General features: G+C 41.0%; 4 protein-coding genes across 10 annotated transcripts; 1 reads left to right on the top strand and 3 right to left on the bottom strand.

The window, feature by feature from the left end:
* Positions 1 to 5,354: 5,354 nt before the first annotated feature.
* Positions 5,355 to 7,454, bottom strand: LOC129093430 (ependymin-like). Its single transcript, XM_054601446.1, has 6 exons — positions 7,289 to 7,454; positions 7,062 to 7,096; positions 6,780 to 6,914; positions 6,505 to 6,697; positions 6,260 to 6,347; positions 5,355 to 5,501 (listed from the first exon to the last, which is right to left on the bottom strand). The coding sequence occupies exons 1-6, from the start codon at positions 7,353 to 7,355 to the stop codon at positions 5,378 to 5,380; spliced, it is 642 nt and encodes a 213-aa protein (XP_054457421.1). The 5' UTR covers positions 7,356 to 7,454; the 3' UTR covers positions 5,355 to 5,377.
* Positions 7,455 to 7,805: 351 nt separating this feature from the next.
* LOC129093338 (ependymin-2-like) lies at positions 7,806 to 10,715 on the bottom strand. Its single transcript, XM_054601337.1, has 6 exons — positions 10,519 to 10,715; positions 10,301 to 10,335; positions 10,030 to 10,164; positions 8,491 to 8,677; positions 8,314 to 8,401; positions 7,806 to 8,175 (listed from the first exon to the last, which is right to left on the bottom strand). The coding sequence occupies exons 1-6, from the start codon at positions 10,583 to 10,585 to the stop codon at positions 8,043 to 8,045; spliced, it is 645 nt and encodes a 214-aa protein (XP_054457312.1). The 5' UTR covers positions 10,586 to 10,715; the 3' UTR covers positions 7,806 to 8,042.
* Positions 10,716 to 11,786: 1,071 nt separating this feature from the next.
* alpk1 (alpha-kinase 1) lies at positions 11,787 to 20,005 on the bottom strand. Of its 3 annotated transcripts, XM_054601890.1 has the most exons (14): positions 19,946 to 19,987; positions 18,815 to 19,054; positions 18,162 to 18,316; positions 17,879 to 18,077; positions 17,580 to 17,639; positions 17,400 to 17,486; positions 17,240 to 17,316; positions 17,037 to 17,132; positions 16,835 to 16,939; positions 14,434 to 16,243; positions 13,346 to 13,493; positions 13,096 to 13,258; positions 12,282 to 12,468; positions 11,787 to 12,162 (listed from the first exon to the last, which is right to left on the bottom strand). In XM_054601890.1, exons 2-14 carry the CDS (start codon positions 18,927 to 18,929, stop codon positions 11,951 to 11,953), a joined length of 3,414 nt encoding a protein of 1,137 aa, XP_054457865.1. In that variant the 5' UTR covers positions 18,930 to 19,054; positions 19,946 to 19,987; the 3' UTR covers positions 11,787 to 11,950. The 3 variants fall into 3 exon arrangements, with proteins under 3 accessions (XP_054457865.1, XP_054457864.1, XP_054457863.1); XM_054601889.1 differs by having other exon boundaries at positions 13,096 to 13,493; positions 18,815 to 19,051; positions 19,946 to 20,005; XM_054601888.1 differs by having other exon boundaries at positions 13,096 to 13,493.
* Positions 20,006 to 20,733: 728 nt separating this feature from the next.
* On the top strand, positions 20,734 to 58,657 carry LOC129093774 (RAS guanyl-releasing protein 2-like). 5 transcript variants are annotated; one of them, XM_054601893.1, is made up of 17 exons: positions 20,734 to 21,112; positions 33,175 to 33,313; positions 33,564 to 33,666; positions 33,861 to 33,917; positions 34,186 to 34,317; positions 34,764 to 34,914; positions 36,087 to 36,260; positions 39,458 to 39,574; positions 39,951 to 40,232; positions 43,208 to 43,306; positions 43,501 to 43,620; positions 44,976 to 45,091; positions 45,175 to 45,316; positions 50,685 to 50,721; positions 54,158 to 54,316; positions 55,032 to 55,094; positions 56,963 to 58,657. In XM_054601893.1, the coding sequence occupies exons 2-16, from the start codon at positions 33,244 to 33,246 to the stop codon at positions 55,088 to 55,090; spliced, it is 1,818 nt and encodes a 605-aa protein (XP_054457868.1). In that variant the 5' UTR covers positions 20,734 to 21,112; positions 33,175 to 33,243; the 3' UTR covers positions 55,091 to 55,094; positions 56,963 to 58,657. The 5 variants fall into 5 exon arrangements, with proteins under 5 accessions (XP_054457868.1, XP_054457870.1, XP_054457869.1 ...); XM_054601895.1 differs by having other exon boundaries at positions 43,208 to 43,282; positions 56,963 to 58,656; XM_054601894.1 differs by having other exon boundaries at positions 43,208 to 43,282; positions 43,498 to 43,620; positions 56,963 to 58,656.
* The last annotated feature ends 63,239 nt before the right edge of the window (positions 58,658 to 121,896 follow it).

Genomic DNA, 121,896 nt, shown 5'->3' with positions numbered 1-121,896 from the left:
AAGCTGGACATGGAAAATGAGGAGTGTTCTATATAACTGTGTGTATCAGAGTTTTGTATGTTGTATAAGCTACTAGATGCCTTAACTTCCATCTGGATAAATAAAGTATCCATCTATCTATCTAGGGAGTTAGTGCCGAATTTTTTCAAAATTGGCCCTGACAACTGAATTAACATGTTGTACCCAAACTCCATACTAGATGCTAATTGTACAGAGTATACACTGATCTTCCTAACATACAGTTTTTGCAGCTAGTTTACAGAAATCGATACAATACTTGCAGGGACGGATGTCAATCGAAATATATCTTTAGAATGCTGGATAAATCATTTTAATACTGGAGTAACTGGAGAGATGGTTTTCCTGTTTATAATTCAAAAATACCCAACCAAGAGAGAGGAAACATAATTCATGCCCTTTTAAGCTACTTGTTAACTGAATTCAAAATGCTTTATTTTACTTTAGCTTTATTAATCACAGTTTAAACATTTTGGACGCAATTGTTGATAACCTGTTATCGCTGACATTTTAATCTTCATCAGTGCTTTTTATTTTTATCATCCTAATCATTACAAAATCTTTTCTGTTTCTGTTATTTCCTTTCTCCTGTTTACTTCAATCATGTTCTGCCATCATCTCAATCACTGCAATAACAAAAAAAAAAGAGACAAGGTCTAAGACTCTACCAGCAGCCAGAGCGTTAAAATCAGAACGGACATTAGAAGCCATTGGTTCCTTGCTGGCAGGCTTATGATTTTCTGGCTGTAAACAGGAACTCGGGTCTCTACAAGCTTTGATGAGGCCTCTGGTAGCAGAATTCAGAAACAGAAATAATAGAAATAATGGAAATAATGGAAATAATGGAAATACTGAAAACCTGTTGACCTGTTGACCTGTTGACCTGTTACACTACTGTTAAAAAGAAGCATCTTACATTGATTAATGTTCTGTCAGTAATGTTATCGGCCATTAACATGCAGGCAGAAAGCAGACTTTAATTATTAATTCATATTGTTTATTTTGAGGAGCATCTCTGCTTTTGACAGTTATTATTGCAGAGAGACTGTAAACAGAGGAACCCTACATGTTGACAACCCTGCATCTTGTTGCATGCATCGCCCTAAAGAACTGTTTAACTCATCATTCCTGGCGGATCCAGGAAACAGAAATTCTGTGGCGATTTCCACTGGGGTTTTGGTCCCGACATCAAAACACTTTCCACAATACGAGGCGGTATCTTTCATGGAATCTGCAACTTGGTCAAGAGACCAAAAATGTACCTTCAGCCAAGCAATTGTCTACTCTGCCTGTCCATCAGAGATATCTGACTCTGAGAAAAGAGATCAGCAGCGAATGTTAGGATTTAATAACCAGAACGAATAATGATAACATTTCTGTGGTAATCCTCTGCTGCATTGCTGGGGTTACTATTAATCTTCATAGGAAAACACACAATTATTATTATGATTTCCCAGTATTAACCTGATAAGCTCAATGCCAGCTCACAGTTTGGTTCTCATCAGAGCTCTGATCACTGTCACTACCCACGTCAACATTTTCACGTCACTCATCACTAATGCTTTTTGCATAAAGAGTGCAACTTTATCAGTAATAAGGAAGAGGAGCTGGTGTTGACTTTCCCTAGATTTTCATATCAGTGACATGAGTACACTGTCCTTTGTTGTGCCAAACAAGGACTCACACAGTCCACAGAGCAGCATCATGATGGAAAGGATCTGGCTGTGTGTCTTGTGTCTCTCAGGTCAGTGAATTTAATTGTAAAACATGTTTATACTGAAATAATAATCAAAGTCACAGGTGTTGTCCTGGTTAGTTTAAAAAGTATTGGGACGCTTGATGGTCGACTTTCTAAATGATCTGCCAGCGGTGGAGAAAGTGTTTAGATCCTTTACTTTAGTAAAAGCAATGGAATAACTTTATTGCAAGTATTTTCAGCTCTGTATTCAAAATCCTACTTAGAAGTACAGTAGTATCGTCATCAAAAAGTATCAAAATGGAAGTATGTCCCTGTGACTGTTGTATTATTAATCATGACATGAATTGGTTGTTATGATTATTGCATCAGTGAGCAGCCTTTTAATGTTCTGGCTCATTCAGCTAGTTTGAACTACTTTGTATACACTAAAATCATTTAGTCCAGTGATTCCCCAACAAAGGGGTTAGGGCCCTCCAAAGATACGTCATGATTAATGGGAGGGGAAAGAAGTATAATAATAGATAATTATGTTTATTGGCCTCTATTAGTTATCTAAATGGGAGAGATTTAGTGTAGAAATGTCATAGCCATCATCAGCAAAATCAAACCAGCAGGAAATTCTTCATGTCCCACAATATCTAATAATAGGTAAAAAATTTCATAAATTTATCATGTGTGTTTTTGTGTACAATTTCCCCCTGAAAAGTAACATGTATAACTATAACTGTGAGATGAATGTATTGGAAATAATAATCATTCATAATAAATTCAGGTCTAAAATCAGGCTTAATCATTTCAGTCTGCCTGGCTTTAAGTCACAAAAACTTGCCCACAATCAATCAGCTGCAAAAGGTAAAGGGTCTCGTCCCATCAGCAAATTACAATTTTTACATTTTTAAAAAGCACATTTGAATGGATGAATGAATGATGATGAACTATGGATATATCTCAGCTGTATGTCAGAAATATTCATCAACTAAAAACATAGTTTTAGCCACTTACAGGTTAAAAGATGTTGACAGACAGACTAAAATTAACTTGTTGCCCTTACAGGCTGGAACATCTCCTTGTGCCTTCTCCATCAGTACCACTATGTTGCTGATTTAAAGAATTGGACTGAAGCTATGCTCTACTGCAGAGGGACATACAAGGACCTGGCCACCATTGAAAACACTGAAGAAGTGAACCAACTTGTCAACTCAGTTTCATCTCTCGGCTACAACTCTGATGTGTGGATTGGCCTGTACAATATAATCGACTGGAAGTGGTCAGACGGCCACAGTGGGAGTGGATCTGAATATAGGAACTGGGAAAACCTTACTGACAACGAGCCAGACTTTTCCAATTATAATCAGTACTGTGTGAACATTGAAAACACAGGAAGGTGGTGGGATGATAATTGCGAGATTGGCTACCCATTTATCTGCTACAATGGTAAGGATCTAGCAAGGCACATTTCAATCTTGGAAAAGATTCAGTAAGTGAACTCACCAACATCTCCTCAAATTGCAGGAAAACAGCTGGATCCTGAATTTGTTTTTGTGAATCAAAAAAAGAATTGGTCAAGTGCTCAGAAGTACTGCAGGGAGAACTTCATAGACCTGGCCACCGTCAGGAACGACACTGAGAACAAGAAAATCCAGAGCTTGGTGCCGGGTAAAGGTTGGGCATGGATTGGTTTGTTCAGAGAGCCTCTCATTAACTGGATCGATGGGAGTGGCTACTCATTCAGCTACTGGTCCGAAGCCTTCAACACAATTGGCTCAATGACCAGCATGTGTGGTCTTGCAGGTTTGAGCACGTCAGGAAAATGGAGGCTTGTGTCTTGTGAAAGGAGATTACCATTTGTCTGCTACAGCGTCTCTCCACCTGGTGAGTGGTTTACTGTGCTCCATTGGAAGACAGAGAATGCTGCTTTAGTTTAGAATAACTGGTGGCACACTGTACTCCAGCATGTCTATGAGTTCATGGCTCATTTATCTATGAGTTTGGTATCACAAAGGTAATTCCAAGCATGCTTTTTCCCCCCTATGTCAAAGCAACAGTGATGAAGCAGGTAGTGAAACTGAAGATAAAGCCAGATGACCCCTCTTTGGATCTGAATGACCCTGCTGTAAAAGCAGACATCCTGAAAAAGGCAAGTCTTCAAAATACACTCTGAAACTCTTTAATTTAATTAAAAAACATACATATTATTCTGAGTCCCTATTTTGTGTTTGACTGTGTTCTCTCTTCTTGTATCTCTGTGGATAGCAGGCTGAACGAAAGCTAGCTCTCAACAAACAATGTAGATTGATGTTTCTAAATGGCTCCTGTGTTTCCCAGCTCCAGGACAGACTGAAGGAGAAAGGAGTGAGTGGAGTCACCCTGAAGTGGAGAGAGCAGCCTGATGGCAAAGTCTTCCACAAGGAGTTCATAGAGGAAATGAGGAAAGATAACTGTCCTCTGAAATAGGAGTTCAACTTTACTTCTGTTTATCTGTTGAATGGTGATTCTCTATCCGCTAATAGGCCACACATAATATACCTTCTAGATAACTGTGATGTGAACACGTGCTGTAAACTGCCAACTTGGCCAATCATGCGAAATATTTCAATAAAATTACATTTTCTCTTGAATGAAACATATAATACATTTTTAACCATTAACCAGTTTCTATATTAAGGGGAAAGTTGACAAAAACAGACATACTATTAATATAATTATTTCTAGTTATTGTATCACTGGAATGATGAATACCTGTATGAACACATATTTTAAATTGCAGGTAAAGTACCTGTTAGGGAATTTAAGCTTAACACTGCCCTCTTGTGTTTGCATGGGTATATTGCCTTTGAATACCTCGTTTAGGAATTATGGGAAACAAGAAAGGCACATGAGTGCAACAAAGTAAGGAGTAAAGTTTATTTAAATAGAGACCGGGGCTGCACTTGCCGTATGATTAAAATTCTACACTCTATAGATTGTAACCATTCGTTCTCTTTTAAATGTAATTTAAACAAGAATAAGATATTGGCAAGAGCACTGGCACAACATCTCACTCATTTGATAGTTTAAATCCCATATGTGCACAACCAAAGTGATAATAATAATTTAGAATCTATTGTGCAGTTATAAAAAAATGAATGCATACAATATGCTACAATTAAATAATCAATACAGGTCTAATTCAAATTGCCGGAACATCAGATATTGTTATTACCATGAATCAATCATGTTGGTTTAACGTTCATTGAAATATTTATTTTACCTTACACTGACATTCTATCAAGAGCACGTAATGTTCTAGATCAGAATATATGAAAGTCAAACCTAGACGGTTTGAAATGTTTTTTATTAAAAGTTTTTTTGAACTAAAATTACATTCTGATTTAATTAGGCTAAGTCCATAAACTTCATCTTCGACTCACTTATCTTACTTGTATGTCAGTGAACAAAATCAGGCATTTTTTCAGCAAGGTCAAGACTGCCAACTTCCAAAAGAGTTTCAAACCCAAATGAATTCATTAAAATCTATTGAGTAATGATTTTCACCCATACACAACTGGCTCACGAATACTACTACACCAATAACTACCACTAAAAAAGAGAGAAAATGCAGTGCAAAAAGTAATATACAGTGATCATTGCAAGGCACTACATTTCTGAAAATATTTTATTTTAAAACAAACTGAAGAAGGTCAATGGATCCTCATCAGGCCCTTCTTCCAGCTGGACGTCCTTACAGAACTCTGGAGGGACAAGCCGTTGAGGTTCCACTAGTCCGATGACGTTGTTGAAGAAGCTGAAGGGGACAAATGGGAAGAACACGTGATGAAATCATCCAGACGAAAACGATGGATGCTACTGTTATTTACCGCAACCAGGGACAAATAGGATCCAGAAAAATACAGAGGATTTGTAAAGAGAGTTTGTGGGAGGAGAATGTGAAGTTCTTGATCCAGGAGATGGTGAGCTTATCTTAGCCAACCCCTCATTAAACCTGAGATTGTGTTTTTACCAGTCTTCATGCTGAGCTAACTAAACCATCTCCTGGCTTGAGCTTCATATTCAGCAGACAAATAGTCAAGTGTGGTATCAAATTCTGCTCTAACTCTCGGCAAGGAATGGAAAAGCTTATTTTATGAAAGGTAGGACTACTCCTTAAAGTTAAGTACGTGCTCTTTAATTTTATCTACAGTTTTATTTTCATGTTTTGCTCTCACATATATCCTGTTTTTTATGTTGTGTCTCTGTAAGCCGAAGACACGTTGTTACAGCTGAAGTCAGTTTTTCACTGCAAATGTTTTCATTTTGCATAACAGAAAATACAAATAATAACATTAATCATGGCTCTATACCATTTTGGCCTGATACCAGTGAAGGAACAGACATGCCTAAATGAAATGTTGCAATTACTAGTGTTATTCACATGTGTTTGACGAGTCTAAATACCTTTGAGAGAGTTCATAAAGTTTTATTGTGTTCAATTTTATATATTTATTTCTTCTGGTGAGTAATCTAATGCTACACATATGTGAGTTGTGGTGTGCGGGCACTCACTTGGTCATCATCCATCCACTTCTATTGGTATGAAACAGAGTGGTGACAGGGATGCATCCAAACTCTGTGACAGTGCTCATGTACTTTGCTGCAGAAACATAAGCAGTTCAACCAGACAAGCAGGTTGGTGTGCATAAAGAACAAGGGCGGTGATTAGACAGAAGAATCAAAGACAGTCATGTGCTACAGTACACCACATGACGTTGCTGTCTAATTTCCTCTAGTTTAGTTTCCTCTTTCTGTACCTGGTTCCTTCTTCATTTGCAGCTCACCCCCCCAGGTGTTCACTAGGAGTCCCTGTCCTGGACCAGAGGAGCTGCCTATGACAACCTGTCCCAGCAAGGACGCATTCCGCGGGATCTCCATGGGGTGAAAGTCTGCACTCAGTGGCTTCTTGCAACATGTGCGGTTCTTGTTGTTAATTTCATACATGACACCCTGCAGGACAGAATGGCATTACACAGCAATCCGTGTTGCACATGCACACCTAGTGTAGATATCAATGCCATGTGGTCATTACCTTACTGAAGAGTAAAAGCACATCGAGGTGGAAGGTCTTATTTCTATAAGATCCAAACTCTGTGAGGCGGATGCGCTTTCCCAGTGCGTCATAGCTGTACTCGGCATAAGCCATCAACTTCTCACTTTGTGTGGACTTGGAAAATCACATAAAACATTCAATTGAGAGTTTTGCAGTTAGCAATGGTTTGGATATGACCACCTTACTCCAACTAGACTTTTAAACAATAGTAATTCAGTATGGTGAATACAATCTCAGTTGTGTAAGGAGATGCAATCTTACCACACTGAGGCTTCCAGTCAGCAGCGGTGGGGATGCTGTTAAAATAAAACATATTTTTTTTATTATAAGAGACATTCACATTACAGTGGTGGTAAGCTTAAAACGTAGCCATGATAATTCCTCATAAATGCAGAAGCAAAACAGTACAGCAAGATCAGTATTGAGCTTCAGCATTCAGAGGACAAACAGTATTTACAAATGAACTTAGCATCTGTTGATGTACTCACTGCATGGTTGTGGTCTCTGAGCAAGGCAGCCCACTGACAGGCACACAAACAGGATGAGGGCTCTCATGTTTTCTGATCGTAGGTACACTTTCCTCTGCACACAGATAGAAAAATGCTGCTGCGTGAGATCGCTCAATTCCTTATAAACAAGCGGGGGAGGTTCCCACTCTGATTCCACTGCCAGGTTTTCTTTGAGTACAGTAGTTTCAACACCTGCCTTGTCAGAATAAACAGTGTCCCTGTGTTTCAGATTGCACAACCTTGCCTAGATGTTTAAATCACATCTCCCAGTACCTGCTAATTCAGACCAAAAAAAACCCTCTTTATCTATACCTTTGACCTTTTAAATCAATGTTTTCTAAAGATGCGGGGATGTTGATTTATAAATGTTATAGTCATGTTAATTGATTGGGAATTTACTGCATGAAGTGATCTCTTCCCGTCATGCCTCACTTTTGACGTAATATAACATTGCTGTATATTGCATGTTGCTACTAAACACAGACACAAGGTGAAATATATGAATTTGTTTTTTATTATTGAGTGGTTCTTAATAAAAAATTACATGTGGTCACGCATCAGCATGTTTGTTAGCTTTTTAATACATTGTCAATATGAAAACAGACAGAAATATGTTAAGAAAAAAAAGTAAATGTGATGTTTACCACATAATCACATAACAAGTGATAAAGAGTGATTGATTCAATAGCTCCACTTCTTATTTTTATTTTAAAACATTAGTTAAAGGAGGCCCTCAAAGCTTGTTTAAGAACAAACTGAGGAAGTCTGTCGGCTCCTCTTCATCAGCCTTCATCTCTGCATCCAGACAGAAATCTGGAGGGTTGAGCTGATCGGGGTTTTCGATCCCAAGGATGTTGTTGAAGAAGCTAGACAACAGAAAGACGGTGACATAAGAACTGATTGGCCGGATGCAAATATTTCTGATTTTCAAAAGTCACACTGTCCTTCCTGCCCTTTAGAGTGATTTTTACAGTGTCGATACAGTGTTGTTATTGTTGACTCACCTTGTCAGAACCCATCCAAACTGGCTAGTGTGGTACACAGTGCTGATAGGAATACAACCGAATTCAGTGACTGTGCTTATGAATTTTCCTGTAAGGTCAGAGATGAAACAAATGTATTAATAGACGGGGATGGATGGATAAAACAATTCAGGCATTTCCTATTACGTGCTCTCTAACCTGCTTTTTCGGGCAGCTCTCCTATCCACGTGTTGACCAGGAGTCCTTCTCCAGGTCCAGATGAGCTGCCCAGAACAATCTGACCCAGCAGAGACGCGTCTTTTGGGATTGCCATCGGGTGGAAGTCTGCCTTCAAAGGGTTTTTCTTGCATGTGCGGTCATGTTTGTTTATCTCATATACGGTACCCTAATGGATGAAAGATGTGGGATGAGGTTAATTATTTCCTTATGTGGTGAACTGTAGCACATGACTTTCTGTGATCTAATCGTATTGCATGCTCACAAACCTGCTTGTCTGGTTGTGCTGCCTCAGCTAACTTTTGATTCTGCATGTGATTTTATGCACGAAATCTGTATATTTACATGACTACTTGGATTTAAGTCATATATTTTGACCCGGACAGATAAATACAGCTCCTGTGAACTCTGACCAATTAACAATAAAGATTATGGTTGTGTTGATAACTGAAGGACCATTTCTCATGTAAATCTTTTGCAAGGTCCACATACAATATGTACTCCCATAATAACATTTCACTGCACTTCTGCACAGCAGCTTGGCAAATGGCAACATGCGAAATAAGCAATGTAACCTGAATCTGTTAATGCAAGCAATATTTAAGTCCAATGGAAATTTTCTAACCATTTAAAAATGTAAATGAAGAGGAGTTTGATGGTTCAAACAAACACAGGACTTTTGCTCAGTGTTCTTGTCCGAAACTAAAAGTGTATGTTGACATTTTGTCCAGTCAGTTTTATATACATATCAATCATTAGTAACATAAAGTGTTCACCACTTGCTAGTTACATGAGTTGTTAATTAGACAATTTTACATCAACTAACCCTAACTAAGTGGTTTTATTGCCTAAACCTAAACTTCCTGTGAAGAAGGAAGTTAATTTGGAAAAGTCACTATTCATGTAAAGAGTATACATTGACATGCCGTCCCTGACACGCTGTAACCTGACGCTAGAGACTACGTAGAGTGTCATAGTTTGAAGCTCAGGAGCACCGACCCAGCTGCAGCATTTGGGGCATTGGGGTCAGAATGTGTTGACCATAGATAAAGAAATATAGTTACTGCGCTTACAATTTGACACACATCTGAAATATAAAATGGAAATTGCCTTATTGCAAGTTTTTACTCAAATAACAAACTATAATTGCTGTTGTGGAATTACATAATAATTACATCAAGTTTACATTCTCATTTTAATGAAGTCTCCTTAGGGCTTCTATACAATTATGTCTCTTACTCCTGTGTGCTGTATTTCTTCTTTGTATGGATTTGTTGTATTAGGAGCCCATGCTAAAGAGAACTTCATTGAAATTAAAAACAATTACAAAATCAATCAGAATTTGGATTATACTTCTCGGATTGTTCAAATTTTTTGAAATTGAGTATAGACTTTGAGTATACTCTGGCTGTATATCTTGGTTCTTCTAATTCAATAATCAAGGATTTTTCTTGTACTTTTCACTGCTAATTGGGAGCGACTTTACTCTAACACAGATATTGATGTCAGTGCTCTAGTCACCTCTCTGAAGAGCAGAAGAGCGTCAAAGGTGAATGACTTATTTTCATAAGTGCCCATCTCCGTGAGGCGGATCCGCTCTCCCAGTGCATCGTACATGTATCCGGCGTACATCCAAAGCTTTTCATTCTGTGTGGACTGGAGAAAGACCATGTGAGTGACTGAGCTTACATCTGCCTCTTTCACATTTTGTAATTGTGCTTAGTCATTATGGTCAGGTAAGGTTCTGATTTATGATGCTTACATAACACACTCAGAAACAATGATCACTCACCACAGAGAGGGATCCGCTCAGAAGAGGAGGACTTGCTGTGTTAAGGTAGAAGATTTGTGGAATTATACCATTGTGTTATTTAACAAAAGCACACATTTCACACAGTAACATTACATAAGTCTGACCAGTGTGTAATTCAGCATTGGACAACATTAAGTATTGAGAAAGCATAAAACGTCATAAGAAATGAGAGCTGAGACATCTGTTATTTTACTTACAGCATGGGTGAGGTCTTTGAGCCAGGCAGCCTGCCAATAAGCACGTTAAAACCACTAAGAGCATCATACTTTTGGATTCCACGCTCCAGACAGCAACAAACACTCTGGTGCTTGAAAGGGGAGTCACTTCCTTATAAATACGGACAGAGGCTCCAGGAGGAAGTCCTGCTTCTGGGGTTTATTGTCAACCCTATAACTCTAATTGGTGGAAAAACTGCTGTCATCAGGCGCGTAACTAGATAAAAAAAAGGCCATATATCTCTCCCTGCAAACCACGTCTACTTTATGTAAACTATGGACTGGTTAACGTTTTCAGGGAGGAGACAATTGTAGGCCTACAAATGATTGTGTGCATGTAAATAAATATTATGACTGGAAACATTTTCTGCATGATACAGTACATTTAGCTAAGCACAGAATGCAAAAATACACAGCTTCTCAGTATATGTTCTTTTTTTATAGAGAGCACGTGGACACAGTGACCGCGAGGTCGGTGCACAGTGGGTCAGGGGTAAAGAATGTTGTTTATGTTCACAAAAGATGGAGGCTAATAAACCCAGAACTGGATTTTCAGCAGAATGGAGAGGGAGAGTCACGAGTGCTAACAGCTCTAAGGATGATGTCAGTGTCATATGATGTGCAGGTGTGTGACTGTTGTGACTGCCTCCTTCTTCAGCTTGACGGCCTCCTTCACCGCTGGTGTCCTCCAGCGGGTTCTCATGTCTCATGTCATTTCGATTATTATTATTAATCACATTACTATCCCTATTTTCATAACTATAATTCTACTGTAATAATTGCTGCTGTTATTATAAGTAGTCTTATTATATGAATCATTTATGTCATATACATTGAATGTGTTGTATCTCTGTTATGCTGTTCATTCTGTACACATGACATCTATTGCATTCTGTCCATCCTGGGAGAAGGATCCCTCCTCTGTCGTTCTCCCATAGGTTTCTTCCTTTTTTCTCCCTGTTAAAGGGGTTTTTTAGGGGAGTTTTTCCTGTGCCGATGTGAGGGAAGGACAGAGGATGTCGCATGTGCACAGATTGTAAAGCCCTCTGAGGCAAATTTGTAATTTGTGATTCTGGGCTATACAAAATAAACTGAATTGAATTGAATGTGCCAAGGCCCGGCCACCAGACGGTAGGTGCGAGCTCCCCTACCGGGTCTGGCTCCAGGAGGGTGCCCCGGTTTCCCTATTCCGCGCGAGGTGCCACAACCTTGCATCGTCCGATTCATTGGGGTTTTGTTTATATCAAAACATCAAATTTTTATAAACATGCCAATAACTTTTATACAATAAGCACTTCAGATTAACTTTAATTGTGTGGATTTTTACTCTGCACTGCTACATTGTTGCTATTCATTGATCACTTAATTATGAATACAAACACTTTTATAAAAAACACTCAGCATTGGCAACTCCTCAAAGTTTCTGAGGCAGAACATTCAGCTGCTGAAACACTGGAGGTAGTTTGAGCAGTTGGCAAATGACATTGCATTCTGGCCCATGTTGCTCTTCCAGGAAGTACCTGAGGCCTCTGGCAGCAAAGTTAGAGGGGCCTTTGGGGGTCTTGGTGGAGTGAATCTGGGGGTCAGTAAGGTAGGTCAGCCCTTTGCCATTGGCTGTCACCCACCCTGTAAAAAAGAGAGATGATGGGTTCGCAATTAAGATTTTTTTTAAATATTTGTATATCTTTATATGACAAGATTAAGAATCACCAAGGGTCAGGGATTTTAGTGAAACACACACACACCTTGCAAGTCTACAACAACTTCCTGGCAGTCAGAGAGCAGGTAGGTAAAGTGTCCAAAGGCAAGGCCATATTCTGTAGCCTGGAATCTCTTGTCCTTCTTTCCAGTGTTGTTGGTCAGTTTGACAAAGTCTCCAAGCATGTATGGCTCCACTGTGACACAGCCCACAATCTCATTCCCATTCAGAATCTATTCACAAGTACAGAAAACAAGAGGGAAACATCAAAAGCCCATCTTTGTGTGCAACCAATGGCTGTATAAAATAATATTCTCCTGTAATCCAATGCATTTTACTATGTCTCAACATGTATATTACATGTGGTGTTCAGTGTTCTGTCAGTTATCAAAATACTCACCACAGTGTATTATAATCCATAATACAATTTCTTCTTTTGGGCCAGTTCATTCAAGGGAATGCAGAGACCATTAAGATAATACTCACTACTAAGCTTTTATTTGTATAATATCATTTCCCCCCGTTTTAACAGATCATAAAGTACATTCTAGACTTATAACCAACAAAGTATTGGCTCTACTTCAGTCAGTAGAGAGTTTATTTCTTTAAACTGACAACTGGAGGGTGTACTGGGGTTACATTTGAATTTCAACCAATCCTGCTCCAAGGCTGCTGCAGGCTATTCTGCACTCTGCTGTCTCTAAGTTATGTATTTGTGTTGGGGGTCCTATTAAAGTGGCAATTATGAATGATGTCATTTTAATACTAATCCAACATCTGATACATCTACTTTCTTGAAATAAAGAAAAACGTAACACATTCATTTTATGTTTGCTGCGGTCTTTATGACTTGGCCTCACCAACAGTGCTTCTGAGGGAATGAAGAAGATCTGAGCCATCACTTCCTTGTCGTAAAGACTCTTGTTGAACGCAGTCACATAGTGCTGGGCTGTCATCTGTCTCTCCACATCTTTCAGGTGAAACTGGATCTGCTTTGGCTTCAGGTAGTCTTTCCCCACATAACTAAGGACATGAATACACAGAAAAAAAGAAACTAAAAAAATAATTATGTTCAGGTTCAGGTTGTCCCTAGAATGTGCAGCTGCATACCTGCTTAACCTTTCCTCCTGGTGTAAAAACTGAACCCATATTGCCGCTCTCTGCTTCCCCTCCATCCCCATCGGCTTCCCGATGTAAGCACAGGTCTCCATGGCTGTCCACAGTCCTGTTGCTTTGGAGAACTTTAAATGAAGAGCACCTAACAGAAATATATGATATGAATCGTTGGGTTTTGGTAGTTTAGAACAAGCCCTTAATATCTACATAAGGAGCGTGTCCTCTAAAAAGAGTCTGATGGGGCACTCCCTTGTTTCTACAGAAGCCCAGGTAAAAACTAAACACTGGGTCTAGAGAGGGCCATTTATGTTATTACGTTACCTGAAGGCCACCATAGCTCTCTGACCTTTCAAAAGGGAGGATTGTGCAATTAGTGGCAATCTGCAACCTCATTGCTAGATGGCACTAAATGAAAAACTGGCTCTACCCAGTTTGTTTTCTACTTGGGTTGGGCATTAGACAAATATATATCGGCTATCTGATTTGGCTGAATGCATCGCAGGATGTTTTTTTCTTGGTCAATTATTTTGTTCATGTAAAGGTCTGCCTTCAAAGAACAGGAGCCACTCACCCACTGTTCAGCTGGCAGAGAGAAAGACAGCGTGTAGAGCCAGCATTTTTTCCTATCTAACTTTTGTTTATTTTGAATTGACATTGGAAAATTTTAACATATAGCCCAGCCCTAATTTCTACATGTAAAACGTTGGAGCTGGAGCTACCTGACCCAGATTTTGCTGGTTCTGATGTGAAGGCCTATTTGCTCAATTCAGAAAATATTGAGACAGAAGCACAAGGTCAGAGTATCACTAAAGTCATAAACATGTATCCATCACAGATCAAGGCAGCCCTTGCAATAGCTGGGATATCACTTCCTTGTCATAAAGACTCTTGTGACTCTTGTGTACATTACAGTCATTTAGCAGACGCTTTGGATAAAAGCGTCTGCTAAATGACTGTAATGTAATGTAATGTAATGGATATTTCAGTCTGGATCAAAGTGGTGGACGGACAGACCGACCTTGCCATCCCACTGGCATAGCTAGAATGATGTACTGATGACAACTATGGGAATTCAAACTTACTGTGTGCAGTTCTGTGTGTCTTAAGTTTGAATTGTGTCTTGTCACTATGAAGTCTCTTCAGCAGACATTCGTGGCAAACTCCAGCCAGTAGGGCTTGGTAATCCTGCTGTGATAACAAATACGGACTCTCTGGCTCATCAGCTACAGTGCTGTGCTTTAGGCAGCTGTAGCACGAGGGGTTCTTCATCTGAGGGGCATTCCCATTTTCTGATGAAGTAACTTCAGCATGATGGTCTCCACTTTGATGTTCCCCCAGCATCTCAAATGAACCCCCTGTGGAGGTTTCAGTGGAAGCACATTGTTCTTGGGCAAACTGGAAAAAGTTTGGGTTTGGGGTCGCTAAAGAGTTCTTTGTGTCAGGTTTTACAGATACTGAGTCAACTTCATTGTGCATGATCGGGTCAACATTAAGGCTCTCCAGAGGTCGTGGCTTGAACAAGTCTCTGGATTCTCTTCCAGACATGTGGTTTTTGTGCGTGAGATCATGAGCTGAATCATTGGTTTCAGAATCAACGGTTTCCAAGAGGAAGAAGCTCCTATCAGACTCTGGTGACTTGCTATTTTGGCTGGTTCCTGCTTTTGATGGGATGCTTGGCTGAGGTTTTCTGTTTGTGGGAGAGTTCTGGTCAACTGAAATTTTTTCCCATGACGACTGGGAACCAAAACTGTCGTTGAGCGAGCTGGAGGTTGTTCGAAGAGCTAGCTGGGATAAAGATTGTGGTGCTCCCTCAGTTGCTGACGGTTTCGGCGCCGCACCAAAGTCAGTCATCCAATCCTCCCCAGTGCCCAGTGTCTCTATTCCAGCTTGTATCACCTCAAACTTCTCTGAATCCCCACTTGAATTGGAAGAGGAAGTGGCCAGTATTCCAGGTCTTGGAACAGTGGGGGAACTGACTGCAGACTTCTTTACATTTCTGAAATGAAGCATGCTGTCTGACAAATCGTCATCAACCTCAGTGGTCAGACAGCTCTGATTGCGTGCATTTGCTTCACGTTCAACAGCACTACTTCCCGTGAAGCCGCTACTGCTGGGCCTAGGAGACCCTGAACTGCTCAGGGAGAAATTATGCCATGAAGAGCCAAGGTTATCTGTGCTTCCTAGAGTGGCACAAGGGTCTGACTTCTGAGGTGGGTGCACAGCAGATGATTTTGAACCCCTCTGTTGTGGCTCCTCTCCTTTGGCTGGGACTTTGCAGGCCTCAGTGCAACATTCTGTGTTGAGTGTACCAACGGTTGTCCCCATTGCAGTTATGCATAACCCCGCCTCATCTATCTCGTCCTTGGTCCTCTTACAGTTTGTGTTGGTTGTCTCACACAGTGATGCATGATACTTTTGGAACCTCTGCATTACCTTGGCAAAGCCTTCCAGAGTAAAACTGACCAATGTGTCTTTGATGTCTCTGTAGCTGTCGGGGATAAAAGACCCCTTGTCTGAATTAAGGAAAGGCTCCACTCGCAATAGAATCTTGACTTGGGTGACAAGTTGCATGATTTCAGCACATAGGCTATCTTTGTCTTGGATATCTGCATTGCAGTAATCATAGAAACTTGCTAAAGCTTTTTGGCAAGCTTGAGTCGCCTGCCCCACAACCTTCGGAGGAGTGCCGAGCCATTTGTGAGCAACAGTGAGAGAATAGGCAGCCTTCAGGAAGGTGTGAAGCTCCTGCTTGCTGGTGACCAGATCGCCCTCTGCTTTGGTGAGCAGGCCAATTGAAAATGCCTCTTTGGCCTGCAGGAGGAAAGACTGACGTTGAGAGGCAGGACACTCTACTGAGAAATTGTACGATAACAAGCAGGTCCCTTGAGTTGCCTGAAGAGAAAAGAGATCAGAGAGAAGCAGAAGAAGAATTAAAGCAGCAATAAGTAAGATCTAAACCTCCTTCAGGGTAGGGATGTCATGAAAAGCGATACTTCGGTACCAAGTCTAGGCCCAAATCCGTGCTAAAATAGGTAGGAAAACAGGTAGATTTAGTAACGTTAGCTGTTAGTAGGCAGCACAGCACGACAGGTTGGCTAAATAATGGAGTTTACAGCCAACGTTAACAGAGGTTGCATCGAGTTACATTGTGATGCATTCAAAGTCTATTCATTAAAACTAACTATTGGGCAAAGGTAAGTTATAACGTTACGTTGATGTGTTCAAATGCAATCTTGTAACATTTAGTTTGTGGATCATCAGGGACTAATAATACATAAAAGGAAAAAATGGAATCAAATTGGGAAAGGAGATTCATGGAATTTCACTGGTATTGTTATCGGCTACTGAATTTCTGGTATCGGGCCATCACTACTTTAGAATAGACAGTTTTTAGAAATGATCAACGATTTCATCATTATATTATTATGATTTATGTCAGGCAACAGTGAGCTGTGGCAACGAACCGTCGTTAGAAAGACTTACCACATTGGTCAACACATAGAGGGAAGTGTACTGGCTGTACACCACCGCCATCTTAGCTGCCTGTGCTGCTGAAAGGAGACGATGACTCCTGTCTCCAAGTAAAGACTGCTCCAAACAATCAAACAGAGATAGACAAGATATTATACAAAGCCTGCAATATTTTAAAAAAATAAGCATTATTAGATATATCAGATAAACTTACCAAATCGATATCTGTATTAGTTCTAAAAGCATGGTAGTCCTCATCATTCATAGACACCAATATGTTGGCCAGAATGCCAAGAGAGGTTCCAATGCCCTACAGATATGCAGAGCAAATGCTAATAACAGTGTGGATGTTGTGCACGTTTATAAGCTCATAACATGGCAACTGTGATGGCAATATTGAGGTTGTGTCTGGGTTACCTTTTTATCAGGTTGAGGAAGTGCGTAGTAGCCAACCAGAGAGGCCCAGATTAGCTCTGCAGCCTCTAGCCACAGGCCTAACACAGAGAAAAAAACAGCCATGTATCAATGTATCAGCGGAGTAAACTCTCTTCTTTCATTCAGGAAAAAAAAGACTTACCTAGCTTTTGCAAAATCATCCCACGTACTTGAACACTAACAGCCTGCACAAGAGCCCTGTCACTTTCAGAGTGGTACACCCAATAACCTGTATAAGAAAGCCAAGATTTGATTTTTATTTAGCCTGTAAGGAACATCATAATACATGGTTAAAAGGCAATATGGATGTCATAGCACCTACCAGTGGCACCGCTGTTGTTAATCAGACTGCTCAGAATGAACTCTGCCTTCTGTAGTTTGCCTGTAGGGAAGACGAATGTAAAGTGTATCCAGCTCTGTATAACATCTCTTTAATGGCAATGTGTAATGATGATTTTCACATTTCATATTATGAGATTGCATATTATTTCCCAAAACAATGATCAGGATGATTTATGAAGTGTGAACTCATCCACTCTTATTTATTCAGTGCCAGTGGCTCCTCACAAAACTAATGCGAACTAGAATCGTATTGAAGTGACCCCCACCACCACACTTTACCGGAGTTAAAGTAGACTCTGGCCTGCCGTATGACCAGCTGGGGGGCTACAGGGGCTTCAGGCTCGCGTCTGTGGAGCAGCTTGGTGATCTTCAGCAGCCGCATGGATTCGTCTGTCCAGTAGAGGAAGCGGTCAACTAAGAAGACCACCGCCAGTGCCGTGCGTGCTTCCAGAGACAAGATGGAAGCCTTTAGAACAGCCTGGCAACACAGCAAACATAAATATAGTTAATTTGAATTCAATAACATCAAGAGAAAACCATCACTTAGCTGTGTCATTATTACCAGGAGCTGGGATAGGTGCTTGCTGATGAGGTCACTGAGGTTGGTCTTGTCGTCGGCACTGACTGACTGCTTATACTGCCACTTCTCCGGCACAAAGGGCCATTTCAAATCCATTGCCTCCTGTAGGAGAGTGGCAAGCTCCGCACACAGCGAGTCTACAGGAAATAAGTGGAATATCATAAATCCAAAATAATTCTGTGGGGATGCAAAGATTCACTGGCCAAAGAACTTTGCATCCAAAAGTGTTAGTAAAACTGACAATGCTTGATAAACTTGTTAAACTTTTACAGGAGATATAACTTCACTTATTTTTTATCTTGTCTTTCTTTTACTATGTCTCTTGTGTGCACTTTACCCTATGCTGCTGTAATCCTGCAAATTTCCCCGCTGCGGGACTAATAAAGGATTATCTTATCTTATCTTATCTTATCTTATCTTATCTTACTTAAAGCTACACTAGAACCTTTTACCCATAACTCCATGTTGGATTCACTGAGTAAAGAACACCTTTGTCCCTGACTCTCAACACAAGCCATGTCCTAAAACATAAATGGAAACCAAGTCCACCACCTATTCTCTTTACCCAAATCCCACTCGGGCTTGCTTCCAAGCCCAAATTAATATTGAACAAATAGCACCATCTAATGTCTGACCTCTGCAGCTGCAGTAGTTCAGCCTCTCTGCCTCAGTGGGCTGGGTGGACTGTTGAGCTGCTGCCAGTGCTCCGAGGCACTCCTGCAGGTAATCCCCCACCTCTTGGGTGTCCATTCTGGTATACAGATGCTGTAGCTGTAGCCGGGGATGAAAGGATTTTCCCCTTTCTTGGCCTTTTTACCCCTTTTTCCTGTTTAAAAGTGATTCAAGAAGGGGAATCCCACGGAAAGACCAGGCTGCTGTTGAGAAAGGATTGCACCATCAGGTCTGCTTGTACATGTCAAAACAGTCAGTAACGAATATCACACAACTAATAAAACACAACAATGAAAATGCTAAGAAGGTTATTTCAATAATATTATTGTTGCATGGTTTATTGACATTTCTTTATCCCCTCAGTCATTCATGCCTATTTATGTATTTACTCATCCCTTCACTAATTTGTTCCCCGTTTATTATTTCTGCAGCCACAAATATCATTATGCCTCAAATACTTTTATGCCCAAACTGATTCTACACAGCTGTTTCCCTACAACCATTATTCACAACACAACCTCCTATCCACGCACATCTACAGTTAATGTCTGTTTCACTATTCTATATGTTGTTAACCTGTACACCATTTCTGTATTTGTTGTTGCAAAAAACAAACCAGAATACAATACAAATTTAAAATCAATACACGAATAAAAAACGAAATCTCCAAAATATAAAAATAGATAACATGACAAAAAGAAAACCCAACAATCTTAACAATGAGTGAACCATACTCTCAGTTATTTCAATCAGAACATGTTGAGATCATAAATCTGTTATGTGCAAACATTTGTAAAAGTTAATTTTGGTGATTAAACTGAAGTGACCAAAGAGAAAACACACAGTATTATGGATTATGTGGCCTATGGAGATATTTTCACACTTTAGACTTACGAATACCACAGTTAGTGACGCCTACTGGGCACTGACGATGAAAGTGAGATGCAGACATAACTCAACAGTGAAAGTCATTATTGTTCATGTCACCACATAATGAATAACCCAACGTTGACTTTACAAGACTCTCCCTTTTACTGTTATGTCCGGTGAATGAAACACCATTTCCATAAACAGTAATCATAAACAGAACCTACCGTGTCTTCAAGTTCTCCTCTTCTTCCTGGAAGGGCATGACTACACACTGCTGCATTCAAATGCTGTCGGAAATATTAAATTTCCAATTTGAGAGAGCTTGTTGCACGAGTCATTGCACAATAATGTGTGATTATGGGGTTCTCGAGCATATCAGCCATATAACATGTGTTGGTAAGTCAATAAAAAAAATAGTGATTCGCTTTTTTAAATGAAATATGCTTCAATTAATTTGGTAATACAAACTGTACTCTATGTTTGGGGTTTTCACCCACTTAATCCCGCATGACATGAACGCAACATGTGACGTTATGCAGGGATCTACTATGTTCTTTAGCAACAGGTAGAGGCATGAAAACATATGTACTCAATGTGGAACATAATTGATTAACCTAAACAAACACAAATGCGACTTTCCTCTAGTCCATCCTACTTGTCATGCTGTGTTATGAATATGTATTTATTTATTAATTACCACATGCGTTCATTTCCCCCATTCTACCACTGCAGCGGCTGTCTGCCTCTTGTTTACTGAAAGTGTCATCCTTGCACGTATGTGAAGGCAGCACAGCCTTTGAAGTATTGACATGTCTATTCAGAAATTAATTTGATTGACAAAACGCATTGATATCGCAGAGCAGCCGACTACGATTGTTATGGTGTGTAATGACGCGTAGCGGCTCGTGCTCATCAAGCATGTGCAGGCCGTGGTGCTGCCGCGCTGCTACCAATAGGCGGGACTGTGGCTCTACTGCGGTGTGTCTGTGAGCCCGCACAGCTGGAGCACGAGCAGTGGGCTCCAGCTGCGACCTGGTGACTGGGAGCTCAGCTGCCTCTTCGTACATCACATCCAGACAACTTGCTTTCGGAGCGCGCCAGGAGATGACTTGTGCGCACTGTAGGGTTAATGTGCCGTGAACAAACACCCGCAGAGCCCGTGCAGAGAGCCGCCTGCGTCAAGTCAGAAGAGGGATCCGACCGAGTGCGTCTGTTCTGATGAGTTCTTGGACTTCGATCATCATCGGAGCCTCTCTCTTTCTCTCTTTCTCTCTCTCTCTCTTTCTATCTCCGCAGGGCCGTTGTGTTTCGGTGCCGCTTCTCATTTCAGCGCACAACTCCACCAACTGTTACCACAGCTTCCAGAGCATGGGACCCTTTAAACTCTGAAGGTAAGAAATGTGTCAAAACTTGAATGTTAGTTAGGTGAATCCACTTGAGACATTTTTACGCATGGCGGGTTTCAGATGCCTTTCTTTATCGTAAGTTTAAATGTCTTGTATTGCAGCGGTAGATAAAAACGAAAGATAAAATCTTGCGAGGACTTGTCTTCTTGCACCATCAGCCACAGCAATGTAAAAATATCATGTCGACTCATTTGGAAAAAAAAAACCCAACATAATTAATCACAGCTGTTGTGCTGGGACTTGTGGGAGACATGGGTTGCATCTGACAGCTGTCAATACATCTACTAGTTGAACTAATGGATTCAGGGGCAATGGCACGTTATTTTCAGGAAGAGGATCATCACAGAGTGAGCAGAGTAGAGGAGGATGGGGGAACGCCTATTGCTAAAATTAGATGTGGGAGAGGCAGGGTCTCTCACCCGTTTTGACTGGGCTGAGAATGATGGTAAACAAAAGTCAGTTGGCATGCAAAGTTACGGTGGAAGTGGAGGGGTGGAGAGGGCAGATACCTTGCTGAGGTGTCCTCCAAGACCCCTTGCAGCTAATAACCAATAAACACCTGCGTGCTGATGAGAATTGGACACTGGAGGCCACATCCCAGCTCACTTGGACTGCTGAAAGGTCAGACTCCCCTTGCTCGCCTCCTTCAGTCACCCCCCTGATTACCTGCTCAGGCTGCAGCTGTCTGACTGCAGAGATTCAAGGTGATTTTCTCCCGCCGCCCTGTAAGCAGCAGAGATTAGGAGGCATCTTTGAGTGCCGGGGGGTTGCTGATTACTTCCTCTGCAATGTCCTCGCTTATACTTCACCCCTTCCTTATCCACCCATGTTTTGATGTCAGAGCAGTGGGATTTTACTTGTAAGCTGTGACTGGCTGCCTCTCTGGACGTTTGGAAGTCTTAGCAGCTGCAGTTTTTGCAGCCCATCGCAACCTTGTGGGAGGCAGAGAACTCACTTCAGTGGTTTTTTTGATGTGGCTGATTTTGGCTGGCACCACATGTTGCTGATTAACAGTTCCTTTTTTGAATATTGTACAAGCTTGCTTTGTGTGCACTTGTTCATCCAGTTCAGCGTATGATTCAGAGAATGCAAATGTGGCAGCCATTGACATCAGCCGTCACATGTGACGGACAGCAAAGCACAGATCAATAAATCATTAAGTCTGAAGTCTGTTTTATCATTATTTGATCTAATGAGCTACGGCTCATTAGATCAACAGTTGACCCAAAGTAACCCAGCATCTCTGTGATCCCACGTTCCTATGTGAGGTGGTTCTTGGATTGAAAGATATATAGCGCTTTAAAAAGAAAGGATTTCAAGGATTAAAAGTGCCTTCAGCCCCCTGGTAAAATCAAGTAGGAGAGATTTGTTGTTTTTTAAAAGCCTCTGCATCTCTATTCCTCCTCTCTCTCCTCTGCTGCCGCAGTGCAATGACTTCAGGCCTCTGGAGCGGCCACCCTTGATATTTAGCATCACTTCCAGCCACCTCCTCCACCTCAACCTGCAGCAGGGTTTGCACTTATCATGAAAGCCAGCCATAATTGGATCCATTGTGCAGGGCTGCTACTTTATGCCAAAGGACCAAAAGCAACACATCTGGGAGGAGGAGGAGGAAGTGAAAGAAGAGGATGAGGAGAGGAAGGAATCAAACTAAGGCAGAGCAGAAGGACACAGCGAGGAAGAGGGGAAACAAAACACAATCAACACAAGAGAAAAAAATCAAGGCAATATTAAAATAATTACAGAGAGCAGCCAGGAACAGCAGCTCAGACATGTGTGCCGGATTTCATTGGGGTGTAACGATCCAATGGACTTGCCGCATCTGTCAGCGGCCTTCCCTTACTCCCTGTCCATCAGCTAGACCCAACTAGTCCTCCACAGTCCCTACACTTAATTACCTGTGCCAACCTTTATTACTTCATCTGCTGGGCCACATTCACAGCGAGCATGTTCAGAGTTAAAACATGGTACTCAAATACCTGCACCTAAGTCACCTAAATTTATAAGTTTTCTTCTGAACTGGTTGTTAGAAGTGTTTTTTTTTTTTTACCGATTTAAGCACCGGAAAAGACACCTACTTGGCAGGACAACACTGATCCCTAAAATGATGTCAATAAATGATAAAATTCTAAGTGGACGTCACTTTTCTTGATGCAAACAGGGTCCCTTCGAAACTTCCTCCAGAAAGATATTCATCTCAACTCTTTCTCTGTTCCTTTTGGGGATCTTTCTGTTCCTCCGTCACCTCTTCAGCTCCCATGAAAGGGCACAGACCCTGTAAAATCTCAGCATGTCACTATGCACTCTGCTCTCATCCTCACCTTTAAAGGCATGGCTAGAGCACAGGAAAGAGAGGCGGCAGCAGGAGAGAGGGAGCCGTAGGAGGGGAAGGTAGCTGTTGCGGGAGAGTGTTGGACCTAAAGAGCTATAAATCAAGCTGTGGCTGGAATTAAATCAGTCAGGGGGGAACACAGTAGTGGATGAGCCTGGTGGGAAGGCAGATCGAAAGTCACTCGGCTGCTGTATCATAGTGTAGTGATTACTTCAGGCAGTGAATTAGCAGCGATGGTGATTGCATGGCCATGATTAGTCAACGTTTCAGTTGACTGGCATCACTCTGTGCTACAGGTGTTAGGCTTGCCCCGCTTACAGAAAGAGATTCACAAAATGTTTTTAACGCTTGTGGTTATCCTGCACCTGCAATCAAAAAAGGCGCATTCTTTTTTTTTAGTCTCCTTTTTTTCTCTCTATCAGTCTGTTTGCAGTCTGCAATCTCTCACGCTCTTTATCTGAATGTGCATAATGAATGATGTATTATGACAGCAGGAAATTGTGGGGTTTGTGGTCTGCTCGGGGATGCTAGCTGTTTAAGGGAGGCATACATAAACAGGAACTATTCAGGGCTAACGCTGTTATAAATGCCTGTGGGGGTAATGAAGAGGCTGGCTGGGTGAATGTGAAACTCGCAGCATACACACATAAACATGAAACTAGTTCAGAATGACTGTTGCATGAAAGCACTGTATAGCTCAGTGAGCAGATCAGCAGATAAACACTGCAAAGAACAAATTAGTCTCCAGATGTACAGTATGAGCCTTGTTCTGCAAACCACACACACATGTCTTAGAATACCCCTGAACTGGGAAAGTGGAAGGATGTTCATGGGTGGGTGTTTTCCTGCAGCTACTCAGCCTTACCTCTGTGTTTCTGTATGGAGGGTTGGCCTTCAGTTCCTCTGGGCAATTGAAGCTTGCTCTTAAAGAAATTGTTCAACATGTTGTGAAATATGCTTATTCACTTTCTTTCCCAGAGTTAGATAAGAAGATTGATACCACTTTTATAAGCTACAGCCAGCAGCCAGTAAGATTAGATTAGCATAAAGATTGGAAACAGGTTTGCCAGCGGAAAGGTACTGGTCCCAAGTCAAAAATAGTTTTAAGCACTTTGTTTTTATATTGAATAAACACACATGATGAACTGCTGCAGATTTTCTGTTAAGCAAATGCAGAAGTGCCTTAAACCTGCATTCTTTCTAATGGCCACAGGTGGCTACTCCTCTGGTTACAAATAGAAGTCTGATTGTATATAAGTCTATGGGAAAGGACCCTTTAAATATGTAAACATGGTAAACATGAGTTTATGGTCTCAATCTCTAGTTTTAAAGTATTTTTTAATACAGCATAATAATCATGTTGTAAATTATGGTTTCATTCAGAGTAAAGTTGTCTGTGTTTTTGCCCTTTCACAGTGTGTTTTCAGTTCATTTAAGTTGATTGTAACATTTTGGTCGCCTAAAAATGTCTTATTCATCATTTGGTTGCACTTCACTCCGCCCACTTCTGGTTCCAAAAACAAGATGGCGACAACCAAAATGACGAACTCAAGGCTTTAAAACGTCCACGTTCACAAGTCAATGGGTGACGTCACTCTGACTACATCAACTTCTTATATACAGTCTGTGGGGTTACCGATTTTCTTTATGCTAAGCTAACAGGCTGCTGGCTATATATTTACTGTACAGCTCTCAGAAGGTTTGCAAGTTAGTGTATTTCCAAAACTGTTTAACCAATGCTTTAATTTGTGGAAGTAAATATTGTCCTGCAAATCATACAGTTTTCCACAAATCATGTAATATTTACCATAAATCTGATATCTGGTAAATGCATTCTTGTGCAAACCCGATATTTGATTTCTGTCCGTCATTGCATGGAATTTGTTCACCCCAGATGAAACACTGTAATAACAGGAAGTGCGTTTCCTGACATCAGCATTGCAGCAGCCAGGGTGTTCCCCCTGAGAAACAGACTCTAATATTCTATTGCAAAATATGATGTATCACATATGCTCTTTTTACTGAACACGCCATGTGGCCTCAGCGTTCACTCATCACACAGCCAGAGTAGAAGAATGAAGTTCTGTGTCAGGGAGTTCCCTTAAAGAATAAGGAAATCCTCTAATGTAGAGAGAAAAACACTTTATCTAAGAGTAGTGAGTATTCATTACGCAAACGCACTGCATTTGAAGTTGTTTGTTACAAGTTTAAAAAAAAAGTGTAGACCCATACATATAGTCGCCACATTTCACACACGTATACCAACACACCCTTCCGGTATTTGTTATGAAGCAAACTTTCACATCTGGTAAAAGAAGAGAAGTTTGAGCAGGAAGCCTCATAACAATGCAGTAAAAACAATGTGACACAATAATACATTGTTGCGTTGGGGGGGGGGGGGGGGGGTATTATAACAGCACATGGCAGTGCCCTTTCTGTCTCGCAAATCACACTTTTCATTTGAAGTCAGAAAGTTTAGATGTGAGATATGAGAGCGTGCCAGATGTCGAGCAGGATGCATGACTTTTTCTCGTTTTGGAGGACATAATAAAACATTACACTCTAGCAGCTGCTATGTCCCAGCAGCACATTGTGAAATATGCATATTCCTCTTCCTTTCCTTCTCTTATTTCAAGATTATGAAAAAGTGCTGCTTGCATCCTTCACATATACAGTATTAATCCTGCTTTTGAGGCTGGTTCAAGTTGCATTTTTTTTTCTCTTGTGATTTCCATCATTACTACCCCTCCCTATTTGATATTTTTCCCTCTTTATTTAACAATCTCTTTCCACGTTTGAGTGGACTGAAGCGAGGTTGTGTAGGCTCTCTTCCTGCCTCCCAGTCTCTCTTTTTATCTCCCATTCCTCCCTCCGCCTGCCTCCCCCCCTCTGTCCCCAAGGAGCTACTGTAGCTGCTAATCTCAGTTTGCAGCCGGTGCGCCCCCACCGATGTGGCATTCTGCGCATCCAGGGAAAAGGAAACGTTTCCCTTCCTGCTTTCAATACCCTGCAGTCTGTAAATAGAGCCTGTCACCGGCCGCACTGTAGGCCTGTCTGAAGAACTATATCCGTCCCATCATGCGCCACCCTTGCTACAACTTCCTGAAACAAACTAGTGGGTGTTGGGCAAAAGATAAGGGTGGTGTGTGTATAACATGAAGAAGTGGTGTTTTTTACAGTCTTGTAATTCCATCCTCATAATCTTACAAGGACAGAAAGATGAGATTAAGCTCTGAAGTGCAGATGACTGGTTTTCCCTTTGGAAAACTGAGGTCAAAGTTACAGTCAATAAAATACTATATTCATCTGAGACATCAGTTATTTCATATAGTTACATATAAACACGTTTCTCTGCCTCTACCAGCTTAAAACTATATTTACACTGTGTGCCACCAGGTCGGATTTGTTCTTGTGAATCTAGAACTAAAGCGTTTCTAGTTTTGGCGTATGATGACAGGATTGAAAAGTATTTTATATATATATATATAAAGAGTATTTGGATATAGATGAATAACATGATATGCTAAATGCTATGTAAATGTACGGAAATGTGTGTTAGAATCACTGTTTTGGTATTATCATTATAATACATGATGTACCAAACCAAACCGTCAATAACAAAAAATAAATAAATAATATATATATATATATATATAAAACAAAAAATTACACTATAATTTGTAATATGATTATTTAAAGATTATATAAACAAAATGAAAAATTGCCCACAATTTATAATTTTTTTAAGATTTCATTTTGGCAGTATTTTGGCAGTATTTCATTTTCTCATGGTCTCCCATTTTACACGTGCCAAAGTATTGCAACTGGTTTTACCATAATGTACAGAGGTTTTAACAAGACTAGCGGCTCCTTAAGGCTGTGCTTGGGCCCAGTGATGCATTTGAGCTTAATGCTAACGAATGCATGCTAACACGATCACAGTAACAACGCTATCAGGCTGTTTAGCAGGCAATTGTTTTTTCATGTTCACCAGCTTATCTTACTTTGTTTTTTGTGTGCGTAGAAACATCTCTCTCTCTCTCTCTCTCTCTCTCTCTCTCTCTCTCTCTCTCTCTCTCTCTCTCTCTCTCTCTTTACAACTACAAAAAGCAAGCAGGCTAAGAAACCAAACTAAGTGTCTATAGATCTCCTACGCTCTGTTTCAGTACTACGGACAGTGAAAACCTACACCTGCTCGCCGGCCCCTACCCTACACACAAGTAGCGCCATCAATGGATCCAGAAAAACAGCTAAACAATAGTTAAAGTATCTCTGCCAATAAGTTTGTTGTTTTTTTGCTATTTTCTAAATTAACATAAAGCGTAAGCAGCTAAAACAATACTGTGTGGCTCATTTTAAGTACATGTTTTGAGAAAAAAACACAGATACAATTCAGGCATTAATTCGTATAACTTGTTTTTTTCTATGTGACTCCAAAAGTTACCTGGGCCATGGCCCCCCAGTCACCCCGCTTCACTGGTCTATGTTAGATGTATCCTAATCACCAAAGTAGGTCCATCACTGACCAAGCAACCGAGATTGCCATAGAGCACCTCCTCAAGTGTGACTAAGATGCTGGAGATAAAACCTTTTAACATGTTTTTGTGAGGCAGAATGAAAAAACTATGCGTGTGTTGTTCAGTGTCTGCCTAATTGCTAATTAGAGTGAATCAATGTGTCCCCATTTTGTAGCTCATGACCATTATCCATGAAAACATAAATCAAACTTGTTTTACCACAATGCAAGTGGGGAGGGAATACAACTAAATCAATGGCTGTATGGGGACTGTGCATTAGCTTGGGAAATTAACTTGCATAGAAATGAGGCCATTATGGGAATATCAATAGCAGGATGTATATCATTATCTTAGTGTCTGTTGGTGTCTCATCATCAATCAGTGCTAGGGTCAATTTTAAGACATGGAAAGGCGGTGAGGATTTATGCTGCCAGTTTCCTTTTATTGTGTGGGCTTTGTTAGAAGGCATTGGCTTAGTCTGATGTGATTAAGACAGGAAAAAGGCATGTTTACACAAAATATATACTCAATTTACACAATTTAAAGGTGCTGCATTCCAAATTTAGAGCATGTCTTTGTTTGAAGGGTACTCCACACATAGACTGTATATAAGAAGTGGACGTACCTTCGGAGAGTCTATTTAGAGTCTATTTGACTCTAAATGGACCATCATTTACTAAATGAACATGATGCTCTATTGAAGAAGATTTGAAACTAGAGATTGAGACCATAAAGTCATGTTTACAATGTTTACTGAGGGAATAAATGAAGAGAGAAGTAGGTTCATTTTCTCATAGACTCCCATACAATCGGACTTATTTTTGCAACTGTGGGAGTCGGCCCCCGATGGCCAGCATAGAAAATGAAGTTTAAGACACATCTGCATTGGCCTCACTTTTCAGAACTGGAGGTAGCAGATAACGGTGCTAGCAGCATGAACATTGCAAACAATGACTGCTGACAGAGTTATTAGTGTTTACGGGGTGGGGAACAGTAGTCAGTGCGTCACACTTCCGTGCCGAAACTGTGTCTCGGGTCGGCATTATAAGCGGTAACCGATGAATCAGCGTAGTGCAGAGCGGCCGGGATAAGCTAGCTAGTAGGGCACAGTTTAAGGAGCTCAGATTACAACACACTGAGTGTGTTATAATCTTCTGCTCAGGTATTACTCCACTATAGCTTTACAAAACAAATTCTTTGCTGCTATATTAATGCTCTGAATTAGGAGTTTGACACTGAAGTGAAGCTCAAACAATACATTTGTATTCCAATTTTTACAGGTAAGAAAAGCATTGTTTTTCACCAGTTTTCATGTTGGCTATAATAGTTAGAATGGGAAGGACAGCAGTGAGAAGGTGTCTTTCTGTGTTAAGCCAGACGATGTGACATTTTCAGTGCGCACTAAACCAGCAGCACACTTCAGATTCCGCATGGCCAGGATTGACCAGGCACCCGTCAACTTCCCTTTATCCCCGCTGAGCCCCGGCCCACCCCTAATCCGCCTGATCGATGGCCCTGGATTGTCGTCACCAGGCAACCAAAGAGGACACCAAAGCTTTCATAGTGTGTGCTACCTAATCAATCTACCGCCTCCTAGAAGTATAAACACACATCAGTAATCATGTGGGGAAAATACTTAAAGATTTGCAAGAAAGGCAGAAGCAGGAGAGCTGTATGTTCTCCTTAAAGCAGAGAGAAAATTATTCTCTGGGTCGCAACAAAGAGCTCCTGTCAGCGGGGTGATGAATGGATACCAAGATGGTATCATCATCAAGACGGGCACAGCCTGTGCCGCAGTGCCAGACCAGACTCTATTAAGAGCAGATTCGCCCTTTGTACAGGCCCCCTGTTTTGTTTAGTGTCACGGCCTGTACGGATGGATACAGTAGATCCTTACATCTGCAGAGAAAGTAACACCCTCGGCTCCAGAGGACAGACTGTCCTGAACTGAACGTTAAAAGATGCCCACTTTGTCACAGAGAAATCCATTTCAGCCCAGATCGAGATGACTCTCATTAATAATGGTTCTTGTTGTGTGGCAATAAAAGACTCCCAGGCCACTTTCCTTCTGATTATATTCATGAGATTTGAGCAGTGGCGTCTGAATGTCACAGGTCTTGGGTGTTTTGTTTTTTTCTTTGAGGTTTCAGACTATGGCTTAGACGTATTTCCTGCGTTGACCTTAACATCCTCACAGGCACTTTCATGTCTATCTATAGCTACAGCACATCATTTTGATTGTGGTCCGGCAGTCTATATGTACCCCATATAACCTGTTATCGCTCCGTGATCTGACTACATCAGGGACTTTCACTCACTCTCACATCGCTGAAGCTTTAGGGTTATACTTCCCCCTCTTCCCGGCAGAAATGTGTTTGCATGTGTGTGGCTGAGACAGCTCGTGAAGCCTGTAATTGAGTGTGTCCGCCCACCGCGTTGCAGCAGTGGAAGGCTTCATTGTGTCAGGCACAATAGACACATACACATACTCATCACCCTCTGCCACAGAATCACAACATCGAAGAGCCATTAGCAGAAGCATCCGGGGGGGTCACAACCTCGGCGTTACCTTCACGCTTCATCATCAGCAACAGACCAAAAATATCCAGCGGCTTTCTTTATCTCCTATTTTACCACCAGATTGAGCCGTTACCCGTATAGTGAATAGGATTTGTATATTTTACTTCATCACACACAATAAACACATCCAAGACAACAGAAAAAAAAAAAAAAAAAAAAAAAAATTCCCACAGGTTACCTACTTCTCTCAGTAAAAACATGTATTTTGTGCGTTGTGTATAGAGGTGTGTGTAGTTAGAGTGACTGGGCAGTAAAACGTGGTTGCCATGGTTCCCTTAAGCGAGGACTTGTACAATCACCAAGAAAAAAATACATTTCTTTCTGAACTTATTTATGCAACACATTTGTGATGGAGCAAAATGCCACCATGCATGTTCAAATATTTGCTAATATGCCTGTAATATTTCATGTGCTTGCATTGTGTTGTATTCAGCAGACTGCACCGGAGCATGTTAAGGACAGATAATAAAACGTGGTTTCCTGTCTATTGTGGCTCTTTATCAGTTTTTCTAAGAAGCCACACTGAGGTCGAATCAGGCTGATCCGTCGGTCATATTCTGCTGTCAAAATAACCTTATTAGTATATGTGTGTCAGTGCAACATGTTAGCCATGCCGTTCTCAGTGTGTGAATGTAAATTAGACTTCAGATATCGAGGAAGACTAACATGAATAATGATACCACTTTAACTCAAACCGCCAGTCAATATTTAAGACGGTAGTTTTAAAGATTTGACTATTTGCAGTGAAAATAAGTCATTATTTGAGTAAAAGTAGCAGTATAAAAAAAACACTGAAGTTCAAGTAAAAGTAGACTTTCTCTCATCACTGATACTGTGTGACCAATCTGTGTTTTAGGTATCGGGGATAAACTGAGTTTTACAGACAATGTTGATTTTTTTTTTTTAAGAAAGCTAGTCAGAGTTTTTAATGGGTTTTTTTAATCAAGGGGTTTGGGGTCAGTCCTCACGTTTTAGAAGAAGTGTATGTTAGAGAGCACCCTTTTTAAATATCTATATCTGGTATGTGCAGTCACTTCACTGTCGTAAATCGAAACAAGCTGACCAGGATTAGGGCTAGCACTGTCCTCTCACAGCAAGAGGAGGGTTAGACGGCCTTCTGTGTGGAGTTTACATGTTCTCCCTGTGTCAGCGTGGGTTCTCTCTGGGTTCTCCAGCTTCCTCCCACAGTCCAAAGACATGCAACTTAGGTTTTTGAACACTGTAAATTGCCCGTAGGTGTGGATATGAGCGTGAATGGTTGTCTGTCTCCTTGTGTCAGCGCTGCGTTAGTCTGGCGACCTGTCCAGGTGAACCCTGCCTTCGCCCAAAGACAGCTGGGATCAGCTCCAGCCCCGACCCTTAACAGGAAAAGCGGTTACGGATAATGAATGAATGAATGGATGAATGAATGACCAGGTTTGTTAAGACTGCAGTTAAAACTGGCAATATATCGACTATACTATATTTAGAATTGGGATATCGCACTATGTCATAAGTGTTGTCTTTTCCTAAAGGCCTGATTACAATAAAGTGAAGATTTTTGTGATATTTGATTTTAGGAGACGCTTTTTTAAAGAAAAACATCTAAAAATGTTCTTTCATCCCAAATGCAATTAATAAGATAAGATAAGATAAGATAAGATAATCCTTTATTAGTCCCGCAGCGGGGAAATTTGCAGGCTTACAGCAGCATAGAGTAAAGTGCACACAAGAGACATAGTAAAAGAAAGACAAGATAAAAATAAAAAATGAAATAAAATAAAAACTTAATATGACAGTGTGTCAACAAACATACACTGTAACATTAAACTCCAACATGAAAATATGACAGGGTAGGCTATACACCATGGATATTAATGCAATGACGGTTTTATGTGTTTTTATCTTACCAAAGATAATGTTCCTGCCCTGACAGGACAATAAAGTTTATTCTATTCATTCAATATTAGAAAAATTTACTTATCAATTTTATTCATGTAAATGAAACATTTTGATGTCAACATTTGGGCTGGGTATCGAATCTCAGACCTTTTTGACCACTGACTTATATGTATCTGTAATGTACGGTGTTAGCTTTGAACACACGTATTCCTTCTTCAGATACCTCCTGATGAATCACATCTTATCTGAAGTCTATATGTCAGAACTGTGAATCCTATTGTGTATTGCTGCTTGTGTTAACGCATGGGAGCCAAATGGGTATTGCTTCTGTAATCACCTCTCAGTTATCGTATTGGCTCCTGTATCAACAATGCCCTGCATCTCACCAAGACAATTAAACAGTTAGCTGAAAGCTGGACCAATAATTTTTTTGCTCCTTCAAGTAGTTTCAGTTTATGTTTTTCAGATTGACATTTTGAATTTGTTGGGTCAAGTCTAACCATCATCTCAGCAGAGAATGATAACATTGACTGGCAGATATCCCCATTAAATTTACCAGCTCTAGCGTAACTGCTTCTCTCACTCCCTGCAGTATGGAGCCGTATGCAAAATAAATGACCACACAACTACTCGGCAACAGCCACTAAGAATTTAATTTCCTCTCTCTTTGCTTTCTTCACACAGCAATTATTCTCTCTTTGCTACCCTTTGATCCTTTCATCTTCTTTTGTGTTCAGTGAGAGGAACGAGAGTCAAACCGGCGATAGAAAGAGAAAGGAGGAGCGGAAAAAACGAAAAAAGGAACGATGGAGTCCATATTGTCGGAGCAGTCGGCCGCAGTGGACGAGCTGGTGGAAGCGTGCATCCAAGCCTTCGGTGGGTCATTTGAACACTGTTTCTCTGAAATTAGTTTATTCCAAAGTGAGTCAATAAAACATGTTAATTGTTAAATAATAATTTATATTAAATTGTATACATATTATTTGGAATCTTTGTAAGGTGCTGAGTAAATTGGTGATCAAGCAAAAACTCACACACTTACTACCACAATAGATGCACACTAATAGACAGCGGGTGATCATATCCTTCTGATGATGAGTGATGTCCTTTTTTCTTCTTCTCTTAGATGAGAGGGGCACTTTGAAGGATGCTTCCTTGGTCCGCATGTTTCTCATGATGCACCCTTGGTATATCCCTTCAACGGACATGGCTAAGAAACTGGTGCTCAAGTATCCTTCACCTTTGTTTTCTGCTACCTCAGAGATGTAGTCTTTAGTGTCCGTCTGAAGAGATGGAATCAAAGCCAGATCAGTCTTCTTTTTTGTTCTTCTAGATCTGTTAGATCTTAATGAGATTTAAGAGAGAGTTGTCATAGTCTCCAAAAGAAATTTGCTGCAAAGTTGCACCTTGACTTTGAGATAAGATCTCAAGAGGAGAGCTGCACTGCTGAGCGCCGAACAAGAATATGTCACCTTGTCAAGTAATAAACCGTCATCTTATTCACACCTGTTTGTGCTATCCCTTTCTGACCTTTGGTCTGCTTATTCATTTATCGGTTTGTAGTTTTACAATTGAATATTGACTGTACCTGCAAAAAGTCAATTTTTATCATCATGTAAAGCAACAAAACTGTTTCTAAAGATCTTAAACTCATTGTCATATTATTGTGCAGATGTAAACAAGGTTACCCCTCTTCCAATACGTTTCATCGACGTTCTGTCTTTTCATCCCTTTGTTCTGCCTTCCAGGTACTGGATCTCTGAGTTTCCAGCAGAGTTCAATCTGAGCCCGGAGCTGGCAGACCAGATCAAAGACTTTAAAGACCTCCTGACCACCGAGGGCAACCAGAGCCAGAGCCAGCTCATTGACCTCGACAGCGTGTGAGTGAATCGGTTGCTGAAAGCTGTGCGTGCTGGTGACAGCGTGAATTAATATCTCGGCCTGTGGGTGTTTATGTCAGCGTGCCCTTTTATTGCCGGTTCTCAGAATTTGCTGAGCTGTGCTATGCTGGGTCAGTGACTTCTCCTTTTCTCGTAAAAGCCAAACATTGATCTTTTCCTAAACTTAACCAAGTGGGTTTGTTGGCTAAACCCAAGACATATCTGGCAGAAAGCCCAGAAGGCAAACATCTCCCTTGTGCATTCTGTGTGACCTCTACTTCCCTTTAGTTTTGGCTTTGTGGAGCAGATTTGTGATTTATTGCAGCTGAGGGAATGTCCTTCTAGAAATTAATTCTGCATTTGTAGAAAAGTTTCACAGTTTTTTTTATCCAAAAGATCTAAGAAAAGAACACTTTTTATAAGACATTATTTATCGTCCCTCCCAGGCCGTCATATAAATGGAAGCGGCAGGTGACTCAACGTGTCCCGTCAGTGTCCAAAAAGAGGAAAATGTCCCTGCTGTTTGACCACCTTGATTCCTGTGAACTGGCTGAACACCTGACCTACCTGGAGTACAAATCCTTCTGCAAGATCCTGGTCAGTTTGCCCGCATGCTTTGATGAAGCTGTGTTTCTACTGTGATGTTTACAGCTCTTTAATTCTTTGAATTCTCAAGTAATGTCACATGCGGCAGGCTCGTTATAGTTGCTAAGCAATGGTGGTGAAAATCTACTTTTACTGGCAGTAATTATATTTGTTTTGTGGAAACATTTTGCCCTTTCAGTGTTATTTTAGGAAGCAAAAGCTGACTGGGTGTGTGCTCATTTAAATGGGAGATATTTTTAGATCATTTATTCAAGTGTGATGGTGTTGGTGGCACGGTGGGGGCAGCGTTGGTGATTTGTCTTGTATCTGTTTCTCTTCTGAATGAGATTCTGGCTCAATATAAAACAAGATAAGCAATAAATAAAAGTATCGACATCTAGTCCACTAGTCTAAATGTGCAGAAATTATACTTTTCTGCATTTAGACTAGTTGAAAACTAGTTGAGTTGAGTGTCAGTCAGTTGGCTACTTTGTTATTCACGTTGGTGCTTTAAAGTAATAGTTCAACATTTGGTTACAATTCCAAAAGGAAAAAATCTTACAAAAGGCACATAACTTCTTGTAAAATTAATAGTTTATTTTACTCTTTTTGTCGGTACAGATAAAACAAATTAAATATGAGTAATTAATTTAATTAAATGTGTTGATTAGTGAGCTTTAGAGTTGCTGGATGGTGGATTTTGTTACCTTTGGACACATTTAGGCTAGCTGTCTCCCCCTTGCCAGCTTTGATGCTAAGCTAAGCTAACCAGCTGCTGCCTCCAGCTGCATAATTACCATACAGACATGGAAGTGGTATTAATATTCTAAACTTCACCTTGTGAGGTAAACCAAATGTCAAACTATGCCCTTTAAAGGGGCACTCCAGTGATTTAGTGCTGCACCTCCATACAGCTGGGGGACATATGGGAAACATATTAAAAAATAATTCTCACATTTAAAGCATCAGACCTGAGATATCCTATCTTTTATTCTCAAGTATAGATCCAGGCCAAAAATACTGGGTTCTACATTTCCCAAAATGCAACTCAGAAGTGCCTTTTGTCAGACCTTTCCTGTTAGACCATTCTGACGATAAAGTTGTTGAGATTTATAGATATATTGGGATGTTATTTTGATTTACATGAATGGAATAAAATTTGTAATGCTACTCACCCCTTTTAGTTTCAGGACTACCACAGCTTTGTGATGCACGGCTGCACAGTGGACAACCCCATCCTGGAGCGTTTCATCACCCTTTTCAACAGCGTGTCCCAGTGGATCCAACTCATGGTGCTCAGCAAGCCCACGGCTCCGCAGAGAGCCGCCGTCATCTCCCACTTCATCAGAGTGGCACAGGTCTGTTCACGGTACCATTAAGTTTGTTTACTGCAGGGGTTTAAAGACTAGGCTGGAGGGAGCTGGAGGGTTCAGAGAAAGAGAGGAGAAAGTTGTAAAAAGGTGAATTAGAGATTGATCAGTGAGCTGTGGAGAGAAGGTTTAAAGGAACGGTAAAGCCTTGATGACTTGTACACACACATAAGATGCCATATATTTGAGAGAAAAAGTGAATTTAATTTAAAAAGGCTTTAGGGGTATTAGCATGTTAAGATGCCTACTGAGAGCTCTTTATGATAATGCTGCTGTCAGGGGAAAGCATCTCCAGGAATTAAGAAAGACTTGTTTTAGCTGGGTAATCATGCGTTTTTGGCATTATCCAAAGGCTTTTATGGGCCTTAGGGGTTGTTATATTGTCTCTGGAAGAGCACGTAAAAATGCATTTGAAAGAATGAAAATCACAATCAATCAATTTGAGATACAACACTTTCACAATCGGACAATAAAATGTAATGACTCCCGAAAGAAAATGTGTTATTTGCTGCAAAGAATAGAATCGAAAATGAATATTTAGTGGATCATCAATTAATTATACAGTATTTATACTTGCTGTTGGTTAGAAAAAATTCAATGATGCATCCTACAATCAGTGGACATTGTATGCAGTGCCATAACTCACAGCTTCATGTAAAATATCAGGTACAGAGAGGAATAAAAGGTGGGAGTGAAGACATACACAAAATACTAAGAACGTTAGCTTGCTGGTGGCAGTAGAAGAAAAGGATTCATCCTCTGGAAATATTGAATATCTGCATCAAAGTTCTGGGAAACTTGTCCTTATGTATGACCAAAGATTTAAATCTGAGAGGAAAGTCCGGGGATAACCAAAGTCATGATTCATCTTCAGGGGACCATAAATTAATGAAATATCTTTGTCTATCCAATATTCATTGAGATATTATACAAAAATGTTGGTTCGACTGACCGACCTTGTAATCTTTTTCCTCCTGTTCCTGTTCATAGATTGTCCATATCTGAAATAATTTCAAATATGTTTATCTACAGGTCAAGATTGGCTCAGATCTTTATCTGGTCCCTCCCCAACAATTTCAAACAACAAAGTTCCAAGCTCGCTACCTTATATGGTCCTCTGCCCATATGTCTTGGGACTATGTCAACCTTTCTCTCCAGAAACATCCCTTAAAAAGCCGTCCTGGGCTTCACTTTAATTTATATCGTTTCAGTTTGATGTTATCATTTGGACTGCCAGATGGACTGGGTTCTCCCTCTATGCGACGATTCACTCATCTCGTCTGTGCGAGGGAGCTTCAGTCGACCATAGAAAGTGCAGAAAAATCATTTTCATCATAATTGCCGGCAGTTCTTATGTGGATGCATCCTCATTACTTACTGCTAGTCTACTCCTGCATTGTTACCCATTTTTACAGCTATCCTCTTCAGCTGCAGAACAAACTTCTGGCTCTCATAATTTATTCAGCAGGGTCTCAGCAGGGTTTAACACCTCCTTCCGTCTTAATACGGCAGCACTCCAACACGTCAGCTGAGCTCTTGTCCCTCACTTTTGTCCCTCGCTCTTGTCTCACCCTCCTTGAGTTTGAACACTTGGACTCTTTTCAGTGTTTCGTGATGCTTTGACAGTGTAGTGGTGAAGACAGATGCTGATTGTTACCAGCCTTGATGTGTGGAATGAATGAAAGATCAGCTGCAGAAGGCCTGAGAATTACCTCCATGGTCTCCCACCTCCTGATCAAATTGTTTTTATATCCCTTTCTATCACCTCTGTCAGCACCCCAAATATTTTGGCATCTTTAAGATTTATTTTAAGTAGTTCAACACTAATTAGCATATGCTAGCATGCAAACATGCTTAAGTATCAGAATTAGTATGAGTGCATACATCTGGGCTTGTATGAACTTACACTTAAGGATCCCGGTTTTGGGGGTTTAAAATATGGTCGCACTTTGCTAGCATGGCTGTAGACTCTGAGTTTTGTTAAAAGAAGGCATTGCTTGAAAATCTATCCATCTATATATTTATAACTTTGAGTGACTTTGAGTAACAGTGAGTTGTGTCTCCACATAACGATAACCAGTGTTTCCCACTTTGAATGTAGAGTCCAGAGGTAATTTGTGATTGTGTCATTCCTCAAAATGGTTGAACATTTGTGTATACATCAGAGACAGAACGTCCCAACTTGAAATCCTGCTGTTATTCGTCGACAATTTGAAACATTATTGAGAAAAGTTCCCAGTGTGAACACATGCTGGGACAAAAAGTATGGTGTAGCTGATTACAAGTGTAATCAAGGTGGCCACCACATACTTGACATTTCCCAAAGCTTCCCTCAGGGTGCGCTGGTTGTGTCCTGTTTCAGCTTCCTGTTTGGAGCACATTACAAATGACTCATGTTCCTTAGTTTTTCTCTAGACTGTTCAGGCATGAATGTTATGATGTAAAATGCAAAAGATGTCCCTTTTTGCACTCATTGAAAAGCTCCATTCCAATTCAATTCACTATAAATTCTGGGTGTACGTGTCTCTGCCTTCTGGCTTTGATAAACAGCCACATCAACACATGAGCTGTGTGATAATAATTGGATGACGAGAGGATGCGTCCATCTGCCAACCATTTCATACACACAGCATTTATTCCAGTGGAAAGCCCTGGCATGTTGACAATGAAACCTTTCCCAGGCCTCGCTGACGGTCACACGCACTTACTGTTTAGCCCTAGTCTGCAAATGGTGGGCTGCCTTCCACACTGCTTTGCCGATTGATTCCAAAGGGTGTTTGAGCTGAATCAAATGATCCCCTCTGGCAGCCCTCCCACACAGCTGTGACCCCATCGATTTTTCTGTGAGATGCCACGCAGGCTGAAGGGCAGCGGGGAGCCCTGCGGAGTGCCATTCACAAAGTGCTAGCTTAGGGTTGACAAAGACAGGTTAGAGCATTCAATAATATGGTGGTATACACAGATTAGGTTATGTGTGGATGTGCATGTGGGCTACTGAACACTAGACTCTGACTTGAAGCTTTTATTTTTCACTCCTGCATCTATCTGACTCCTTATGCTGTGAATCTGTTTTGACCTGTGTCGCCTTCTCTCTCCTTAAGATCCTTTTTGGCAGCGGCTTACACATTCATTCACAGGCTCCTATTTCACCCTCACTCCTAATATATCTTCCCTCTGGTCCACAGAAGCTGCTGCAGTTGCAGAACTTCAACACGCTGATGGCTGTGGTGGGCGGCCTCAGCAACAGCTCCATCTCTCGTCTCAAAGACACGCAGGCCCACATCAGCGCTGAGACCAACAAGGTGCGACCCTCCCGAACCATCACTGATCTCTTTTTGGCACCCACAGCCAAACACTACCAGGCAAATTCAATTTTCACTGCATGCCGATGATTCCATAATCCTCATCTCCTCTGTGTGAGCTGCCAAGCTCCCTATCTGTGCCCACTACTCCTACACAGTAGCTCTTCAGAGTTATGAATTTGAGCCATTTAACTGGAAAGTTACAGTCTCGTCTGTTATGTAAGTCCATCTGGAGCAAAAGTTTACAGAATGTTTTTGATTCCTCTAAACAAATCTCTTATGAGATAGGCTTTACGTTTTCTGCCAACTCACGTCAACCCCTCTTCTATTTCTTCCACCCTAAAATTCCATCATCATGCTTACACTCAACTTACAGGTTTTCAACAACCTCATTGAACTGGTGACGTCGTGTGGGAACTACTGTCAATACCGCAAGCGCTTCTCAGAGTGCTCGGGCTTCCGGTTCCCCATCCTCGGCGTGCACCTGAAAGACCTGATAGCCGTGCACGTGGCGCTGACGGACTGGGCTGACAAAGAGAAAACGCGGGTCAACCTGGTGAAGACCCAACAGCTGTACGCCATCCTTCAAGAGCTGGCGCTGATCCAGACCACACCGCCTCACGTGGACGCCAACACAGACCTGCTCAACCTGTTAACGGTGAGTGCAAAGAGTGGACAGAATGTGTAAGTGCAGCATCTAGTATCAGGTGGTGCGAGTCTGTTGCTCATCATGAAGTCCAGAATTCGAAAGCGTTCCTTAACCGCCCAGACAGCAGAGAAGTAGGAGGGAAAACTTTGAGAAGGATGAAACACTTTGTGTGAGGCCAGCTGAACAGGCTGTCTGTTTGATGCATGGAATTTGTTCTGCTGAGATCTGATTGGCTCGTGGTCAGACATGCTGTACAGTAGCCAGCTGGGACAAAATCTGTGTACAGAAAAAGGCCAGAGATTATATGTAACCAAAGCGTTACAAGCATGAACCTTCAAGCCCAGATTAATTAGTTGTTTAAACAGATGTGGTCCAGAGTGGTTTATGTTGATAATCATTGAGATTCAATTCAAACAATGAACACATTCTTAAAGAGCTCATCCATAGCATCTTAAATCAAAATGTCTACCTATTTCAAACCCTACATTGGCAGTTTGTAATGCAAGCTTTCTGTAAAAACTGTCACAACAAACCTAAAAAAAGCAATATAAGTTTAAGTGTTTGCTATATTTAGAATAGTTTCATCGCATGACCTAATCTTCACACAGCCCTTTCCAATGAAAGTTATCTTATCTTTTCAGAGCACTCCATTGAATTTTTTTTTTATGAATGTTCGTATTTGAAGATATTAACCCTACTGGGAAGCTATAGAATGCTTTAAAAACCTCAAAATAAAGGACAGAGAGGATTAAACAATACATTTATTTCTACATCTTTTGTTGACTGCTGTAACTCTGTTGCCCACTCCCACTTTTTTAGAATTAGACTTTTATCAAGGACAAAGAGTCATGACCCCTGTTGTAGCATCTTTTATTGAACTTTACTGAACTTTCAATTGTTAACCTTATGTCTTTTCCTGTATCTTGATTAAAGACTACAGGACTTTAGCTGTCAGAGCGTGTTGGCTTTGAAATGACCTAAAAGAGGACCTCAGAGGAATCCTTATTTCCTTCGTAAATTGTATGTCTTGGCTGTTAAGACATTGCTCTCTCCCTCTCCTTATGTTACACTTTGTATTTTTATCACACTCCTATCAGTCACCAAACACCAACAGGAAGAAATGGAGGCCTCCGCAAGTAAAATAATACAAAAAAATGGTTGTTGCCCTATGAAATACATCTAGCTTGTAGTATGAAATTATGAGGGAAAGGAATAATTGATCAATTCATACAGCTAGCATAGAGGAAAGGAACCTTTCCATATTTTGAGTGAGAGTTATCCATGTTTGTTCAACTGCACAACTTCTGTTAAGGGAGAGCTTTTAAACTGAGAACATCGAGTGAGACTGATCTCAGGTTTGTTGCTGCCTGCACTTCAGCATGGAAGCTTGGTGGTGTTTTAAGCACTTCAAACTAAACCCCTGAGTGTGTGTTACATTTTTTTGGCAGATGCTGATAAGAGTTTCCTGAATTTGAGGAGCTGTCTGTATTTACAATCCGCAGAGATTAATCACTCAGGTGTTTGTGTGAGATTGCAGCTGGCTCCCCTTTTTTCTTCTGTGGAAATGAAAGAAAACAACTTGACAGGTTTTGGACCTGAGAGGCAGCAAGGAAGTTTGCTGAACAGAGTCGATAACCAATTATCTTATGCCAGCGCTTATTGGAGTTGATCTATCTTGAGTCTGAGGGAGGAGAGCGAAGGGCGAGATGATGGAAAGAAAGTCAATAAATCCTTTAAAAATAATCTCTGCACAGGCCTCAGATGCAAACATCTGAGGTTTAAAATACTACTTCCCTCCTTTTAGAATAATATTCATCAGCCTTTCAAATTACAAAGATTGTATTAAATCATCCTGGAAGTGTTGCACAAGTTACAGTTAACCTTCTCTTTGAAAGACTGTAAGTGCCACTGAATCAGAAGGCCAAACAAGTCAATAAAACCCAGGAAAGACAATTACAGCAAGTGCATAGCTCTGAGGAAAAGAATAGAAACCGAGGACAACAATGGATGCAGAAGATAATTACATGCGGTAGGAGGCTGCAACATGTGAGCTGGAGCAAAACATAGATGCTGCTCTCTCACCTGTTGCCATAGCGGCTGTGTTAATGGGAAAGTACTTAACAATTCACATATAGAACAGGTCAGCGTGTGAGAAGTCATTTGTGTTAGATACGTAGCAAATAAAGAGGTGTGGAAACAGATATTTGCAGTTGGACTACGCCTTTACAAGCTGCTTTGCCTGGAATCTGAGCAGGAATGTATTTATTTTGTGGGGGAGATGAATGCTGGGAGTGAGGAGAGGCTTGTTGAAACTTTATACAACAGTACACTTAACAAAAAAATCTAGGCCCACTTAGAGGCTTTTGGAGCTTTGAACCACATGGTACAGCCTTCATTGTTCTGATCTAAAAAGTGGTCACATACAAGAGAGAACTTGCAACCCCTATCTAGAGAATATTGGTTTTGCTCACCTCAGTTGGTTTAAAGGAATACTTTGCCCACAAAATTACTTTTGTATATTAGTTACTGTCCCTGGCATGCAAGAAAAACCTTTTCTTCAAGAATTCAAGGTAACACTGGGTGAGTAACTGATACAAAAATATCTTGCAGTAGCTATGTAGAAGCGTACGTCAGGGTGTGTCAGTACAACCTGACATCACTGGTGGTACTGAGTATGACTACAGTTGCAACAGAGCACACACACACCACACCCAGCAATGCTGCATGCTTGAAACTTTCAACCAGGGAGTGCAGTGAAATACTGCTGTTCAGCCTGCTGTTCAGTTACTCGAAGCATTATAAGAGACTACATAAACACAAATGTAATTAAGTAAAATCACTGATAATGATGAACAATGTGTGAAATATATGGTGGTTCATCATGTGATATAGTGGAGGCCAAACCCGCAAAATGTTGAATATGAAGATTGGGTAATTTAAAAACAAAAAGGTCACTCCTTCTCTTCATGTCCTGTTCTGTGCAGGTGTCTCTGGACCAGTACCACACAGAGGAGGAGATCTACCAGATGTCTCTACAGAGAGAACCTCGCAAGCCAGTGGTGAGCAGCACACCGACGGACACTGTAGGTCCCGTTCTGGTTAAATATAATGCTTATTAGAATTTTTGTCTCCTCCTCCTCTCGTGACATTTTGATTCACTGTAGTAACCCTTGGCTACACAGCAGCTGTGTTTTCTTTATAAGATGAAAGCCTCTGCCCCCCTCCCGCTGGTCTGACACTAATGTTAGCGTCCTTGGTTTCTCATTGGTTGTAGCAGAACTCCAGCCCAACCACCGCACCCGACCCCAAGCCCACCATGATCGACGAGTGGGCTGTGTCGGTGAAGCCCAACGCTGACCCGACGATCATCAAGAAACACATAGAGAAGATGGTGGAGGTGAGTTTCTGCTGATGTAGTTACACTGTTGATATCCTCACCACCATCATCTCGACATGATAACTGCAAAGTGGTCTTGGCTCTTTGGCCAAATGGTTAGTAATCTCCTGCCATGATGACCAAGACTGGGAGGCTCATCTGAAAACCCTGTAACTCCTTCTTTTGCCCGGTATGGAACATTTCTATAGTTCCTTGTGGGTTGAGGATCCTTTGAAAAGCTATGGGTTGATTTCTATAATACATGGCTGCCTATTAGGTTCCCTTTCCTATAGATTGTTTTAAATGTTTTCGCCAGTTGATAGTATAGAGGCAGAAATTAAATGATTTGAATGACAGAGAGTGATGGAACTGTGGATGTTGTGGTGACAGCATAGTGTATAAGTCCTAACCACTTAGCTATCGAGAAGCCCCCCTTATACTTTCAAATGTGTATTTTTGTACATATGACAGAAGCCTTCCATATTTGTATAAGTGAAGTTAATTTCAAAGTGTCAAACTAGGCAGTGCTTTTCAATTGGGAATCAATATTATCTTACTTTATTGCCTATTTATCTGCTCAAATGTTTTCAGAAACACATTTAAGTGAACTGCGAGCCAAAAGCAAGCAACATTTGAAAGAACAATTACCTAATCACACAATCATTCACACACATACACACACACACATGCACACACTTCTGCTGCTACAGCCTTACCTATGGTACCTTATGGTGGTGACATAAGCTAAAGGGCAAGCTTTACAAGGTAACTGATATGATGAATTAAGATAGTAGACTTCATGAAAATTATTTTTGAGGTTGCAAATCGCAACCAACTGAAATTTCGGTGTACATAGCGTGTTGGAGAACTATAGTGGCTGATGTGGTAATGTGTAATGCATAGACACTCTCTAGAGCCAGTGTTTTGTTTGTCCGTTCTGGGCTACTGTAGAAACTTGGTGGCTGACTCCCTTAAGAGGACCTGCTACATATGTAGAAATACCCCTTTCCAGGGTAATGAAAACACAACAATTTCATTTATTTTCATTTAATTATCAATAATATTTATATCATAATCCACTTTTCCATATAGATTCCCCTACAGTATTTGCTACTGTTGCTTTTATAGTGATAAATATATTTAAAATTTACACTCCTAAAATCCCACATAAAAACTACCAACGTTTCTAAGTCAAGATCCTTAAAGCCATTACAATTTGTCTGTATTGGGAAAACCGAACACAAAAAAGAAAAAAATATACCATTACTCTCCCACCCTATAATGGTTTAACCTTGGCAAATGACACATCAGGGTCTCTGTTAACGCTGAGGCAGAATTCACACTGAAACTAAACTTCACATTCCTCACTTTCACAGTCGGTCTTCAAAAACTTTGACTCGGACGGCGACGGCCACATCTCCAGGGATGAGTTTGAAGCCATCAGGAACAACTTCCCATACCTCAGCAAGTTTGGTGAACTGGACAAGAACCAGTGAGCATTTTTGCAGCTTTATTCACCTTTGTGAAATCCATGCAGTTCACAAACCTGCTCACCTGTCTTTTTTTCTCACACAGAGACGGGAAGATCAGCAGAGAGGAGATGATAGACTACTTTATGAAAGCCAGCTCTCTGCTGAACTGCAAGATGGGTTTCATCCACACTTTTACAGAGGCAACCTACGTCAAGCCCACATTCTGCGAGCACTGCGCCGGCTTTGTGAGTAAACACCCACTTCTCCCTTGGTATCATGTTTTGTGCTTGTATATTACCTCACTTGTAAGCGCAGTCACTCCCAAAATAACACAACATAAGCTATGTGCTGCTTCAGAATAAGCTGTAAGATTTATAAACTCTTCCGACTCCTGCCGAGGTCAAATATTGAGCTTTTCAAATGCATCGATTTTTTCATTGACCCAATCAATAGCACATGACAGTTTTTAAAAAATAGTCAAAGGTCAGTTGTGCTTGTCCTGCCGTTCCCCAGCCATGTAGCCGTACCTGCACTTCATTATTTGTCTCGGCAATCACCGGCGGTGCGCGCCAGCCTGATCACTCAGAGGTTCCTCCTGTCAGGTCGGGGCAATGCCAATTACTATGAGCTGCAGCCACACGCTGCTGAAGTTGTATTCTGGGAAATATGGGAGGAAAGTAATTGGGCGAGATTATAAGCCTCTTCTGTGGCAGTGTTACATCTCTTTGTGTGTGTGTGTGTGTGTGTGTGTGTGTGTGTGTGTGTGTGTGTGTGTGTGTGTGTGTGTGTGTGTGTGTGTCCGTCTGTCCGTCCGTCCTTTGCCCTTAACATTCCCCCAAATCCCCCAAGGAGCTCTCTGTTATTTAGACACAGACAGTGAGTCAGCTCTCAGCTGTAATGAGAACAGGAACAGGGCTCTCATATTGAGCTGAGGCACTGAGGTGACGTCCCATTCGTTTGTGTTGAATGCATATAAAGAGAAGCTAGAGAGGGAGTGCTCCAAAGACAGGCACACCATAGATTATATGTATAGACTTTCATTAGCACTCAGAGGAGCACACATTCACACACATACATATTCTCCGGGGGAAGCTCGAGCAAACCATCATGAGGGGAAACGGGGAAAGATACGGACTCTAGCAGCGTGCTTCTTCCTTTAAAGTGTGTGTGTGTGTGTGTGTGTGTGTGTGTGTGTGTGTGTGTGTGTGTGTGTGTGTGTGTGTGTGTGTGTGTGTGTGTGTGTGTGTGTGTGTGTGTGTGTGTGTGTGTGTGTGTGTGAGAGGTAGATACACTAACCACTTCCTCTTCAGCCTGCTTTGTGCTTTCCTCTTGGCTCCTGTTCAAAAACAATATTTTCCTGCAGCCCATTTTTCAACACTCGAAAAAAATAAATAAAAAAGCGCTGTTCAAGACAAGCCGGTAAACACTGCAAAGTTCACTCACCTCCAGTGTCTCACATGGATCTTCATAATCTTATGCTGTTCTGCCTGCAGCCCCCTTTGGCCTTACATCCTAATTAATTGCACACAGATGCGTTTTGCTAAATGCACAAAGCGAAAAGACACATCACAGTGTGTGAGGGGGTTTGTTTTTGCATCTCGGGAGAGTACGTTTTTAGCTGGAGGACCAAAGCTCCATTTTTTTTTTTCAAATGCTTTATTTATGCAATTCATTCTTTTTCAAAACACAGAAAACTAAACTGAACAAACAGACAAGCATAGTAAATCTAAATAAAACAGCCAGTTCACAGAAGAAGCGCACATATAAATGTCAAAATGTTATCTAAGAAACTCTTGAGCTTGGGGCAAGACCAGTAAAGATGATCACACTTATCACAGGTAGCAGAGAAAGAGGGAAAGATTCTGTTCAGTTTGGTCTTGGAAAACTGCAATCGATGGGTGATTATAATCTGAATCAGTGAAAGTTTAGCGTTGACGAAACGTGCTTTAATCATATTTCACCCTGTCGCCCATAACTCATCCAAAACCCCCTCACCAGTATCCCTAATCCGTGCCTCTTTAATATGGGGAGAAGGGGTTGCCTCAGGGAAAAGACCAACCAACTGTGAAATTAAGGGTTTGAATGTTTCAGTCTGCCTGACAAAAATTATAATTTGCAGATGCAGAGACAAGTGATCACCTGAAGTTGAGCGAAATATACAAAACGGTTGTTAATGTCCATCAATCCTAATAACAGAGGCTCGGAGCGCTTTTATATGAGAGACTGCAAAGAAGTCTCCTAGGGCTTTTGACACTTTAACTTCAAAGAATCAGAATACGGATCATTTGTCATAATCTCTTGTTACGTCCTCTCAACCTGACTGAAAAATAGAGGATTTGAACATGATCTCACTGGGGAAAATGGCTGTCAAAGCAATCTATAATAAAGCAACAAAACCTGGCACATTTACTGTTCTTAAATGTGATCACGCCTACACATTAATATCCTAGGAAAGCTTGCTTTTATGTATTTGGTGCATTTACTTTAGTTTCCTGCTACAACCCAGCAGGGGTAAACAGAGCTTCCATGATCATGTTTTGGTGATCTAATCCTGCTCGGTTCACATTTGGAGAGACGTGTACCAAAAACAACACTTTTTCTAGTCCCTGTAACTTCAACTGAACACAATTTCCTTCTCTGATGTTCAAACCAGTCCACACAAACCACAAAACTTAATAGGCTTTACAATCACAAGTAGAACTTACACTGTGGAGCCTTCAAATTTCATAATGTCAATAGTGTCGGGGAAATACATTTATTTGCTTTCTCAGTGAGAGTTGAATGTGAGATCGATACCACTCCTATGTCTGTCCATTACATGTGAAGCTACAGTCAGGCAACAGTTAGCTTAGCATAAAGACTGATAGTTGGGGGGGACAGCTAGTGGTGACAACAAGATTCAACAAGATATTTTGCATTAATTTGTGAGGTTTAGAGGCGCTTGTAGGCAAATTGAATTAACCTTTTTTCTGAAGCAGTCTTTACGCTAAGCTAAACAAAGCAAAGATCCAGCTCCATATTTAACTGACGATAGATAACTAAACTTAATAATTTGCTTATAAATTCATTACACCAACAGCCCTCATACAAGGCATATTCTGAGTATGAACATGACAAAATGTGGTTAATTTGTGGTTATATTGTTCAGAAAAAGGTAATTCTTATCAACCAAAAATGGCAAAATAAAAACACAAAGAGGCTCTAGACAATGCTATATATCTAATGTAATGTTATTTCAACGAAGTTCAACTTTGCTCATTTTGTGTTTCTTTTTGTAATGGTTGATTGTGTCCTGAGAAAGCTACCCTAAAATGGCTAATGTGAATTTTAAGCACAGGTCATGTGGAAACTGTCCTCACTTTGTCCGTTTATCGGTCTGCGCTTAGTATTCAGGAAAGCAGGAACAGAAGGACATGTGATTGTTGGCACTCATAAAGTCTGGTAGGAAGAGATAGAGGGCACATTTTGTAGCTATAACAGCAACACATGCAATATTTACTTAACACTCTTTCCTTCATTTGATTGACTGCTTGTAAGCATACCTGGGGACATCAGTGAAAGATTCCAAAAGTATCTCCCATAGTGCATGTTTAATATTGAAAATATAAAAGAGTAGCATAGTGTCAACTTATATCTAGATTAATAGTAGTTTTCTAAAAACTTGCGATAAACCGTCAAAGATTTGCTAAAGTCGGTGTGTTTCCAGCTCTCATTTGTACTGCATTGTGTTTTTCAGTCCACAGAGGCAGTAAAGGTCAATGCAGAGCTGTGATGACAGTGGTGTTTAGATGTTCCGCTCCTAACTGACTTCTCTTTGTTGCAGCGCCTCTGGCTGCGCTCACGGTTTCCCCGCTGCGCGTGCGTCTTTGTTCGCGCGTATATGTGCCTTGACGAGTGTTTGCATGCATGCATGCGGGTTTGTGTGTGTGAGGAGAGGTCAGGATATTTTGTGCCTCCTCAGATGTGCCAGGGCAGTGTGTGATCTCCAGCTCGGCTCTTTCATGTCATTGTTCCCCCCACTGTCTGTGCTCTCCTTGTGTCCCGCTTGATCTCGTCCCCCCTCTGCCCCCTCTGTCCCACCAACCTCCTCTCTCCCTCCCTCAGTCTCTCTCTCAGCCTACATATCTCTTTTCCATAGTGCATCATCTTTTCTTTTCTCAAGCCTTCGCCAGGTGCCTCAGCATCAATGGGGTATATCTAGATGTGCGCTATACGGGTGTCTTAATGTGCTTTAGCCCATTAACTGCTAACTTTCTCTTTACTGCCAACTACTTCCTAAAGCACACGTTTTTCGATACATTTCCTTCCCTCAGGGCAGTTATTGGTTTCCATTAATTCGGTTCACTGTTCACCACTGCTGAGAGACTCGGTGGTGCGTTAAAACGTGGCTGAGAAAATAAAGCAACCTATGCAAACATGGACTTTGTAAAGAGAAGACTGATTTAATAGTTGCTATTTGGGCAACTAACACTGGACATTTGAAGTCTTGCTGATTGTCACACTGTAGTGAAACGAACAGACGCTAATGGCAGTCTGAGCAGTAGGAAATAAATCTAAGAGATGGCAATGTGATTAGGTACATGATATTTTTAGCTAACAGGATAAACCAGCAAAACCACTGGAGCCTACTTAGTGGCCTTCCTTAGGTAAAAAGTACCAATATCACCATGTGAAAATACTTCACTATAAAAAAAAAGTCCTGAATTGAAAATCTTACTTAAAAGTATGTATCGGCCAAACATACTTAAAGTACCTAAAGTAAAACTACTGTTCCCTGTCAGTGTTTTACTATTAAATATGATGTTTCTTGATTTATATTATAGCTGCATTAATGTATATGTTGCATCTTTTAATTCCTTCCATACTGTTGGCTAGTTTTATCTTCAGCAGTGCATCATATTCTTTTAGATAATCATATTTTTGTAGTTTCGCTGTCCTGTGAGAACCCTGCATCTCTAAAAAGTCAACTTTTCATGACCTCAGAAAGACAGCCCTGCTTTCAGCTTCATCACGATGCATTCCAAGAGAGTTTTTAAATAGTTCGATCAGCTTAAGAATTAGGAGAATTTTCTCAACACAAAGGAACACTTTTTTCAGTTATTCAGAAATAATCAAATTCAAAATCACCAAATTTGGAGATAGGTGGTTTTCACAGGACAGGAAGGGGAGGGAACATTGTAAACTGGAAAGTTACTAAAGTCAGTGTAGTGTCTAAACTTTTGATTAGGTTGAGTTGCATTTATAACAAGAAATCAAAATGATCCGTCATATATGATATAATTCATATTTCTCGTTTCCCAAACTTTAAGGAGCTATATTTATATTTCTCTGCAGTTTTGCTTTGTTACCAACAGTTAGGTCTCCATACCCTATCACCACATTAAATAAATACTTTCCACCTGATTCAGAATCATTTTCAAAGTGCTAACAACTTCAAAATGTATTTATTTAAGCATTTTAATTCTTAGAATCACGGACCTTCTGTCAGCTCCAGTCCCTTTGTATAATTGCTCCCTGACCCTTCTGATATGAACACTCCTCTTGCCTTCATGGAAATGAAAACACATGTTAATTAACACCGCCGTCCTTTTGTTCCTCTCTGTCTCTTTGCAGATATGGGGCTTCTACAAGCAAGGCTACAAGTGTAAAGGTAAGAGAGCAATGCATTTCAATCTGACTCTGTGTCTGCTGCACAGATTTGTGTGTGTTCCACCCATGAGAGTGAAGCCTTCAAAGAATTAGTGATTCCTTTTGACGCCATCGATTTCCCAGCCATCACACACACACACACACACACACACACACACACACACACACACACACACACACACACACACACACACACACACACACACACACACACACACACACACACACACACACACACACACACACAAGCCCTCTGTAGATAAAGATCCACAGTTGAAGTGCTGAGTAAATGTCATCAACACAGAAACCCTGGCATATAAACCAGACTCTTTAAATGTATGTCCACCACAGACAAAGCTCCGTTCACCAACCAGCTGGATTAGCTCCATCAGCTGAGACCACACTACACACAATGCACTATTATTTACCCTTTCACAGCTCCCAGTAGGCAAGTGTTTGGAGAATCTGGTTCATTTCACAGATGCACATACACACAGGCAACCACCAACACCTCTGGCCCTCTTCCCGTCCTCATTAGCCTCAAAAACACACACGCTCAAACAGCTTGCTTATTTTCCCTCTATGGATGGGACGCTAAAAATTTAATGCTTAGTGCACTAAATAACTCGCAGTGCTTTCAACCCAGATGTCAAGCAAAAAGTTTGGAAACAATGCCAAATCTAAGATGCAAATAATGCAAGTTTCCATCTGCCGGAGTCTTTTGAGAAGTGTTTTACTACAGCTCAGCTTTATGAATGGGACGGGAGTGGGCAGAGATTTAACTGGCAGCGTTTCATTGCTGAGTCAATTGGTCAACAAATTAGTTTAAATGGCAGTTTAAAGCACAAGGCTGTGTGTGTGTGTGTGTGTGTGTGTGTGTGTGTGTGTGTGTGTGTGTGTGTGTGTGTGTGTGTGTGTGTGTGTGTGTGTGTGTGTGTGTGTGTGTGTGTGTGTGTGTGTGTGTGTGTCCCAGCCTCCTTTGTTTGGCTATTGGCTTGCACAAGCATTGTAGTAGTGTTGGGAAGGTGACTATTTTATTTACTTCATGAAAGTAATGTTACGTGTGACATTTGATCACTTTTCTACCAAATGTTTTAAACTGAGAAATAAAGTTTAAAGTTTCCACAGTAGTTGTAAGCCATCCTGCTCTTGAGGATAGCTTTTTACCTAAGAGAAAAAAATATGATGTAAACTCTTTGATTTCCCTTTGTAATTACCAACATTTTGATTAGTACCTGTAGTTTAATTACATGTTATTTTTAAGTAACCATGAGGGATTTCAATAACATTTATATTGTAATTTAATTATATAACGCTGTTACACATAACTAGGGACTCTTCAACACCAAGTATTACATTAGCCATGGAACAACTTACATGTGTACGTATACAGAGTCATTGTGTGTCAGAGGATGTCAGGTATTCATGTCCTCCTCATTCTTATCTTGAAATACAAGCATCTCAATTACCAAATCTCGCTTGTCCATTCTTATTTTCAACATTAAATCCTTCCCCATTCACTCAGGTTCATCTCAGGTTGAATAACGCTTATTGAAAATCTTGCAAACATTTCAGTTGCATAGCAACTAGAGTAATTAATGCTTCTTGGGGCCTTTGAGGTCTTGCCGTGAGAAATAAAAGATTCTTATTTCATTGATTAATTCATTAATTTCTTGATTACCAAGACATGTTCTACTTAAATCAGGTTGTCTTTTGTTTTTAATCTTTGAGCTTTGCTGTAACCTCAGTTAATAATAAAGAGACATGCTTACATGATAGCTGCTGTGAAGACAAAAGGAGTGAAAAATAGCAGCGAGGTGAAAAAGAGAGCAAACACAAGCACTTTGTGCATAAACACACAACAATGGCCCCAAACACCACACTCTCCCATCTCCTCTTCCCTCTGGAGGAGTGTATGTCTGCGAGTCTGACTGGGAGTATTCTGGCTTGTTCCAGTGCATTAATGAGACCACAGAGAGTCAATGAGAGAGACCCCTCGCCATTCATCCCCATTACCATTGTTAGCCAGTACTCAGGGAGGTAGAGAGAGCAGCAGAGACATAATTAAAATGAATCACCCTTCACAGTGCAGGAGTGTGTTGAGACCTCTGAATGTGTGTGTGTATGTGTGTGTGAGGAGTTGATTATTTTTTTTGCGGCGGTAGACTTTAGATATTATACTTAGATATGAAAGGAATCTCTGTGTGTTTGAATGGTTTTGTTGTCACAATGCCGATGTTCTATATTATCACAGACTCATCCTCTTCCTGTCTTTGACCCTCTCTTTTGAAAGGAAAAGCTGAACATTTTTGGGGTATTCACCAGTCTGACTGAAAGATAATCAATAGCTCTTTCATATTTTTCTGTTAAATATGAAACTGCTGTGCAAAGCTATGGCTTTATGCTAAGCTACAGTATGCTGTCCAGCTGCTGGCTGTATAGCTTGATATTTAATTGACGGTGGTATTGATCTTCTGGTGTAGCTCTCAGCAAGAAAACAAGTAAGTGTAATTGGAAAAATGTCAAACTATTCCTGTTAGCCTACATCCCTTGTTTTGGACTTTTTTAGTTCTATTCTAGCTTTGGTGGGTGTTATATGGACACTGAGCTGTTGGCTGCCAAGGTGATAATAACACAGCAAAGTCAGCGGAACAAACAGAGAAAAAAGTGCAGTGACCAGTTGAAAGGCAGGGTTTTGAGTGCCTCTAACTCAGCATTTCAAGGCAGGCCATGAATGATGAGGCAGGCCATGAATGATGAGGGTAAAACAGTACACTTCCAGACTGATGGAGAAAGAGAATGTTGTCTTTAAAGGTTCCTTGTAGGAACTTTTGACTGTCGAGGAAAATATTAAGCAGGGGTGTCAAGGAGAAAGGAAATGTTTTGCTCACTATGACAAAACTACACTACGGTGTGTGTGTGTGTGTGTGTGTGTGTGTGTGTGTGTGTGTGTGTGTGTGTGTGTGTGTGTGTGTGTGTGTGTGTGTGTGTGTGTGTGTGTGTGTGTGTGTTCAGGTTCTTTGAATCACATGCTTTCATAATGCCTTGCTCAATGACCCATCGCTCCTCTCCTCTTAGACTCCCCGGGTTGACAGAGTTCTTGTCAGGCATGGTTAGTCTCAGTGTATGTGTGTGCCAGTGTTCGTGTGTGTGCATGCCGTGTAGCGGCTCTTTCCTGTCACCACTGGCTCTCCCGTTCACCCCAATGTTTCTGTCTGCACCCGTCCCTCTGTCTGACCCTCTCTCTCTCTCTCCCCCCTGCTCCCCGTCTTCCCCTCGATCCTGGCCTTCCCATTTATTCTTCCCCTCTCGCCTCCTCTCTCGGCGACTCTCCCTCCCTCTCCTCCTACCCCACCGTCCTCACCGTCCTCTCCTCCTCACCCGTCACCTCTCTTTGCCGATGTCCCTCTCCCGCCACATGAACGCTCCGGCGGCAGCCTGCGGGGTGAACTGCCACAAGGCCTGCCGAAGCCGCCTGGCCGTGGAGTGCCGGAAGAGGACAAAGAGCATAAGCCATGAGACGCCGCCGGCCCTCCAGGCCAGATCCTACAGCTTCCCTCCACCTGCCAACACCCCACCCAGCCTGCAGAACACAGGTGGTTGTCATATCAACAGAACATAAATATTTTAAATGTACATAAAACTGAATAATTCCTTTTATACAAAGCAATGTTGGCTGTCACATGCATGTGTTTTTTGATTCATGGTCAATTTAGCATCAACACTGATTAACGGTATTATTAGACATATATGCAGCATCAAATAGTTTAATTTTCCCTAACAGTTTTAGGAAGACACAATATAGTGGCTTATACAACACCCTAACCCCCCTAAGATGTGCAAAAGCAGTGGTAGAAAAATCAAACGTTCTTTTCATCCTCTCAGAATAGTATACTGAAGAGAGATTTTTACAACACATTTTTCAGCAGTGCAGCAACGCCACTTTTTGAAGGGTGTTTTTGTCTTCCTCCGGGCATATGGAGTGCTGACATTTGGAAGATATTCTCAAACAAGAGAGGGTAATTTGCAATGGAAATGTGATTGGCCCACCGCTGCGACGCTCAGTGACTCATAGATGCAGTGTTCTCGTCAGACGTTAGCAAAAGTGGTGCCCTTCCTGGCTTTGTTTTGTATCAGTGTGAACCTGCTTGATCGATGGGCCAGACAACGCTGCAAGACTAATGAATTGGCATAGTAAACAGATGAAGGCAACACATTCTCATTAGGTTTGGGTATTGTTTAGGTGTTTTCAGTTGATTGACCGATGTATTCCTCATTTTTTTATACCCTCACCTTCTCTGTTTCCATCAGTGATTGCTGAAGAGGATATAGAGACACTGGAGGAGGGAGTGTTTGATGTCCACCTATAACCAGGTGAGAGAGACGCTCACTTTGGCTGCAAAAGAAAAGTTCTCCGAGTCTCACACTTTTCACTGCATTCCAACTATTATTGTAACTGACATTGTTGGTGTTCCTTTAGTGTAGAAAGGTTTTGTGTATTGTTTGTAGTTAATACTCATTATGGATCCATAATAAATGCATAGCTCATAGAGAATCAGTAAATAGATCAGTCACATTTTATTTAACTTAACATCTGCTGCTTGATTGCCGAGCGTTTCAGGTGAAGATTGACATTTTTTGGAAGTTCTCTTATTCACTCTCCAACATCACACACATGTACGCTAAATATGTCGCTGGAGACAGCAGCTGTCCGCATCATAAAGACTGGGAACAGGGGATAGCCCGGCTTTGTCAGAAGGAAACAAAATCTGCCTTCCAGAATCTCTAAAGCTTCTCTATAGCTTGAATTTTCAAAACATGCAAAACCCAAAGTGTAAAAATAACATGTTGGGGCGGTTTACTAGACTATTTCCTGCTAGAGCAAATAACTTCCTGGAGTCTTGTCATCCCTGTGACGTTGCCATGCAACCAGCGAGACTCCGGGAATCTACTCAGGTAAGTAACCCTGGTATATAATTAGTGATCTTTAGAGATGGTGGTAAGATTTAGTAACCTTTGGACAGAGCTAGACCATCTTTTACATTTTCCATCTTTATGCTAAGCTAAAAGACAGCTGGATGTAGCTTCATATTTACCGACCATAGATTGTATATACAGATGGACGACACGTCACCACTTCCTCCCACTGTAAAGAAGTGAAGCCAAAGTATTCTGGTAGCTGCCAGAAGAAAGCAAATAAGCTTATTTCTCGAAATGTTGACCTATTCCTTTAAAATCGGACACTCCATACCATAGATAAATAGATCAATAAAGTGTAGCAGCGCAGGAAATACCTTGAAGTCATCTATCAACCTCTTGGCTTGTGACCCTTAATTACACAGCAATGCATACTATTATCCTCCTATCATGGATTGCACAACATTATGAGTTCAATTAAAGAGCAATTTGTCTTCTCAGATTGCTCAATTTGAAAATATTTTACAGGCCTGCAGATGTAAAACCAATCTGTATTTTACAAGGGAAAAAAAGTGATTGGACATATCTGGGAAAATGAAACCTGAGAATGAAATGTAGTATTTATACATATATATTGTTAAGGCCACTGCATAACTTGCCAAATGAAAAACGAAACAGGCCTGCCTATGGGGCCCCGAGGCATTAAAGACCAGTTAGTTTGTGCCAATTAGATTCACACAATAGTTCTAAGAATGTGTGTCGACTGAAATAATAAAACTTAAAAAAGTCTTAAAACTATAAAAAACTTAAAAAAGTCTTAAAACTATATCTTTACACAGGCATACAAGATGATAATAGCTACCTTAAGGCCCTTTATTATTTCAGTTGATATTAAAGCTAGGGTGGGTATTAATTAATTAATTTCTTTACTGTAATATTTGGCAAAACTGTCCTAATAGCCAGTCAGCTATATGTAGGTGAAGTGCTCTGAGAATATCTGCTCACACAGGCATACAAGATGATAATAGCTACCTTAAGGCCCTTTATTATTTCAGTTGATATTAATGCATATTTCCAAACCAATTTATTCATTATTATCGCAAACCAACTGACACAAAGTGAATGTCGGGCCTCTGGAGTTGCTGATCCAGCCTCGTACAGGACACTGCCATTATACACTTTTATCACAGTGCTGCTGTGTCTTCATGTAGACTCTTTGAGCATTTAATCCTGTCTTACTAAATTGTAAAAGTCACAATCCTTACAGGGGCCTTGAACTTAAGTAGATTTTGATGAGCAGGCAAGTGACAGTCTCTCTATTTTAGAATCCCTCCTACGGTTGGCGTGCAAGAAGCCAAATCAGCGACTGTCGGACGGGAGCCAGACACAGAAAGTGCTACAGTATGTCAGTTTTACAACCCTCAACACTGCTGAGTGCACTGAACACAAGCCAGGACACCTACATGCTGCCACACAGTGGACACATACTGCAACAGCTAACTCACAGGAATGTGACGACCGAAGTGAATGGAATGTCTTTGTATGATTTCTATGTCTGCATTTTGATTCTGTCTTGACCAACTGTAAAACTAACTATATATTTCAAAAAAGAATCCACAAAAATTGTATTTTCATGGTGGTATTTTAAAGTCAGTGGAGTTTATAATTTGATTGCACTTTTTCTGCAAATTGGAATGGCTATCTACTTTTCTTTTTTTTCTTTAGAAAATGAAAGAGGTGCTGTTATTGCCAAGAACGTAAACCTGCCACCCAGACAAAGCTACTGTCTTCTTTGTCTGAGGAGCTTTGCTTTTTGTTGTTTATCATCTTGTTTTGAAATATATTTCAATAGACCAATAAAAGGACCAATTTTGATGTCAGATGAAATATTGTTGATTCGTGGTGCCCGTCTGAAGCATGATGACAAAAGCAACCATTTTCCCAACAAAGGAAACGGCTGGAATGACTATGTGGACAGTTATAATGAGGATGGACTTTGAACAATGGTATATTTTTTTTGTCATGTTTACCTGAATATCAGTAACTGTCCTATAGTTATTGCTGTGGTGTTGTTTTCAGTATGCAGTACTGTTTTGTACCAGTGCACTGATAGATGATCCATCCTCTTGCAGTACAGTGAATGTAGCACTAACAGTGAAATGCTGCTGTCAGATGAAGACCTCGTTCTCCCCAATAAAGACTGCATGAGAGCAGGAGGCTGGCTAACTTGACACTCAGTCCTCCATCAGTTTTTGTTTGAGCCTCGGAGTTCTGAGAGCGTCAGTAAGAATAAAACGATCAAAAGAACAATACTGGCGTAATGAAACCTTTTCATTTGACAGCAGCATATACATCTTATATTGTTTCCCTGAGAATCTGTTCTGCTGCCAGTTGTATTTTGCTGTTTCTATCCTGCATGCTTCTCCCTTCATGGCTCTATTCTCTAGCCAGACTGGAGGATTTTTGATTTGTTAATGTAGCACGCCAAGTTAATTTTTATTTAGGAAACATGAAGTGTTAAAATTCCAGACAGTGAGTTGCTTTGTGCCTGTGGAGAGATGAATTCAGACTTCGAGTGCCATATTGTTAAGTGCTGGTTTTGTCATTGAATGAGACTCCTCAAGTCGCTGGTATTTATTTTTCTGTATAAATATAGCTACATAGCTTACGGTCCTTCTGTGTCACAGCCTGCCTGACGAAATATGTTTGTTGTCATTCTGTGAATGAACCTTTCAGACTGATGTCATGCTACTCTTTGTGGTCCCCTGAAGATTCCCCAGTATTAAATGCAGCAGGCATCCCTCATATATGTTGTCTTGTCTCTCTGGAAATGGGCCTATATGTTCTAATGGATCAAAAGTTTTATTCAAATGGATTACTAACACTATCACAGAGGTTTATTTTTTTTATCTATGAATACAGTTACTTACTTACAACCTGTTAATACTGCTAATCCCAGTCGAAAGCTGGCAATTTTGTGTGATTTTTATGTTTCAACTTGAAGAATTCATGTTTTAGAATTATTCTCTGGGTTGGCACATCTTAGCTAATTAAAACCTTTATTAAAATCTCATCCTGAAAAATCCCTGCATTGAATGCACAATTCAAAATCGTTAACTTAAATGAAACATCAATCAAGACTGAGGCAGGTGTGTGAGATGATTTAGTTGGCACTTAAACTGCGACATTGCTTAACAGCAGAACGTTTTCCCACATTTAATGGCAAATAGTCCATCACAATACTACCAGAACAGTAGCCCGCGGCACACTGTAACTTATTGATGCAACCACGTTTTCATCAATTCATAACTCCACCCTTTCCAACAGAGGAGTTTCACACCAACTGTGACACAACAGAATCTCTAACCACATCCCCTCAGTAAACACACTCATCCCAGATGTTGAAATCGATTCTACAACTGCCACCACACATTGCTGCCATCCTTCATGTGACAATGATCCAGTGTCCTCTGACTGTCTGTTATAGACATTAATAACCAGCCCCGAATGAGCCATTGCAGTAGGTGCCACATCTAATTACTATCAGAGATGAAGTCGGTCTGGGCCTGTGATTGCATGGCTCCCGCTCTGTATGATCCGCTCAATACATCCAGCCTTCGAGTCGGCTCATATCTCATCCAGTGCTGCTTTACCGCTAAATGCTCTCATGTGTGCTGGTGAACTGCAGAGGTGATGTGTTGATAACTTGGCCTATCCACCTCGGTCACACACATATATGCATTCAGCGGACAAGGAAGCACCATCCACAAGAGGAAGGAGAAGCAAAGGAAGACTATGCAGACTCCACACAGACAGGAGAAGCAAACAAAGGAGCTTCCCTTTATCCGTTGACATGCTAGGCAATGTCTCTGCAAGCAATGAAGTCAAGATTTCCAGATTTGTGTCTTTGCCTCAATGGCGGTCGATACAGGGCAGACAAAAAGAAGCGAGACGCGTGTCGTAAAGCTGACACTCTCACATAATATCCTCTTTGAAATATCACACTCTCTATGTCTCTCCACTGCCACTTTTCCTCCAAAGCCTGTGTGATTGCGCCTTAAAGAGTGTTTGTGTGTGGGTGTGTATGGTCATCGCTTCTACAGCATTGAATGTCTCTTTTAGGCCCAGTGATTGATACATCCCATTCAGCTATAGAAAAGCCCTCCTAGCAGCACAGCCCTTTAGCGGGCAGCCTATGTGATATTGATCTGAAAAGTCTGAAATGAGGGAAGTTGAATAGCAGGGCAGCTCATTACATAGTAATGAGGACAGGAGAGGAATAGCCTCATTTGTTGTCAACACTCTCACACTGCGACCTTGATCGCAAGAAAAGGAAAGATTTGGAGGCCAGATAGTTGAAATGCAAAAAAGCATTTGCCCCAGATGGTCTATAGTCCTGTGCAATTAGATTGCAATGCACATCGCCATGATGGGCTATTTATGCCAAATATATTGGCAGGTAGGCATTTTAGCAGCTATAGATACACTTAAAAGGTTATGGGTGGAGAAAAAAGGATTTGGCACATTGAGTAACTGAATGCAATATTGATTTGTTTGAGCAGCAGATCCCTCCTAGATTTTCTCTTGTAAGACTAATGAACAGATTATTGATTTGATGTCCTCTCATCAAAAACTGGGACCTCCGCCAAGCACTGCTATGATCTGACGTCTGCTCATCTTTTTGAACCCACCATGACACCTGCATCTGCAACGCTGTCCCCTTGTGGTGCACTGACTGCAAGCATCTGGAGCTGTTAACCTCACACCAAAGTGGGGTCATGGGCAAAGTCTACCACTTGGTGGCAATGTGGAGCTATTGAAGGGAGGGCCCGTGCCGAGGCAGGATTATGGTGGGAAGGCTGCCAGTGATGTGGCAGAACACAGAGCCCCCTGTCAGGGTTTATGGTGAATCACAATGCAGCATCACAATGCAAATAACAGCACTAGGTTGTTTATACGTTACTTCTCATAAAATCAAAACCCTGCATATGCACAAGCAGAGGCGCACTGTGAATCAAATGAAATGTTGCTTCATGGTTGTTTCTAAAAGCCGACAGTTCTCTCTCTTTCGCCCACACACAGAGGCAAACTGAGGAAGACCACTGCAGCCGCAACACTTCACATCAGTTGTGGTATTTTTTTTTTGACACCTCCGACTCAAGCTTGTTTATGACAATTCAAACGTCATAAACAAAGTTGATAACAAGTATAAACAAGTCAAATGGGCTTCAGTGAAAGCAATCCAAAGCTGATTGTCTGGCTTTGTCCACATTTAAGAGGCAGCTCCACCAACAGGCTCTCACAAAGTCAAAGGAGCTCCATGAGACGACTGCGGCCTTAATTGCATTAAGCTCATCGCTGACTCTGGTGACTCTCCGGCACTATAGGGGGTTGGAATCCTCATTAGAGTTGAATCAGTTATGATGAATATTGCCTCAAGAAAATGTAACTTATGCCAAAGAAACCCGGTGGGATGCGGCCTCGACCTGCTGGCTCTACTGTGGAACACTAAAAAAGTTTTAAAAAGCACTTAAATCCGCAGATTAAATACTGTGGATTCAATACTATTAGTCTTTTTTAATTACTTCCTGACTTGAATAGAAGACGAGACAGTAAACAAAGTGTGTAATACTTACCAATATCAAATACTTTGTAACGTCAGGCTCTGGTGTCTTAAGGAGACAACATAGTAGAAGAGAATACAGTACTTTGTGAAGCGTTGGACTACACACAAACCATGCTGCCATCATTGCAATTAATATATATTTACCTACCTGAAGATATTCGGAGTGAGACACTACTTCCATTCTCTGGGCTCGTATCTGGAGAAGTCTCATTTAGCCATCACTGATAACAAATCAAGTTCCTGCAACCTGGGGGATTGACACAAAATCAATGGATGACTCGCATATATAATATTCCCGTAGTTGCAAGTACATGGGGAAACAGGGTGAGGAAAGGAGGGAGGCAAGTAAACCTCAGAATGTGTGTTTTAACTGATGGACCTGCAGATTGCATCTCGTGACCCTCAAACTTATCTTTGTACAACCTGAACGGCCAGGTCGCCGTTGTCAAGAGTTCCCTGGAAATAAAAAAGAAAGACAACAAGCATATGCCTGTGCTTACTTCATAGTCATTTCGCCTGTCATTCCCTCAGTTATTTGAAGATTTAAACCAGGGCTTTGGTGCATATGATGCTCCTTCTTTGAGGTATTCATGAAAGTGCAGGTATGATAGGCTATAAAAGTATGCGCGCATAAATGACTGCTATACAGAGCTCTCTCTAAATGCAGGCTATCATCTCGCTGAAAGGTGATTTCAGCACTGAATGCCTCAAATAGTCTACTTTCAGTCCAGAAAACCTCAATAATCCTGTTTTTTTTTGTCCTTCATTCGTTCATTCATTTGTCTGATGTTGATTACAGGATGTGTGTGTGGAGGTTACACTGTACACTGTTTATGACTGAGGGATTAGTTTCTACTATTTGTGATGCTTGGTACCTTTTTGCCTTTTTTTACCTCTTGATCATCTAACCTTTTGTTGTTTGAATACAAATTTACAAAAAACACCAAGAACAATAACATAAAGATCTGAGAGGACTGCTATCATTTCTAATAATACAAGGATAGATACATACAGAACGAGAGCTTTGAAAAATTGATAATATAATATAATATAATATATATATATATATATATATATATAAATTTCCCTGAATTTCCCTTTGGTACTCATTAGGGCATAGATTATGTCCTGATTTATCATTTCCAGACTTAAAGCTGGGATAGGCAACAATGGAGAAACCCAGCCCCTCCCTGAAGGCCTCCCTCCAAAGCAACTCCCACAAAAACACATGGAAGCCTGCTGCCCGGATAGTCCACGAGAGAACGTAAGGAGAGGAGTGCGGTGCATTGTTGTCATTGCTAACGGTATTCAACTACCTCATGTCTCATTCACATAGAGAGACAATTTTTTATGATTATGGACAGAAATAATGAACTACTCATAGTACTCACATCTGTCAAGCTAGCATGTTAGTTTTGTGAAATCTGTCTAGCCTTGTGGAAGACTGGCAGAGTGTGCACAGGATTGTGAGTAACAGGTAAACAGGGAGGTAGGCAATAGATACCTGACAGCCTTCCAAACAGCCACAGATACCTTCTTTTCTTATACCACAAATTGTCTATAAATATAATATATAGTATGGCCATTAAGCCATAGCTATAGCCAGAAGGTCCTCTTTGTACCTGGTAGGCAAATCCCCAAAAACCTGCTGCCGGTAGAGGCAGCAAGAAGATGGCCTTTTGGACTTAGATAGCCCAGGGAGGTCTCCAGGTACCATGAGGCCAGAAAGACTGCAGTGTATGTGATGCTGAAAGCAATAACTTGAATGTTAGTAAGATTTCCTGGGCGCCATGGAGACAGACTTTTTTTTGGCAAACTGTGAGATGACTCAGGAACGGCTGATCTCGCCTGACTGAGGTGGAGGAGGGAACATTTTAAAGACCGACCGACCGACCGACCTTCCTTCCTTCCTTCCTTCCTTCCTTCCTTCCTTCCTTCCTTCCTTCCTTCCTTCCTTCCTTCCTTCCTTCCTTCCTTCCTTCCTTCCTTCCTTCCACACACACACACACACACACACACACACACACACACACACACACACACACACACACACACACACACACACACACACACACACACACACACACACACACACACACACACACACACACACACACACACACACACACCTCTGGCATAGGTCACTGAGGTAGTTAAAAATCACTGCAGAGGAAAGGGGACGGTGGTGGGCTGTGTTGGTTTTATATGTCTTTTCTAGGTTGTGGTCTCGGAGAGTGCCTTGAGGTTGTGAGTGAGAGACAGCAAGAGACTCTGAAACCAAGAGTTCTACATTAGCGTCCTACACAGGGCGTCTGGAGGGAGATTAGAATAGAACTGATGCAGGTTGGTTCAGGCAAATGATTGGCTACCTCCTGAATGCCTCCCTGTGTAGGTATGGTCAGGCACGTCCAATTGGAAGGAGACCTGGGGCAGACCCAGACAACACAGGAGGGATTACATATCCTGTCTGACTTGGGAACACCTTTGGATCCCCATGGATTACTGGCCTACTGGGCAAAGGCCCAGGGGCCCAAAATGTCAGGGGCATTCCTGGCATTCACCAACAAAATGATAGTCAAAGAGACACGTTCCAAGCAAGAAGAGACTCAAAATGAACACAAAGAAAGATAAGACCACTTCAGAAAGACTCAAGAATACTACGAGACCAAAACAATTGCAAAGTAGCTGCAAAGAGACATAAAATGACTACAAAGAGACACAAACTGACTACAAAGAGACACAATGCAACTACAAATGGACTCAAAATGACCACAAAGTGACACAAAGTCACTACAAAGAGACAGAAAATTACTACAGATAGACACAAATCAACTCCAAACAGGTTCAAAATGACTACAAATATATGCATACAACAATTAAAAACAGACAACTATAGAGTATGTGGGTATTGCGCCTATGTAGGAGTGGTGGTGGGGTCTGTGCCCATGTCTCATAGTCTGCCCATGGGGAAGAGCTGAAGGATCTATAAACCTGCTGCCTCTGAGACCTGGACCTGAATAAACAGAAAATAGATGGCAGGACGTTTACTCAGTTCCCCTCCAGTTACTTGTAAATAATTGTCCTCTGCAATACCTTCTGTACAAAAATGGTTGGCAACTCTTCTACACTTCAGGTCTTTTTATTATCTTTTTTGTCCTGGAGACAAGGCATCTCCTCCTTCGTGCCTCTGAGGAAAATACAGCCTTTCTGCCCCAAATAGTTGCTTTGTCTCAGCCTGTTCAGTTGCATAACCCACCTTGACGACGGGCACAGAATGGCAATGCGGTGGAACTAATATAGGTATCATAATGCCTCAATTTCAAGGAGGGAGCACTCATAACTTATTTGCAGGTCCTCTCTTTCTCCTGTTTTTCCCCCTCTGATCAAATTAAGCTCATGACATTAAATGGAAGATGGCGAGTGACATGAGGATTGGAAAGAGAAACAAGAAGACAATGGATCGGCAACAGGGTATACCAGGACAGAGCATCATCCCAGGGCAATTACTGTGTGTAAGGGTTATGAGGCTCTTGGAAGCACAAAAAAAAAAACCTCAACGAAAGATGTTGATATTGTCATTGTGGTCAGAAGAGGATGCTAAGATTTGACACGCTCATGTGAGAGAATGACTTGCCAAAACCTTTCAGGTTTTTATGATAAAATGCCCAAGAGGCATGTAAAACCTGCCTTTATTAAAGACCACTTAAGCTGCCTTTATGATGCCTAACAGCACTTACTGATGGTTATAGGCATAACCTTGCTTGATGCTGGTTTATGAGGTTTATGGTTTATGGTTTATGAGTAGAATGGCCTGTGAGGAAGCTTCTGAATGCTCCTGCATGTAAGAGTGATGCTACAGAGCAATCATTCCCAAAGACATGGTCAGGAGCAAAAGGTGAGCTTTTATTTGGATTGCCATATAATATGCAAAATTTCTCCCATTGTTTTTTATTCAACATTTAAATCTGCAGTTTACCTTTGAGCCTTTAAGGGAGCCAGAATGTTCATATTGTTCTGATGATTGTAGACGACTTCTTACATTGAATCCAATATGAAAGGTTAGCGTACATTACATTTGTTTAACTGATTAATGGGGAAAAGTTAACTCTGCTTAAACGTATCCATTTCATATCAATAAATTAATTAACATGTGCATATGTTTTTAAAAACATGTGCATTAAATAAAGTTTGGTTTAGTCAAACATATATCTCATCGAAATGGCTGGTTTACCTATTCAAGATAATATAAGGTTATGTGGAAATGGCAGTTAAAATGGTCCACAAATTCACCTTTTCTCTCGATCATAGATAGATAGATAGATAGATAGATAGATAGATAGATAGATAGATAGATAGATAGATAGATAGATAGATAGATAGATAGATAGATAGATAGATAGATAGATAGATAGATAGAGACGTTCATAGCTATTGGCTGCCTTTGGCCGACATGTTGTTGGATACTCTTCTTTTTTTGTTACACTAATCATTCCAATTTGGAGTCTGTTGGGGGCTGAAGCATATCCCAGCATGCAGCAGTGGGCAGGTAAACACCCTGCAGGGGTTACCAGTGTATCATAGCGCAAACATAAACATATAACATATACATTCAGATTCACACCTAAGGGCAGTTGAGCATCTCCACACCACCTGATTTAAATATCTTTACAAAGTGTGAAGCGTTTTTTGACAAAAAATTTGACCAGACATTAAGAGGACTTCTTCTTTGGTGCTTCCTCTGCAAATCCTTAACATGACTCAGAAGGCCAGAAAGCGAGAGGATCACCATATTCACATATGATGGTTACATAATCCCCCAGAGAGGTGCTGGACTGTCCCAAGGCTCACTGGGGCTTTAAACCCAGACAAGGAATCCCTGACATGGGGAGGTGATTCTGCTCAGGGCTCCTGTCCTCCCGGGCATTAAAGCTGAATGTACAATATTTGAGTGTGCAGCTAGCCAAACCCACTGGCCTTGTGGCTGTCCAGGCCTCTCGTTCTCTCTGTCTTCCTCTACCAACTCTCATAGCCTCAGCTTTAATTGCTTTGAAGCCAAGCGCTCACCTCCGGGAGCTCAACAGGATGTTTTACAGAGGTTTGGGGAGACCGACTATTAATAAATAATTCCTCTTTCTTCACCTCGCCTTTCACTACAGTGGGATGGTGCGGAGCATGGCAGATTTTCGTAACCTACAATACTCTCCTGCTCAAAGTTAGGGGAGCAGAGCAAGACAGGTGAAACCACCAAATGGTGAAATTCTTTTTTTTTTTTTAAATCGCTTGTTGTTCATCTGTTACCAGCTGCCACCTTTGTAGTCAATTCAGCAGCATTAGCCATGAAATACATAATTAAACCCACCCTTATCAGGTGTTATATTTCAAAGGACTGTGCCCTGCGTGTTGCATATCATAAACAGATTCTGCACTGTAAGGGAGAAAGTTATAATCACATCAGCTTGACTAAACCGCCATCAAAACAATAAGTCTAATTGTCATTCCAAATGAAATTGGATTTTTTAAGCATTGCCCTCTTTGTTCTTACTTACAGTGGTGTTCTTACCATACAGAGCTTTGAGATTTTGCTTTGTTGTTACGCTGCAAGGCAAGCCTTTACACTTAGGTTGTATAAGTGTGTTTGTTATGTGTCTCTAAAGCTTTCATAGCTGTATTGACCTTCTAACAGAGCTAAACGCCATGGAAACAATGGTTCCCAAATGCCATAGCTACAAGCCTGCACATCTATACTTCCATTTACTTTCACACAAAGGATAAGACTTTATCCAACTCTTAAAGGAAACATTTACCTTAGAACTGTCATGATGTCATGACCCAGTTTTCTTTTTCTACATGCCAGTAGGAGAATATGATTTGTTGTTTCCAGTACAAGACAGATGTTTGCACCAATTTCTTTTAAGTTAAGTTAATCTTAAATTAATTTGTATTGGAAACATATGAAATAATCTGACTATACTTTGCACTTGAAGCCTAAAGTTAATTGAATTTAAGAACTCAATAACTCTATAATGAAAATGATTGATTAGTGATAAGATGATTGCAGTGCAGAAGCAGCAGATATGTCCCTTTGTGCTGACAATAACCTCAACAGACCAAAAGCAACGCAGCTAACAAACACGTAGCGTTGAAGGAGTTGCAGCAGATATCATGCCAATCCATCCGATTGTGATTGCAAGTACAATATGTTCTTTATTTAATAATATTTATTTAAAGGCATATAAGAAAAAAAACACCTGAAGCATTAATATGAGGCTTGTTGAGGGAAAGTAGGAGTACAAAATAAAATAGAATACAACGCTTCAACTTTACAAAAAAACTATTGTTATTCAGAGTTATTCACTTTATGCGTTGTGTGGGTATATGGGATTAGCTGCTTTAATGAAGACCCATCTATACTACAGGAACCCACCTTGAATGTACAGACCCGGTCCCCTGCTCTAGTTCCACTCCCCCGGCTGTGGGACTAATTAGATGCTGCAACGCATCCTGATGGAAGGAGGAGATATTGAAGTTTAAAAAGGAAGAGGGGCTGAGAGATTGATCTGGTCCTAAATGATAGAGGAATTGATCAGGCCTGCATGTGGCCGAGGCAGAGGAGCGATAGCATTCCCTAATGAGGAAGAATAGCCATTAGTGACAGAGTTAACAGATTTGCGGGCACATCTCTCACGCTGATTAAAAAGGCTTATGAGCGCCTTGACGCGTTTGTCCTCCACATTCAGCAGGAATGAGGAGGGAAGGACGCTGAGGAAGACAGTAATCAATGCTAGAGTCAGACTTTTAGACCAATGCTGTTGGAGTTTACATGCACATATTGAGAATAATATTAGCTTTTTGACTAAAACTCTTGGGATTATTCACAATTATTTATTAACCTTACTCCTACCAAAATTCTCAGTCAGAACAATGTAACTGTTGCTATAAATCTAGGTGACACACAAAAGTCTGGCTTTAACTGGATGTCTAGCGTGATGCTACTTCCCAAAAAAACAACAACAAAAAAAAAAATCAGTAACCTCAAGACCTTCATTTCATGTTACCCCCTTGTTTGATTAGCCAATACATCCTTAAAAATGTCCTCCTTCTCTTCTTTTGAGATTTTTCGATGCACAGCACTGCCAGCTCTTTGGCCAAAGCTTGTTTATAGTTTTGCCAGTTTTAAAAAGTACAGCACAGACGGATGACGGAACTTCATTACATGTCTCTGCAGTTTCTTACTGCTTATATTGTAGCGCTATGATGCATCTGGCATTCACTGCCCCACTTGACAGCCTAATAAATGAATTTTGTACAGCGTGTGACATGCAATAAATGTATCATTTGCATTAGACAAATTTTCATGTGTCTAGGTTTTTAATGGAGGCATTAAGTCACATGGTGGCCCATGGGCTCTGTCACAGCAGCATTTATACCAGCGAAACGTCTTACATATATCAAATTGAATTGCTGCGATCAGTGGATTTGCTCACCAAGGGTCAACTTTTACACATCAACTCACTTTGTTGACCAATCACAAACTATATTGATTGCTTGGCAAAAGTCAAACTTTAAGGGAACGAAAAAGTGCTATAAAAGTGCTATATTAACCATGTGTTCACAATCCACTTTTATATAACACTTCTGTACTGAATGAGAAGCCTCATCAATAGAGCTCTCCTCTTAGTATCCACTTTGTCACAGTCAGCAGCTAGTGCATCACTAGAGACTGGTCTAGTCACTTCATCATCAAGCATCTACCTCCTCTTCCATTAGGACATGTGAGTGTACTTTGCTTTGCAGCTGTCTAGTGCGACTCGCCACCAATGCTCTTTCAGAAGCTCCTCACAATAGAATGAGTTTTAAGTTATATAAAATGTCTACAAACAATTGCTGTGAGGCTCTGAGGCCCAAACCACCATGGATGGAAATGTTTTTGGGTTGTCAGTCACAATGTGATCTCAGGTCCTACCTGTTCTCATGAATGAGTGATATCTCAGGAACAGCTTGAGCAAATTTCTTCAAATTTGCCACAAATGTCCACTTTGACTATCAAAATCTAATCAAGTCATTCATAAGTCAAAGATTAAGTTTACTGTAACCCAACATTTTTGGCTATAACACAATGATTTATTGGCTAATTATGACAATTTCCCAAAAATTACTAATAGGACAAATTGAATAAGTGATGACATTTATGTAAACTGTTACTTGACCGGTTGGTTTAGGCTTACAACAGGTAATTCAACTTTACAGATGTTATTGGGACTGTTTTCCACAAACTACACGATCAAGTCCCCTTATCCAACCTTCCTATGTTGTGAGCTGCATCCTACATGACAACCCACTAGAGCAACACACTTCTCTGGGCCCAATACTGTGTGAAAAGGTTCTGGGCAGAACATTTTTTACACACACAGACGGATACACACACAGATCCCTGTGCCCTTTCTCTAATGTCACAACTTGCAGCATCCTGTTTCTTTCTTCTTCTTTTTATCACAAACGTCTCCACGCCGTTAGGCTTGATGTGTTTGTGCTTCCATCCCCGCCCCTCCTCTTCTCTGTTTACTACTGTTTAGGTTTACTGCTTTAATGGGGTCAAATAATTGCAGATGGCAGACACTGCTGTTCACGACACTGCATTATTTTGTGCAGGAGGAGACAGTTTGAATTTACGTCCGAGCTGAGGCTTCGCCCTAAGCGCCCCATGTTAATGAGATTGATGTATCAGATTTGACCACACACAGACACAGGAAAATCAATGGGCCGTTGTTAGCATTTATATGGCTTTTGCTTGAATATCACTAGCTAAGAGGGAGCCTGCAAGCAACAGAATAAAAAAAGAGAGAGGTTGTTAGCTGTAGCAGGTGATAGCCATCAAACAGACTTCACAATGTTGTCCACTTAACGAAGCCCATTAAACAGCACTCCAGAATAAATGCTCAGTGTTTTAACACAGATTCATGGCATTCATAAATGTTTAGTGTCACTTTTAACCAATCACAAGCTGGGGTAATTTCAGGATTTATGCACTTTTGTTTATGAGCAAATAGTTTCTGTGACAAAAAAGATGCTGATTGTGCCTCAATCCATAGGACGATGCTGATTAACATGTTACATATTTAATTTGCTGTTGGAATCCTGCTAATAGGCTGAGAAAAGTACTTCAGCGTTAAAGGCCAAATTTAGATCACAGGTAGATTTCAGAGCTTGTATCAAATGTTTGTTCTTTCTCTGAAACAGAGAGATCTTAATACCCTGACGGAAATCTGGATGAAGTCGGAGAGGGAGGGAGTAAGAGTAAAAAAAGAAAAAAAATAGAAAAGAAAGAACGAGATGGAGTGAGGAGACTGAGCATAAAAGTGAAACATAATCCACAGGTATTGGTGCTAATCTTTTGATTTGGGCAAATTTCCCCTCTGCAGCGGAATCAAAAGGTCTATTTGCATTTTTTTTAACAGATGGGGTTTTAATTTTCACAGTTCTGTGGATTACTTCAATTCAAAGCTCATAAATGGAAAGATCTCTATCTTCACTCCCCTTCTCGCTCCTCATCTCATCTCACCTCCTCTCCTCCCTCTTGTTGTTGTTGTTTTCACTTGTGGACGAGAAGAATTGGGGAAATTAACAAACAGAGGCTGGTCTCTTTTGTCTTCTGCAGGGTCATCTCACACTGAATTATAGTTGGATAGATTGGCTTTCTGTTCAACTGGATATGCAAATCGTACAGAAAAAGCAGTGAAAAAGGAAAAGGAGGAAGAGAGAGAGGGGACGAGGCAGATTTCAGTCCATCCTTTCCATCAGGTACACAGCCAAACAGCAAAGGGGTCACACCTCCGATAATTGAAGTTTCTGCATATCTTTTTTTCCCTTCTGCGCTGGGACACTTTTATCATACAGGCGTCAGTTTTGGCGTGATGCTCCAACACAACAAACACTACTCCTGGGAGGATTTTCTCTCTTTTAAACAACAGCTTTGGCTTAAAGGACAGGGAGAGTCCCCTGTTGCATTGGGACGGAGGGACAGGTGGAGAACGGGGAGGCGGCTGCAGCCCGGAAAGCAATTAACATTCACAAATAGCGTCAGGGAAGCTTTCCGCTGAGGTTACACAGCCGCTGAATGTCACCTACTGCCTGGGCCCAGTTCCTTCATTAAACCCTCCCATAAGGGCAGACACACTTTAATACATATTTGCATACAAATGCAGTGATTAACCCTTTAAGTGCATTAGCTCTGGCTGCCTCTTGGGGCCTCAGTGTCTAATATCTCACTCTCCGTTTGTCTATGTGTGCTTAAAATGAGGTGGAATAATGATCCTTTATTGACTTTGTTGAATTGACTTCCATTGGGTTCCTCTGGCTGTATTGTTTATGGATTCCTGAGATTCATTATTCCGTTTCTACGCCAATAAATCACTGCAACGCCTCAGTTTGCGTTTGACATTATGACAGTGTGCTCTGTTTGATTTGAGAAATCCATTTCCATATTGTGTCACATGGAGCAATAAAGCAGTGAAGCAAAAGAAGTGAAATGATCAAAGTTGGGGGATCTGTGATATTACAGTGCAAATACTCATATGACACAGCGTGTAAGTATATATGAAGAACAGAATAAAGACATGGCGTTCATCAAGTCACACTCCTGACAGTGGGATTGTATGAACAATGAAAGAACAGCCTCCTCAAAATAAAGAGAGGGAGTGTATCCAAAACATTTCTTACTGCTTTGTAAATTTTGTTCTATTTACAGCAGATGAACGCCGACATACTAGGAAAAAACACTGAATATGCCAAAGGGCTGATATGTTCCAATACTGCTGCTGAGGCCAGTGTGGAGAGCTAGGATGTAGAAAGGTAAAGAGCAGAATGAAAGAAGTGAGAATCTTGATCCAAAATATATATATATATACACTTTATTTTTTTGAGTCATACTTTGAAGGCGCACCTCATGACCTTAGAGGCTCACCTCAAGGCACACAACTCCCTGTGGAGTCAACAACAAGAGAAAGACCGAAAATATCAGAGGACCAGGCTACTCATCACTGGTTTCTTTTTCCACCACTCCTCCTCAACCTTCACTCCACACTTCAAACCACCGATTGGTGACAGCAAGAAACGTAACATAGGGAACAACAGTTTCTTAAAAGGTATGTGGTATAACAACAAGTTTAACAGGCAAAAATGTCCTATGGGGGTGGTACAAACACAGGACTCTTACCCAGGAGTCCGCTGTTTGTGTCCTGTGTGAAACCAAAAGTGAAAGTTGAATTTACACTTGTTATGTGATGTTTATACGTAAAGTTGTTACATTTGTTGCATAAAAAAGGCCTCTAAGGGCCGTTGCTTATTATTTATGCTTGTACCTTGTTACTGTTGTTATATTAGGGTTGTTATGTAACTGTTGTTATGATACGTTAATAGGGTTATTACGGTTATGTTACCTCGGTGGTGTTGTTATGTTATGTCAATATGCTTAATACAGTTATGTTACATGGATACTATTGTTACTGTTGTTAAGTTACATTTATAAGTTACATTGTAAAATTACGTTGTTAAGTAACGTTGTAAGGGTTGTTATGTTACGCGGTTACGTAATTTATTTAACACAAACCTAATGTTTTTTCTAACCTTAACCTTTTGTTGCCTAAGCCAAACTGATCATTTCACAACTTTAACCGCGTGGCATTGTGTGTTTCTGCCAGCATAATACGAGAAACGCATTTATGAAATCTATCTTTTGTTCAGAAACAGTCAATCAACGCATTCTGTTGTTTACAGAAACATACAATGTCGCAGTTTTACTGGTGACTCGGTTGCACATTTACTAGATCACATACTGTAGCATAAAAATGGAGAGGAAGTATAAAATGGGAGATATCTGAATGTCTGTTTTTCCTTCCTCATGTCACCATTGCACCCCTCCGTCTATCTCTCTCCTCCTCCCATCTCATGCTCCCTCCTCTGTCCATTGGCAGCGCACACAGCCGTGAGCAGAGCTAATTAAATGCTTCTAAGTGACTCGCCTCGCCTTCGCCTGCCATTCCAGCTTCAGCAAAAGGTCATCCCACTCACGGGCATGAGGCAGACATTTCTCATGACTGTTTTCCTTTTGAGAAATTTAGCAGATTGTTAATTATCAGATTACAAGTTTGCCTTTTTAAAGGCCAGCACGCCGCCCCGAGTCGCATGGCTGGGAAGAGAGGGAGAGAGACGGGGAAGAGCAAGAGAGAAGAGGGGGTATAGGCAATGAGGATGGCTGAGGGGGTCCAGCTTCTCCTCTTTGCTCGAGTTTCTCGAGTTGAGTCAGGGCTATGATTCGTGATCAGACAGAGAGAGAATTTGAGATAAGCAGAGGAGAGAGGTTCTCTGTCTGACAGAAACCCCTGTACTCTCGGTCTGCTCCCATCAGCCCCTAGCAGCTTTCCCTCCACATCTCTTTCACTCCACCAACATTCAAATAGAGACTGTTTAAAGAACCGGCGCTGGGGGAGAAAACACACACCTGGCCTCTGGAGCTGAGCGTACTCTAACCATGAGCGAAATCAGCGCTCATGGAAAAGCGCTGAGAACACTTGTTCACTTCTTCTTCACCTTCCAATCGTTCATCCTGATCCCTGCCGATGGGTTGAAAGAGACGCGAGTCCAGAGCAAAGTCAGCAGTGTGACTCTCCTGTTAGTGGAGGAAGGGCTCGATGGGAAGAGAGAAACAAGGGAATTTTGGGTGCAGGGGTGGGATTGCACTGATCAAAGAGGTGGGGTTCAACATGTCATAGTATGGTGCCCATGAATAACTGCTCAGAGCCTTATAAGTGTGTCTGTAAGTTTGATGAAATACTATTTGATGCAGTGCCCGACTTTCAAACATGCAAAACCGACACTCTGGGACTTTTCCACACGTAAACCACAGACATTTATCTTTGTCGTAGAAATGGCCCCTCGTTCACTACCATCTGTTTCACAATATAGATGCAGATAAGCCACAAGGCACCTGAAACCTCCATTTACGAGAAATGCAACCAAATTGCTCATGTTTTACTCTGTTTCTTTAACTGATCCCCCAGCGCCCTTGGGATTTCCATGGCCATCAATCTATAAATTGATATGGTGCGTTAATGAGGCGATAATTGAGTCGTGAATCAGCTGTGGAAAAGAGCAATGGCAAGTCATTGATGATTGGTGCTCTATACTCCTGGCCCAAAAACAAAGGAAACAATAAACGCTGTATATGTGGGATTTTTATTAGAGCAGAAATGAGCCTATTCAGAAATCATTAGTCAGTACTTAAGAGAAGCATCTTAAACCATTACCAGAGGTTTTGCATAGTGAAGCCTGTTAGCTATAAGTCATAAACTGTGTCCTTGTTGTGTTAAAGGACAATCCAACAGCTGAGATTTCAGAGCAATGATGATTAAATAATACTATAGCACATACTTTACTTGAGTATTTCCTCTTAATGCTACTTCATACCTTAACTCCACATTTCAAAGGGAAATAATGCACTTTTTATTCCACTGCAATTATCTAACAATAGCTTAAGATTTTCATTCAAAGCGTATGATGATTGTAGGAGTTATAATGCATAGATTAAACTATACAACAATAGATTAAACAATATAAATAATAAAGTAGATAGCATTAGCTTCAACAGCTACCGCATTTATATGGTGCTTACAAAGCAGTGATGATCCAATGACATATTACACACTGTTGTCCAATGATCACTTTCGATACATTTAGTACAATACAGTAATATTACTACTTTTACTTATGTTTCTACTTCTTCCAGCACTGGTGCCTCCTTCTGCTCATAAATGCAAAGCTTTTCTGCAACTGACTCTCAAATAATAGATTACCAAGGAAGTGGAGATTATAGGAAAGCAGTGTTATTTTGACCGGCTCTTCAGCATTGAAGGTCAATTTTGTGTATTCTTGCCCTGCTGTTAGTTAGTAGCTTTTTTTCTATGAGTGTAAATTTTAATTCCATGGGCCGAGTAGTAGGGGGGAAATGCTGATCCCCATTTCTTTAGAGCCCTTTAACAAAAATGACTAATTTCATTGTGATTTTCACAGAGTAAATTGAATAGAGCTAAACGACTGAGTGGTAAACAGTCTTAAAGATTATCAAACGGTATTCTTTTTAAAAAGAAAGAATCATCAATAAAGTAAATATATGCAAATATGTATACATATTTATAGGGTTAAATAATGCTTGTTCTCCAATAAGATTGCACAATGTTGTTGCATTTCAAATCCTTCTATTCCTCTTTTAGCCTCACATATTTCTGTTTTCTGCCCTTCACCTTGTAGTGGAGATTTGTAACTAATGTGCATAAGATGTTATTTGTGTCCCTGCCTGGGGCAACCACTGCTCTCTGTCCAAACAGCCCACTGCCTAGCCAACTAAGTAAATAAATGGGACAAGACGAACAAATGAATAAGGAGATGGATGTTCCCTTCTTGAAGACACAGAGGCCTAATTTGAGCTAATAAAGGACCACATCAAGCGTGACCCCCTTGCTGAGAACAGAGGGTCGATGGAGTGTCTGAGAGGACCATGCAATCTCCAGTCAATTGCTCACAGGTCCAAAGATCTCATCAACTTTTTTCTCTTTAAAGAAAGAAAGCAATGGCGAAGTGAATGAGAAAAGGAGTGAAAGAAAAGGGAGGAGAAAGGTAGATGACAGCAGATGTTTTAGAAACAGAACAGGTCTTTATAATCTTTTGCCCTCTCAATGCTCTGTCTCATCAGCTCAGGGCTAATCTGAAAAGGAGTCACTTAAGAATGAGCTGTTGTTTGTAATACCGTCAATCGATGGATGACCACTATCACTGCGGTGAAATGGCGGGTGGCGAGGGGCCGACGAGAGGAAAAACCACAGTAGATGAACAGAATTAGTCGCCAACCCTTTTCCTCTTGCCTGTCTTCCGTTCTCTCTGGAGTTGTCCCCTGATCTGTGGGGTGGGGGTGGGGGGGGGGGGGGGGTTATGGGTAATCGCCAGAGCACTCCCAGCGCCAGCTGTGATCTGATTTGTGGCAGAGGGCAGCCAATTACAACCATTGCGTCACTTTCTGCAAGACGGTTACTGCCTGCAAGGGGGGGAGAAGAATTGAGATAGGACAGGAATAGATGGAGAGAATGAAGACGCAGAAAGAGAAGAGAGAAGGAGAAACTGCCAAAGAGTTTAGCGAGAGAGGGAGAGAAGTGCTGCAGGAGATGACATGAGAAGGAAAGAGGGCAGGAAAGAGGGCAGCAATGATTACATAGGGGATAATTCGTTTTTTACAACTTGAGTTCCACCAATAATGGTTATGATCATTTTGCAACCATCAGGAGGCACAAGATCCATAGAATCTTTTCAGATGCTGGGTAAAAATATGTAAGACAAAAACACACCATTCCTCAAGGAGACTATAATCTGAGGAAGACCGGGGTTGAAGAATAAAGAAAGTATTGGGAATATAATCAACAACAACTTATCAACATCAACTGTTTTGTTTTTTTCCGGCTGCACTTAAGCAAGTTTTTGTTCACTCCGCACTGTCATAAGCAACATTTTTGGCCCCAGCAGAGAGCTGTTTTCAACATCACATCAGATTATAGGCTAGCTGGTGAACATAATGGAGCATCCATCAGCTAAAGAGCCAGATGTTTTCTTAGGAGTGGTGGAGACCAAAACAGAGTTAAAAGGGATGTGACAATACGTTCATCAGCGGGACAGTCACACAACTACTGTATAATAATTCAATATACAGTACAATATATACATACTCGTATGTTTTTTGTATTCATACCTAATTATTGTCTCCACATTTATCTTTGTTTTGATATATTCTATAGTAAAATGTTCTGCTTTTGCATCTCAACAATTGGTTTACAATGTGATATCTCTATTTGATATCAGCCAGTATCAGCATAATACAATAGGGACCGTGTATAAACTCACATCAACAACGACGCACCAAGACCAGCACCAGCAGGACAACACGCACGATGAGGCAGTGGCCATTATCACCAAACTAGAGCACCATGGTGTTGGGGTTGGACAGGCGATAAGAGAAGAGTAATGTGATGGTATCAGAGAGCCACACATGGGAGACAAATAAATAAAAACAAAGAGAGGTTGGCTTTTCACTTTCCATAAGATGCTGAGACGGCACAGCAAATTCACCCGCACTGACGTTCCATCCAGCAAGTCTTATCGCTTTAGCCTGAAATATGCCAGCAAACATTTCAAAAGATATCAACAACTTACAACTTTTGACCCCATCGAAAAACGAGGGAGAGCACTGCAGAATGCGCTGCCCCAGATTCCTATTTCCTCCCATTAGGTTCATTTCCTCTCCACACTTCCTTCATTAGCGGCCATGTTAAGCTCTGCAGAATTGCTAATAAGTTAATTGAGGGCTTCTTAAGACTTTGTAGGTGACATTGAGAGGGAGATTGGCTTCACAATGTGTGGGAATGAGCTTTGCATAATATTTAATGGCCATTCATGCTCCATATAGTGTAGCTGCTGAGACTTCTGGGCTCACATTGTCGCACACATTTGGAATGCAGACACAGAATCACACACCAACACACTCACAGTTTCCTGCTACGAATATGGTGTCAGTATTAATTAAACACGTTTGCTCCCACTAGGGGATAAACTGTGTGTGTGTGTGTGTGTGTGAGACAGTCACCTTCTGTCTCATGGGCCGAGCAGAGGGTTTAAGTATGAAATCGACTATTTCTGAGTCGTGATTGCACCTTGCCTTTATCACACACACACACACACACACACACGCACACGCACATGCCAAGGCTGTCGTCTGCTTTCATTGTAATGTGTGTGTTTGTGTGGGCAGACAGGTTGACAGTGCATGAAGAGAGTTGGAAAGAAAGAGCCAGGCAGGCAGGCAGCAGCTGTATTGGGACTCCCCGCTGAGGCCAAAGGTTTCCTGCCACTCTCGGTCTTTTTGCCTCTCCTTCTTCTCCCCCAGAGGCTTTGTGTCGACAGAGGAGACCTCCATCAAACACACACATATAGATACTTTTCTGCAATTGGAGACCAATACTGGGCCCACCAACAGGCCGCAGATGGTTGTCTGAGTGTCAGAAGAAATACACTGTAAAGTGAAATATTGAAAGGGAAGTCTTGTATGGTAATTCTGTCTCTTGAGTTTCTGTTTTGCTCTGGTTATGTGTGTATGTGCATGCTTGTGGCTATCTGCAGGACAGCTTGATTAGCTAGCTGTCCGATGTCAGAATTGCCCACAACAGATCAACCTTGAACAACCTTTCCGTCCACTTGATAAGGTCCACTTACCGCCAAAAGCTCTTATCTCTTTCACTCATTCTCTGCAGTGAAGAAACTGAGCAAAGATATTGCAGGATGGTAGAACGGCTTGGGCTTGAAAAGCACTAGCTGTGTTTCCCTTAGGCTGACTGCTTGAAACGGAAGGACTTTTCTTTACTCTTAGCTCTTCTACTCTTACTTGGTTTTATTGACTTCATCTCCCGGCAGAACACCACGGTTGAAGTTCAGCCTGTCTTTACCTCCATTTTCAGCCTGACATTGTTGAAACAGAGCAGCTAATACCGGAAGATAAAGCGACAAGTTCGAGGACCACCGCGTCCGAATGTGGTCTCTAAGCCATTACACAATGTTTGCACGGCCCCACAACAGAAAGAAACACAACACTAAATGACATTTATTCAAGTATTAATTCAATAATATATAGAAAATAGATTTAAGCACAAAGCAGTTTATAATGGCTCCAGAGAGCAGAATCTGCCTTCCACTAGTTCGGAGCAGAAACATTACTTGCCCAGCTAAGATGGAATTTTAATTTATTCGTGTTAAGAGTTGTTGTATTATTAGATACACCATAGCTGACATGCGCCACATCTGGTCTACGGTGACTGAAGTGATACCATAAGGAGACAGCAAGGATAGTGATCAGTCAGCGAGTGCTGCTGAGACAAGGCCGAGCTCCCTGCAAGTACTCAAGTCCAGTTTAGATCATTACACATTGGAACAATTATTTTCATATTTTCGTTGGCTAAAGTGGTGTAAGCACCTGGTACTGTACAGAGATCATTTTCACTAATGCGACATGTTACATCTTCCATAAACCCGCCATGTTAAAATGCCACGTTAAAACGGCACGTTACCATATATTTTTTTTCATACACTCAACCCAGATTTGGACAACGGAAGCCCCAAAAAATTGACGGCCTACACTTGGACAAAGTGCAAACGGTCCTCTATTTGGTTGCAGATGAAAGGACTCAGCAAATGTCTTGCTGAAGATGACATCCCGAGAGTTTCACGTGACATCACCACGGGAATCACCTGCGTACACTATCTGCAGTGGAAAAATAATACAGAAAAAGCACCTGGTACCAAAAAGTGGGCGAAGTCGATCCGTACAATGCAGTGGAAACGGCTGAAGTTACCTGGATGTAACTATTAACTCAAAGACGTCTTGATTGTGGAAGTCTCCGTCTATAGTGTGGTGCTATCGATGGGAGAAACCATCTGGCCCATTAAGTTTAAACCCAGCTTTTATGAGGAACAGCAAGTTCCCCTTGAGGAGCACAGTGGGATAGCCAGCAGCGAGAAAATGGGCAGGTAGTGAGCATCAAAAGTTGAAATATATGAACTGTGACCAAGAAGCTGGGAAAAATGGTAGTGTGATTACCAGTTACACCTGACGTCAGCTTTAAATATATTGTGAATAGATTCACAATATGTCCCTTGCTTTTTTATATTTATCCCTTGAAATAACCCACCGACATGCAGCTCCTGCACCAATATGTATCATTATCTGCATCACAAGTCTATAGCAACTCTGGAAACAAGCAGGAAACTGCATTCAGACTGACAGCAGGCTTGGTCTGCTCTATATGCATTATAATCAGTTATAATACTACTAATAACCTATAATATCTACAATAATTGCAACAAAAAAAGTCAGTGAATGACCAGCAATGATGAATGATCATGATACTTGACCTTATAAGTTTTTATAAAATGCTTTAGAATGTATGTATTATGAATATTTATGGTAATGGTAAATGGTATATGGACTGTAATTGTATTGCGCTTTTCTAGTCTTCCGACTCCTCAAAGCATTTAACACAACATGTGTTAAAGTATATCAAGGTATTTATGATCAGTTATAACTATAATCTTAGTGTTCAAAGAAGATTATAACGCATTATAAGTACTGTATATTTTGCTGAAAGTACTGAACTTTTTGTACTAAGTTTTGAATGCAGGACTTTTCTTTCTAACATAATATTTTAACTTGGAGACATTGCTTTAGTTACTGCAAGTACAGGACCCGACTACTTCCCACCACTGGCATGGTATATTCAAAACTATGTTATATCTATCAGGCAGGCATCTCTTGCACAAAAACAAAGTAGTAATTTAATGTTTTAGACCCAATTTGTATGAATTTGTTCAAGTTGTAAATTAAGCACATTGCCTTTGAGGTCTTGTTAAATCCCGAGTGAGAGAAGAAACATAAATTTGAAATGCTTTTGAAATACAGATGGGTTGCACCATTTTGCTAAATGAAAATGTGAGAGCCTTGCAAATCAAATCACAACCGGTCTGGTGAAATCGCTTCAGTTCTGGGTTAGAATTCTTCTCTCCAGGAAATATCGCCAGAGTGTGACGGTTTATTTTATCCTAAAGTGCCATATATCTCCAACAAGGGTACTGCACGTGTACATGAGGCAAGATTCATGTTGGTGAACTTTTGTAATGAACAAAGAGCCCATGATGCAGGATTACCAATTCCACGCACGGCTGGGAAGCCTGTTGTGAATGATACCTGCTGCACATACAGTGATTTTGTTAGGCGAATCTCTGCTTTCTCCTGCGAGACCAATCTCTGCTGGTCTGTCTTGCTGGACAAGTAGTTATTGAGCAAAAGATTGAAAGCGAGAAAGAAGAAATTGGGCGAAGTGCTGGCGAAAGAGAGGGAAGGGGGAGTGAGGGCGAGAGACATGGCAGAGGGAAAGTGAGACGGCGCGGGCAGAGGAGGAATGGGAGAGAATGAGAGATGACGGAGTGAGGAGTGAGAGAAAGAAGCTGCAGACCTTATAGGAAGCACAGAGAGAGATGGAGTGATGGATTTGACCGAATGAACAAGAGAAGCAGGGCTGACGGAGGGAGAGAATGCCCTGGGAGGTGAAAAAGGTGGAGGAAGGAGAGGACAGCTCAGCTCTGCTGCTTGCTATTCCAGGTGTCATCTTTTCCAGCCACTGCTGATTAGTGCCTGAACATATCTTCTGGGGAGAAAATTAAATATTGATCTATTTTTCTCTCTTCATTCTAACCCCCATCCTCTTTTTTTCTTTTTTTACTTGCTTCTTTTTTATATAGAAAAGACGACTACTGATGGAATTTCAAATGTGACTGGTCAGGGGTAAGCTGTGTTAGGAATTTTTCACATTTTACAAAAAAATTCTCCCCCTGTGCCCTTCATCCAATGGTTTGTGCTCTTTATTGCACTCTGTTCAGTGCAGTGAAAGCTGCTGCACCTTGTCTGCCTGCAAGAGCATGGCCACTCTTTTTGTATGGCTTAGAAGAATGTGTTATTTTTCTTATAAAGACAAAGCAGTAAATTCATATATATTTCAAAGCTTATAACTTAAAACATAAAATATAATTGTTAAACCATGTGGTGAGTTTACAGAACTGCATTTCCGTTTTAAGAGGGTGGACGGACTCTAAATCCATCCTCAGGGTAGGTTTTATAACCTTTGTTATATATGACCTTCAAATGAGATACCAACTTTAATGTTGTTGCATTCACCCAACACAACCTCATACCAACTTGTCACATACATACACTATTTAACGCACTGGGAAGCCCAGCACATTTTTTGCAGTAAACACATGGTTAACATTGTGAATTCAAACATAATCACTTAAACCCACAAAACTGTAGGTTTAAGAAAAACATCATCGTTTCATTTATGAGTATTACAACTAAGTAAATAAAAAAAGCGTAACACAAGTACAGAAAACTCAGAGACATGCTTGCAAATGCACAATTATGTTTAAACCTGTGTTTACGTAATCATGTCAACATCACAAAATTTCACATCTTCCCCTCCTTACAGAAGAAGCGTCCTCGCTTCAAAATAGCTACATTTCCACCTAAGGTAATTTCAGCTATTCGGGATCCCAGTTGACATTAAGCGAAGTCAGGGTACACCCTGAAAAGATCCCTAGAGTATCCCAGGGCTGACACATAGAGACAGACCACCATTCACGCTAGCCACACCTACAGGCAAGTAAGAGTCATCAATTACCATAAGATGTCTGTCTTTGAATGGTGGGAGGAATGCCTGAGAACCCGGACAGAAAACGCAAACTAGGCGACAGTGCTAGCCATCACACCACTGTGCAGCCCTCCAATTAAGTCAGGCATATTGAAAAGAAATGCGAAGCAACATGAATGTAAGACCTAGATGTAGACAGTGCAGGTAAATGGATAATGTTTAGGGACTTACTGTGTAATGAGGAAGGCAAAGGTCAAAACCAGAACGACATCCAAAGAAGGAGGCAGGAAATCCACAAATATGTTGTTCAAAACCACCGGGTGTCAAGCTTCACGTCTAAGATAACAGATGCTCAAAAGCAAAGGCATGAAGCAACAAACAACTATGGCAACTTTGACAAGTTGGCATGGAGGGAGTGGGAAAGGACTGATTAAATATCTGCAGGGCAGGGAATGTCAGGTGACTGGGACTGGAGGGGTTACTGCAGGGCAAGAGGGAGTGGCTTAGACAGGAGTAAAACTCAGGAGGGCATCTGGTGGACAGGTAGAGGATGGCAACACATGGGTTTGAGGAAGTGTGGCTGGACTTGAGGGACAGAGAGGCAGAAAATGACACAAATAGTCAGGTAAAATCATTCAAATGTATTATGGATTGTCAGAGTAATAGTTATTAATAATTATTATAATTAATAATTATCAGCTTAATTGGTCATGTACATTCAGTACCAGTCAAAAGTTTGGACACACCTTCTCATTCAACTACTTTCAAGAATCTAAAATATAAAACATATTCTGGTTTGTTAAGCATTTTTTGTTTACCTCATAATCCCATGTGTTCCTTCATAGTTTGGATGTCTTCAATATTAATCTACAATGTAGAATTTCTTTTTTTTTTTAAATAAAGAAAAACCATTGAATGAGAAGGTGTGTCCAAACTTTTGACTGGTACTGTACATACATATATATAAGATGAAATTTGAATTCCTACATGAAATAACATAATGTAGGAATTCTCACTTTATCTAAAGAGTCCTACATTGTCTTATATTTTGTTTGTAAGATAGATATCAACAGTACATTGTATGGAGCTGAGAGATAGGCAAACTGATTGGTTGCTCTATCTCCTGTCAGTTGTCAGAGTCCACAGTCATGCCTCAGTACTCTGAGCTATATGCTCAAATCAGCATACTCACATTGACAATGCTAATGCACTGATGCTAAGCAAGTTACCATGTTCACTGTCACTGCTAACATTTGCTAACTAGCACTAAATACAAAGTACAGCTGAGGCTGACGGGAATGTGAGCATTTGAAGGTGTGTGGTCATAACAGTTTTAAACATGAGGACATTTTGGCCTGATGATGGAAGAAGCTAAGAAATGCCCTGTTCGATTTGAGACAACCCTGTTGAAATGTAGGTATTGCCAACTCTTACAGCACAGTGCCAGCCTTGAAAGCAGTTAAAATGTATTTTGGCCACTAGGGGGGAAGCACAGCAAGCGGATTCTAATGAAGGTTATATGGTGAATATGTTAACAAATGTATAAAACCAACAAGCCGACAGCCAAATCCTGGTCGAAATTGGCGTCCTGTCTCTGGCCACCTGACAAATGTCAAAGTCCAATATATCACAAAGGGGAACCATGATACTTGTTAGAGCATCATCTGAATCACTAAGTGCAAACTTCTGAAAGTACACAGAGAAGGACACAAGAAGACCACCAGAAGGTGTATCACATATAAAAGCCAAAATAATAAAAATATTAATATATTTCACACCCACTGCAGCCTCCTACCACATTAGGTGGTATCATAAATCCTCTTACTCCACCTGAGTCCTCTGGGTGGCATAAAGAGAACAGCCACGCATGTAAATCTTCTCCTTTATGCCCCTTGTCCCTCCTCCTCTCCCCCGTGTCCTGTTCTTTTCTGCGGAGCACTTGGCTTTCAGTGTGACGGCCTCAGCTGTGAGGGCCCAGAGTGGTTGTGACAGGCCGGGATAGCAGCCGTTCCCCGCTGTCTAGGAGCATTAGCTCTCCTTCTTCAGGGTAACTGGGGATGCCTCCTGGCCTCCACACCTGGCTTCTATAGGTTCTTCTCCACATCACAGGGCAGACTGGGCCAATATCAACTTTGTACGACATGATGAGCAACAGACATGATAATAATAATGATAATGATGAATATTTTTAAATGTTATTTTTGTTTGTTAAATGTATCCGATTAATCGCAACTAAAAATGGACAGCGTACATCTATGTTACCTTCCAGCAATATGAGGATGGTGTGAATGCAGCGCTAAAATGTACATGGAGGTGCTACATCCTAATATCCCGCTCGGACTTGGCAGATCCTACCTGTTGAGAAGTGTAGAGGTATTTTCAGTTTATTATGAAACTGTGGCGGACTGGATGTCGGGCTGAATGTCAGATCACTTTGATTTTATTTAAATTAAGCTGCATAAAAAGTTCAATTTGACTTGATAAATGTCCATCATGTTAGCCATCATTGGCGTAGACTTTTTTCCAGCATTCTAAGACCTGCTATTACCATAAAACGTAAAAGTTTGGGTCGTATTCTGAGGCTTTACCATCTTTTTTTTTTCATTGATGGCTTGCAATGATGGGACATCTTGCATACCGTGCTTTGGATAGCAGTGATGGAGGAGGTTGATGTATTCTTGTCTGTTTAGTGCTGCTATTAGTCTGCCAATATTATTTATTCATGTTGCCTACTTTTTAAGACCCAGTGTCTAATAAGCTTCCAGTGGAGGATAAATTCAATTAAATTCTATGTGGTTTTTCTACAGAAAGATATGCATAATTCATACATAATCCTTGAAATATGCATCATTTTAACACATTTAAATCACTGAGATCCATTGTTTAATTTCCATGTATTCCATTGCAGTGCATGTTTGCATGCAATTCTAGAAACATTTGGGTTATATAATGAGATTTAGTAGTCATCATTGCCACATGCTAAGTGTCATTGGTTTGAGTTCAACACCTGTGAAGTAAAACTTGTTGGGATGCTGAAGTGAACGAGTGAACACACCAAAGTTCTGCTGTTGAGGTTTGTAGCACCATTAAACTCAGGTGGCGACCCGGTGCTGCATGTGATGAAGTGTTGCCTCATAATGATTTTAAAGCACCAAAAATATAGACAGCTGGTGTCAAAGTGGAAAGAAGCTTTGAGAGTTGTGTATGCTTTTCTCCCATATTTGCCCCTTACAGCCATTGGGACTTATTGTCCCTGACATGGTAACTGTAAAACGCTTACGAACCAATTCCCACTTTTTCCCCAACCGACCTCTCGTTTCCACATTGGTGAACAATCGGTATGAGAAAAAAAAAAAGCCTGACCTTCGCTTTTATAGACCATTTGCAATATGGAGAAAAACCTTATAGTGTGATTCCTCTAACTACCACGAGTACTGAGGAAAACCCAACAGCCCTCAGAATACATGGCTGTAAAAGGCCTTTGTAGTGCTTGTGTGTGTGTGTGTGTGTGTGTGTGTGTGTGTGTGTGTGTGTGTGTGTGTGTGTGTGTGTGTGTGTGTGTGTGTGTGTGTGTGTGTGTGTGTGTGTGTGTGTGTGTGTTATGGCTACCTTTATCCAAAAGTTCAATTTGAACTTTCACGCACCATAAACAGCCATCAAGCCGACATTGTGAACTTGTGAGATTGAGGAAAAGACAGCTCTTGTATTAAAAGGCCGACCACAGAACAGATGGGATGCTTTGCTCTGCTGACAAAGCCCAAGGCCTAAGACCAGACTCCATCATGATGACCAGTCCACCGTGGATTCCACAAGAGAAATAGCAAGTAAATCTTGACTGGCCCAGATCCAATCGTCCAATTATTCAGCGTCAGAGAAAGCCTCTCCTCGTCCCAGCCTGACTTTATTTGAACAATTTCAACAGGCCAAACTGGAAATGTGCTTTCATTTCCAGAGGCAGCCCAGAGCCAAGATTGAACGCCATTTTAATGAGCTTTCCCAATGAGGTGCCACCTGTTTTATTCAGATAATTGGATGATTGGCCACCCTTAAACGACCCCTGCTTGGCAAGCAGTCTGTCTTTCTTTCTTTCTTTCTTTCTTTCTTTCTTTCTTTCTTTCTTTCTTTCTTTCTTTCTTTCTTTCTTTCTCTGTCATGTATGCATGAGACACTGCTCTCAAGACTAACCATAACCAATGCATGTACAAAGCATATTGTTAAAATAATAAAGAAACTCAAAGCAGATGGCTGACAAACCATTCAGCTACAGATGCTACTGTAAACCTTTCCAGCACAATGCAAACAGCTCAGCAGGTGCACTTGGACTTTTTTTTTAGGGGGGGTGTTCAGTAAGAATAGAAAGAAATGGATTTCCCGGACTGCTTTACATGCAGTTAGTGGTTGCTATGGTGTTGGTTCACCAGTGTATGTATGCTGTTGTAGCTACCTAATCTACCTCACTTAATAATGGCTTACTTGGTGTCAATTAGACCACATTTAGAAATGTCACAGCTCGCTGATTGCTTTCAACAATAACCTTACAGATTTCTGTGACATTATGAATCCATTTGCTGTAGAGCAGACACCGGACTCCCTGCTGAGACAATCCACATGATAATATCCATTTCAAAATGCACTATTGAACCCCACAGACTATGATAAACTTAATAATTTTAACATTTTACTCAAACTGCTTTACTGTCGACATAGCTGTCTGATGCTCTGCCTATACGTGCGACTGAAGCTTATTTCAACCTCCTGGTACCCCTCTAGGATTATTAAAAAGATATATTGGAGAGAGATGTCTTCAATGTAACTTTCAGATGCAATGAGAACATTATCTTTGATCATCATCAAGTGAGCTGAAAGGGTAAGCTGTACATTTTTACCAAAGAGTAAGAACTGACATACACTGTAATTAGTTATGCCGTGCATAAAAAAATACAATATGAATTGTATGTCAGCAAGTAAAGCTGATTGTTGACTTTTTTGACACTGTTTTGGGCCATAAGTATCTCAAGAAAAGGGTTGTCAGATGATCAATGGAGTAGGATATAACATTAAAATCTGTTGAAGAGTACAATCCTTAGGATGGCCTCTCCCATTATCATGGGAACAGGAAAATGTCTGATACACCTAAGATGAGACAAATGGACTGATGGCTTGGATAACAAAAATATACGAGAGGGTTATGTTGCATAAGGTGTGTGCATGGATCATGTACTTAGTTGCAGGAAAAGAGAAAGCCTTCTGTTTATATGCATTTGTGTACTCACAAAGGTGTCTGTTCAAGCTTGTGTATACTTGTGTGTGTGTGTGTGTTTTGGGGGAGGGGGCAGATTTAGCTGGGTAATTGAGTGCTTAATCCCATCAAAGACTGCTTCATGCCGTCCGCCTCTCCCATAATCTGCCCATAATTACACACTCCCAGCATCACACACATACAAAGTTGTACTTGTACACAAGTAGAAACACACACACACACACACACACACACACACACACACACACACACACACACACACACACACACACACACACACACACACACACACACACACACACACACACACGTTCAGCCTTAAAAGCAGTTCATTTTAAGGTTACTGATTATGCTTTGTCCCCATGGTAGCTAAACCTGTATGAGGTTTTGTGGACAGTTTCTCAACAGTAGTGTCCCACTACAAACACATTCATATATTTAATATGGCCTGTAATGAATATAGTCATAGCTCATTCTGTGTGATGTCGCACATTTCGTGTTATAGCTTTAGCCTCTGGTTTTATATCTTCGGGAAGTTACAGTGAATCAGAGTAAAGAGGGTTTTCCTCATGAATATGCAAATATGTGTATCAAGGCACTCTAAAATCTAAAGTATGAAGTTTCTATCTTGTTGATGACAAAATGTCCACCAGTAAGTTTGCATAACACATATACTAATACTATAAAAGCTCAAGATTAATATATTTCTTTATAATATCATTCGAGTCACTCATTGTTATGACTTTATCACACTCACACTGCAGAGACAAATCCATTAGTGTCCGCGTTTGGTTTCAGGTTGTCCGCGGAGATACAAAACCATTCGTCTGTCACTGTATGATATATATGCTACAGAGTGTGCGAAACACACTCTTAACCTGTGGGTCAGTGCAGTGAATCCCCAGCGCAGACACATCTTTGATCAAGCTACGAAATGGCTTCAACAGGATAGTTGTCCCACATAAATCCTAAATGGTCCAGGTAAGCCAGGGAGGAGATGAAGGAACAGAAAAAGGAAGTTGTTTTTTTCTGAGGCCAACGTCGCCAAAGGGGCTAGCGCTGATGCTAGTAAATAATATGGTAAATACTGACGCTTTTATTCCTAAACACTCCCATCTGTCTGGCCCAGGGAGGGAAAATAAATACTTGTGGAGTGGAAGAGGGAGAGGGAGAGGGAGAGGGAGGGTGATGAACCAGCAGAGCAGCAGATTAGAAATGCAGACTTGTGACTAGAGGCACGCTGGTTTGAATCCCAAGCCATCTTTGTAAAATTTGGTAGGGGAAGGTGAGTCTGTAAAACCCTGTCTGCACTCTCAATCACCTTCAGTGTGCCCATGAGCAATGCGTTTGATCCCCAAAATTGCTTCAGTATAGCGCTGATGGCGGCTAATAGCAGATGACTGCAGTTGCCCCCAGATCTTGTGAATGTGTTTTAGTATGTGACTAGGCGCTAATAATGTTAGCATTTAGCTTGAAGCACAAACTTGTTATTGATGTCTCTTCTGTTTACACAATGGTGTTTAAGACATGACAGCTTTGTCCACATCAGAAGAGGCAGAATCAGGTAACACAATGGCAGGGTGTATTCTGAAAATGTTTAACCATCACTTATTATCACATCACACTTTTCGATATGCTGTCTTTTCCACTTGAGTCAAGCATTAAAGGGGGCATATCATGAAAAACTTGTTTGGTGCTTTTACAAATACGGTTGTATGTCTGGAGTTCCTCACAACCCCACAGTCTGTGAAATAAGAAGACTCAGCCAGATTTAGTGGGCTGTCTAGATCAGACATTCGATTCAACAAGCCATTCACATATCACACAAAAATCCATCATGGTAGTCTTTAAGTAATCAGTTTGTGTCCAGTAAGCCGGAGCACTGACCAATCAGCGTCCTGGCAGCTAAGGCATTATTTAGGTGTGTCAGAGACAACATTAAGAGGCGACTGTGCGTTCTAAACAACAATGGAGGCATGAAGAGGTCAGTGTAGATGCTGCAAATGCATCAATTATATTAAAACTGTAGAATAATTCTTAAATGAAACAAGAAAAAGAACGACATTGAACAATTTTCCTGAATGGAAAATATGTTTTTGCTTTTCTCCCTACTGGCATTGGCAAGAGTCTGATTGATAGATGGTTCATCCAATCACCTGCCAAGTATTTTCTTTAAACTTTCTTCCCTTTTCTATACAGCCCAACTGACGTCTTCTCAGATGCTTCTGTGTTGCAAACCATCTGGTGGGGCAACTTAATGTTACATGCAGGCTTATTGGAATATACCGTCCCGCTATCTGAGTATCTCCCCCTCAGCTTGAGAACTATCTCCCCCTTAGCATTTCAAACATTTTTAATCCAGGTATTTTCAGAGGGAAAGTATAACAAAATAAATCGGGGTTTTTTAACATTAAAGCATGTTCTAGCAGAAACCCAAATATGATCCTGAAAATTTGCTTCATATTACCCCTTTTAAAACATTTCCTTCAATAGTTGAGCAAGTCTTTTAGATTTCTGGCATTTTCTTCGATTGAACAATAGAAAATGGACCTTAAAATATGTGGAACGAGACTTACATAACCTTACTGGAGCCCTCGAAAGGGCCAAAACTGCAATATCAAAGGAGAAGAGTAAGTCAAAAGACCTGCAAAATATTAACGACCATCCATCGCTATCAACCCCACACTCACACACACAGTTACACACCATCCATCAGAGGATGGAGGTAGGCCAGCATGCACAGTGGCTAGTGGCTCTTGTCTTGCTCATGTGTCTATCAGCTGAGACAGAGAGGGAGCAAGGGGGGAGGAGGCAAGAGGAATTGAGGGGGAGGAGAAGGAAGAGGAGAGGGAAGCAACAGACTGCCAGATTGCTGTGTGGCAGTGCAGCGTGGCCTCTGGCACTGTCACCACCGCCGCCACCGCCGCTTGTGTTGTTGTTGCTGTCAGATGCCGACAGGACAGAGAAAAACAGAGAAAAACAAGGCAGGGTCGGGTTACGGAGGACATCGCTGCTGATTGCAAAGACGACCAAAATATCTTATTCAAGTAGAAATGCTGTCACTTTGCACAAGTTGTTCTTAATTAGAAGTGAAAAATGTGTTCAGATATTCTTGAATTTGTTCAAGCACCCAAAAGCATACCCCAGAATCCCATAATGTCCTGAAGGTCATCTGACTGAAGTGTTTTTTTTATTTAAAAAAATTGCCCTATAATATTTGCACAGCATCATTTTTTACCAATTTATACTTGATTATTTTTAAAGGGTATGTTTAGTGAGCCGCCAAGTACAAAATGGTAGTGCTGCTGTTTGTCATCTGGCCGTACTACGGTTTTGCACTAGGCAGCTCACGTTACAGCAGTTTCACATGGATGTCTGAGAACTATGGTAGCCTTCAGGTGACGTAAAAATACAAAAGGCCCTCTCTGGAGCCAGTGTTTGGTTTGTCCGTTCTGAGCTACTGTGGAAACATGGCGATGCAACTTGAAGAGGACCCTATGTAGATATGAAGGGCTCATTCTAAGCTAACAAAAACATAACAATCCTTATTTCCAGGAGATTACACACTAATCACAACACATTAAGGAATACTTTATTCCATTTCTGCAAACAGATCCCACTAAATGCTACAAACTGGACTTTTCATACAAAGACTTTTACTTTGGCAGGAGTAGGATATTTATTGATAACTTTGTATATTTATTATACTTCTGCACCTGTCTATATAACTAAAGTATAAGACTTGATGAGGGTCTATAAGTGGACTATTAAACTTTGGCTCAGACATATTTTTCTCATTTCATTTCTGGCTGATAAACAAACAGACCTCCAGTCTCAGTGAGTATACTGGTATCAGCTCACAGGGCCATTATTCAACAGCCTCCTCCACCAACACACATAAATTAAATGAAGTTTGGAGTATACTGTACTGTACTGCCGGGCTTACTGTTGAGGGAGACGCACTGGGTGTCCCTCCCTCACCCTTCACTGCTGTAGTCTCTAATTCTCAGGCTGGACTCTCTCTGTCTCTGCCTCTGGCCAGGAAGCTAAATGTCAGTTCCAGTCTTCTTCCACTGCCTCTGGTTTATTTTGTATGTTTCTTTTTCATTTGGAGTTTACTAACAAAATAGTTTCAGGGGTAACACACTCTCCAAGGGCTGGGAGACACACTTGGACACATACAGAAACATACAAAAGAATTTTAAGACGTGTGTGAAAAAACCCCACAGTTCCCATGTTTGATTTGGACTGTGGTACTATAAGATGGTCTTACATTGCGTGATTTATGACTACACTGTGTTTGCATGGAGCCAGGGCTGGCTAAAGGTCTTTAAAGATTTGGAAAAAACCTTGTGTAATATGAATTACTTCAAGTTAGTCATTATAATTACGAATTAGTTTTTTAGAGGTCATCATGTGCAGGTCTCAGCTGCTCACAGGTTAAGCTGCTAAATACATAGTTGGAGGAAATTATATTAGAGAGGAAGATTTAATACCTGGGGCATTTTTGCAATTTGTACTGTACACTCATATAACAGTGTGTATTGCGACAAAGAAAGATGTTAAAAACTGAGGTATTTAGTCACATTTAGTCTAAGAAAATACAAGATACCCAAGGGAGTTACTTAATGAGATCATGATTTTGGCACTCTTATAAATATTTATTTAATTTGTCATTCTTTTAACACAAAACACTGCCATTGCTAGAGTTGAAATATTTTTATTATATAAAAATGGAAAACAATGAGCCATTTAATATCTTAAAGCTCCATGACATCATTATAGTTTGACAGCTATGTTTTTATTGTATAACTTCCTCTAAAATTGTATTATATTGAAGGGATTGGAACAATGTTTTGTTATGTGATGTGTTTATTAAATTGTAGCTATCCAAAATCCATTTCCCTCCAAAGGGTCAGGGTTAGGACTGTAGACTTCACATAATAAATCCTATACATATTTTTGTCTACAAATCCGAGAGCTGTTCATCCCGTCTCCATCACATGACCATTCCATGCATAATTTCATACCATGTATTCTGCTTCAATGTATACCCTTGAAGTGCATTAAGCACCGTTAAGAGACTTATCATTGGAAAAAATATATATTTGTTTAATAGTATCAGTAAGTAAGTATCAAGTATTTTTTCTTAATTTTAATTTAATTCATTTTAGCGCTTGTAATGTTATATAAAAAACTACAATTTGCAAGAATACAAAAGTATACTAATAAATACAATTATAGTTCTCTACAGGCAGTATACCTTATTCTAAGTTTATCTCAAATAAGGCTTAAATATAAAACATTTGCCCCTGTAGTGCGAATATGCAAATAAGTCTGAATGGGCCTGAAACTTTTAAAGTTTTCAGTTTTGTGGCAAAAACGTAACTGTTTTGGGGTAACATTTTCAAAACAATGCTCTGTAAAATGGGTCCTGCTAATTAAAGTTTTCTCTAGAAGTTTGGCTTGGACATTATGGTTTTTCAGATCCTTTGGTGACACATGAAGGCTCACCATTTGTCCCTTTGCAAATTTGAAACCAAAAACAGAACACGTCTGCAGCCGTTTTGAAAATAGTGAAACTTGCAAAAAAAATACGATACTTAGCTAAATTGTGTTGTGGGGGATTGGTTTCTCAGGTATGTGAGGTATGAATCCCTGGCTGTCTGACTCCATGTGTCTAAGTCACTGGTACCCTGCAGTTCCAAGGCAGAAATGCTCTACCGTTGCTTTAACAAGGTGAAGTTGGATGACTGGGACAGGATATGATGAGGGACAAGCCGTGCCCTGCGTAAAATGCCCTTACACATTTGCCGACAAACAAAACAAGAAATCTTCCATTAAGCTCTTTGCTCATGCGTATCACACCTACAAATACACTAGTCCATATGTTACCCCAATTAGCCGTATTCACACTTGGCTAGTTAGCAGTGTATGCCTGTAAAACGTTCCATCTGTTTGTGTATCACAGCTTTTTGTTTCTCATACCAGCTGTCACAGGTCATTTAGTTAGCCAGACACAAGTCAAGCTTTCAGACAACCCTGATGTTGTTGCAGAACAGTATTGTTGAAACTCCTTTGACAGAGTTTATAAGGTTATAAGGTGGGTGATGCAGCCGGTCTGAATGATGACGATGACATTTCATCGTGTTGTCTTCTATCTGAGTTGCTGCTGTAGAAAATGTGGATGTTTTCACAGCTCGGCATGAGGTGGGTATTTTTAGCAAGGGGACATTTGATGATTTGATGAGGATTTCAGTGTCAACAGAGTTTTTCTTTTCCTGGAAACATGACATGGAGCTAATCCTGCAGCGATACAGACAGAGTGAGGCGAGTATGATCCTTGGTCTTGGAGGAATGGCACAGTCCAAGCTGTTAGCACATGTGCACAGACAAACACTGAAACACACACAGGAACACACAACTAATGATTACCACAAGAGTGGAAATCATCTGGCTTAATTAAATGCCATAATCACAATTAGACTGGCGGATACAGACATTGCTACACACTCCTGTGCACAGATGTGCACAGGCACACTACAGCAATACACACACTACATACACACACCGTTTCACCAAATCCATCTGCATGCAACAGACTGACAATTTACTCAGTAATATAGGCATCAAAAATATTCTCGAAACTGACTGGATTGTCAGATTTAGCAGCTTTGGTGAAATACAGATGAGGATGTAAAGAGGTAATCCTCCAGTTTTTCATCCAACTGTAACTTTGTCTCATTCTGGGGTGTTAACACTCATCAATGTGTGTGATAAGTGATACTTGTCAATCAAGCAATGTCTCACAATTTTTTGAATAATAGTGGTTTTTCATTTCTGTTTTGCTGTATCCTGATATAGGAAGTGTTTTCCTTTTACAATTTGTTGATATATCAAATGTAGAGAGGAGATTTCTAAAAATAATTGTAAATACAAACAAACACAGGACTTTCATCCAGGAGTAAAACGAAAAGTCTACGCTGACTTATTTTAACTTGGTTAAGTTAACTTACCAAATGTACTCAACTTACGTAACATACTTAACTTACTTTATATACGTCATGTACTCTTATCTAAACCATTATCTTTTCTTAAACCTAAAGGTAGTTTTGTTGAAAGTCACAACGTTATTTACCATGTCTTAAAGTCTGTCGGACAAACCTGCAAGTTGAAAAACGATGCTAAAGGGGTTACCAGTGCTTTAAAGGTGAAACAAAGCATCCATACACGTCCGAAAGTTGCCCCAAAGGATAGACAAAGTTAGTTATTAGCTGGTGAACATAATGGATGCATTCAATAGCTTAAGAGTCAAATGTTTCCTCTAGGAGTTGATGGAGAACGAAACAGAGCTAAAAGGAGAGCGGATATTGGACATACGTTTTTTGAGTGGTGTTCAGACACAACTCCAAATAAATCCATAACAGCTGGATGTGTTGAGAGGGCACTCTTCACTTACATGCTCCCTATATCAACGTCAAGGCTAATAATATCTCAGTGTCGTTTTTACAGCTTGTTGTCCCTAATTTTCCAGAAAAAATCTGGTTTAAGTTATTATTTGATACCATATAAGGGAGTGTTATTCCATAGTTGTATTTATACTTTTACAAGTAAAGTTCAGTACTTTCACCACCACCAGCTGCATGTTTGCAGGCAGCGCTCTTACAGCCCCTTATCATGACCCCAAACACAACAGTCAGTGGTGTGTGCAGCTGACTGGAAAGGCTGTGAGAGTCGTGAGCCTGCAGCTATAATTGAAATGCTGTTGGAGCCATCGGAAATGTAAAACACATATTTTATGTGAGCCAGAGGAACTTTTCCTGGAGCAACTGTAAAAGCTTTTATGAACTAGAGTCACAGTTTGAATCACTACCATGCTCAACACAGGGTGAGAGAGAGAGAGAGAGAGAGAGAGAGAGAGAGAGAGAGAGAGAGAGAGAGAGACTAAGTGGCCAATTATTAGAAAAAGTTGTAGATTAGGCTATTGCTTAAATAATGCAAAGGGATATGTCAACCGGATGTTAGCAGCTTAGCTTCAGGCCGTGGCGTGTGTGAGTTAGAAACCTCATTACTTGGATTGATCAAATGTCTCTTTAATTACCACATCCATGGCTATGCCAGGGCCCATCAGACGGCCATTTTGTGAAACCAAGCTTTGATACTGTTGACCGCTGCATTCGCGTTGTTCTCTAACCATTACTGTCTGAATGTGTGCATGATATTCAGTCTGTTGTCTGTGAATTTTACATGAGCTTCATTGAGCCATCAGTACACATCCTGTGGGTGTTAGGGTGGATATTGATTTGATTTGATTTTTGATTTCATTTATTTATTTCAGACATATCAAAATACAAATCAAACATCGCAAATAACACAACAAAATAAAAAACATGACATTGATATTGCAAGTGTAACCTTTTTTTCCCCTCACCTGATGCCAATGACGGATAAATCTTATAAAGAAATGTCAGTCAATAAAATTCCAGCCTTGCATTTAAAATGATGGATTACATTTGCAAAGGCAGCAGAATGTTTCTGTCAAATGTCCTAATAGATGTTTTGAAAACACAGGGACTACAGGAGGTCACTGCAGTAGAAAGCAACAGCAGGGCTGTAGCTCCTGACTGACACCGACACATTCTGTTCATCACAGGCAGTAATTGAAGAAACAAGAAGAACAATTATTAAGATTTATTGAACATATATGAGTACTCATCACTGTGAATACTGTATAAATGTGAGCTTGAGCTGAAGTTGCAGTAAAAAAAAAAGAAGGAATCCCCAGACATGGCTCCACTGGGTGTTTTTGTGCTCTGCCTGCACACATTGGCATGTGTTTGCACACATGTGTGTGTTTGTCCACCTGTCCATCCCTGTGTTCAGTGTGTTGGCAGGGCTACCTCCATTACACTGTGACAGTTCATCAAAGCCCTGCTCCCAGGCAACCTTGTCGCCTGGCAACACGCGTGAGGTTCACCAAGGGGAGACTTCAACAAGGAGCGACGGGAGAGAAAAACAAAGGGAAACAAGAGGCGTTAGCTCCACCTCTTGTTCCCCACCTTTTGGTTTTCTTCTGAATGGCTCTACATTGCTAAACAATGCCTTGCTTTATTATTTAAAATAAATATTTTAAATATTTTAAATGGATTATAATAAATAATCCATTCTAAAGTAGTTTGGCAGCAAACTGAAAACAGCATGCAATACCCTGAGACGCATATGAGCAGCGAGCAAGGTAGGAAAGGTGACCGTGGCCTGCTGCTCAATAGCAATTGTTAAATTTGACTCCATTGGCTAGTTCTAGAACTACATGCACAGGCTAACCCTCCATCAACCACAGCAACAGTGCACGTGCATACATACTGGCGGCTCAGTGATCGAATGTGAAATGCGTCTTCATTTTAGAGCTGTTACACCGTAGAGCTGCAATTACCCACTGATGCCTCCTTACCGCCAGGCAATCAACACTCCATTAGCCCCTCTACACTCAGCCCTCAGACACACATATGCGCTGACACCCACAGACACACACAGACACACACATGGGCACTTGAACGCACAAATGCACACTACCCCCACCCCTTTCCCAGCAATTCTGGAGGGGACGCAAATCATCACTGGCTGTTTTTTTTCCTTTTTCTTGATCTTCCCTGTTTTTCTGTGTCTTCCAGCATTTTTTCCCCCTCAATCCTTAAAATCGTGCTGCTTCCTTAACTTCTGCTATATTTAACATATTCTTGCAGAGGAAACCGATCATGTAATACTTCGCCTGAGGTACAGTAGAGTAAATGTGTTATTCATGGCCATAGGCATTTCTATCATGTTAAGCGGAAAATCTGCCGCAGAGAGGTGACTGAGATGCAGGTGGTGCTGAGATGAACGCACAAACACACACGCACACACGCACACGCACACGCACACACACACACACACACACACACACACACACACACACACACACACACGTTTATGAATCCGTGCACAGCAGCACAGACTCACACAGTATAAAGTCAAAAATAGTGAGATAAATGTGTAAATCTGCTTTCCTGGTTAAAATAAGTCTCTGCAGGGAGCAGTGTTGTGTTTTCTCTCTCTTAACTTTTTAATCCAGTTGAGGACACAGCCGCCCTCCAAGTATATTTTCCACCCACAGCACATATTACTTTCCTGATCAGACCTCCACTCTCAGCGTGTGTGTATTGTCCCAGCCTGCCAACCCTCAAACACTCAAGGCGAGGAGCAGGCCGTCCTTCACTTTGCCTTCTTTAAATTGCCGTTCTTTTGGGGGAACTGTGAACAAACATTGAGCCCAAGGTGTCATTATTCATACTGATGACTCACAGACAAGGAGCTGTTTTTTTTCTCTGTCTGAACACTGACTGAAAGGAAAGCAATCAACATCACATAACACAATAATATCTGTTTGTGAAATCATATGTAAAATAAAACATACAGTGAAATTTAACATGACATTTTCATCCCACCATGAATGTTGGTTTTGTAACACTCAGTCACCTTATATAAAGTACTGCATGGTGTGTGGAAATAACCCTGAGTCACTGCATACTCCTTGTCTATGTGGACTGAAAGCTTTTTTGTTGGTTATGTTTCCATTAGCAGTGACTTTGGGGGTCAAAAGAATTTAACTTGTGAAATCTTAACTTTATTTTGAACCATAACCCTTTTATGCCAAAATAACCTGTGTAACTTGGGTGAGGAGGTCCATGTATCTCCTCTTGAAAATAGTTTGCTGCAGCTGAACTATGGAACTTGCACAGGAGAGTCTCTTTCTCACTATAAAATAAACGCAGGCAAAGTAGAGAAATATCACCACTTTGTAAAATTGATATGGGGCATTTTGTATTGTATCAAATGACTCTTTAACGCACTATGAATAATTTTCACAGCCATCAACTTATCCTTTATGTACGAGATACTTAAAATCTACTCGCAGCACTGAAGATGTAATGATCTCCATATTCAGAAGTGAAATGCTTTTATTTTCTGTGGTTATTCTGTGGTTCAGTTATTCATTTCGACAACCAGTCAAACCTGAAAGAGCGGTGCGTGGTAAATCACATTCCTGCTATGTCTCCCCAGTGGATGGATGCAAAGATCGAAAAATATGGCCTAAACCTGCAGTATGTTAATTTAAACACGATAGACTGTAGTTTAAGTAGTTAGTTCATGAGGACAAGTGTAAACAGGTTAATTTGGATGAACACTGTAGGAGCTGGAACTGAGTTCCATGTTAAATGCAGGTCAAAGTGATTCAGCTAGAGAGCAAACAGACTGACTTTGGTGTTAAACATCATGGGATTTAATGGGAAATATCAGCAATAAAATGGGATTATAGGGGTTATTTGCTCAGGCTGTATTCGCCATGTGATATGCAGATATAAACTAACCTTTTACCATATCATACGCATAAATAATCCATTAATTTGTTAAAATACTAATAATATTCAGTGTGAAATGTGCCCAGAGAGTTAGCCTGCTAGCAAGTTCCCTAACGGGGAGAGGTACTTTGATAATGTGGGCTGTGGGCAAATTTAGGGTTTAAGTGAACAACCAATTTAAAAAAGTTATGTTTTACAATGAAGAATAAGTATAAATGGATTCAATGAAACTCATTAGAATGCTCAAAAAACTACATCACACAAGGTAACAGCTAGCAAGCAAATACTAGCAGGATGTTAAACAAGTTATGATCCGTGTGATTTGCTTTAGGCCACTATCTGCTGGTTAACTGAAATATCATAAAACATAAAATATATTCATTCATTTAATCAAAGCTTTCCTGAAAGCTTGTAGTCCATGCAGTGTGGAGTGCAAGGTCTGGAAGAATACACTGTGCATGGAGAGAGTTGTAATAGTACTGAATTTCTATTGAAGAGGATGCTGGCAATGCTGCCTGTTCATGTGATAGGAAAGTGTGCTGCTGAATGCTGTGTATGGTAACATTTAAGCCAGGGCAATGAAAGGATAGTGATGTGTATCACAATTGACATCAATAGCAATAAGAACATTCTTCGATAGAATGATCAGTCATTTCTTTTAAAGTGGCACTAATATCCTTTTCCACTTTTTCCCTCTTCTTTAGTGTGTTATATATGTAAAATGTCCGTAGAGTGTAAAACCTGAAGTCCACGCCTAAAAGGAGTTACCCTCCTCCTCAGAAGCTCCTTGTAACAGTTTGACTTCCATACACTCCTGTCATTAGCTGTTCACCTGCCTGCCTCTGTCTCTCAGTTCACTCCGGCCACTCCCAGTTCCACTTCCAGCTCACAGCCCAGCCCCCTCTCTCACCACACCATCCCTCACCTAATCAGTATTACTCAGTGCACCTGTCTGCCACACCCACCTCATCAGCACAATCCCTCTCACCTGCTCACTCTGCTGCACTACTCACCTCAGTATAAATGCCCCACTCATTCACACACTTGCTGTAAGATTGTTTGTTGTATTCATGCTAGACCTTTCAGCAATTTCCTGTGGACTGATTTCCCGTTGCCGACCCTGCCTGTCTGGACTTCCCTGCCTTGCCTGTGCCCCGGTTAACGACTCAGCCTTCTGTCCCCAACCACCGGATTCCTACCTTGCTTTTGCCTCGGTTAGCCACCTTAGCCTTCTGTTCCCGACCACGCGTTTAGCCTCCGCTTCCTCTGGTTTCTGTCTGCCTGATCTCCTGCCTGTTTCCCACTGTGAGTCTTATCCTGCCTGTTTGTTTGCTGTTTGTCCCACTCTCAAATAAATCTGCTGCACTATATTCCTTGTCCAGTCGCACTGCTATTGGGTCCACACTACCCCTCCCTGACACTCCTGAGTTGCCTGAAACGGCTCCATTTAATTATCTCCTTCACTTCAACTTTATGAGGTCAGAATGTTACGGAAGTGACGTAAAACTCCTTCCGGCTAGTTTGGCCCTCAAACAACAAAAGGGAGAGACGGAGCTGAAGCTCCGGAGAAAGATTTTTTTTTTTTTTTAAATGTGAAACATTGACCAATCACAACAGAGCGGGTTAGCTGACCATTCAGAGCAGACTTTGCTTTCTGGAGGGAGGAGCAAGCGCTACAATGGAGTGTTTCAGAGAGAGAGGGTGAGAAGAGGTTCTGCAGGACAGGATGAGAAAAACAAGGTGGATTATGAGCATTAACGCATGTAGACGTGTTGTAACTGGAGATAAAAATATGCAACCGGAAAAAAACATAATAGGGCCTGTTTCAAATGCAGTAATTGAAACAAAAGCAAATAATGAATACGCAGAGTTAAGTTGCATGAACAAACTCCAAGCATGCTCCCTCCCTGGCTCATAAACATCCTCTCAAATGCTTGATAATGGAGCATGCTAAGTGACATGCAAGCGTGAATGCAACCTCCAACATCTAGCAGAGTTGCCCATGTGAGCTGTACATCAAATTGACTATTTGTTTCATAAAAGATGAATGAGGTTTGAAGAGTATATACTTGGAAACAGCATATTTTTCATAGGAGCACAAAGGGCAATTGATAGCAAAAGGTTCAACTGATTCAATGGTTTCATGGGGTCTGAATGAAAACAACCAGGTGTGCATCCCCACTGACAGCGGGGTGAATGCGGTGAACAACTTCCCTTAACAACTGGACTGGCAGTTTTTGGCCAGTGCTTGTATTCAGCTTCTAATGAGTAGCGCTGGCATTTGGTAGTGTATATGCTTGGGTTGTGTTGGTAGCAATAATAATGTCTTCAAAACTCAACTAGAGAAGCATAAATAGGAACACAACATATGTGCAAGTCCTTACACTAACATGCTAACAATAATTAGTTATATGTTACGTTAATAGTCTATTTAAAGAAGTATGTAGTCACCGGTCACAGTAGAACACAGTCACAATATCCACTTCTTTAGTCCTCTTGGAGCTGGTGGGCAGCAGAGCCAGGTGTCTGGTTTTAGCGTCACAACTCCTGCTCCTCTGGTGTGTCTCCATTCAAATGCAGCTGCTGTGACAATGTCAAAGAGATACACAACAGCTTGAATAAGTCCAGGGAAGCATATGGCCTTGATAACATGTAGTGTATCTCGCACAGCTATGACAGAAATCCCATTCTGTTTTTTTTGTTTTTTTCAATATGGGGCTTTGCCAGATGAAGTTCAGCAGACAGATTATGTTTCCTCACCCCATAACGTTCTGCATTAGCGCCAACTTTCACCTTGCTCAACTAGTACAGCCATTGGGTCGACTTTTTATGTTTCAATATCATTTAAACTTGTTAGATTTAATTTTATACACTGTTGATTAAAACATTATTTTCCTACATGTTAAAAACTAAGAAGAGATTTTCATTTTTTTAGTAGTTTTGCTTTGTCAGTCTATTTAAAAGTATTTTCCTTCCATAATCAAGTTTTTGTTCCCCTGGTTCACATTAGCTCATTCTTTTTTGTTCTGAGCTGATAGCTACAAGTCCTTTCATTCAATTTTTGGGGGCCACAGTCACGGTTAAAGTTCCTTCATTGAGGCAAAAACTCATCTTGATACCACTGAAACACCTTAAACCACTCAGAGCCAGAAAGAGAAATTCGAACCATCCACTCATTGATTTTTTTTTCCATTTCCACTCTGTTTTCCTGCACACTTTAGGTTGGTAAAAAAGAATTGAAGCAGTGAGGATGGGCATCTTTTGCAATTGGTAATAATAATTGACTCGGAGTCAACAAAAGTTGCTGGTGTGAAAGTTTGTGATTAAAACAGCAGTGCTAAGATGTTTCTAGTTTACTACCTAACTTTTCTGAAACTGTTGTGGTGACTTTAATGTTGTAAAGTACTGCCCCTTTGTGTTTGCTTTAATAAAACTGAGAAATGAAACCCAGTGCTTACTATTCTACTGTCTCTCACTTTGTGTGTTCTCAGTTTGGTAACTGTAAAGCATAAAAAAACACTAAATATCAAATACAATGAGAAAAACGGCAAAAAACTATGTGAGAATGTGTCCCTTCCATATTTCACATTAAGTGGCCTACAGTGTAAAATCATTGTGTTTTGAAACTGCATCAAATCAATCGTTTACTGGCTCTATATAGAGCTGAACAAATTGTTTTCTGCCCAAAATGAATACAACTGAACTTTTTCAAATAATTGGCATCAGCAACCAGTTCTAGATACAAATAACAGACACAGGGGAAAAAAGCCACAGGGACAAATATTTCAAGAGATTGCTGGGAAGTCATTTTCTTTTTAATCTCTCCTAATTATCACTCCCTAGCTGTGTTACCTGATCAAAATGGCGTAATGTTGTTAAAAGAACACCTGCCACCATGGCTGAGAATAGATCAATCCATCAACAAAGTTTTTTGCAGTACAAATGCTTGGAGCATCTCGACTGGCAGTCAGAAAGAGAGAGTCGTCTTCTTTCTCGTTCCCTCCCTTCTCAGTCACTCTATCATTTCTTCTCAGTGACACCAGCAATGTAAATAATTACCCATAGTATTGAGAAGGAAAAACAAAAACAGAAAAAAAAAATCTCCCGCACAAACATCTCATAAACCACCACCCTGTCAAAAATGAGCCGCATTCCCATTTGCAGTTTTCGATCTGGGTGTCATTGTAACGCTGAAAGTAGTAATTAGGTTGTCAGGGAGAGAGCATGCGAGAGGAACAATAATAAGCACCACACACACAGACAGACTGTGTGGAAGGGACAGTTGGGGGACAGAAGAGCCATTATGAGAAAGCTGATGGCAGTGACAACTGTGTGCTATATGTCTTTACTCCTCCCTGCCAGAAACATATTGACTATGTATTGACTTCCTTTTTTTAATCTCCTAAATGGAGAATATAAAGATAACTGACAGGTCATTTAGATCTAGAACTAGAGTTGTTACCATACCAATACCAGCATCAGAAACGCCTGTAGCCTTAATAAATAATAAGCCTTGATCCGGTATCAGTGAGTACCCAAGTCTATGCATCAATACGATATCACTTTAACTTTTTCATTCATCAGTTAATTTACTCTACACAGGAAGCAACCCTGTCTCCTGCAAAATTACGTTAACATACAACTAAACTGAATTCTCTATTAAATTTAAGGGGAATGCACTTTCTCCCTGGATAACAGACTTGAAACACTTTATCAACATTATAAATTGAAACAATAGAAATAAAAAAAATAGCACAAAACTATTTAGTTAGGTTTAGGCAATGAAACTACTTGGTTAGGTTTGTTGAAAAAAAAACCCATCATGGTTTGGCTTAAAATTAATATGAGATTTAAACGAAATAAAAATGCAACAAAAGTACTTGGTTCACACATGATACAAACAGTAGTCTCCTGAGGGAAAGGCAAGGCCTGTGTTTTTATGACCCACAGACCACCCTGACTTCCTACCTATGCCTACTTCATCACACTTATTTGAAACGTATTTGCAATACGTCAAAAGCAAACGTAATTCAAAACAAAAATGCTTCCCTTGAAAAGTAATTCACAATGCAGTTTTGTTGAATATGAACATAACTTTTAAGAGACAGGGATTAACAACCAAAAACAACAACAACTTGCATCACCCGCTACCCAATCTGTAGGTCCTGTCCGATCGGTACTGCACATGTCCAATTTTCAACAGAGATGAGAAAGAAGCGAGATGGCACACTCGTTAGCTACTTCCATCATCAGCTCTCTGGAAAAAAACTATTGCTGCATCCAAAATCAATGATGGGAGTAGCGTATAAGCATAGTAGGAGTCTAGTAAACCTATCACATCCATACAGGGTCATACAGTTGTTGAAAAATAATAATAATATCAATATTTTCATTTTTTATCATACTGGTATTGGAGTAGTAGAAATAATTGGAATCGGGCATTTACTACTACTACTACTACTACTACAATACCATGTATATATACATATATATATATATATATACACAGTATATATACACTACATTGTGGAGGGTTCAAAATAGAATGGAACACATATCAAAAAAGTGATGGTGCAAGATATCTTTACAGATGTCTGAGCAGAGATTAGGGTTTCGGTGTGCATCCTTAGGAATGGAGGAAAACAGCTGTCACTGAATTTATACCACTATCATAAAAAGATGGTGCATTCAAGAGGTCAAGTACAATCCTCACACTTCTTTTTTTTGCTGGACAGGTCTGCCCCCTGTCTCAGCTGTATGTTTCCAGTGGAACTTGTGAGAAGAGTCACAGTTGTGAATGACTAAGCACACTGTGGTGGAGCTAACCCCTTCTGTTAGCCATGCAGGAGAGGGCCTGGGCAGACAGCTTTTTGGGGTGTGGAGGTAGAGCTTAGTGACATTTTGCAGACAATCCACAAATGGAAGAGTCAGAGATTGGGACAAGACTGAATGGGGAAAGGTTAACGGCATTAAGAAGCAGTGAGAGAATGAAAGAGATGCAGAGAATAGTGACAAACAAAATCCCTCAAAAGCAAACAGGTGCAGAGAGAAACCTGACGCTCAGTTGGCAGGAACTGGCAAGTTGGGATGAAATGCAACAGTAAGGGGATTTGAAGCTCCATCTTCTCCCCATCAGTCTCAATCACCCATGGCTCTTGTTAGCCCCTGAACATCAGCCACATGTAGAGTGGCTAACTAGCATCCCACAGCTCCGCTTCCAATATGAGAGTGTCCTTATCAGCATGGTGGGGCAGAGAGTAACAAGGGCCTCATATGCAAGAAAAAAAAATGGAAGCGCATATTAGTGGAGGAAATGTTCGTTGTTTTCACTCACACACAACAGCTTCATAAAAAGTATGGCAAACCAATGCATTAACACTATTTCAGCCACCAATATTAATTCAATTTAATAATATTGTAATTGAAATTTTCTTCAAAGGCATATTCACACAAAATCTGTTTTGGTGTCAACTTGTTCTTCAGTTTACAGGCTACAAAATCCAGTAAGCCTAAATCTAATTTGTTCTCACACATTCCTCAATTGCATAACAACAATTTCATCTTCTATCTCACTATATGACTCAGTACTTTGCCTTAGTTGTAGATTTCTTTACTTTTGAATCAAGACATGGAGTTCATAGCAATCAAAAGAGCACAACCGGTCACCTATGAGCACACTTTAACCTCTTTCAGTCCCTTGCCCTTTAACCACAGCCATATGAGTCTTGTCACAAAACACACTCCACCACACGGCCCAAACCCATCACGCAGTCCATCATCGCAGATCCTTTTACCCCTTTTATTCTTCCCCTCACCATCCTTTTCCTCCCATGTTTTTATCAGCCGCTGTCTCTCAACATGCTGACCCTGCTCCCTGGAGATCCAGCTGGGATAATACACAGCTATTTGCTGGGTGGTGACCTCAGCTCAGAGATAAATACATACATGTTCACATACCAGCACACAAACTCACACAGCAGGATGCATAAACACATCCTATTTTCCTTTAATCGTGGAGCGGACACAGCAGGGTGTGAGCATGATTCGTCAACACTGCAACTCATCTGACATCTTCATGTGTCACCTGAGAAACAAGGCGTTCTGTGATGGGGGAAACATTGTGATGATCAGCAGATAAATCAGGTAAATGTGTTTAGTTCAGCTTTTGGATCCATATATACAGCGGGTAAAATACAGCGGGTAAAATAAGTATTGAACACGTCACAAAATTTTCACCAGCTGTCGGTAACAACCCAAGTAATCCATACAAACAAAGAAAACAAAACAAATAAGTTCAGAAATTGACGTCACAGTAACTACTAAGAGAGAGAAGGAAGGAGAGAAGAGGGAGAAAGATGAATGGTAAAGAAAAAAAAAAAGGAAAAAAAAGGGGTTGGGGGGAGGGATGAGGAAACAGAGTCAAGGAGGAAGTGGATGGATCCGTCATGCTGAAATACTTTGTGCAGAGACAATTAGGTGTTCAGGGCGTGGTCATTGTTCCCGAACTACGTTATTTAAAACTTCATTAAGTATTTTTCTCAGAAATATATTTCTAAAGGTGCTATTGACATTTTTCACCAGATTAATCCATACATACAAAGAAAACCAAACAAATAAGTTCAGAAATTAATTAATGTTTAATAAAATAGAATGACACAAGGAAAAAATATGTATGGATTACTTGGGTTGTTACCGAAATCTGGTGAAAATTCATGTCAATAGCACCTTTAGAAATATATTTACTGAGAAAAATGGTGACGTGTTCAATACTTATTTTACCTGCTGTATATATCACATACGCACATCACACCATTTTGTGACTCGTTACAAACACTCACAACATAAATAAACCATGGGTGAGAAATGGATTTGTTTTTGTTTTGGTTGTTTGGTCTGCACCCCAATCAAACTGAAAGCATTCTTACCTCAAACTACACGAGAGGAAACTCAATCAAATGAGGCTAAACTGCAGAAATAAAAACAGGTGCTAATGCTATTGTTCTCGAACGCTGAAGTGTTTGACAATTTCTGTATTTTTCCAAAGCAATCAGTCCAACATTCACACCAACTTATGGAGTGATTGGTCAGCTTTGTGGAGGCGAGAGAGTTTGCAGGGTATGAATGTAGAAAAGTGGATGTAGTTACTGTGACGTCACATACTGGTACTGGGCTACTGTCATGATACGTTCATGAACTAAAAACACATTGTGAAAGGGTTAAAGTTTTAAAACACAACACTGTTAACTCCGTCACTCCATCAGAGCGACCTGTCAATCACAAGGTAGCCACGCCCTAAAGCATAGCCTGCTTTATGGTCTATTTTACTCTAAATGTGACCATAATTAACTAAATGAACATCATGGTGATTTGAAGAAGACTTGAAACTAGTGATAAAGAAGATAAACTCACGTTTATAATGTTTACTTAGGGAATAAATCAAGCAAGAAGTGGGCTAATTTTCTCATAGACTTCTATACAATTTGACTTATTTTTGCAACCAGAAGAGTCACCACTTGCTGTCCATTAGAAATAATGAGTTTATGGTAATTTCAAAATTGGCTCCAGTTTTCAGAACTGGAGGTTGCCATTTGAACTTCTGTCTCAAGCTCCCTATTTTTCATTTTTTACACAATTATTTCCATCGCATTCTTCATTAGCAACCGAGTGCAACACTATAAATATTCTCTAGAGGAGATTGTCTGAACACATACGCCATTATTAAAATATCTAAACATTAACACATTTCAGCCCTTTTTTCAAAGGACAGCTTTTTACTGAGCAACAAGGAATATCTACAAACATTTTTCCAAGGTTTGTTTTGGTTTATCATTCATATTGCTAATATCAACAATGGACATCCAAGTCCAGCAGGGAAAGGGACAGGATGGATCACACAATCAGAAATTGTCCAAAAAAAAAAAAAAATGGATAGGAATGATGAGCAAAACTTTTAATTTAAGATCAGAGTTGTAATGTATCATAGTTATCCCTTGATGTACTTTGGTATAACTTTATGTTTCGCACAAAAATCAAATCTCAAGTAAACATTCCATTCGAAAGATGTTTGTATAAATACTCAAAGTCTCGTCTGCCTCCTCATTTCTGTTTCCACGGGAGGAAGATGCCCTGCGACCACATGCTGAAGCTCCTTAGCTGGCCTTTCTCTCCTGATTAGGATCACAGCAGAAGGAGGTGGGAGGGAAGAGGAGGAACAGGAGCGAGGAGGAGAGAGGAGAGGGCATCAGGGGAGCTCTCTAGGAACACACACCAGTTGACTCTGCTGCACCCTTCACAGTGGGAGCTGTCAATCCAATTATGCCCACAGTCTGGCCCATAAGCACACACACATATAGTATGTACACTCTCCACCACTGCTCTGAAGTGCGACACTCCACCCACGTGAGTTGCTCATCCACACACATACACTTGTGTACTACCTCAAACATTGCAGACATTTATAGTCACATCTACACACGTCCTGCCTACACACACGCACACACACACACACACACACACCTATGAAGACAGCTCCAGCTGAGCCCTTGACTATCACCACATCCCCCTGCGTGGTGCGAGTATCATAGCAACAACATGTGCAGCAGGGGGTGTTAAACTCTCTCCAGCTAATCAAGGTATGTGAGCACCGGCATTTCCACACATCGCCAGACACTTCAAAGCCCCGCTGTTGTGTGTGTTTCCTGTTGTAAATTCCCCTTTCAAATGCTACAACAAACCCTTTGAACATCCTTCCTATCCCTTCTTCCCTTTCTCCCCCTGTCTTCTCTCCGTCTTGGCAATCCGCCTCTTTCATTACAGCTTGTTTACGGCAAAGTTAACCCTTTTTGTGTCCGTCGTGAGCGCACAGGCTTGCCTTTGTGTGCGTGTTTCATCCTATTGCATAGCCTGACTGTTGTAATCGTCTCCCGGAGAAAGCATCGCAATATCTATTTTCTACCTTCCTACGCAAAACAAGGCAAGTTGTTCTGTTTTCTGTGCCGTAAAGGGGATTAAACACAAGTAATCGCATTCCAAACAAACCTTCCTTTAATCTAAAGTGGCTCGTGGCATTCAAGCTGAATGCAGCGTTGAGAATTACTCTTTCTACATATAGTACATGGGTGGCCGTGGCAGTGTGCATCAAAGTACAAATACATCTACGCCTAAACTACATCTAAACTATGTGGTATATCTGTCTCTGCAGCAGACGTAAGGTTTTCTCCCTCATATGTACACTGGTCAGATGAGCTTGTGTAACCTATCAATTGGGAGTCCTGATTCATGTGTTTGACCCAACCAACCATTACTGACTTAAAATCTCTCTCTCTCTCTCTCTCTCTCTCGCTCTCGCTCTCTCCTCCTCCACCCACCTATTTGTCTTGGCTCAGCCCTCTCTCCCATGGTGTCCGTGGAGCTAGGGACGACATGCAGAGCAGACAGGCCTGTCAAAGAGCTGGGACATGAGCTTCTTGCTCTTTACACTAAGTCAGTGGCTCTAAACGTCTAATAACTATGTGGATGAGTTTACACTGGAGTTAGTCGAAAGCCCCGTTGTCTCTCATACTTTTCAGATGCTACAGGATACCTCACTGGGTTGGTGCACTGACCAAGCATCAGTATTTGACGAGTTGGTAGTGAGAACGGGTTGGCCTTGTCTGTCAAATTTGACTTTAAGCTGCACAAGGACTCCCTCCTAAGATATGTAGTGTAATGTGATTTTGGTCAGCTGCACAACTTCTTCATGTCATTTTATGCGAGGTATAATGCATCTGATGTCAGTTACTTTCAAAGCTGTCACTGTTATATTGTCGACCCAAAGTATAGCCATAGCAAGGCAAAATAAAAGTAGGTTACAGGAGGTGAAGGTGCGACCTGGGTGGGAACAGACTGAGCTGAATTCTTCCCGAAGAAGTCAGAAGGAATGATGCAAAGGCAAAGGAAGGTGAGAAAAGGTGGGGAATGAAAAGCATTTAGTGGAAAGAGGTGTTATAAAAGTAAGAGTGGTGAGTAAGATGCTAAGTGAAGGCAGAGTGAGGGTGTATAGAGGTAGTTTATGGTACAAAAGATAAATATGACAGTCTTCGTAGAGGGTGAGGATAATGCATTTCTCTTGTTCAGCCCTCATCCTTCCTGAAACACATCCCCATCCACCACAGCTTATATTGAAAGCTGTGGACACCGCCTTAAAATAACGCTGGTTTGCTTTCCAGTATGAAAATACCGTTAATGTGAGACGCTTTTGTTGTCGGTACTTTACATTTTAGTTTGATTTCAATTGGCTCTGACATACTGTATGGCCATGTGATTCACAAGAGCAGCTGCCTTTCTGTGGCATTTTAAACACCATGTTTTAGAGATGGTGCTGTGGTATTTTTCACCAGAATGAAACTGCACTCACGCTCCATGCCTGATGTGACATATAATAATGAGCTTTATGTGCGCTGTTCCCATGCGTGACATATATCTCTGTCATTTAGTGATAAATGCAGGACCTCTCTCAGCCAGATTTATTTATTTATTTTTTATTCAGTGATTTCTCAGCTGAAAGAATAGCTGTCAATGTCTCTTGTTTTGTAGTCGCTTTGCTGGAAGGTACATGCCCTTGTCAGCAATTAAACAGCTCCACAATAAACACTGCATTGGTCGACGGAGCACCACTTGTCCTCCAACAATGTAGCTCTTCATTTTTAACCATTAACATTTAAATGGCTGCTACGATTGATTGACCAAGTTTGAATGGCAATTTTAACACACAAGTGATTTCTCTCATCGGCCATCAGCGGGATGTTGTCACAACATCGCATCACGAGTGCTTCGGCAATTACACTTTCATTGTGCGCAGTATTTAGTCAGACACTCTCAAACAGCTCCATCTGAAATGGACTGAAATGTAGTGTGACACAATGGCACGCAGAGTAATGGCTGCCTTAAAAAAGTACCCCTTGCTGCATAGATAATGTAAAACAAAGCTAGTCATGGCCTGACACGATCACTACATGATCGTCTTCACCTCACATTTCAGTCCAAACAGATAGCATTTTAATAGTACCAGCCAACAGCATGTCACATGCTTCTAAAAATGAGTCAGTGAATTATGTGCATCAATCTATGTTTCATATGCTGAAGATCATTTGGAAATAGGATTGTGTATAATGCTTCACATATAATATGATTGTCTGTAGAACCTCTCAGTCTATTTGGTTTGGTATTGAGGTTCAGTGTGTTCAGCTTACAGGGTAGCATTTATTTTGTTAATCAATTTTGGGCATTAAAAATAAGCAAGTATGCAACGTTTACTCAAACTGTTGGTATGACATCGACTAAAAGTTATTGTATGTTGGTTCTCTATGAATGTATGCAGAACCTTTACGGGCCACAAAAGTGGTTTGGGTTCAAATACATTGGTTTGAAGTACTTTGTTAAGTTTAGGAAAGAAGATTATTTTGTAAAGTTTATTGTACATCAAAGTAATGAAAATCATTTGTTTCAGTATCACTTGTAGTGAGAAGAGACAGGCTTCAAGACTTTAAAGTTGCCTGGTTAACTTAGTTTCAACAGCGAACTGTGAAAGTTGAGGTTGTTCCTGATTCATCTATATCTGAAGAAGTCTCTGCTTCACTGAGCAAAGCATTTCAGTCGCAGCTGCTCAAATGAGCTTGCTCTCTGTTTTAAAGAAGACTGAAGCTGCACCGTGCAAACCTTTTTTGCATGTGAGGAATACAGCATGTTGTAGTTATAAAATAGTTGAGAATTTGAAGTCAGCAATTTGGTACATTCACACGACAGAATACAGAAACACTCTCTCGATCAGCGTAAAACACAAATTAATGATTTAACAGCCATGGCAGCAATCCTTTTTTGATTTATTTGAATGGAAAATAAATAAACAAAAGTCTTCATTTTAATATTATGACTTTAGTCAAATCACAAGGCTGAGTTGGATTCCATTGAGAATGTTTAGCCATGAAGCCCCTGGATCGTATAATAATTAGTAATGTACAATATATTCAGCTGTGGTGAATGAACAGACGTGGCTGTGTTTTCTATCTCTGCTACAAAAGCTGCAGTCACGGTGTCAAACATTCGCAGCCTTCATTCAATGGAGAAACCATGTAAATCAAATGAGGGTCTCCTTTGGTGTGTGCTGTGCCTGAGGGCTTCATCACTGACAAATGGCCTCCAACCAACTCAGGTGACGGAAGACTACATCTACGCTCAGCACTCTGACGACATGTAAAAAGACTGAGCTGATGAAAAGCATGTGATGTTGGATCGCTATGGTGACGCGTTCGCTTGGTTGTCACGTGCCTGATTGCTGGAGGTGCTTTGGTGGTATGCGGCCACTCAAACATGAAGTTAGATTAAATTGATTCATGTATAGGGTCGAGCGTATGTATGGGTTTGGTGTCACAGGAAACAGGCTTTTGGGAGGTGTGCTGTATTTTTCATGTGTAGGTGACTACATGTGCATGCATGTGCAAAATATTAGATTGCTTTTCAACTGCCTTCATGTCAGATGATAGCATGTGAGTCTATAGAGGTATGGAGTACATTTGTCTCCTCTGTGTGCTTAACGCATGAACGTTTTCTTATACACAACTGCAGACGACATGTATGCCAAATCCATATCTCACTCATTTACTCCATGTTTGTCTACATTTATCCTTTTATACAGCTAGCAATCTCCATCTGTGCGTGTGTGTGTGTGTGTGTGTGTGTGTGTGTGTGTACATTCTTCGCATAGCTCTAGGAATGCTCATCCGATTTACTTCACACTTGGCGAAAAAGATATTAACAGGTTTGCATTACAAGAGCGAGCTCCATCAGGCAGCAATACCTGGAGCCCAAAAACGGCCACACCCCCAAAACAATATACAAAACTATAACTATTGTGACATCACGGGAGGTCACAAGTGCGGCTGGGGTGAGGTGGTGCAAGGGAGTGAACAAAAAAAACAGGCAAAAAGCAAAAGGTCCTCAGAAAGTTTTATTCTTTTAGCTCTTTTATCCAAACCAAAATTACAAAACAACAAAAAGCATCCAAGTGGAGATAAGGGTTTGTTAAACTGAATAACGTTAGAAATAAAAGTCAACTTAGAGTGTCCTCGGTTTCACCGGCTACCGGGCCTTCTTCCTTTTAGTTCTTCCTCGTTGGATTCTGTCCTCTCCTTTAGGCAGTCCTCCAGTCCACGTGTGCTCTCTGTGTCTTCCAGCGCTCCTTCCAGCCATGTGCTCTCTCCCTCTCTTCGCTCGTCTGTTTCCTGCAGCCCTTAAGTCCTTCCTCAATCAGGTAGCTTAAACACTCACACCTGGGGGAGTGGTGAGGCATTCTGGGAGCTGCAGTTTGTAGATCGGTGGCCATTTTGTGGTGTAGTTGCCGATCTCCAAAGGGAATGTAGCACCCATCCACTACCTGGCCCCTTGTGATGCCACACTATATACAATTTTTTATTTTTTATTTTGACATACTCTGGTCTTTTAAACAAACGTTAAAAACATTTTCAACTTCAATATTATTTTGAAGTATAATTCAGGTTTGTTACAACTTGGATTTTATCAATGCTTTCGTGCGAACTTAAGTGAGAGAAAAGGATGGACAAAACCTAAAAAATACAACAGGATGTAATAAACTGGTTTGATCCTTACGATGCTAACCATAGCTGCTCTGGGAGGCGGTGCTGAGGCACATCAGCTCTTTGACCAAAAAGCAGCAAGCTAACATGCATTTAATCATCTTAGTTTAGCAGTTAGCATGCTAACAGTTGTTAATTATAACTAGTTTCTCAGTGCATTTGAGGTTGATGGGAACGTAATAGTCTTGCAGGTTAAAATATAATGCTTTGACCCGATCAGGCTTACATGCTGATATTGTGGCATACATTTTTATACCACTTATGATAAAATCATAATACTTTCATTTTATGAATATAGCATAATAATATATAATATATTATAACATATATGAGCAACATAGAATCACATTTTCAAATTCATCAACAAATCCTAATCAAAAGTATCCCCTTATGTCACCACAAAGTATAAATGTCTTGCATGCCTGATTTCTGCTACTGTTCTAACAGACAAGTGAACTGACAAGTGAGTGTTGGTAACTCCACCGTGGGACGTAAAATGAAGAATAAGTAGTTCTTTCATAAATAAAATGAGAAGTGATCAGCATTATGGGAAACAATGGGAACATTTTCTTATCATGGCACTACAGGGAGGGTGTTTCTCATGTTCTTCTTGTTAACGTTGTTAGCGCTGCTTTTCTTTTCCCTCAAGCAAGAAAAATGCAGTGAAGTAGGATCAAAATTAACCTGGCAACTCTGAGTGCACAGATTGAGTACAGTCACATCCAGTTTCAGTGACAACACCAGATGCTGCTGCCTTGCACAGCACAAAAGAGGCACTACTGAAAAAGCATTTATTTATGAATTCCCATTCCCTCTTGATTCTGCTTTTAATTGGGATTTTTTGCACACTCAAATGCATGCGCTCAATGCCTTGGACCCACATACACTCACACAGCCAATGAGAGATGAACAGAGCAAGTCCTTTCCTATTGATTTCTGCTTTTCATTATGCTGGGGCACAGGGGGGGTATTTCACAAAGCTCTCTTTATCACCTGCGTTCTTTTATGAAATGGAAATTACAACCGTGGGAGAAAAAGCTCCCACCTGTCGTTGTCAGAGCTAGTCCAGCTGAGTCTGCTGGGATACATTCACTGACACACTGTAGGCGGGAAGACACATCCACACTCATGGTCAGCTACTGATCTGAGCTTATTCATCTGTAAACTGTTTCCACACAGCATCTAGAGTGCCTGGCAGCCATCCTAAAGACTGATTAGTTACTGAGAGAAGTCATCAAAATGTTGTCTGTGCGTTCTGACATCGCAGCACACACCTGCTCCCCTCTTAACAGGCTCCCCTGCGTGAGGATTTGTGATAGCGACGGCTGATAGGGGTGATTTAGAAATGAAAAAAAGGGAAAGCAGGAGACATTTTTTGAAAAATTCCACTCGCATCTGAATGCCTTGGTGCATTTGCAAACATCTCTCCATGTCCACCTGTCGTTCTTTTCAACTGCATTCCTTTTTCCTTTACCTACTCCTGCCTTACTTGTGCAGATCTCAAACACAGACTCCTTCCTCCTCCTTCCTTCTCCTTCCTCATCTCAACCCCCACTCACACCCACCCATGTCCTCACCCTACCTTGTCTCTCTCTCTTGTCTCCATGTCTTTATGCCATTAGCTTCATCTCTGCCTTCACACACTGACACACACCATCCACTGATTCATCCTCCAGAGGAAAAGTATTTGGTCCAACAGAGAATACGCCTCACCGTTCCATATGTCGTCTTTGCGCCTCACTGTGCCCAGACTTTTTTTTGTAATCACATCTGCTTGAACCCAAATACTTTGCTCTCTACAGAATTAATCGTTCTGATCTTGAGCTATTTCCAGGGGAACCGGCAGAAATTCTGGACCCCCTGGACAGAGCTCACAGCAAGGCATTTATTTTATTGCTGGTGTGTTCCAAGGCCACTGGGCCAGCTTATGCTCATTTGGACTTTTGTTTGGGAACATAATAGGCCTTTTCACAGAAAACACCTTGACATGTCACAGTAATAAAAGCGAATGTGTGAAAAATAAAATTCATGATGGTTGAAGCTGCTGGTATTGTGCATGCTGGCTCACTGTCACTCTGCCATGGCTTACTGGGACACTTATAGAACAGAGTAGTCGTTAATGTAATTGGTTACACCTGCGCTTATTCTACTATGACAACTCAAAGTGTAAAGTATAAGAAACACTCAATAAAAGTACCAAAAAGTTGTACTCAACTAACCTCTCCTCCTTGGAGTTCCAGATCACTTCACTTCCTGCCTTTGTGTGTTTTACCGCCAGTTCTGATGGTCTGCCCGGTCCTGATTAGTTTCACCTGTCCCTCGTTAGCCCTGCACTCACCAGACCTGTTGCTAGCCCTCCTCACTTCCCCATTAGTCATTACTCACTATTCATACCAGCCCAGGTCCTTCCATCATGCCACCTGAAAGCTGAATCTACGATAAATCATTAAAGAAATCCTGCCTCCTCAACTATCTGCATCCAGACCCAATCCCTCTTTGAGTATTCCCTGCGCCGTAACACAGCTCATGTTTAGGCAAAAACACCATGTGACCTGAATGCAGCGTTCGTCCCCCTTCACCTTTTGTCTTTAATCACTCCACACACCCTCTTGGTTTCTAAGTGGCTCACATGATGAACACAGGTGATTAGCCCGTATAATGACCTCTGCAGTGTGCTTACAAGTCACAGCTCCACTGTCGCAGAGACGCTATCTATGTAGGTCTCTCAGTGCTCACCTGCTCAGGGATGTGACTTCATTATGCTCTGTGGAAAAGAGTTGGTTACAAACCCTGGTATCACTGTGGTGTGTATTAATGCATGTCTTATCATGTCCGTATATTAGCAAAAGCCTCATCAGCATATTGACCCTCGTGTAAGTGAAACTGTCTCAGGAATAAACACAACCTCGGCATTTCTTGAAGATGTTGATGATGAAGCGGTGATTACTTGAGAGTGCAGCTAATGGAAGCATAAGTGTAGGTGGGCGGGTGAATAGGATATGCAATTTGGCCGCCGCGTGTGTGGGCGGCCCCGCATGGTGATATGTAATTTGCATGTTTTCTGGATATCTGTGTGAGCATGTATGATTATGTGTGTGGTATAAGTGTATGCTCATGTAAGAGAACCGTGACGGATTCTGTTCCTTGTTGCTCTGTCCCCACTGGCTGTTGATGTTCTCTCTTTCTCTTCTGCGCCACACACACACAGCCACACACTTCTCAGCACCCACCCTGTCCGTCCTCTCTCCATCATACTTCTCTCCACAGAGATGCCCCAAAAAACCCCTCTGTCTTTTAAATGGCCCACTCAGCGTGGTAAGATAACTAGCTTATCATCAAGGTCTGCTCTCTGCGTAGACGTCGCTCACACACTTGCACACAAAGACACACAGCACACAGATGAGGATTTGTGCATTTGCATTCATACATACACTTTCACACAAGCCTTTTTTGCACACACATAGATGCATGTACACACACAAACACACCTACTTGCTGTGACGCTCATCCTCATCCTCATTTCCAGCTCCCTCCACAACCAGTGCACCCTTCACCTTCTCCCATCCTCCCTGTTTTACCCTGTCTGCCCCATAGGGGAGATTTCACACAGAGTGAAATACAGCGTTGCCAACATATGTCTCAAGCAATCAATTTATGCCACGGGGCTATCTCTCTTGGCTCCCTCTGCTTAATACACCACCACAGAGGGCTGCATGCAGGCCGGCTCGGCTCTGTTCTCATCATGTTTAGAGGCAGAAGTCATCTGTAACGAAGCATTTGCTTTGCATTGTGTGCTTTATTTATGAGCTTATTGACAAATTACAATAAGCAGCCGGCTTCAGCGCTTGTTATTTACATGGCGAGCAGAGTCACTGAAGCAGACGCTCGCATTTCATGTGGTGCCTTCCATTTATGACTGCGGCAATGTGGAAATTGTAGTCGCCGGTGCAGAGCCGGTAAGTAAAGAGTTGGGGGGGGTTTATATGTGAAGATGTGGCGGCGGACATCAAAAAGGACAACCTGAATTGCTCCTGGCGTCTTCCATAAGTGGTTTGTTTTCCAGGTAAAACAGTTTTGTTTGAAAATTGTGATGGTGATCAGTCCAGTGTAATGTTTGCACTCCCTGTAAACTCTATGTTGCCCTGCAGAACGTTGGCTAATGCTGTTTTTCTGCACCAGTAGGGTGGACAGTTCCCTGTGAATTTCCTTCTCTTTGATTTTTATATTTTTCTACCAGCAAAATAAATGCCCACTTTCAGGGTGAGGGGCAGCAATGCATTAAGATCACAGGAAGGAGGGGGAGAGGAAGAAGAGAAAGAGGGGGGAGACAATCTAACACAGGTGTCTTTCTTTCTTTTTTTTTTTGCTGTTGCTGCTGCTGCTTTCGAGAAGGAAATATGCCTCGCCTCTTATCTGAGCGGTCATGTGGGATCATTAATTTGCCTGCTTCTTCTCTCCCTGCTCCTGCTGAAGCCTGCCGTCTCACTCGGTTGCCCGTGCTCGTTAAGACGAGGAGCAGAATGGAAGGAGGAGAAGCGGTGAGGTGAAGCGCAGATTTATGTAGACATGGGCGCATATATACAAAGGAATCATACAATCGGTCGCAGACAGACACAAACAGCTATACACCCACGCGGACACAAAGAAATGATCCCCTTCATTCTCTCACATGCATTTCACGCACATGCCAGCCTAATCGCAGCTACTGTGTTAAATGGAAACCTCAAATGAATAGCTGGATGGACTGATGGACCGTCTTCATTATGTTCCAGTCAGCCCTTATAAACCACTGGGAGGAGACGTGGTCGTTGGAGAGGTTTTAAATCACCATAATCCCTTCCCAGTGCCTTTTCTCTCCTGCTTTTAAGTCGCCTCTCTTGCTCTCTTTCCTTGTTTCTCTTCCTATTTTTCCATTTCAAACTACCCATGTAAGGAAAATAGGTGCTTTTCACTGTGAAACATTGGCAGGCTATCTCTTCAAATGAAGGGGAAGAAAATGCACCGCTGCTATCCTTAAGGTCTTCCAAGATCCCAATCAGAACCATATCTTCGTGCCATAGACCCGTCCGGGTAACTCCCCTGTTTAAACTGTGGTATTACTCTCTGCTTTAAATGCTCCTATCAATTAGCGGTGGCCTGAGGATTGCTTAGGGCGGCAGAACTACACCTCAGTGATTCCACCTGTCATCTTTTATAGATGTTGGTGAGTGTAAATCCCATCTGCCATCAGAGGGCTGTGTTGTAGTACAGTTTGAAAAGGCCTAGATTGTTCATGTCGGGCATTTAGCTGAGGGTTAAAGATACAGTGTGCCGAGTGGTCAGCCGTGGAATCCATTCTTCAGAAGTGGTCCAATAAAGAAGGGGAATAATAAGCGGTGGAGTGTGAAGACGAGAGGCTTGGCTGAATAACAAGGTCAGTATTGTGTTTCATTCCTATTGATGCTGGTCCTCAGAGATCTTGGCAAAAGAACGGCACCTTTTTCAGAACACTTGAACACGTACAGTGGAGTTTTTATCGCGACCAATTACACAAACTAATATTGATTATGCTTTCACTACAAACCAGTGCAGCATTTAATGAGCCTCAGTGCTATTAAAACGTGAATTCTTCACTATAAAACCTGCTATTAAAACACTTTTTAGAGGTTTAGCAGCTTTCTGTGGATTACACGTTGCTGCTCACTAATTACAGGTGGGAGAATCAAAAAGAAACTATTTAAAAAAATATATTACAATATCAGCAAAAGAAGGTCCATTCAAATTATAACTCTGATAATTATTGATTTTCCACATGGGAACAAATCAATAGGCCTAAATTAAGAGCAATTATTCCCAACATAGCTTTTTATGAAACAAAAAGACATGGGACAATAGCCTAGAACACAACACAACAACACAGATCGTCAGTGAAAATGACATTTAAAGGCTCTGTTATGAAATGCTGAATACAATGAATAGAGTAAGCTCATGATTCAAAACAGGGCATTTATATGTATCTGGCCAACCTACTGACCATTGTTCTCCACACCCAGCTTGACATCCCCTCAGAAGCCATTGTTATGAAGGTCAGTTCACGGAAAAGCAATGAAAAGGGTTTCATTGCAGAAAGTTCAGGGTGAGGACCTCCGCCTCATTCAGCTGCTGCAGCATTATGCTCCTGTGGCTGACTTCCGCTATTCACTCCCTACAATGCAACGTGGCCTTATGCAGCTCCCAGTTGGACCACATGAATGAGGAGACCTGGAGCCTGGCCATTGGTACTTTGTCAAAAAGTTTCCCCAAGTTGGAGGACAGGCTCCAAGGAGGCAACACGCATCCAGGAAGGTCAGGTCTGAGTGTGGATAAGACTGTGTCTGCTGGACGATGTAAATCCTGTTTAGGAGTCCTTGCTCACTTACATTTTGCCCCTAAAAGTGTAAGTGTGTTTGTATTTTTGTATTTCATGTTACAGAGTCATTCAGTTGACCCAGTGCATCAACATTTCAATGATAGTTTTCATGTAAGGTATATATTCAAAATAAAAATGTATTGGGTTAACATTAATATACAATGTACCACAGCAGTAATGACAATCCTTGCGCTATTGCCCCCCAAACACACAGACACACACACACACACATACACTTGTGGGACATTAATGAGGAAGCTTCTTCGAACCTCCAACTGTAGGATGAAGAGTAGTAATTGTGGGAATGTGTGTTTGCAAATGGCAGAGAGTCTCCTCTACGAATCATAAAAGTTGTCATTCTGCATTCAATTAAGCTGATAATGAGCTGACATTAAGGTCAAGCATGGTGCTGGAGATCTATGAACATCAATTAATAGAAACGTATCAGACAGTGAATATATTGTAACACAGTAGTAAGATTTATCCATGTCTCATACCGTGTTATGCTACCATCAGGTCAATAAAATAGGAAAGAAAGTCTGAATAGCACATTTGAGATACAAACTGGTTCACAGTTATTCAAAGAACCACATATTTTATTAAGACTTGTCATTTGAGTCCAGACACACTAATGTGGCTCTAACAGTGTCTCTGTGTGTAAGACTCATTAGATATGTTATTTTTCATGGTTCAGCCCTTTCTGAGGTTGCTGTTCTTCTTACCTCTGTAAATCAGCACAATATCAGTCTCCTTGACAACAAAAACTAGTGCCCCTCAAACCTGTTTTTTTGTGTTTGTTTGCATGATGGTCTAAGGCTTGTGGGAAAATGATGCTTTTAAAATATGCTTTTTAAAAAACGGTAGTGTTTTCTACCACCAGATTCCCTTTAGAAAATCATTTTTCACAAATTTTACTGCAGCATGGTCTGACACGCCCTGCTCAGTCCTGAATGTCTTCCCTTCACTGGGCCCAACAATACGGCCTGGGCCTCCAGAGGCGAGGCTCTCAACCTGGCCAGAGGAGGAGCTGCTGCTGCAGGGCGCGAAGCTCTCTACCTACCAGAGGAGCCCCTACTGTATGTTGAAGGTATCAGTGTGAGTCAAGACAACACTTTCTTACCTCTTGAACAGAACCCAAAAGTTCTTGTTTGAACAGCAACAGCGGCAAACAGGGACCAGCTAAAAGATATTTATATTTTAACACACAACCGACATCTCTTGTTTGTTTCTGATGCTCAATCCTGCTTCCACAGAGGTAAAGAGTAATTCTTGATTTTTATTTATGACCTCCATGTAGCTTGAGTAGGAAAAAAATCAGTTTCAGCCATCAAAATTACGATCCAATAAAACTTGAAGAGATGATAGCATATGTTGTTCATTGGGAGATAATTCTTGTCTAAACCCAAACCCATATCTTTAACCCTCAGCTAAATGCCCGACATGAACAATCAAGGCCTTTTCAAACTGTACTACAACACAGCTGTCCTCCATACCACTTTCCTATATATATATATATATATATATATATATATATACCAAAACTGTACTGTCACGCTTTATTTCAGCATGGGGGTAAAGAGAAGCCTGTGGAGGAGTAGTTGGCAGTGTTGCCAGCCACCCCAGTACTCTGACAAGATTACCTCTCCACCCAATTCAATTAGAAGCCCACTTT

The sequence above is a fragment of the Anoplopoma fimbria genome, chromosome 7 (assembly GCF_027596085.1).
Source record: "Anoplopoma fimbria isolate UVic2021 breed Golden Eagle Sablefish chromosome 7, Afim_UVic_2022, whole genome shotgun sequence".
NCBI lineage: Eukaryota > Metazoa > Chordata > Actinopteri > Perciformes > Anoplopomatidae > Anoplopoma > Anoplopoma fimbria.
Note: the sequence above shows the minus strand (reverse complement) of the source record. Positions and strands in the feature narration are given on the sequence as shown.

Excerpts from the sequence above, each read along its gene's own strand:
- LOC129093338 (XM_054601337.1), bottom strand. The coding sequence starts at position 10,585 with ATGATGCTCTTAGTGGTTTTAACGTGCTTATTGGCAGGCTGCCTGGCT. Across the intron at positions 10,336-10,518 it reads TCAAAGACCTCACCCATGCT|CAAGTCCTCCTCTTCTGAGC; the intron begins GTAAGTAAAATA and ends ACCTTAACACAG. Across the intron at positions 8,678-10,029 it reads CTCTTCTGCTCTTCAGAGAG|GGTACCGTATATGAGATAAA; the intron begins GTGACTAGAGCA and ends TTCATCCATTAG.
- alpk1 (XM_054601889.1), bottom strand. The coding sequence starts at position 18,929 with ATGGACACCCAAGAGGTGGGGGATTACCTGCAGGAGTGCCTCGGAGCA. Across the intron at positions 18,078-18,161 it reads AGCACCTATCCCAGCTCCTG|GCTGTTCTAAAGGCTTCCAT; the intron begins GTAATAATGACA and ends CTGTGTTGCCAG. Across the intron at positions 17,133-17,239 it reads TTCCTCAACCTGATAAAAAG|GGCATTGGAACCTCTCTTGG; the intron begins GTAACCCAGACA and ends GCATATCTGTAG.
- LOC129093774 (XM_054601891.1), top strand. The coding sequence starts at position 33,244 with ATGGAGTCCATATTGTCGGAGCAGTCGGCCGCAGTGGACGAGCTGGTG. Across the intron at positions 36,261-39,457 it reads ACTTCATCAGAGTGGCACAG|AAGCTGCTGCAGTTGCAGAA; the intron begins GTCTGTTCACGG and ends TCTGGTCCACAG. Across the intron at positions 40,233-43,207 it reads ACCTGCTCAACCTGTTAACG|GTGTCTCTGGACCAGTACCA; the intron begins GTGAGTGCAAAG and ends TGTTCTGTGCAG.
- LOC129093430 (XM_054601446.1), bottom strand. The coding sequence starts at position 7,355 with ATGAGAGCCCTCATCCTGTTTGTGTGCCTGTCAGTGGGCTGCCTTGCT. Across the intron at positions 7,097-7,288 it reads TCAGAGACCACAACCATGCA|CATCCCCACCGCTGCTGACT; the intron begins GTGAGTACATCA and ends TTATTTTAACAG. Across the intron at positions 5,502-6,259 it reads AGTGGATGGATGATGACCAA|CTTCTTCAACAACGTCATCG; the intron begins GTGAGTGCCCGC and ends TGTCCCCTTCAG.